The following is a 144,179-nucleotide window of genomic DNA, read 5'->3' as shown; positions in this document are numbered from 1 at the left end:
GTTAGGTCAGCTTAGGTTACGATAGGTTAGATTAGGTTAAGATGGCACGTAAACAAGGACATTCCTTCTCCCTAAAACACACCCCTACCTGGCTGGGGCTTGGCGCAACTAAGAAACATTTTTGGGGCCCTTTGAGGGATTGGTGCAATTAAGGAACTGTTTGGCGCAATTAATGCATGATTTTTTGGGTAGTATATTATTGTTCATTCAACTGGGAACAAAATGATACCAACCCCATTACTTAAAAAATACGGTTCAAAAGTTAATGCAATTTTCGTGTTTTTACCTAATGAAATACATTTTTTTCCACAGATTACCCATGATAAGGTTTGTTGACAGGCTAATGGGAAAAAGTATGTGTCTTTTTGCTGATACCATTTATGTCTTTTGGGGCCATAACAAAATAAATAGGTCTCGAGTATACTTGTTAGCGTGCTACATACGGTAATTGCACATTCCCTTTAGAAAATATTTGGGGAAAATTTGGGAAATTTAGGGGAAATTTGCTAAATATTCATGATATGAGTGAACACCACCATATTTTCCAGATTACCAAGATAAATTTCAAGAACATAATAAGACTCATTTGTATTTTTAGTTTATAGGCTAATTATAAAGCAATCTTAATTAGGAAGCGAAAATCTGTTCAGTGACTTGTTCAAACAAACCAATAGTTCCTTTATCAAATTACTGACGAGTTGGGAAACTGCGGGACTTGGTAGAGGAGGTTGGTATGGCCCCCATGCATTATTAATTGGAGGGTTGATATGGTTGACATCAAAAATGTCAACACCTACTGACGTTATTGACTTTGTAAGGAGCTCAGCTGATGTAGACAGATGAGGGATAAATTCCAACTTTAGCATAGCTTGCTTTGGTGAAAAGAACTATTTATGATTGATCTACATCCAGATTTTACAACTTTATTTTAACTTCAATCTTTTCAATCTAGGCTTGTTTATAAAACATGTATTAATAGGAGCCAAGACATCAGACCTTATTTATAGTGATAAGGACTTTGAAGTTTTCCCAGCTCGTTCTCCAGCGAGGTCGTCACATATTTGCCACAGCTGACGTGTGGCTCTCGGAGGCCATTCCGGCGACCCCTCAGGTTCAAGCCACAAAGTCTGTTGAGAACCATGCTGAAGAAGACATTGGCCTTATTATGTGATCACTGAACAAACAACTCATCATATCAATCGGTTAAATTGGGTTCGCTTTTTTAGTAAATAGTTTCATACCAAAAAGTCGAATTGCCAAGCTCATTGTCATAGAGGTTACTCTCTCTGGACCAGTCTCTTGAAACAATGTCAAGTTTGAGGCGTAAGGTCAAGCTGAGGAGTCATGCCGTAGGAGGATATGTTAATCAGCTGACTTGAACAGCGCTTGATTCGACTAGGTCATCGACCCCCGAATGGCCTTCTTTATTTGTTATTACAGTAGAGAGCTTCCCCCTTTAAGAGATAGTCTTTCCTAAAAAAATGCAGAGTCCGATTTGAGAGAAGAAGTAATTAAGTGGCAAACCTATCGCTATTAGTATGAATCAAGTTTTTGAATGTACAGTATTATCTTAAATATTTTAGTTTAAAAGGTTAGTGTTAGCATTTCGAACTCAGTACCTTTGGCTCCTTAATAGAGGGGTTTTTGAGACAGGAGTTATAACTGTACATAGTAAATTTATTAAAATATACTTTTAAATCCGAACATTTTCAATCATCAATTTTCAATACAATCTCTTCAAATATATATCTAAACACTTTGTAGGTTTTCGTATGGATTTGAACAAACTCTTCACTGTATCTGTTTACGTTTTGCTTATCTAGTCTGTATTTCTATCCTTCTATGATGAAAAGTATTTGGGCCAATTGAAACAAACTTTGCACGAGACTAGTCTATGAACCCAGCCCAATGTGAAACAGTATATTTATTACAAAGGCGATTTGTGCGAACAGAAATCCTTCCTCATTTTTAGACCGATTTTGATGGCTAAAGTGTAAAAAAATGGCTCTAACCCAGTTTTTTCCAAAGTGGCTTTCATCTTACTATGACATTTTTATTAGTTTGGGCAGGATGATATTCCATGAAAGTTGGATTTCAACCCATAAGGTTAACATAGCGGATTAAATTGTTTTGAAATTGTTTTTTTTTTATAAGTTTGATTGACAGCTTTAATAAAGTAGCTTATCAGATCATTTGTTTACATTTTAGCTCAAATCAAAACTGACATGTGCGGCTCGTGTGTTAACATTTCTCTCATGTGCAGAAAAGTGCCACTTCGCACACTAGACACGAAATAGTTATTTGTGTAACTAGTGGGCAAAGTGGCACTTTGCTCCACACGAGAGCAATGTGTTTGAGGAATGATCTCGAGTGCTGCAAAGGCCTTTTGCACTCGTGTTACACATTATACTTTTCCTACAGTCACTATAAAGCATATAAATAATTAGTCTTTCAAACACTATACAACACGTTTTTAGGTTCAGCTGGCAACACAAATAGGTGCCCTAGAGAAAGTAGTACCCGGTCCGTATCACTCCGCTATTTTTCCTCGGCAAGAAATGTGCTCCGCGACTTGAGAATATAGTTCCGTATGTTTTTGTAATTTGAAGTGGTTTCCGCGCCTAAAAAAATGCTTTAAAGGTATTTTTTCGTTTATTAAGATCGTAGGAATGTTTTAAAAACGTTTAAAAGAAAAGTCCAGAAAGTTCAGAAATACCGAAACTATAAACACGAAATGACAGGTTAAATCGTAGTTATAATGGCCAATCAGCTGCTCATAGTATTATTATCTTTAAGTGTTGCCAACCTATTTCCAAGCGTACACGGATTACGTGCATAATAGAACCACGCTGTTTTGTGTTGTTTCGTTGGAATCCTGATGTGCGCCAAAGTATAAACCGTACGACAAAGTATAAATATGCAGCAATTAGCAGCTTTCTGTACTATAAATAGTACAAGGAAGCCAACTTTGTTGGTTGACTGTAGGAAAATAACTATTGTTATGAGAGGGTTTCTAATGAAAACGATCACGTTTTATTTTGTAGTGGATAGAGTTAATGGTTTATTTTGTGTGTTTTTTGTTATTTTATATATTTAAAAATTTGGTTTTTCTTTCCACGCGGCTTATACGTAAACGAAATTTGCTCCCCATGTATTTCTTATGGGCGTTTCTTTTCCCGAGTTCGTTTGGCTCTTCAAACCGACCGATTTTCACGTTTGAGGTCTCTAACTGAAGGTATGTACGGAGAGATTTCAACATCAAGCATCTATATATATAATTCCGTAAGTAAAATTTTTGTAAAGAAATTGTGAGTGACTGGATGGCCGTAGAAGGATGGGAGGGGTCTTATTTTAAAGGTCTTGACGTGAATTTTGAGGGAAAACTATTCATTTTTCTTATTTTTTTACCATAAATTCGCAAGAGAATAAAACTTTTCCCATTAAAACAACATGGGGTTTAATTTGTTTACATCTTTTGAAATTAAAACAGCTGTGCCACAGATTTGAAAACAGTGATCAATACACACATTTGGTTTACTTTTAGCCAGTCAACTATGAAATGTATACTATAATAAAACTGAAATATTGAAGATTAGTCGGAAAAACGTCTGCATTCTTTGTTTATATTTAAATCATATACTCAAGTTTCATTTTTTCATGCTTTTACGTTATTGTCGTGTTAAAGGAATAAACGACATAGAATAAATATTCTGTATAAATAATCAAAGAGTCGAAATTAAATCTAACTTCTGTTTTGTTTTTATTTTTAAATCATATGTACAAGTTTATTTTAAATGATGTTGTTTTCTTTATATTTCTACACATTTTAAGGTTAAGGTTGTGTAAATATATACAACTAAAATAACCTATAAATGTTATTGGTTCTAAAATGGTGTATTTGCATTCCTTCGTAAGTAATTTTTTTTTAGTGCAGTGAATATACAACGTAGAGTAATCATATTCGATCATACTTTTATAAAATCACCAGGGATTCAAGATGTTTTGGTATGTAGGCTGCTGGATATATATTTTTTTCATTATAAGTACTGTAATTAATATGAACGTCAGGGGAATACCACAAAGGCGGGGAACTGTTCATAGGAATGACAGTGCGCGTAGGAGAGCAATAGTAGATAATGACGAACTTAATCAAGATATGTTACAACCCCTTTTTAGGAGACCCATGGTAGACGAGAGAAATGTAAAGATCCATGATGCAGGATTATTGGACCAAGAGTGCATTCAATGTAGTGCTCTTCATTTTAGAGAAGAACTAACGAATAATCATTTTATGACATGTTGCCATAACGGACTTATTAACCTTCCTCAGTCAAAAACTAAAGTAGAACTTAAAAGTTTGTTTGAAGAGAGCCCACAACTGTATAAATTCATTCGACAATGCAACAGTGCGATGGCTTTTGCTTATTTTTCAGCCAGTAAGAAAGATATTCCAGGAAAAGGACCATACTGTTTCAAAATTCAAGGACAGATTTATCGTTCAATTTCAGATTTGCTGCCTCAACATGATGAAGACCCTGTGTATGGCCAATTGTACATTATTGACACATCAACAGCAACAGAAATTCGTCAAAGGCGTCGAGAAAATAGTGATTTAAAACCTGAAATATTGTCAAAACTAGCTGAAATTCTATTAGAAAATCCATTTGCACAAATTTACAAAAGAGCTTCGGAAGAAATGGTTGTACAAGGTGACAGTGAATTAGAACTTAGGTTTGTAGACAGGATAAATATGGATCGTCGTAGGTATAATAAGCCTACTGCAGATGAAATTGCAGGCGTCTTCAATTCATCTGAAGGCGAACCTCCAATGAATTTTTAAAATTCCAAACAGGGAAGCTTTTATTTATCCTCATTAACCACAAGACCAAAGCTACCTTAGTAAACCAGTATTTATTCACAAACAATGATATGTTTGCTGCCTTTTCATGTTAAACCACTGGAGTGATTCAAATTATTTATTGAAAATGACATCAACAAAAGCAAATAAAGACGAACAACAAACTGGTTTTTACACAAAAGATATGGTGTAGGGATGCCTATTCTGACACATAGATAATGTTATTCTGAGTTTGTTTAAATACCGGTATTGCAAAAAGTTGTTTTACATTTCAGCTTTTTAGGGACTTATGTCCCTACAAGCCACTAGTCGGCATATATTAATCTACAGTCCCACTCGGCTTATACGTGAACGACATTTTCTCCCAATGTATTTCTTACAGTAGTTAAATTTGGTTTTTCTTTTCCGAATTCGTTTAGCTCTTCTAACCGACCGATTTTGATGATTGAGGTCTCAAATTGAAGGTATGCACAAACGGGTTTCACATCAGCATTGGCATGTATTTATCTAATGTATTACTGGACCAAAAAACATAAATTTGATTTATTTTCGAATTCTTACTTCAATTTAAGATGCATTTCACCAGTTATCTATATCTATATATATTATAATTTATAACGTGTTTTTTTGTCAGTGCAACATAACTTGTATTAACTTCTCATATTTATTTTGATATTTATTTCTTAAATCCAAGTGTTTTGTTTTTACTTCATCCATGACGACCGACATACTTAGTCTGTGCTCTCTACGATAAATGGGTAACCCCGAAGATTGAATCAAATTTTCACTTTAAAGAAGTCAAAAGAATAACAACTAAAAAATAAGTACTGCAAGGATTCTTTAGCTTTTATATTTGTTTTTTTTACGACAAAGCCTTCATTTTTATATACCTACCAACCATTCTATGTATGTTTAAGAATTCCATCTTCAAACATCACCTCTTACCGGTATCTCTTTCTTTTCTTTACTTCAGGTTTCAATGAATTTATTTTGTATTTAATTTCTCACTGAAAGTAAACGGTTTATATCAGTTTTGATTCGGTTTTTTACCAAGAGACGTAGAACGCTCTGTTGTATCCATTCGATTAGAGCTTTTTAACTCAATAAGCTCTTAAAACGAACTCTATTATCATGTTGATGAGAAACCTAATCATGGTCCAAGATTGGCACCTAGCTCATGATTTGGCATGTAGCTAGCTCACTTGGGCACCTACACTATCTAAGCGAAGTTGGCTGGATACGGTCAAACTGTCATGCTCCGCAATAGTCCGTAATCCTTTCAAACTGACTGAGAGGGAATTTCAATTAATTCTTTAATTAATAATAATTCTTTAATTAACCTGTGCCATAACTTTAAATAAGGCATATGGATAGACGCTAACGAAGGATGGGTTGTACGTGCCAGGCTGTTTTTTTACACATTCAGTTTGTGTGGCTTTGTGAAGGGTGCGCTTTTTCAGTGAAAACTATGTCTGTGTAAAAACAAAGCTATCAAAACAAAAATCATATACCCCCGCCGCAGCAAACCTGCAGACTAAGTGAATTTCCATTTCCCTGAATGGATTTACACTAAAATGTCTCCTTACAAATATCACATTTATTCCCTATTTAAATAGAATCAGTTTTACACATACTTAGGTGTTTGCTGCAACAGGGAGGGTAAAAGTGTTTTTTATGTAAAATGTTAATAGTTAGTAAGAAATAAAAACATTTTCCAAATTTGGGCAAAATATGTTTATAAACAAGCAAACTACAACAGTTTACTTATTCTCCATAAGAATAACATGGGAATTTTAAATTTACAATTTTTGGAAATTTCTCCGTAACCATTAGGCACATTATAACGCTTCAATATACTATTAATTTGTTTTTTAAGCTCTACAAAATAGTTTAGAAAGAAATTTCAAAATTCTATGTTTTTTTGGGTCAAAAATGGGAAAAACCCATTTTTACCCCATAAAAGCCCCCATAAACCCCCGTTCCCATGGTCTGATCATGCTGGTTCGCGGACTCGTTCGAATAAACGTAGGTTTACACGTTTGTACCAAATTTCATCAAAATCGGATCATTTTTGCTCGAGTTATCGCGCTAACGGACACATATATATATATATATATAAATAAATAAATACGAGGTGTTAGCCCGTCCTACGTACGGGGGTAGTCAGTTAAAACGGTGTAGGCCTATAATTCAGAACAGCTAGTACACGTATAAAGACAAATTTTATTGCAGCCTACAGTAGAAAGAGTAATAATCAATTGAGAAGTGTATAGGCCTAGTCAATGATATCACTCCATCACATATCTACCTCTTCCATAATCAATATCACCACAATACAATTACTCATACTATACACAATTTCCAGTAGATCTGAATTGAAACTCCCTAAAATAAAACGAAAACATCCAATAAAATTCACAGTACACATAATTATAACGTTGGTGTCCTGACATCATTAAACGAATCGTCCACACACATCCTTTATGTCAATTTCACTGCATCAATTGCTAAATAAATAAGTGTAAGCAAAGAAAAGTAAACACAACAACATATTAGTTTGTTTTGTAAACAGCTGAGTCAAAAATAATATTCATTTGAACAAAAGAACTGGTCACATGTTGAAGGAATTTAAAAAGTAAAAACGCTATTAAAGCTAGTGACGTAATTAATTGTCTATGTTTATCATCCATTCCATCAGTTCCAATATCCTTGATATTTAAACCACCCTCATTGAATCAATGTACATCGTAATTCCCCATATTCATTTATTTAAACTATAAAATATTCAGCGCCTCCAAACGTAACCACAACTAAACACACTCCAAACAACTTTTTTAGATTTCACTAGCTGTTGTACCCGTGCTTTGCAACGGGAAGAGAACACAAAATAGAATAGTTATTTGTGCAACTAGTGAGAAAAGTGAGCAATTGACTCACTCGAGAGAAATCCTTACTCACGAGCCTTAGGCGAGTGAGGAATCGTTTCTCGAGTGAGGCAATTTTACTTTGAACTCGAGTTGCACATTATACTTTTCCTACAGTTACCATAAAACAAATACATTAGTTAAGAAACATAACCTATTTTTACACAGAAGTGAACTTTTAATATAACATTTAATGTGAAGTGACAAATACAACAGTACAACAGCTGACCAGCTGATTTACAGCCAGTGCTGCCAACGTATTTCGCGCGCATACGACGTTGCCTGCATGTTACGCGCTCACTATTTCGTGAATTCACATTGCAAATCTGGAGTGAGACAAAGTAATTAGAGTGAGACAATGTTAACATTGTCTCACTGATGAGCGAATTGGCCACTTTGCTTTCTCAAATCAGTGAGAGAACATGTACATTGTTAGGTAACTGTAGGAAAACACTTTAATCTTTACATCTGTTGCATATATGTAATAGTTACACATCCGCCAACGCTTTTAGAAACAAAATTCAACTTTTATGGCCAAAATAGAAGCGTTTAAGTTATGACTTTTAAATCTGGTAAGTAGTGGATACCACAATGTTGGTTTTGACTAATTTTAAATCTTGTGTATGCTGATATGAGAAAACTGACCAAATCTTCGAATAAAACTTTATCATACATGATTCAAAAAAATCATCTGCCTTCATCTGCCTTAATTACACATCTTTTTTATCTTTCTTTATTTTTGACATTTTCAATTTCAATTTTGAAGTTGCAAAAATACTAATAATTAAATTTTAATGAACATTTTTTAAATTTCATTCTTCTTCATATTAAATCACAAATCCTTCCATCTACAGTTTCTTCACTCACAATAAATCATTAGCAAAACGGAGTATATTTTATCTATGGCAAAACTAAGTCAGCTGTTATAAACTTTAGAAATATTTTTGTGCCTTATCAATAGTCTTTTGAAATATTAAAGAAACTATATCTATACTATAAAAATGTTTAAACAAATAATTTAGCATTAAAGACAGCAGACAAAACTAATATGATTATCAACGCATCAAGGACTAAAAAATGTAATAGCAAATACAGTATAATGTTTCATTGCATCTCTGATTCTACTCTACAAAAATATTAACAAACATCTTAATATACAAACCAGTTCTTTTAATCAGTTCCATCGTCCATTGGCTTTACATTTTCACACTTACCATAAAGTAAACTAGTAAACATAGTAACAGATATTTCATTGATTTTAGAAACAAAAGAACACTGTGTACTGCTTAGTTTTATGATATTTTCCTTGGTTTAATTTAATCAGTGGTGTGGCAAAACACAATAGTAAATTTATCAAATAAAGTAAATGCGAATTGAAAGCTATGTTAAGATAAAATAAGAGTATTTTGTATTACCATTTGATAATTAAATATAGTTAAACATATACAACAGATTTTAGAACACAAAAATCAACGACGTACAGTTGATTTTTGATGATTATTGATGATATTTTTGAGTTTAATTTAAGCATAGGTTTAGCAAAACACAATAACTAAATTTCCCTAAATATACATATAAAAAAAAAAAAAAAAACAATGTGATGTGCAAGTTATGTTAAGTTAATCTAACTTATGTTAAGCAGTTCAAATTTATTTAAAGTAGCCTCCAAATTCATACAAAATATCTATACATTTTAATTTTCTTACTGTTTCCATGACAATATATCAATAACATTATTTTCATGACAATTTAAAAATCGAAAGCAGAGCCTGTGTTGATACAGCAATGCTTTTAGAATATATTTTTTATTTAAATAATCATTGACATAGTTTTTGAATAAATCATCTTTGATAAATTTATAGATTAAATAAATCAACCACATAATTGTTTGAAATATTATATTTAACTTCATTGGATCAGCTGTCTTAAATTGTAAAATAATGCAATTTGGCAGTTGTTCTTCTTGTTTACCTACATTGAAATGTCAAAGCAAATGTAAATGTAAACATTGTGAGTATTCTCATTGCAGCCATGGAGACCAATCAATATTTACTTTTAAAATCCTCAACTCAGGACCTTTAAAGCCAAAGGGGCGAAGCCCACGGTCGGTATCGAAATTTGAATAGTCCTATAATAGTTCTTGGTATGGTAGCTATATTTTTGTAAAATTTAAACCCAGTTGGTTCAGTAGTTTTTGCACCTATTAGTAATACACATACAGACAGACACCATTAGATTTTTATATAATAGTATAGATAAAAGGATGGTTAGTCTAATTGCAGTATCCTAGGTCAATGATGACGTTGTGTTCAATCTATGTCATTCATCTGTATATCTTTGGATAACACCCGTCTGAGGTTGTGGTGGTAATTTAAAATCGTATTCCTGAGGATTCTTGATCTCCATCTTTATGACATCAATATTTCCGGGCCTAATCCAAACAAAGTTCAAGCATTCAAAAACATTGATTGTAATCAAAAAGCTGCCAAGATGAATTAAAACCTGTAAACATTGTGATTTTCCTACCCTTTCCAAAAAAGTTGAGCAGTAAAATAATTTGCATATCTTTTTATTTAACTCGTGTACAGAGCCTCGACTTTTACACATCGATGGTGTTACTTATCTCGGTGGTCTACTAATCTTACTTATTTCCTATAATCAATGACAAAATCAGAGTAAATAACCTCATAGTTCTATAGGGCATTTTTATAACTAACCAGCTGTTAGTTAAAACAAATTATATTGCTCTAAAACAAATCGAAGATTACAAAGATTCCTTTAAAAAATAATTTGAACATCCAAGTATTTTACTATGTATATTAAATTAATCTGTCATCCTTTTACAGAAGAATTGAACGTATCAATGATTAGCATTACACATAGTATAAATAAGTCAACCCTAAGTATGTCTTTACATTTTTATCCAAATGCTGAATTTGTGACACAAAAGCTGAATGTTTACAGCTGTTATGTTCAGCAGATTATTTTATGCCAAAAGCTAGTTTAGAATCTTAGCGTCGGCTGCTAGAATTTTTAAAAATTAAAACTTAATTTCTAAAAAACTGGGACCCTAAACTAAAATTATGGCTTCGACATTCCCTAGTTCTCAAAATTATCTTTCTTTCAACACAAAAATCATGAAAATCCGTCGAGTGGTTGATTCAGAATCGTGAAATAAAAAAACACTCTTTCGTTTTAATATTATAGAAGATAAATTATATGAATTTGAACGGATGGTGTTTTTGGCCTCTAGGGACCTCAAACCCGGGTCCAGATCTTACCGTGAGTACTACGGTAATAGCTTATTCCCTATATGGGAAATTCGCTAATATGGCCATATTATTACTTAAAAAATGGTGTTCAAATAGGTCCTGTAAACATTTAAAAACGTAAATAGCTTAATAGTAATATGACACATGCTTTCTCCCATAATCTTGTTAACAACCTTTATCATGGGTTGGTCGGAGTAACTATGATAAGTTTATTGGAAAAATCATAAAAGTTGCAATAACTTTTGAACCATAATTGTTACAGTAATATAGGTTGCATTATTTTTTTAGAATTATAAGGACCATAACACATTAGTTTTAATCAAAACCGGGATTTTTCCCAAAATCCGATTTTTTTGTAATTTTATGGGAAATTAACATAAGTTACAATAACTTTTGAACCGTAATTTTTACGGAAAATTGTACCATTTTGTTCAAAATCTAAAGGACTATTACATACTAAATTTTTATCAAAATCGTGGGCGTAGTGAAACTGCCCCGACGTTTTGGGTACTTTTGAAACGATGAAACGGCGGTTGCCCAGTTGCACCGATGGTCTGGGGGTGGCCCTAATCTCGAATACCCAGTTGCACCGATGGTCATTTTAGGGTGATGCCCAGTTGCACCGGCGGTCAAAGATCCTTCACGCCCTCCCCTCCCATTGAAATGTTATAAGGTTAGGTTAGGTTAGGTTAAGTTAGGTTAGGTTAGGTTAGGTTATGTTAGAATTAGGTTAGGTTACGTTAGGTTAGGTTAGGTTAGGTGCTAGTTCAAAATATATGGTCGATATTAAGCTTAGAATATATACTATGGAACGTAAAAGAGGGGATACATATATAAAAGCGTTCAAAAGTGCCCAGTTGCACCGGCGGTCAAGTATCTGTCAGGCTTGGTTTCTCCTTCCCCACCTCGAACGCTCTTATATACCTATTCCCTCTTTTCCGTTCAATCTTACGTATATATTCTGCGCTAAATATTTACCATATACAGTATAGGGAACTAGCAGTTTACCCTTTCTTTGCTACGGGTAAAATTATATGATAGAGTGTGTTGAAATCAGTCTATGTGTTTGTAATGTTTGTTTATTACTGTAAAGAGTAATAAACAAACATTACAAACACATAGACTGATTTCAACACACTCTGTCATATAATTTTGCCATAAACGTTTATCTCTTTGTCTTGTAATATATATACTGAATTTTAATTTTTGTAAACCTAACCTAACCTAAACTAACCTAACCTAACCTAACCCAACCGAACCTAACCTAGCCGTTTACCGTACTAACTACGTTTAACAACATTTCAATGGGAGAGGAGGGCGTCAGGGATCTTTGACCGCCGGTGCAACTGGGCATCACCCTAAAATGACCATCGGTGCAACTGGGCATTCGAGATTAGGGCTACTCATGACCATCGGTGCAACTGGGCAACTGCCAATTTGAGACCTCACTCATGAAAATCGGCCGGGTAGAAGAGCCAAATGAACTTAGTAAAGAAAACACAAATTAAACTCCCAGAAGAAATATATGGGGAGCAAATTTCGTTTACGTATATGCATAGAGTGGGATCATAGATAAATTTAAGCCGATTCTCGATGGCAAATCTGTAGGTGCATACCTTCAATTTGAGACCTCAATCATGAAAATCGTTCGGGTAGAAGAGCCAAACGAACTCGGCAAAGAAAAACCAAAATTAACTCCCATAAGAAATACGTGGAGAACAAATTTCGTTTACATATAAGCAGAGTGGGATTATAGATAGATAAATGCCGATGCTTGATGGCAAATCTGTGGGCGCATACCTTCAATTTGAGTCCTCAATCGGGAAAATCGGCCGGGTAGAAGAGCCAATCGAACTCGGCAAAGAAAAACCAAATTTAACTCCCAAAAGAAATGCATGGGGAGCAAATTTCGTTGAAGTATAAGCAGAGTGCATACCTTCAGTTTGAGACCTCAATCATGAAAATCGGTCGGGTAGAAGATCCAAACGAACTCGGAAAAGAAAAACTAATTATTGATGAATCAAGTATGGTAGAAAAATAACGAAATGGTTATTAGGCAGCAAGCGCCTTAAAAGTCATTCCACGCAATACAACACACACCACAGCGAATTGCCGTTGCTAACCAGTTCTTTTTGAAGGAGCTACTGTCAAAACTGTCCAATGCAGAAAACGTTACTGTAGACACTGGAGTTTGGAGCTCTACAGAAGAGTACGGTAACTCAACAGCTTAGAAAAACACGGAGTGTATAGAAATTCCTTTTTGATGTTTGGAAACTTTTGAATTTATAATCTTAAAGACGTTGTTTTTTGTTCTATATGTTGCTTTGTAATTTGTTTTAGATAAGGTTTTTTTATTGATTTATTTCCTTTAGAGTTATGAGGGAGACATATGTATTCTTTGGGTGTAGGCACATGACCCAGGCTGTAATCCTCTTAATCACGGTCAGTTGACCTGTCAGTTCTAGGTTGGTGTCGAACGCTTCCGCACCATACCGTGCATAGCCGAACTGGTCGCGGCAAATTGTTAGCTCTATCACCGTCGCTGTCAAAACGTATCGTTTGTAGGTTAAATTTAAATTTAATTTAACTGTCATAACCTAACCAAACTAACCAAACTTGCTGATAATGAAAAATCAAATAAAAGTTTACTAATCAAAAAAATTGTTCTGATCATAAAATAAAATTACAAATGCCTAAAATTCAATTTTATAAGTTTGTAATTAAAAAATTAAACTATCATAGCCTAACCAAACCAACCAAACTTGCTGATAATAACAAAATCTAATAAAGGTTAACTAATAAAAATAGTTCTGATAAGATTATAAATTCTAACATAAAAGTTAACGCCTCCGGTGGGATTCAGAATTCTCGATTCCCCACCCCTCCTCCGGTGACCACTACCCTCAGGCTATAAATCAGGGGATTAACCCAAACAAAGATCTGGGCCGTTGTCCGTCTACCATAGTTTCCGTCCGTAGTCCCGAGGCAGGAATTGGACTGAGGCCAATAGGGTAAACAATAATAATAAAAAAAAATAACTTATACAAAAATAAAAAAACCCATTCTAGCCAAAGGGCTCTGTTTATTTTGTGAAACTCAGAAAATCTTCCATATATAGAAACAATTTTTTGTGAGAAAAGATTTGATTTATGTTTTGAATTTTGAGATTTTTCGTTTTTTGGAGTTGTTTTGACAGTGCCTGGAAAAGTTTTAAAACGGAATAGTGTTAAATATAATATAAAAATAAAATGTTTGTTTAAGCCTGCCTTTATTAGAAAAAGAACAGCTGTAATGAAATTACTATAATAACATCACAACAATTTAAAATGGTGTAAACAAAAACTATTAGTAAAATGTGTTTAAGAATCTTGTGTTAGTTTTGTGAATATGTTTTGAATTTTGAGATTTTTCGTTTTTGGAGTTGTTTTGACAGTGCCTGGAAAAGTTTCAAAACGGAATAGTGTTAAATATAATATAAAAATAAAATGTTTGTTTAAGCCTGCCTTTATTAGAAAAAGAACAGCTGTAATGAAATAACTATAATAACATCACAACAATTTAAAATGGTGTAAACAAAAACTATTAGTAAAATGTGTTTAAGAATCTTGTGTTAGTTTTGTGAATAATAATTTTGTTTAGTTGTAAAAAGTGAGTATTTATTTAAACATAAAAAGTAAGAAAACTTTTCAGGTTATGGGGCCCAGGGCTGCTCATGCCATAAAACTAAAAATTAACAATCAGGGCTGCTCATGCCATAAAATAAAACCAAGTGAGAACAGGGCTATTAATGCCATAAAACTAAAACTAGAAGAACAAAGTTTGAAGTTGTCTATTAGCGTGAGTATATCAACATTTACTAATAACTAGCAGAGTACCCGTCCTTCGTACGGGGTTGGCATATAAGTATAAATGCTTATTGTAGTTATGGGAGAGGACACGGTTTAAGAAAATTTGGTCTTTTAATTTATACGGTATCCTATAGTGTCCTACAGTATCTACCATGGCCCTAATTTTCTACCACCTAAACCATGAAAAAAGTTAAGTTCTCATTCGTGTAGTATTTAATATGTTTGAACCAGCTGTGTGGAATTATGAAATCAAAATTCATTTGACAGTTAGTTCTGCTTGTTTACATTTTTAAATTGTGTAGGTTTGTTCTTTGTTACCATGGATACCATCAATCAATATTTACTTTTAAATCTCTCACCTCAAATTTTTTTAAGCCCACGGGGCAGAGCCCTAGGACAATATCGAAGCGGGAATAGTTCTATATGTATCCTCGGAGCTGTAGCTCCATTTGTGTGCAATTTGAGCCCAGTCGGTTCAGTAGTTTTTGAGATTACCTCATACAAACACACACACACACACACACACACACACACAGACACCACCTCTTCTTTATAATAGTATAGATGACCAGTGAAAATGATTATAACACTATTCAAAGACTTAAAAACGTGGAAACATTTGCTATGTGGGAATTTGAGATTAGTGTGTTGTTCAAAGCACGAGAACTGATAGATGTAGTTGACGGAACTGAAACCTTAGATGAACAAGGTGATGATGCATCAAAAATAAAAAAGTGGAAGGTAAAGGATGCCAAGGCTCAACATTATATATTGCTAACAATTGATAACCAAATTAAACCTCATATTTTAACTTGTAAAAACGCCCATGAAATGTTTCAAACACTAAAAAGACTTTTTCAAAAAGATACTGAAACCCAAAAGTGTGCATTACTTCAGGACTTTTACAACTTCAAGTACAATAGAGAAATTGATATGATGAGTAACCTTTGCCTAATACAGAACCTAACTTATAAACTAAACCAACTCGACCAGAAAATAGATGACACAATGGTGATAACGAAGATCCTGACGATACTACCAGAAAGGTTCAGACATTTCAACAGTGCCTGGGACTCGACATCAGCAACGGAAAGGACACTCGAAAATCTGAAAGCTCGACTCGTTCAAGAGGAAAGTAAGATGAAATCTATGGACAGCAGTAGTGGTAATGAAAGTACAGTTTTTAAGGCTAGCTCTACTCAATATGAACAAGGTATGACTAAATTTAATAAGCCTAATAATGTAAAATGTTTCACTTGTCAAAAGATAGGTCACATTCAAAAGAATTGTCCTAGTCAAAAGATTTGCTCTTTTTGTAAAAAGAATAACCATTATGAGTCAAACTGTTATCTTAAAAATAAAGTTAAGGAAAATAGGCCAATGATGTGTACTATTTGTAAGAAAAGTAACCATGATACTAAGAATTGTTTTTTTAGAGATAGGTCTAGTAAAAATAACAATAACAAAGATCCTAAAAACACCCATAAAACTGTTTTTCTGACCAAGGTTAAGGAGGAACAGGTAGGCCTAATCCTTTAACAAGGCTTTTGTTGTTGACAGTGGTTGCACCCCAAACCATATGACCAACTGCAGTAATATTTTAAATAACCTAAAAGAGTTCAAACAGGAAATATCAGTCGCTAAGAAAAACCAGTCAATGTTTTCTCTAGGTATTGGTAGCATTGAAACAGACAAGTGTATTTTAAACTAGGTGTACAATGCAGTTTTCTGCTTGCAATATTGAGCGGAGCCAGCATATTAATTCAATGTCAATGATATATTTGGTTCGCATTTTAAATAGAATGCCTAATTGCAGTAGGTATCCAAAGTCAATCATAAGTCAGGATTAAGTGAATGAATTGTCTACTTGCAGGAACCATATTCTATGTTTCATCTGGTTCTCATAAGTTAAATGTCTACTTTCAGTAACCAATGCCAATGATACATTTGGTTCGCATAAATGTAATGCCAATTTAAGGATTCTAAAGTCAATTGTACGTCCGGTTCACGTAGACGGATTGTTTACTTGTAGTATCCAAACTCAATGGTACATGTAAATGAATAGTCTACTTGCAGTATCCTAAATCAAAGTCCATTTATTTCGTTCACTTAAATAAAATGCCGAATTGCAGTATCCGAAGTCAATGGTAGGCTTAGGCCTACTTCTGCTTCACTTATATGGGATGTCTATGTGCAGTATTTAAAGTCAATTATGCGTCGGGTTCATGTCAACGAATTGTGTAATTGCAGTATCGAAACTATGAGTGTTATATTTGGTTCACCTTAATGGAATTCCTATTTGTACACTGCAAATAGGAATTGCAGTACATATTCAAAGTCTACATTAATGGCACGTCTTGCTCACATAAAATACTGTAAAAGTTATTTACAGTATCCAAACGCAATATGGTGCATTAGCCTAATTCTGGCAACCCTTATGGTTATTCATTTTGTAGTAAATTATGCTCAATGCTATTACAAAAGTAGGAGTGTAGTATAAGAGAAGTTATAAAGTCAATGATAAGAGCTTCGCTACGCTCTGCTCAATAATTTCTATATCCTGCAAATGAATCATGGTAAACCTATGCGATACCTGAATTATTAAAAGGCAATAACGTGCATTATTTGAGATCCCAGGTTCGAATCTCCTCGGCGGCCTTAAAGTTTTGCTTCTGATTTTGTTAAAATATGATTTTCTCTTAACTTCACTAATCAGTTTTTTTATCTGAGACATTTATAATTTAATTTTGTGATAAGAATGCATTTTTTATATAAATACATTAACTTTTTGTTTGTAATAATTTCCTAACAGCGAATAATTGAGATAGGCTAATCGATAATATAATTAGGTCTAGTTTTATTTCAGCAGTTAAAAGTAAGAAATATATTGTCAACCACTTTCAAAATTTCCCTTTGGTGCAATACAATTTATCAATACGACTATAATGTAGACTACAAAGAATAAGTGAAAACTTTAGGAATTGGTTTACCGGTACGTTACATAACATTTATAATGACATCAAAATAAGCAGTTTGCTTAACTTGAAACCTTATTATTCCTAGTAGCTGGAACCTATATATTTTTTCCAACCTAACTTTAGACTACTACATGGCAATGTTTAAAACTATTTTGTAAGTTAGTATCGCAGAGTAAAGCGAGGTGGTAGACAATAGGCCTACCAGTAGGCATATTTGGTTTAAAACGACGTTGTTACATCTTCTCATGAATTTGACAGAGGAGCATATAGTCCTAATTTAATTAATGATTAATTCTTTTCGAAGTGCACACAGCAATATTAGTGTTAATCCTTTGGGATTTTATTGTCTAAGTTACACCATTTAGTTGTAAACCTTATCTGTAAACCAAGTGGTTGTGATTTCATTTCGTAAAATTATTTTGTATTTTTAGCTACAGGTACATTTTTTTACAAATTTACTTGCAAATCAAGGGCAGTGTGATTTTTGTCGGTATAATTATGTTATAGTGTTTTTTAATGCCCTCGTTTTAACTTCTCCTTCTCCACGCTACATAGGCCTAGGCCTAATTAGTTGACTATTCATTGTTGTTAAAAAGAACAGAACGATTATACAATTAAATATAAACGTCATGATTTTAATCACTCAATATATGACTGATTGTTAATCACTTCGTATTACATGCAATTAACTAATATGCTCTTTAGTATTCATCAGATCTTTTCTTTTGTACTGTATTTATAATGTGGTAGATTTGTTGACTAACATATGTCGAGGCTCTTGTTTACTTTTTATTGTTTACTCGCAAATAATGTCATGGCAACCAATTAACCCATAAGGCCCATGTTAAATTTCTAAAAGTTTGCATTCATGTAGGGAATATTCCTATGGTCCGATTTGTACCATTTCAGATTTATACCTTCCCATGGTTGGGTACTATGACTGTGTTAAATTTCGTGAAGATCGCTTCAGCCGTTCAGGAGGAGTATTTGTAATAAAAAAGCAGGAGTGTAGTATAAGAGCTTCGCTCGCTCCGCTCAATAATATCTCTTTCGTACCAGAACTTAAAAATAATTTAATGTCTGTAAATGCCATTACGGAAAAAGGTGGCACAGTTGTTTTCACTAAAAATAAAGTAAAAGTCATTAAAAACAATGAAATGATACTTGAAGGTAATAAAAATAGTCAGGGATTGTATATAGTCAATTTAAGAAGCAGCATTTGTAGTGAGAATAGTCTCTCTAATGGTAATACCAGCAATGTCACAATTCAGTCAGGTGAGGTAGTAAAATAACAACAGTCATGAAGGAGACAACGGTGAAAGCAATGACGAATGTAACGGAAATGATGACCGCCGTGATAAAAATGAACCTAAAAATCAAGAAAATTCTAGTGAATCAATGAAAATATGGCATAAAAAGTTAGGACACCTAAATAATGAAAGCATGAAGAAATTAACTAAACCTAAAACCAATGATCGACAAGACGTTAAAAAAGAAGCTGTACTAGATGAAAGTGAAGAACTAGAAGAAGAAGACACTATACCTGAACACAAAGAAGAACATGAACAGGAACCAGAAGACCTATATCAAGACGAAAATGGACATACTGATGAAGAAGAACCTGGAATAAGAAACCAAAGATATAATCTTCGACAGAGAAACAACATAAAAAGACCCGTCAGATATGAAGACTTCGATCTTAACGCATTTTTGACGTACAATGAATGTATCAATGGAGATGAAAAAGAAAAATGGAAAATTGCAATAAATAATGAAAAAGAATCTCTGAAGAAAAATGAAACTTGGGAAATTGTTGACAGAAAAGAAACTTTAGGAAAGCAAATTTTAACAACTCAATTTTCAAAGTTAAAGATGATGGAACCTATAAGGCGAGACTTGTTGTTAAAGGATGTCAGCAAAAAGGGAAAATAGATTTCAAAGATACATTTAGTCCTGTAGTGGACAGTCTTCTTGCTATAGCAGCACAAGAAAACATGCATATACAAACATTTGACATTAAAACAGCATTTCTATATGGTCTAATGGAAGAAGACGTGTATATGTTGATACCAGAAGGTTTTGAAGAACAAGGTCAAGTCTGTAAACTAAATAAATCATTGTATGGTTTAAAACAGGCCCCATGCTTGTGGAACAAGAAATTTACTTCATTTCTTAAAAGTCAAGGATTGACACAACTGAAGTCAGATCAGTGTATTTTTAAGAATCCCGATAACGATCTCTACTTAGCTATCCATGTAGATGATGGCATTTTGATTGGTAAAAATGAAGGAAAAATTGCAAACCTACTAAAACAACTTGAAGATGAATTTGAGATGACGATAAGTCCAAATCCAACAGTTTATATAGGGATGGAGATCAAACGTAACAGGGACGGAATTTTAATCAGTCAAGAAAAGTATGCAAAACAAATTCTTGAAAGATTCAATATGAAGAACTGCAAAGAAGTAAAGACACCAATTAACCTGAAAGATACAACTGAAACTCCACATGAAAATACTACTAAAGGAGCTTTTCCTTACAGAGAAGCAGTAGGAAGTCTGCTTTATCTCACTAACAAAACCAGACCTGATATGAGTTTTTCAGTCAGTTATGAAAGTAGACACTTGGAAAATCCTGACAAAAATGATATCCAAAATGTAAAGAGAACCCTTAGATAAAAGGAACACAAACCCATGGAATAAGATTCTCTTCAATTAAACGTGACAAAATTGAGCTGAATGCTTATTGTGATTCTGATTTTGCAGGAGACACTCAAGACAGAAAAAGTACAAGTGGTTATGTAATAATGTTCGCAGGTGGACCTGTGACTTGGAGCTCAAGAAAACAGCCCATTGTAGCACTTTCAACAGCTGAAGCAGAATATATTTCCGCTGCTGAATGCTGCAAGGAACTAAAATATTTGAAAACTCTAATTAGTGAACTTAGGCCTACTAACAAGCCAGTGAAAATAACACTCAAAGCGCAATGAAAATGATTCAATCTGGTCAAATGAACCGCAGAAGCAAACACATTGATGTGCGCTATTACTTCATAAGTGAACAATTTCATGAAGGCCTGTTTGCACTCCAATACTGTAGGTCTGATGAACAGTTGGGTGACATTTTCACAAAATCTCTTACTTACCCTAAATTTCAAAAGTTCAAAGAAATCCTCATTAAAAGCTTTGCCTAATTTTGAGTTGAAACTTAGAAATAAGATGATGAGGTAAACAATGTACTGTAAATATGTAAATATTATTCATTAAATTAAATGGACAATAAATAGACAATCTAATAAAAACAGTGTATTTTCAAATGTTAAAATTGTTTTTCAACTTTGTAAAACACAAACAATATTATTAACTAAGCTAGCAGTATGGGTTTTCAAGAATCTAGCGTTGAGAAATTTATAAAACATTTTATTCTTAAGGGGGAGTGTTAAATCTAAATATATAAAAGGCAAAGCCCTCACTGACACACTCACTCACTCACTCACTCATCACTAATTCTCCCACTTCCCATTTACCTAGGAGGCTGAAATTTGGTACACCGATTCTTTAGGCATTAAATAGGAAAACTAAGTTGTTTTTATTCTGATCGGACTCTCGGGCTCCGCCCCAGTGGCTCTGGAGTTTCCCATGTTAACCTTATGATTTTTCATATTTAAAAAGAATTAATGAATCTTATCAGCTGTTTCAATTAAACAAGTTGGTTCTGTTCTATGATGTTCAATAGCTTTAAAGTTACAAGGATTGCCAACAGGGTGCAGCACTATTATTATTATTTTTAATTTATGACAACAGCTAATTTGCAACCAAAAGGTGAGTGAGTGTAGCGAACGAACTTCAACCTGGAGGCGAGTTAGCGTAGCAAACGCACTTCAACCAGGACGTGATTGAGCCATGCGAACAAGCTCATCTTGAAAATTAAGAAGTTAAAACGGGGCAAAGCCCGCGGGTACAGCTAGTATAATATAAAAATAAAATGTTTGTTTAAGCCTGCCTTTATTAGAAAAAGAACAGCTGTAATGAAATTACTATAATAACATCACAACAATTTAAAATGGTGTAAACAAAAACTATTAGTAAAATGTGTTTAAGAATCTTGTGTTAGTTTTGTGAATAATAATTTTGTTTAGTTGTAAAAAGTGAGTATTTATTTAAACATAAAAAGTAAGAAAACTTTTCAAATAGTAGGGGTTTTGTTCAAATAATTTTAGTCTGTGTCGTTGAATATAAATTCCTTTGTTTCTATGGTTGTATTTATGATCTGAAGTGGGTTTGAATGTGTTGTGATTATATGTAAACTACTGCTTCTGGTTCTGCTTCATAAATGAAAAATGCAAGGGACAGTCAAGAGTCCAAACTGGATGAGAATGCATGTCTGCATCTGGCATCCGGTGGTATTCCCACCCAGGATGGTTCTTATATTTCAAATTTTCTTGGTGGATGAGCTCCAAAAAATGATTAAATAATAGATGTACTGCTCGAATAGCCCGTGGTAGACGAGCCTGGACAGAGCATCGATGCCGTATGACCTCATCCTACATAGGATGAACAGTCCCCGAGCAATAAGTTATAAGCCTTACATACCTTACGTCGTCAATCCTAGTATAGTCTCAGTAAATACAGGCGACTAGTTTCGAAACTGACGTTTCATTTTCGAGCCTTTTCGTCTAACATAAAATTATTTAAACATGATGTTGTTGTCAAAATACACAAATAGGCTATAACATTTAACACACATTTAACTTAATTTTATTAAGTTAACGAAAAATGCACTGCCGGCCATAACACGCACGACGGACACGAATGTTTAAATAATTTAATTAATTAATAAGGCTTGAAAATGAAACGTCAGTTTCGAAGCTAGGTACATACTGTAGTCACCTGCCTGAGACTATAGTATACTAGGATCTGACGACGTAAGGTATGTAAACCTATTTTATATTGTCTTTAATAAATCCTGGGAGGCAATTATGAATACAATATATTTATAAAAATCTTTATATTCACATCAGTATTTTTATTATGGCAACACATTGAACTGATTTGAATATTAGGTCAAACGTCAGTAATTTAATGACTGACTATGATAAAGCATACTTCCCTTATCTTCTGAAATACAGGATACACTTTCCCTCTTAATTATTGGTCAATTCTTTATTAACTTAAACCATAGACTAACCAACACAAGGGAGTATAGTATGTTTTATCTATGGTTTTATCTATGCTTTAGATTTCTCATCCTTATGGAACAGCTGAAGACAATTTTATTGTTAGTTCATGTACGGTTTATGTAGAGGTCGTGTTTTGTTTACAATTTGTTTCCCGTTATTACAGCCATTTAAAACCTCGTTTAACCAAATAATACGATCTAATCATAAACAATAACTTGTCCCCTAGTTATAGAACCAAACAGTAAAGCACAAATCAAGAAATTAACCCTAAAATAATGGAAACAAAGTTTCATCGACACTAGCGCCTTTGTGTCACGTACATGAACTAGACACGAAAAACGTGCTTCAAAATTTACAATGGGATGAGAAGTCTACTTGTGTTGGTTTTAAACGTATGTTTAATCAAAATTAATGTTATGACAAAACTCTGCAGCTTCATGACAAATTACTATAGCCACGCCACCTGTAAAGGTAAACAAGGTGAAGAAAAAGTTGTGTTGTGTTTTGTGTTGTGAAGTTGTGATTTCTGATTTGGGATTGTTATAATTAATTTTAGCTCAGTGGATTCGGATTGGGACTATACGAGACCTTGCCGTCAGACCGTCACCGCCCACCTTCGTCTGTCTAGAAACGGGACAGCGGAATTGAAATCCGAACTGAACATCTGATCGCGGGTTTCTGTCATCACCGAGCCTGTTTTAAATTACGCGGGAACAAAGTACAGTAGCCGTTTAATGTTAAATATAAGTCTAAATATGTGAATTGAAAATTATTTCTAGAATAATTATAAAAAATTACAAAAAACTATATAAGTCCAAATAAAGATGAATTACATAAAAATCCTAACTATTATTAATTGTTGTTTACACTGTTTAAATACCTAACAAAAGTATAGGAAGAAAATTTTAATTCCATGTCGTTCTAAATTATAGCTAACAGGTAGGCCTATTTTCAGCTGTGAACATTTTAAAACTTGTAACATACCTCGTGTTAAAATTCCTGGTCTTCAAAATAAATTTTTCTTAAAATGTAACAATTTAACACATATATTGATACACACTCACACACACAAATAATATTTACATTTATTTACAACATATTTTCTTCATCTTGGAAACTGTAACAACAAAATGAACACAAAAATGTGGCTATTTTAAATGAGAAATATCTTATTGTGAATTTTCTATAGGCCTACTTGTTTATTTTGTTTGTTTGTCAGTGTCACAAGTTACTCAGCATGGGTCTACGTTTATGTTTGTTGGTACCAGTATCTCTGTGAAAATATCTGGAATGTCAGTGTGTGTGTTCAAGTTCAAAAACTTTTATTTCAGTAAAAGATTTCACTAGCATAGTGAATGAGTTTTGTGAATGAGTCACTGGGCCGAGTGAATACAAGTACAGCAAGTATTTACTTGTGAGTAAATACTTGCGAGTATTCGTCGTTCAAGTAATCTCTTGTGAATAAAAGCGACTCTTTACTTGCAAGTAAATACTTCCTAAATGAGATGGTATACTCACTGATCTATCGGAGATGAGGGTATACTTGCAAGTATGTACTCCATTTTAAAGTAAACATTATACAGTACAAGTATATATATATATTAAATAAATAAATATAGATAAATATATATATTGTTGAAGGTCTAAGGCCTTCATTTAAACATGTAAAATGTGAAGGTTTTGCATTATTGAGACTTGTGGATGGATTTTCATTAACAAAATAGCTTCAACATAACGAAGGAATACCACAAAGGTTCCATCTTCAATTACCCAAGCATTATTTTGCGGAAATTACTAGAGTCACACATAATTTAAATAAGTGTATTACACTATACTGAATGTGTTACATGCATTTATCAACAAGTAAATTTAAACAAGCATGGGTTATTGATAACTAGTTGAAAAACAAGTATTTACTCTTTAGGCAAGTATTTGCTGGTGGTTATTCACACCAAATTTATAGGTTTATGAGGATATATACTTCCTTGGAAAGGCTTTTTTAGAAGTACAAGTAAATACTCATGCTTATTCATTTCTGTTCAAGTAAATACTCAAATTATGAAAATTCAAGGCAAGTAAAAAAATGTAAAGAACAAGAACTTTAACTTAGAAAATAAGAATGTGTCAGCTGTTGCAATTTCATTTAATTTATAATTGATGGTTGATTATTACCTAATGATTACAAATTATTAAATATATTTTTTTTGCAAAGTTTTATTTACAATCTGTTTTAAATTAAACGATAAGTAAATATGATGACATTTATATAAATTAAATTAAAATTGGGGGAAAAATTATTAAAATGTATTATCTATACTAATATATAAAAATGAGATGGTGTGTGTTTGTGTGTCTGTCTACTACTCAATAACGCAAAAACTACTGAACCGACTGGGCTCAAATTGCACACACATGAAGCTACAGTTCCGAGGATACATATAGAACCATTCCCGCTTCGATATTGTCCTAGGGCTCTGCCCAGTGGGCTTTCAAAAATTTGAGGTGAGAGATTTAAAAGTAAATATTGATTGATGGTATATCCATGGTAACAAAGAACAAACCTACAAAGTTTAAAAATATAAACAAGCAGAACTAACTGTCAAATCCTATACTCTAATATGAGAAATGTTTGCTTGTATGTATGTATGCTTGCTTGCACAAAGATCTCGAAAACGGCTCCGACGATTTTCTTCAAATGTTGTAAATAGTTTATTTCTGGCCTAAAAACGAGTTTACTGCAGTTAGAACTGCCAACAAAAATCTAATTACGTAGAAAAATGAAACTGAAAATCACATTTTTTTAACATTAGTCTTATGGGTTGCTAGGTAACCATGTTGGCTGAATTAAATAACAAGGAAAAAGTAAACAAAAGACTTGAAGTTGTAGCATGTGTTCATAATAAGCCAACTACCCACAGTATATTAGCAAATTACAAATACAGTACAAAAGGAAAAACATCCCTTGTTAATATTTAGCAAAGATTATACTGAAGATTACTCGATACATTGTAGTCAAGGGTAGCAGCGCGAAGTCTGGGATCTGTTGATGACGATTAGATTAAGGTATCTGCAATCCTAAAATGCTATGGGAAGGGAAGGAAACAGGTCCGCGACGTAGGAAGTGGTGAAGGAAGTAGTAAAGGCAATCATAAAATGCTATGGGAATAGAGAGAAACAGGTCCGTGACGTAGAAAGTGATGAAGGAAGTAGTAAAGGCGAGCAGTCCGGAGTGTGGGGATTGTTTATGACGATAAGATTAGGGTATCTGCAATCCTAAAATGCTATGGGAAGGGAGGGAAACAGGTCCGCGACGTAGGAAGTGGTGAAGGAAGTAGTCAAGGCGAGTAGTCCGGAGTGTAGGAACTGTTTATGACGATTATATTAAGGTATCTGCAATCTTTAAATGCAATGGGAAAGGAGGGAAACAGGTTTGCAACACAGGAAGTGGTGAAGGAAGTAGTAAAGGCGAGTAGTATGGAGCGTGGGAACTGTTTATGACGATTAGATTAAGGTGTCTGCAATTCTGAAATGCTATGGGAATGGAGGGAAACAGGTCAATGACGTAGGAAATGGTGTAGGACGTAGTAAAGGCGAGCCGTGTGGAGTTTGGGAATGGATTTATGTATCTCCAATACTAAGACTGCTTTTAGAGTGAACTAATGATTTTCTCCGAGCAAAGCTCGGTCCCCAGGTAGTGAGTTTTGATTTCACAATTCCACTCCACACAGCTGGTTCAAACATATTAAATACTGCACGAATATTAAAACAGAGAGGGTAAGGATTATAAATTTAAAATAATGATGTCACTAGCCCGAATGTAAACATTATTTAACATTACTTAAATGGAGCTGTCAAACAATATGTTAATATAATTTCATCAGTTACACCATTTGTTTATGTTTATGATCTATTATACTGAGTCTGTTCTAATATTTGTGAAATGCTGTAATAATATTTTACAGGCAATAATTCGTTGTAAAAGAAATCATTCATGGATATAGGAAATAATTAAGATTCTATAATCATTGCCAAGCCATTATCCTGAGTTTTATGAGGTTTATTTTTATTTTTCTGTAAACAGCAATATAATCCCCCTTCCGCAGCAAATTTATAGACTTAGTGAATTTCCATTTACCTGATTATAATTTTGATAAAATATGTTAAAAAAATTACCCTATTCTTCATATTTATTTCAATTTTCCTATTTGTTTCTATTTTTCGGTTTGTAACTGTTGTGATAGTTTTTTTTTGTTTACAGTGCAAACCATTTTAACACGTTCTTTTATTGTACCTTAAAATCTATCATTGGTTTTGTATCGTAGGTAGCCTAAATAAGTACTCACAGTATGAGTACTTATTTTTTACTTATACTTATACTTTTCCCCCTCAATGAATTCGTGTATTTCACGAAGGTCAAATACCTACACACGACTAATCAGTACACCCCAAAATTGGGGTACCAAATTATTGGTAGTAATTTTATTGGGTTCAGACAAAACCCACCGATTAACAAAACTCTTATCACAAAACTGAGCACTGGCATACATCATGCATTGTTGACAAGACAAGCCAAAACGATTAAGTACACCACGCGACTACGCGACAGACAGCATTGAATTTGACGTTTAAGTTCGGCACTGCTCGGTAAGATTCGGAAGTGTTCGGCACAGCGCAGTAGTGGGGGAAGCGTTGTTCCGATTTCAAATTCCGCTGTCCCGTTTCTAGACAGACGAAAAAAAGGGCGGTGACGGTCTGACGGCAAGGTCTCCTGGGACAATTGGGGGGAGCGAGTGAGTAAGTTAACTTTCCCGTTTCGCTTCGCAGATTTTAGTTCTGTTAATTAATTGTTTTTGTTAGGTTAAATTTTTGTAATTGAAGATAAATATGTTTAGCTGAAAATTAATTATACAATTTTTAGTATGGAATAAATTGTGTGAGCAAGAAGTTTACATCTTGATTTCAACTTCGGCCCAAATAGGCTACTACAGGCTTGGATCTACGCTACACACAAACTTGTTAGGCCTATTTCTCAGTTTAGTTTCTCCTTCTCGTGGACGAATGCCAATAATATACTGTGGGCCTAGCTTGAGTTTTAATATTGCTATCTAAACACTGTCCTCGATTGGTGATAATGTTAAGATCAATATTGGGTGGTAAGTTATTGTGCAAAGTTCTATCATTTTTAGGTTGTAACTAGGCCTACTACTAAAGGGGTACAGTTTCAGCTCTCTGGGCTACGCTAATATTGATTGAAACTATTGAATTCAAAATATTGATTAATAATCAATTTTTAAATAGCCTATATCTATTATAAAATAAATCTATCATAATCCAACCCAACCAACCAAACTTGCTGATGGTGATAAAATCGCATGAAGGTTTACTAATAAAATCGATAATTTCAATCGATATTAGCGTAGCACTGTTAAGAAACTGTACCCGACTAAGTTATGATATCTCTTAAGGTATTCTCTTACCTTTAATGTTTATCTACAACACTAGCACTTAGGCCTATTTTTTTTATTAGCCTACCTATATTTTTTTATAAATTCTGCATAAGGTTTGATTTGGTTCAGTAAAATCTTAGATAGGCTAGGGCTAACATAATATTTTGTATGTTGAGTTAAGTAAGGATATTCCTCTGAAGTTGTTACATGTTTCTTTTTCACCCTTTTTCTGGATCGGTACAGTTCCAGAATCACTCCATTCCATGGGCATTTCTTCTTCAATCCATATTTGCCTAATCAGTTTACGGTATGAATTTCTTCAATACCGGTAGTGTTTTTACTGCAATATTTCATTAACTCTATTGCTAATTCATCTCCGCCTGGTGCTTTTCCCTTTTTTTAGTTTTTTATTGCTTCCTTTACTTCTTGTAGGGACAGTTCTTGTATACAGGTTTGTACATTTTGGTAGATTGTTAAGATCTTCATTGTTATCATCACCTTCTCCTTTAAAAAGATCCTCGAAGTATTCTTTCCATATTTTTAGAACGTTAGTTTTCTCAGTCGTTTTTATTCAAATTCTGTCTTTAACCCCTGTTTTTCCCCTTTTATATCCTTTCTGGAAATGTCTTACTGTAGGCCTAGCTTAAAAATCTTTCATGTTGTTGCTGAATCTTATCATTTTCAGCCTTATCAAGTTGGTTATGGATATAAATTTGCTTTTCTCTAAGGTCTTTAGTTACTTCTTAGTTTGTTCTTCTATACTCATTTCTATTTTCTTCTGTGGGCTTATTAAGAAAATTTATTTTCGTTCCTTTCCTTATTTCTAAATTTGCTCTTCACATGTTCTGTTAAACCAAGGCTTTCCAGTACGGTACGATTACTTTTCTTAAAACCAATGACTTCTTCTGCTGTTTCCGTTAGCCTATTATATTCTTGATTTTAAGCCATTCTTCATTTACATTTGTTTTCTGAGCGGAGCGAGCGAAGCTCTTATACGTTGACTTTTATGCATTTCGTAATACGCAAACTCCTCCTAGACGGCTGAATCAATCGTTTTCAAATTTTGCATGGTGATAAAGACCATATCGGTGAGTGCCAACATCTACATGGCGTTAAAAAAGTCTCTCAGGAATCCGCCCCACTGGGTCTCAAAGTTTCAATGTAATCCTTATGGAAGCAGTATTTGACACATAAACAAAGACATATGATCAGCTGTTGACTTTTGAATGCAGTAGATAAATAAATAGCTGATAGCATTATTCCACAGATATTAGAACATAAACGGTGGTAGGGCCTATGGATCATAAATAAATATAATCAAATGACTACACTAGCTTGAGGTCCGTGACGTCGGAAGTGGTGAAGGAAGTAGTAAAGGTGAGCAGTCTGGAGTGTGGAAACTGTTTAAGGCAATTAGATTTAGGTAGGTATCTGCATTCCTAAAACTCTATGGGAAGGAAGGAAAACGGGTCCGTGACGTAGGAAGTGGTGAAGGAAGTAGTCAAGGCGAGTTGCCCGGAGTGTGGGAACGGTTTATGACGATTAGATTAAGGTATCTGCATTCCTAAAATTCTATGGGAAGGGAAGAAAACGGGTCCGCGACGTATGAAGTGGTGAAGGAAGTATTCAGGGTGAGCTGTCCGGAGTGTGGGAACTGTTTATGACAATTAGATTAAGGTATCTGCAATCCTAAAATGCTATTGGAAGGGAAGGAAACAGGTCCGCGACGTAGGAAGTGGTGAAGGAAGTAGTAACGGCGAGCTGTTCGGGGTATGGGATCTGTTTATGACCATTAGATTAAGGTATTTTCAATCCTAAAATGCTATGGGAAGTGAGGAAAACAGGTCCGCGCCGTAGGAAGTAATGAAGGAAATAGTCAAGGTGAGCTGTCCGGAGTGTGGAAACTGTTTATGGCTATTAGATTAAGAAGGTATCTACAATCCTTAAATGCTATGGGACGGGAGGAAAACAGGTCCGCGATGTACGAAGTGGTGAAGGAATCAGTATAGGCGAGTTTTTCGGAGTTTGAGAACTGTTTATGATGATTAGATTAAGGTATCTTGTATCTACAATCTTAAAATTCTATGGGAAGAGAGGGAAACAGGTCTGCGACGTAAGAAGAGGAGAAGGAAGTAGTAAGGTGAGCAGTGTTGAGTTTGGGAACTGGAAACCGTGATTAATGTATATACAATGCTGAAATGCTATGAGAAGGGATGGAAGCATGCCCACGGCATAGAAAATGGTGAAAGAAGTAGTAAAGGCTAGCAGTGCGGAGTGTGGGCAATGTTTGTGGCAATTAGATTAACGTATATAAAATACTAAAATGCTATAGAAAGTGATGAAAACAGGTCCACGATGTAGGAAGTTAAGTAAAGTATGAACATATTGTGAGAACCGTCTGTGGTGGCAGTTAGATTAATGTATCTTCAATCCTAAAATGCTATGAGAAGGGAAGGAAACAGGCCCCACGACGTAGGAAGTGGTGAAGGAAGTAGTAAAGGCTGGCAGTGCAGAGTGAGGGAACCGTTTGGGCAGTAAGATAAATGTATCTAATACTTAAATGCTATGAGAAGGGAAGGAAAAAGGTTCCAGTGCTTTTTTAGTTTGTTTTGTGTGTTTGTTACCGGTTGTGTGGTGTTCAAAAAATATGTTTGATGTTATTGTCAGACGTTCCTCATTACTAATTGAACTTGTCATGAGTGTATCTTCTTTAGCTGTTGGCGCAATTCAAGTAACTTGTCGAACGATGCAGTAACACTAAACACATACATAAGGTAATAACCAAAATAACTCCGAACTATGGTTTCGCATGTGCTCGTAAAAAATTTGGAACACAAATGGTTTTTCCGTTAGGAAGGGATGGACCCAATGATTTCTGTTAACATTTGGTTAACGCTTCTAATGCACAAACTAACATAATGTGTCGTCCACAACTAAAAAGAGTGAACTGAACAATGTTTAAATAGAGTACTGATACTGGGAGGGAAAACCCAACAGGAAGTGGTTCATCCGCCCCGTGTGGCCAGGTATATATATATTATACTTCGCGCGGCTTAACTTCGCGCGAAGATAAAGCGCGCGGCTTAAATTCGCCTCGTGTGGCCGGGGCCATATTTCGATACGTATTCAATCGTTAACAATAGAAATTTACAACTGAGTTGACAACAGCTGAGTTTTACTCCATAGAGGCTAAACACGAATTTTTCCCCTAAAGAGTAAAAATGCTACTTTAGACCCGCAACACATGCACTAATGACGACTGTTTTTATGTAGTACTAGCTGTACCCGCGGGCTTTGCCCTGCTTAACTTCATATGTATTCGCATTTCCCTTGTCTGTGGCATGGCTCAATCACGTCCTGGTTGAAGTTCGTTCGCTACGCTCACTCACGTTCAGGTTGGAAATCTTTCGCTGCGCTCACTTGTTTTCAGGTTAGCTCGTTCGCTACGCTTACTCGCCTCCAGGTTGATGTTCGTTTGCTACGCTCACTCACCTTTTGGTTGCAAATTAGATGTTGTCATACATTTAAAAAGTCATCCCTTTTATTGTTTATAATAGGTTACAGTCCTTTGATAAAGGTTTTAATGTGTTAATATTTAACATTGGAGAATTTAAACCTTGTTAAGTGCACAGGTGTGCTGCGATTGGGGTCTAATACATTTGGACTTATTCAAAAGTAAAATAGTTTTCTGTGCCGCAATCTGTAGAAACACTGTGGCACTATTTCAAATCATGACTAATGCTAATAGAGAATTTATTCAAACCTACAAAACAGTTGGTGAAAGTAAACATCTGCTTTTAAATTATATTTATTTGTAAACATTGTAGATCAAAAAGTCTGACATTGGCCCACTTAAAACCCTCTGGGGCAGAGCCCTTTTGACGGATCTGCACCAAACTTCACTCGAACCATCCTTGAAAGATGCTTAATGCCTGAAAGTTTCATTACAATCTCGCATTTCCCGCTTCGTGCATTTCCCTTGTCTGTGGCATGGCTCAATCACGTCCTGGTTGAAGTTCGTTCGCTACGCTCACTCACGTTCAGGTTGGAAATCTTTCGCTGCGCTCACTTGTTTTCAGGTTAGCTCGTTCGCTACGCTTACTCGCCTCCAGGTTGATGTTCGTTTGCTACGCTCACTCACCTTTTGGTTGCAAATTAGATGTTGTCATACATTTAAAAAGTCATCCCTTTTATTGTTTATAATACAGTCCTTTGATAAAGGTTTTAATGTGTTAATATTTAACATTGGAGAATTTAAACCTTGTTAAGTGCACAGGTGTGCTGCGATTGGGGTCTAATACATTTGGACTTATTCAAAAGTAAAATAGTTTTCTGTGCCGCAATCTGTAGAAACACTGTGGCACTATTTCAAATCATGACTAATGCTAATACAGAATTTATTCAAACCTACAAAACAGTTGGTGAAAGTAAACATCTGCTTTTAAATTATATTTATTTGTAAACATTGTAGATCAAAAAGTCTGACATTGGCCCACTTAAAACCCTCTGGGGCAGAGCCCTTTTGACGGATCTGCACCAAACTTCACTCGAACCATCCTTGAAAGATGCTTAATGCCTGAAAGTTTCATTACAATCTGTCGAGCGGTTTTGGAGTCCATAACGTATATACACATATATATACATACATAGTTCCTCTTTTATAGATATAGATGACAAAAACAATATAATATGAACCCTTGATCACTCCGCTCAATTTTGTGGATGCATCTGCGAACGCCACCTAGTTAGTTTCCTGTGTCATTTTCTCTCAGAACTTGCAATCTGTTGCTGAACGATAATTAGAATTATTTTTTGTTTGTTTAGGTATTTATTAAGCTTTTCAATATCAAATCTTCTTCCACCCCTGTTTTTATCCCTTTTTACAGTTGCTAGCCTTTGTTTTATTGTTGTCAAGACCAAATAATGATCAGATCTACATTCCCCTCCATGAAGGCTTCGTACATCTGTAATCCAACATTTATTTCTTTATCTATTAGTACATTGTCTATTTGGTTCACTTCGTTTCCACCTGGAGATGTCCATGTTCCTTGTGTATTTTTGAGGGAAAGCCGTACTCACTGTGTAAAGATTAAGTGTAGGCCTATGGCAAAAACTCAATAGTCTTATTCCGTTTTCATTTGTCGCATCATGTAAACTTTCTCTTCCTGTTACTTACTTTTCTCCATACTGGTTCCTTATCTATATCTTAGCATTGGCATCGCCCATATAGATTTTAAGGTCATAATTTGGTATTTGACCAGAAAGTTGTTCTAATTGACTGTAAAACAAATCTTTATCTTCATCACTTTTCTCTTTGGTAGGGGCGTAAAAGCTCACCATAGATATATTTCTAAATTTACTTCTTAACCTAATCATACACAACCTTTCATTTACAGCCTCAAAGTAGTGATGGGCGATACGGGTCAATGTATCGATACTGCGTATCGATATGTATCGGAACGTGGGGTATCGTTACGTGTATCGTATCGTATCCTCATGTATCGATTTTTATCTGTATCGTTAAAATATCGTATCGTATTGTTTATTTGTAATTTTTTTTTAAATTTAAATATCTCAAATAGCCTATACAAGCTGCATAGACAAATACCATGTTACTTACAAGCTTGTAAAGAGGGCTAGTGCTTGTAAATCTTACCTCAGAAAAGCCGTTTCCTTCCTGTGTCTTTTTATTTGTATCAAACATGCATACATAACCTCCAAATTCCGGTAAACCCTCAAAATTGGAAAACATTTTGTTATTGTTTTCCTAGTTTTTACACAGGGATAATTAATTGAACCAAAAAATACTAATAATGATGGTGGGTATGCCACTTACACATTAAATAGTATAATATGGATAATGAGCACGGCCGCCTTTAACTGCAGGCCGCGGCCTTCGAACTGGCAACGTCGCAAGTGGTGTTGTAACAGCTGTTTTGTTTGGAAGCAGCTAATGGTATTTTTGTATTTAAGAAGGATTCGTTACTGAACTATGACAATATTGACTCCGCTTAAAAATGTACAAATATAGATTTTAATTCAGATTGTTCCGGTTTTCAATTCTGTATGTTTTATTTTGAATATTTTAACAAATTTATGTTCATAAATTTAAATTTAAATCAATGAAGTGCGAATTAATGAGCTGATGTCACCTGTCTGCCATGTTATCTTATGAGACGTCTGTCACTGAACAACACCACTTGCGATGTTGCCAATTCTACAAGGCCGCGGCCATGTAATGAGGGTCCCCACTTCCATTAATGGTGGCCCTAGTTTTGAGGTTATTTGCAAAACATAGCTGAAAATACATGTTTTACCAGTGTTTTTGAAGATGCTAGGTAAAATATCAAATTTTCACTACTGCTTTTGAGGAGAGGAAGATGGGAAGAAAAATTTCTTACCATAAAAATAAGATTTATATATATATTAATAAATAAACAATACGATATTCGATACGATATTGGCTATAGGTGTATCGATACGGGCATATCGATACACTCCTACGTATCGATACAAAATATTGATATTTTGCGGTCCTTGAATCGATATTTGTATCAATACGTATCGATACGCACATCACTACCTCAAAGTTGATGAGTGATTCCAAATGAGTCTTCCTTACTGCCACTCCCACACCTGCTTTATATCCTCCATCATCTCTTCCACTATAATATATTGTGTAACTTTTTGAATTTACTTTGCCACAAAGACTTCCTGTAGGGCCACTATGTCCATCTTGTACTTTTCTAATTCATCGTTCAGGATATCAATCGCACCCGGTACTGCTAGGGCTCTAATATTCCATGTGCCAAATCTCAAATCCTTTTTGGGTAGCATGGGTCTTTTTCCAGGACTTCCAGTCTTCTCCAAGGCTATTTGTTGACGCTTCATATCTGGATCCTTTTACCAAGGTAGGGTGATTGGCCCTACGCTCAACCCCCAATGTGAAGGGAGGACCCATACTTATGGTCAGCGGATCCTTCAGGGGGTCAGCGCACGGAGTTTTTGAACATGTCTTACTTTAATATTTCCTTATTTATATTATTTTTACTTTTTATATATACCTGTCACACCCGTGGTAATTCTATAAAAGGCCTAGGCATAATACAATAATTAGGCTAGTCAATTGTTTAAAATTATATTGTTATTAGGCCTACTTACTTTATTTCATACTTTGCCTATAAACTTCAGGTTATATGCAGAATGCCTATAGTCATTGTATAAAATGCCTGCATTATATACTTTGCCTGCAACATTTATAATATCAATTACGAAGAAATAAATTGATAAGTAAAACGTTTTGCCAACAGAGCGGACATAATAAAGTGTGATATGTCGGCTTTTGCAATGCTACTTCAATGCTGTGGGCCGCTCCGTTTGCCCAACAATGGTGGGGGGGCAACACAGTGGCTTTGATTAACTATTATTGATTACCAGACTAGTGCGATCCAGTTGGACTATAATACATCGATGGAGAGGCCCACCCAAAATGGACAGCCAAGGGGCTAGGGTGAATGAAGTTGATGGGATGGTTGAATTTTTCTTTGTTTGAAATCTGGCATTTTGTCATTTTTATTTTCTCCCCCTACCTATTCTTCTTAGTATATGGAGAAAGTATTGTTTTTGTCAAAATTTTTGAGTTTGAGTTTTGAGTGGATGTATCCATTTTAGGTGACCCCTGAACCCAAAAAAGTGGATTTCGAAGTGATGTCTGTGTGTGTGTCCGTATGTGTGGATGTGTACAAAGCTACAGACTACACCTGTTGTCCGATTTTGATGAAATTTGGTATGTAGGTAGGCCTACTGATCTATGGTAGGCCTATCTCCAGGCGTTTTTTTTAATTTTTTTGAAATTCTTATTTTTAATGGGGATTTTCCCATAAAACCCCATAAAATAACGGAAAAATCAGATTTCCTAGAAAATGGCCCAAACGATATTGATAAAAATGTCCCAAATCCCAATTCCGTAAAAATTACGGCTCAAAAGCTCTCGTAACTTTAAAAAATCCTAAACAATTTTTAAAAATCAGATTTTGGAAAATAGCCTACCAGGTTTGATTAAAATTAATGTGCTATGGTCCTTGTAATTCCAAACAAAATAATGCAACTTCCATTAGGCCTACTATAACAATTATGGTTCAAAAGTAATTGCAACTTTTGTGATTTTTTCCTACAAAATTTTCATAGTTACTCCCACCGCTTAGCCATGATAAAGGTTGTTGACAAGCTTATGGGAGAAAGTATGCGTCAGATTGCTGATACCATTTATTTTGCTTGTCATTAAGTTAAAGTGTCCACTCAAAACTGTTTTTATACTTTTGATTTTATTGTTTGTAAGATGAGAAAAATAATGTAGGCTAATAATAGACTTAAGTTAATCACATTTCTGAATTATCTATCTAGCTTAGTTAAAATTGTTAATGTTCATTCTGTAAAGTCTAATATGTCTTTTTTCTAGCCTCTAAAGCCTATTAAAGTTGAATATTTTGTCAATAAGTTAGTATGAAAATGGTTGGCAATTCAGTTGGATGTGAACAGTTTTATAGCCTACATAACTTTTACACCTTGACAACAAATTAACTACCGGTATGCCTAAGTTTATGTGTAGGATGGACTGGGACTTAACTTAATGGTGTTTTTATACAATTAAATAATATGTTTTTAAGTGAATATTTTTCTAGGATTAAACATCCAGCAAACTAATTGAACTGTGCTCAATTTCAGCTGTGAAACATGCAAGAACAGTGGGGTTGTCGAATTGCTCATCAGCAATAAGCAACTTCACCTCTCCACAAGCATCACTAACAATAATCAACAGATCCCAATTTACTGGAAGAAGCTACACCTTGAATAATTGCAATTTTGGAACTTTTAGCTTACCGACTATACTCAGCAGGTACAGTGTTGTTACAATCATCACCTAATTGTTGAATTAATCATAGTTGTGCAAACCTCCTATCAAATAGTTTTGTCTAATTTGTACCTAAACTTTTTATTTAACGAAACCAATCTTGACATTTTATTGCTATAGAATCATTAAATTATCAATAAAAAAAAATAGACCTATCAAGAAATATGAGAGAAAATATTAATTTGATAGTAGCACACTGAGTGAGACTTGTGCAGAGAAATAAAGTACAGAGGAAACATTCATTGGTCGCTTTAGTGGTGTCTAGCACTAGTGCTGGTGGCAAGGGCAAGATCCAACAACACCCTTCTCGTCCTCATGTTGGTATTATAACGCTTACAGTGGAGGAAGACCATTGCCATTGCCATTGCCCTGTGCAATAGGATATTCTGCCGTTTGGACTTGTCTGCAGGTATACTTCCTGCATATCATACCAGAGCTGAAAGCGCACGGTTATCCCACATGCATGTTTCCTCTATACCTTACTCCTTTGTGGACTCATTCAACATTGTTTTAAAAAATACCCCGGCCGCAGCAAACCTGCCAACTAAGCAAATTTCCAGTTGCCTGAATTGATTTTCAATAAAATGTATTTAAATGGCAACCCATAAGGCCCATGTTAATTTTTTTCAAATATCAAATTCATTTTTTGTGCTTATTTTTGAGTCTTTTTTAGCGAATTTCCCTATAGGGAAGTAGCTATTACCGTAGGTCTCATAGTGAAGATCTAGGCCCGGGAACGATTTACTTTTTCATTTTGATGTCCCCAGAGGCCAAAAACACCATTTGTTAAAATTTTTATATATATATATCTATAAATAGATATATAGTATATGTGTGTCCGTCTGGACGATAACTTAAGTAATTATTGTCCGATTTTGATAAAATTTGGTTTGAAGGTGTAAGGCGGGATAAACTTGAATGAGTTTGCGAACCAGCATGATCAGCCCATGGCAACGGGGTTTAATGGGGGGCTTTATGGGGTGAAAACGGGCTTTTCTAACTTTTTACCCTTAAAACACAAAATACAAAATTTATCAATTTTTCTCCAGACCTTTTTAAAGAGCTTAAAAAAACGAATAATTTTGTTCCAAATTGTTTTTGTACACGGTGATTGGTTAGGGAGAAAATTCAAAAAAATTTTAATTTAAAATTCCCATTCTTGGAGAATATTGTAAAATGTTGTAGTTGGCTTGTTTATGGATATATTTTGATCAAACTTGGCGACTTTATTTATTTCATACTAAGCTATTGATATTTTAATAAAAAACACACTTTATTAGTTTCCCTGTAGCAGCTAACCTAGGTACCTCGTTAAACATAAATGTTAATTTAATAGATTAATTGAAAATCAATCCAGGCAAATGGAAATTCACTTAGTCGGCAGGTTTGCTGGGGGTATTTAATTTTTAAAGGGATTCTGCACATCTACAGGAAAATATCTTTCATTTGGCACCAACCGCGTGTAATTCGGTCCAGTAAGTATGGTCAGGTAGCTGTCATAAGTTTTGCAAAAGTTTTTTTTGTAAAATATTAATAACTTGTATAAACTAAATAAATTTACCAAGTTTGATCAAAATATATCCATAAACAAGAAAACTTCAACATTTTACAATATTTTTCATAAGAATAACATGGGAATTCTAAAATAACCATTTTTTTTAATTTTCTCCGTAGCCAATAATTGTACAAAAACACTTTGATGGTACTAAATTATTTGTTTTTTTAAACTCTTTAACCCTCCGAGTGTCCATAGTTTAGGCCTTAATGTCCACCTATTTTTGGCCCCTTTGCAAGGTTTTATTAAAACGGATCTGAGAAGCTTAAAACAATGTTAATTCTAATGTTCTATATACCATTTTGTTTGGAAAATCATGGGCTTCAATATTATATATAAAACATAAGGAACATTTTTTCAAAAAAAAATTTTTAGGTAAAAAAAAATATAATTTCGAAAATTTTCAAAAAAAAAAAAAGTTCGCGCTCAATGAAATTGTATAAATTATAGGCCTATAAATATTTGAAAATAGCCACTTTGTTCTAAATTTAATGAGGATTACAAATATATAATCATATAGCGAGATAAGTTATCAAATAAATAAGTTATGAGCGAAAAACGGATTTCAGTACATAGCGTTTAGCTAAGAATGCATAGCCTAACCATAGCTAGGAATCTGGCTGATAATTTACATCAATATCACTACCTACTTCTTCAGGATCATCAACCAGCACTTCAAAACCACTTAAATCTTCTTATAATGCACCACGTATATCACTACTTTTGATTTTTAACACTAAAACAATGTAAACGTAATAAAACACATCAGTCATCGGTCCGGGGGAACCTAGCTGTTTACAAATACACGCACGTCAGCTGTCTGCTACAATATTTTCGGAACTAAAATGAATAGCGCTTAGAGACAGACCTCTGGAGAAAGCTTAGAATATTACGGAAAGAACGATACCTAACTCGATCCAGTTCAATCCGATTCAGTCAGTCATAGAGCCTTCGCCGTAAACGATGTTTGTGCGTCTTAAAAGCGACGCGTGACCCTACACAAAGTGTGTTGTGCGTCGTTTTTATGACGCGTGACACTCGGAGGGTTAAAATGGGTTGGAGAGAAGTTGAAAAATTTTGTGTAGAATACTTTTCAATAAGTTAAGTTTAATGTATTATTGAGGTTCTATTGCATTTTCTTCTAGAAAAAGTAATGTGTGTATTAAATTTCAGCAGCTTGAAATTCTTGCAACCAAAACCATTGCAAGTGGACACAGTTAGAAGTGTTATAAAGTTTTCCAAATCTGGGAAGAGGAAAACAGTAAAACTGGTTCTTCAAAAATTTTACCGGCTGCATTGGTAAGAATTTTTACATCTAAATTACCGGTAGTTATATTTTAATTTATGGACAGTATTGAACCACAGCCACCTCTAATACAAGGCTGCGGCAAGCAAAAAGTGGCAACGTCGCATCTGTGTCTTGGCACGTGTGCGCTGTAATTATACTCAAGAGGAAAAGGTTGAGAGAATTTATACAAAGAAGTTTAATTTATTAAGAGAAAAAATGAGTAGCCTAAGTGTTGTTATGAGAAGTGATTCGCGGCTGAATGTATGCAACAATGGATATGGTCATGTGATGGAATTACACGGGCTGTTAAAAACAAAGACATTTAAAAATTAATACATAAAACAAAGAGACCTGACTGAACATACTGCCCCTTTTGAACCAACAGGGTTCAACAAAAACAAGAGAAATTAAAATATAAAATATTAACACAAACAAAAAAACTGAGTGGGATATTTATGTAAAATTGATTGTCTGAGGAACACATTTAAGGGATGGGAAACACTTTTATCACTGGTCTTGTATACTTGACTGTACTGTTCACTGTTTTAACTTTGACCACTCTGACAATGTCGTCCAGTCCAGTTGAAGTTTCCACTATTCGACCTAATGGCGAACATAGGGGAGCAGTTCTGGTGTCTTGAAGTAAAACAAGGTCACCAACCTTGAGGTTTTCTTTTTTGAGGTTCCACACAACGCTGTTGAAGGGTGTTCTTGGCTCCAATGGCGCAAAATATTTTGGGTAAAAGCTTGAACACTTTGCCAACGCTTAAGGCGGTTAGAAGTCAAATCCGTGAGGTCCGGTTCAGGAACAGATATCAGAGAAGAGCCAATGAGAAAATGGCCCGGAGTTAAAGCTGTTAAGTCCAAAGGGTCTGAGGAAAGAGGAGTTAATGGTCTTGAGTTCATTAGTTTTGCAAGTAAATAGCTACAACATAACTCTAAATGAAGAAAGGAGACTGATTTCAAAGGAGCAAGGCGAGTCTTAGACATAATTTTTCGGATGATAACTTGACCATCAGCAGTTGTTGTACAAAGAAATACAACAGCAGCATAACCATGAAAAGATGCATCTGCAAATCCATGAAGTTGAATTGAACTGCCTGATGTAAGCTCTAAATTTTTTGGAATTAGGATTAGGAAACGTCAGACAATTCTTCAAGAAAACTCATCCAGGGCTCAGTCAATTATAGGGGTAAGGGATCATCCCAATTCAAATTCTGTGTCCAAAGGTATTGCATAAAACATTTAGCTTTCATAGTTACTGGTGTTATAAAACCTACTGGGTCATAGATTTTGGCAATGATGCTCAACACTTTTCGTTTAGTATGTGGATTTGTTGTACATGGCTCTGAAATGTTGAAATGGTAAGAAAATGTATCTGTAATAGATGACCAATGTAGACCTAGAATGCTGAAATGGGCTTGTGATGCATCATGGAAGAACATACGAGTTTCTAGATGTTCTTGAGGCATATGTATAATTAAGAAGCTTCTGTGAATTGAAGGTCCATTGATTTTATTAGGAATGACAATTGTGAAACAATAATGTACGCTGATGACACAACTCTTCTATTTATGCATGACTTACCACAAGAATTACACTCCAACATCTTATCCTCAACAGACAAAGCACTGCAGTACTGCCTTCAAAATGACCTGGCCATTAATCCATCAAAAACAACCCAGTTAAACTTCAGCCGAAAACATGAACAAATCCAAGAAATTCCTGAAATAACCGTTGAAAAAAACTCAAAACTGCTGGGCCTGACAATTGATGAAGACCTCTCCTGGAACGACCACATACACAACCTGACCAAAAAACTTGCATCTGGTGTCCATGTAATAAAGAGGATGAAATGGATAGGAGGTCTGGAAACAGCTAAGACAGCATACTATGCTGTAATAGAATCGCATATAAGGTATTGCTTAATATCTTGGGGAGGAACATCAGAAGCAAACCTCAACAAAGTGTTGGTACTCCAGAAAAAAGCTGTCAGGGCACTCTCCGGCCTTGAGCGCTTAGACAGCTGCAGGGAAGCATTTAAATCCCTTAAGCTCCTAACAGTGACAGCACTCTACATCCATGGAGTTGTCCTGTACACAAAAAAACTTAACCTTCCCAGAAATGAGAATTTTCACTCCTACCACACCAGAAAAGCAGCCGACTACAACCTTCCGATCCACCACACTACACAATACAGCAGAAAACCCTCTTATATTGGCCGAAAAATCATCAACTCTCTTCCAAACAACCTCAAGAACGCAACAGGAAACCAATTCAAACAGCAACTCTGGAGCTACAAAATTTGATGAAGCTATAGCTATTTTAAAAGAACTCTATATCCGTCCTAAGAATGAGATTTATTCCAGACATCTTCTAGTAACTCATTTTCAGAAGTCAGGGGAATCAGTTGACCAATATTTACAAGCTTTGAAAGATTTAAGTAAACCTTGTAATTTTTCCCAAGTTTCTGCTGAACAAAATAAAAATGACTATATTGGTGATGCATTTATCAGAGGTTTGATTTCCCCAGTTATCCGACTAAGACTTCTAGAAAATAAAGCATTAACTTTGAACGAAGCTTTTGAGAAAGCTAGAGTTTTGGAATTAGCTCAGTATCAATCAGAATCTTATAACAAGCAACATTCTCAATTATATTGCATGCAACATTCTACTACTTCAGAACCAGAATCTGTCAAAAGTAACATGTCCTCAAATAATGCAGAGGAAACTTGTTTATCAGCCACTTCCTGGAAATGTTATTTCTGTGGTTCCAGTATAAACATACTAGAAGTGAATGTCCTGCTGCAAATCATATTTGTCATTCTTGTGACAAGAAAGGACATTTCATAAAGGTTTGTAAGTCAGGAAGTAATTCATTACCTCCTACAAAACTTGACTCTAAAAAAACTTTCAGCAAAAATCCAGCTACATGTGCAGCTGCACCTAAATCTTTATCTAAATCTACTATTATGATTGAAGTAAATGGGATTAAAACTGATGCCTTAGTTGATAACAGGCCCGCTTTTATAAACGGGCAGACTGGGCATATCCCCAGGGGCGCCGGTGGTTTAGGGGTGCCCGCTGGGTGCCCCCAAACCACCGCCCGCCAGCAGTAGGAAAAAAGGGGGCGCTACTCTTGGGTTTGCCCAGGGCTCGACTGACCCTTAACGCGGCCCTGGTTGATACTGGTAGTTCGGAAACATTTATTAGTAAATCTCTAGTAGAAAAGAGGGGAATAACAATCTTTCCAACCACCATTAGTGTCACTATGGCTTCTACTTCTTATCAACCAGTTACAGCTGGCTACAGTCTTGTTGATTTGTCGATTCAAGGTCATATTTACAACAAAACTAAACTCCTTGTTTTAGACGGTTTATGCGCTGATGTTGTCGTAGGACATGACATTTTCAAGGAACACTCAAGCGTTGAAGTCTCATTTGGGGGTAAGAAACCTGTGCGGACTTACAGCAGCAAAGGTTGCACCCGTCCACTTGATTTCAAACTTAACTCTTGACTGTAGACCTATTGCAGTTAAATCACGACGTTATTCAGAAGAAGATTCGAAATTCATAAAAGAAGAAACTGAACGCTTATTAAAAGAGGGTATCATTGAACCAAGCACTTCACCTTGGTACCAAGCACTTTAACGCACAAGTACTTGTAGTTAAAGGTGAAACAAAAAAGAAGCGAATGTGCATTGATTATTCCAAAACAATAAATCGATTCACTCAACTTGACGCCTACCCACTTCCCAGAGTTGAAGATGTCGTTAAAAAAGTTTCAAAGTTCAGTGTTTTTAGCACTATTGACCTTAAGAGTGCTTACCATCAAATAAAAATTGAAAATGAAGAACGAATATATACAGCATTTGAAGCCTGTGGGCGCCTTTACCAATTTTGCAGAATTCCTTTTGGTGTTACGAATGGTGTCTCCTGTTTCCAAAGAAAAATCCGTCCTGATCCAGACCGCCTTCAGCCGCTCTTGAAACTACCACTTCCTCATGATGTCCAATCATTGCGTCGAACCATGGGCATGTTCGCTCATTATTCTGACTTTATCAAGGAGTTTTCAGAGAAGATTATTATCAATTATCAATTATCAATTAGTTAAGATGGGGACGCCACTATGTGCGTATTTTAACCCAAATATGAGTGAAGGATGAGTGTAGGATGAGTGGCGCGATCTTGTAGTCTTGTTAGTGACTAAGGCCGATATGTTCCTTAGACACAGCTGTTAATTAATAGCCCATACAGCTAATGGCAACTAAGGGACCTACAGTTTATAGTGGAATCCGAACCACATTTTTCCTTGTAATTTACGAATTGGTCTAATTATCAGGATAGTACTGCGGATAGTCGTAGTACTCACTAGTGCGGACGTTAATCCACACCAGGGAGCATCGCATCCACAGTGCATCCCTATAAATATCCACAATTCGTGACCTCCTAGTAGCTGGATTACAGGACGACGCCACCCGTCCCAGTCCCTTTCATTGACTAAAAGTTTTCCATTATCAGAAGAAGCAATTAACTCCTTCAATGAATTGAAAAATGAAATAGTAACTGCAACTAAAGCCCCAATCCAAAATGACATACCATTTACAGTTGAGACCGATGCATCTGAGTTTGCAATCGGCTCAACCTTGTCAGAAGCAGGACGTCCAGTAGCTTTTTATTCTAAAACATTATCAAAATCTGAAAAGAACCATTCTTCTGTTGAAAAAGAAGCTCAAGCAATCGTAGAATCTCTTAAGAAGTGGAGACACTATCTTATAAGATAGTCGGCCATTCCTACTCATTACAGACCAAAGATCAGTTTCTTTCATGTTTTACAATAAAGGATTTGGAAAAATAAAGATTGAAAAGATACAACGTTGGCGTTTAGAACTGTCTTGTTTCAAGTATGATATCATATATCGACCACAAGATTCTACCACTGGATTAGATCGAAAAACTTACCTTTTTCACTGGAAGAAGTTCGTCGAACGACAGCTCAATGTCGAATTTGTGCTGAACTTAAGCCTAGGTTTTGTAAATATGAAGGTACGTTAATCAAAGCTACAGCACCTTTTGAGCGACTGAACTTGGACTTTAAAGGACCAATTCCAAGTGCTACACAAAATAAATACATATTAACTGTTGTAGACAAGTATTCACGATATCCATTTGCTTTCCCCTGTAGGGACATGACTTCCAGTACCGTGATTGAGAAACTGAAAGAAATTTTTACAATTTTTGGTATGCCTTCATGGGTACGCGTCTAATTGCCACCGCGTCAGATTGGCACCGCGACAAATTGGCAATGCTCCTAGAGGTGCCAATCTGTCGTAACAGTACACGACAGATTGGAACCTGGAGAAAGGGGTGGTGCGAAACTGTCGTGGTGCCAAGCTGACGGCTGCCGCAGAGGTGCCAATCAGTCGTAACAGTACACGTCAGATTGGAACCTCGAGAAATGAGTGGTGCCAATCTGTCGTGGTGACAAGCTGACGGCGGCCGCAGAGGTACCAAACAGTCGTAACAGTATAAGACAGATTGGCACCGCTTCCCTCAATAGGCTCACCTTTTCGTTTTACTTACTAGTCTGATGTTTGAAAACAGAAACGTGTCAATACTTGATGCATGTCAATTAATACATACACATTGATAATAACATTAACTTTAACAGCACAAACCGCTTCGTAAATGGTCCATCTAATCAAAGTTACAGTTCCTCAAGGTTTTTAATTTGGAAAACGTCTGATACCTACTAAAGTTTTTGGCACAATTGAATGAAACCTTGCAGTCATTTTTCGGAAGGGGGTGTGTGTTAACCTGGTTAAAAAAGGTTTTTTCATTCAGAAGTTACAGCTTGTCAAAGATATGACAATTTATCATTCAGTTAACTAATATTATTTCAATGAAATGATATTTTTTATGCATTATAGAGTGATAAATTATGATATATTTGAGATGCTGTAATTTACTACTTAATTTACCTTTTTGTAAACAAGATGCGGTTGCACGCAAGTAGGCTTGTCCTATAAAATAATTACCGGTACTTCCTTCTTGGACCAAAACTCTAAAATCAGTTAATGTATAACTCGAGGTATGGTTACACTGAATATGCAAATCTGAAATGGGGTTATTTAGGCGTGAAATTTATGTGGATTAAAACATATAAAGCTATGGAAATTGAAAGTGGTCACTATGATGGACTTTCTTCCTCATATCAGGACTTTGAAAGAAACTACTTTTAAACAATTTCTTAGTATGCATCTAGATATAGGCTACATGCCATGATGTCGTACTCGAGACCGGCTGGATCTTTTTAATGATTTATGATTTGTTGGATTCGTCTTTAACCCGATTAACACATGTAACTTCAGTTCAGTATTTAAATTCAGGGCTAAGCCCCACATATGTATGTTATGCGTATGAAGAAAAATATGATGGATTTTTACCATATGCATACATTAATTTAAATATTTTCGAAACAGCTGATTAAACATTTGACAGGTAATGTAATTGAAAGTCATTTTCAGCTGTTTTATGTTGTCTGTGGTTGTTTTGAAAAGGCTTATAAAGGTGGCCGGTTGATTTGGTTTTTTTTTAACTTTTATGGGGTACAAAGTTCGCCGGGTCATCTAGTTTGTAATGTACAGTTCGCTCAAAGTTTCTGTAAACATAAGAAACAATAAAATACATTTATATTAATTGTTTTTCCTGTTAACATTAACAATTCGCATGTGTTTTCCTAGTAGGCCTACGCTTTATTTAAGGAATCTTGATCAACAGTAACAAGAAAAACTAGTCGAAATCAAAATACTACTGAGCAAGGCTTGGTCCTAACAGTTAGTAGGCCTACTTTACAAATATTAGGATTGAGAAACAGGTGGTGTGGTGTAGTTAACTGAACTGTCATTAATAACAAACAACCCCTAAATGCCTCAAGGGTCACAGCACTGACACTAGTTTTTATTTATGGCCTTGTCCTATTTCAAAAAAGGATCATCTTATAAAAGGTGCTTGAAAAAATATTCAAAACCCTCCCAGCGTAGAGTTTTCCGGCTTCCTCAAATTCTCTGTACATCCGCTCGTTTGTCAATGTCAACGTTGATGTTGAAGACCAAATTGACAGTTGGAAATGCCACATAACTTGCAGACTCAAATATAGAAATCCCCGTAATTTGAATAGCGTTAGGATGCCAGCAGTCCCTGGTGGTCGCCCGTAACAGAGACACTAAGGCATTGTTTGTCAACAAGGGATTAAGATTGCCCGTCTACACTACCTGTTATGGGGGGAGGACCAGTGAGCGAGGAAGGATGCCCCGACTTTAAAGCCAGGTTATTGAACCGCAAGGGAAATAATAGCTACGGTAAACCAGGCCAGATTTAGATTAAATGTGCTGCACACATTATGTCAGTAGTGAATTGATATACGGGACTCGTATTAAGTGTACTGTACTGTCGATAAAGGGGTTTCAATGATTTTAGTTAACTTTAATATGGAAATAATTGTTTTTCCGTAAGTAACACACTGAGTTAATATGAGTAAATATGGTATGGTACATGTTATAATGACTTTTCTAACATAAAATTTGAACATGAGGTTAGGTTTCCCCAATACAGCATATGCAGATTCACGATAATCTGAGCCCCAATTGATCAAGCCTCCGTAGATAACCGAGCTAATCGGAAAAGTATAATAACAATTAAACTGTTAAAACCGCGAAAATTGACGTGAAAAGTAAAGTTTCTTTCTTTTAGTGCAATAGTAAGTAGCAACCAGGTAGCAGCATTTTTCTTACTAACAGTTGTTCGCTCAAGCTGTTGATTACCACAAATAGTACGTGTTCGTCATTAGTTGCAATTATTGTTACATATTTTACTGTGGGCCCTGACTGTGATATTTTGTAAATTCCACGAAGCACGAAATGAAAGAATCCTTATTCACTAATGCCACATCTGATTCAAAGTACAATGCTTAATCAGTTAAAAAATAATTCTATAAACATGCTATCTGGTAGCAAAAGCGTAATGAAAAAATCAATCTAAAAGGGCCATTACACATTCGGCGAGTTTCTTGCAGATGTTTGGCGGTTTTTGCACTCAAGAAGTAGTTGTGATTTCTTCCATACGAAAAAGGATTTGTTTGAATTTTTACGAGCAGGAAATATTTCTATAGTTAATCAGGAATAAAATAGTTTTGCCACCTGTTTCAACTACACAAGTTGGTTCTATGATATTAAATAACATTAAAAAGATAAGTTTTACCAACAGGATGCAGTACTATTAAATGTTTAATTTGATGACAACAGCTAATTTTAACCAAGCAGCAACAAAAAGCTGTGATACAAAATGAGAACTGTTAAAGTAGGATTTTTTTCCTGAGGTATGTTTAGGTTTTTAATTTAAGAAATCAATTTTGATATTGTGGGAATAAGGCGTTTTATTTTTTAAGTGCATCGTTCTTCAACTTATTGACTTCATTTTTTCCTATTTGTTAAAAAAAACTATTGTGTTTGTATGGTTTGTTTCCCCAAAAATAATGATTGGGAAACGGAGTATCCAGTTAATACTTTTCAGACCTCTTAAAGTTTATCTACATACGACAAATCTATGGAACATAATTATTCTTTTTAGCGTTCTCTTCCCGTTGCGAAGAACGGGTATGACTGCTAGTTAACCAAAAAAGAATGTTAAATAGGTTTTTTTATTGGGATTAGTTAAATAAAATCAGTACCATTGTTTGTACAATTTTAACAAATATGATTATAGTACAGACAGTTGCTAATTGCTGCATTTACTTCCTTTTGCCGCACTCCAGTATTCTAGTATTCCAACCAAACAACACAAATTGTTTAAAAAGCAACATAACAGAGTTTAGTTTTATTAGGACGTAATACGCGTACTCTTGAAAATAAGTTGACAGCACTTAAATATACTACGACTACCATCAACTAACTGATATAGTCTTTCTAATTTCGTCCAACGCTTGGCTTTAAGCTAACCTATTGTATAGTGTTTAAATCACTAAGTATTTCTATGCTTTACAGTAACTGTAGGAAAAATATAATGTGTCACACTAGCCACACAATAGTATATTACGTTACTAGTCCTGAAAAAAAGTTTTTACCGGACGAGTGTGGTCGTTACCATACGAGTTCAGTAAACACATTTACGCCACACTACATTATTTTGATCAACTTCCCATGCAAGGATTTAGTCCAGAAAACAGCTGTTTGCCACCAGCTTATTCAAATGGTGTTTCATTGCGTAATACTGTTCTGCAATGAGTTTTACCGGACACCAATTAGCTGATTATACTGTATTTGCGTGGCAATGATTGGTTATAGACAAAAACATAACCTCTATTAGAGGTCGTTATGACTAGTGATTTTTAGTCCTTTAGTTGGTGGAAATATAAAAGGATTTGTACGGATTAAGTAGTATGGCGTAAACTATCGTACGTAACTCGTCCAAAATGTGTTTACCGGACTCGTTTGGTAATCCCGTACTCGACTTAGTCTCGCACAGGAACGACCACACTCTATACTCACTTTATACTGAACATATTTATTATGAGTCAGTGTCTCTTGTTTCCGTGGATGTACGTACGCCCCAACAATAGGAGTCGGACCCGGAAAACAAGACGAGTAGTGATAGTTGACAGACTCTGCCTCACTCTGACCGTTCCAAAACTTAAAATATTTTTAGAATCAACTTAAAATTTGATTTATCTTTCGGGAAGTCGTAACAGTTTGATACGTTTGCCCTTTGCAGTATTATTAATATGGTTTACACAAGAATCTATAGAATGACTGTTGAAGTGATTGACTTTAAATTAAAGAACTACATTTTAAAGTTTTATTTTATTTTTGTATATTATGATTTAGTTAAAATTAAAATTAAACGTTTAATTTATAATGTACGTTAATTAGATGGAAAGTAAATAAAAGAAACGTCTTATAACATTAATACCCCCGCCGCAGCAAACCTGCAGACTAAGCGAATTTCCATTTGACTGATTTGATTTACACTGAAATGTCTACTTAAAAATATAACATTTATTCCCGATTTAAATAGAATTAGTTTAACAAGTACTTAGGTTTGCTGCATCAGGGAGGGTAAAACTGTTTTTTTGTAAAATGTTAATAGTTAGTAAGAAATAAAAACGTTTTCCAAATTTGATCAAAATATGTTCATAAACAAGCAAACTACAAAAGTTTACTTATTCTCCATAAGAATAACATGAGAATTTTAAATTTACAATTTTTTTAATTTTCTCCGTAACCATTAGGCGCATAATAACGCTTCAATATACTAAATTATTTGTTTTTTTAAGCTCTACAAAATGGTTTGAAAAGAAATTGCTAAATTTTATGTTTTTTTGGTCAAAAATGGGAAAAACCTATTTTTACCCCATAAAACCCCCCGTAAACCCCCTTCCCATGGTCCGATCATGCTGGATCGCGAACTCGTTTGAATAAACGTAGGTTTACACGTTAGTACCAAATTTCATCAAAATCGGATCATTTTTGCTTGAGTTATGATCGTGCTTACGGACACATATATATATATATACTAGCTGAGTACCCGTCCTTCGTACGGGGTTGGTATACAATGCTTATTGTTGTTAAAAAAAAACTCGTGCTTTGCATTTGCAATGGGAGAGGACACGTTTTGAGAAATTTGGTTTACTTTAATCTACAGTATACTATAGTATATAGAACATCTACCATAGCCATAATGTTCTACCACTTCACCCAAACAATAGAAAGAAGTAAAGTTCTCACACTCAGGTTTTTGTTTGCTCTTGGTGCTGCATAATACCCTGTTGGTAAACCGTATAACCACAGACAATATAATACTTTAATGCAGACGGTCAGCTGGATCTGCGCTAGGCGCTGTTTCATGATGCGGCTGTATTGCCGCGCCACTGTAGCGGAAGACGCGAAGCGTTTCCTCCTCGAGTGGCGCCGTGGGATTCTATTTAAATTTGAATGAACGCGCTTTTAAAGAGATATTTCTCGAAAACTATTTAAGACATCTTTATGAAACTTGGTATACAATTTTAATACGTCATAATGTATTTAAGGAAAAATAATCATTAAAAAATATGATCCTGTTTCAAAATTGCTGTGTTTTAGCGAATTTCCCATACATAGAATAAGCTATTACCGTAGTACTTATCGTAAGACCTGGACCTGGGACCGATTTATTTTTCGTTTTGAGGTCCCTAGAGTCAAAAATCACCAACCGTTCAAATTCATAAAAAGTGTGTAAATAAAGTCTTGAAATAGATCTGTATTTTTTAAACCGAAATATATTAAAATATTATGTTTGTGGCATTGAATGTTAACAAAGGTTCCGTTTTTTTACATCAAAAATATTGTTAACCCCCCTAACAGGGTAGGCGGGGGTGGGGGTGACTTATTGTTTTCAAATAGCAACCCCTATTGATTGACCCCCCATTTTGAAGGATTTGTCAAAAGAAACATAATGACGCAAACCCTTGGTGGATATCTCACCCCTAGCCAAAATGACAGGTATTTCAAAATGCGATTTAATGTATGTGAAAAAGCACCAATTTCAAAAATAATGGGTGGCGCAAAAAGAACGCATGAATTTGAGTAGCGTAGTACCAGTGGAGGGGGGCTGCTAGTGACCGCTGTGTGACGCCATTTTGTACGTTAGAGCGTCCAGTTTTAGTAACAATGGCGCAGTGGACTGTTCAGCATCGTGTGTTCGCTGTCGAACAGTATTTCAAATTTAATGAATCTGTAATTACCGTTCAACGAAACTTTTGTAGAGTGTTTAATATCGAGCGTAATGGTTCGATACCTGATCGCAACACGATACTTCGTTGGGTGAACTCGTTTCGTACAACAGGATCAGTTACAAAGAATAAGTCGACTGGCCGTCCTCGTACAGCGCGTACTCCGCAAAACATCGACACTGTCAGAGCCTCGGTTCTTCAGAGTCCTCACCGTTCGACAAGGCGACGCGCTCCGACCTTAGGGATGTCACGTCGATCGCTCCAGCGTATTTTGACATGTGAGTTGAAATTTCATCCTTATAAAATTATGATTGTTCAGAAGCTTCATGAACGTGATTTTGATCAAAGAAGAATTCTTTGCGAGAGAATGCTTGATATCGTTGCAAATGACAACGCTGTTTTAATGATGAGTGATGAAGCTCACTTCCATTTGAACGGCTCGGTAAATAAGCAGAACTGCCGCTATTGGGCAGCTAATAATCCTCGAGAAATCCATCAGAAACAACTGCATAGTCCCAAAGTTACAGTGTGGTGTGGGGTCTCAAAAGTTTGTATCGTAGGACCTTACTTTTTTGAAGAGGATGGTGCAACTGTCACAGTTAATTCTCAACGTTATGTTGAAATGCTACGCACATTTTTGCAGCCACAACTTGAAGCTTTGGGGATCGATATGGCAGACATATGGTTTCAACAGGATGGAGCCACAGCCCACACGAGCAATGCATCCATGGAAGTCGTAAGGGAAATGTTTCCTAATCAAGTAATTTCACGTTTTGGTGATCTCCATTGGCCTGCACGCTCGCCAGACCTATCGCCGTGCGACTTCTTCTTATGGGGTCACCTGAAATTCAAAGTGTACTGTCACAAACCACGGTCTATCGAGGAGTTAAAGGCTGCAATACGTGAAGAAATTGTTGCAGTATCACAGGACACTTTGACAAAAGTTATGGAGAATTTTGAAGAGAGACTTTTGATGTGTATGAATGCAGAAGGTCGCCACCTCTCCGATGTTATTTTCAAGACCTAAAAAGGTACTTTGGATTTCACAATGACCAATTCTTAAATTGGATTTATTGCTGGTTGTATTGGTATTATAAAAAGTATTGTGTGTTTATAATAAACAAACTTATAGCATTTCAAAATCCATGCGTTCTTTTTGCGCCACCCTGTATAAAAACAAATCTGTATTTGTAAAACCGAAATGATAGAAATATTCTGTTTGTCGATTTAATTGTTAACATAGGTTCCACAATTTTTTTACATCAACAATATTTTTTAACCCCTTTAACAGGGTAGGGGTGGGGGATCGAAAACTATTTAAGATATAAATTTGAAATAATTCCAATATTACCAGTTCTTCTTGAAGATATTTAAGATATGTTTATGAAACTTGGTATACAGTTTTAATACGTTATAATGTATTTTAAGAAAAATTAACCATTGAAAATATGTTTCTGTTTCAAAATACGGGTATTTTAAACTTTATATCTTTAATTACAAAAAACCTGCTGATTTTATGAAAAAAAGCCATGGACACTTTTATTTAGCATTTAAAATACCCTATCAAACGCCACCAAGTTTTAAACGATCCCATTACAAACAGCTGAGAAATGATGATATTTAGTTGAGCAGGTCAGGTACCTGTTTCATAATAAACACCGCACTACAAGACTACAGGTTAAAAGTTGTGACTTGTAATTTCCATTATATTTGCAATTTTGAGGTGTGAAAAAGTGTCAACAAGTCTGGACTTTTTCTTGGTAACTGTTATTTGTACCCATATAAAATAATGTTATTTTTTATTTTTTTGATTATTTTATGTTGTAATATTCTTTACAATTAAAGGTTGACACCCACGTAGTGTGCCAGAATTTAGACAGTGTTGCCATATCTCAAGCCGTTTTCGAGATATAAGTGTTTTTAAACAGTTTCATGGGCTCAGAAAATTTTGAGGTGTGGAAAAATGTATGTTATTGGAAAAATATTATCTAGGAAAACGAGAGTACCTATCAAGATCCAAGTCATTTTAATGTATTCACTGGATTGAAGAGAGTATCTTTAGCCATTAAAATATGGCCTCACTACTTTGTAAATAAAATTACGGACGATCATATTTTAATCACTAGACACTCTTGCCAATCCAGATAACACATTAAAATGACTTGGATTTTGATAGGTACTCTCGTTTTCCTGGAAAATATTGCGTAAAATGCCATCCTGAGTGTTACAGACAGACAGTAGACAGACAGACAGACAGACAGAAATAGAGATAAGACTTGTTTAAGCTTCTTTAATGTATAAAACGTAAAAATAACCTGAAAATATTTAATTCTGAGCAATTTACAGACAAAACTCTAATTGTATTGAAGATTAATCATCTATGAAATAACGAACAGCTGTTCAGATCAAGATTATTTTTTCTAGCTGTCACTGATATGTTTACAAATATGATGTTTACAAATACCGCAACCATTTTCGATCACGTTTTGAAAGCAAATCCCAACCAAGTGAGATTAAAAACGTTTTACTTACATAACGGATTTAATTAATCGCAAGTGCAATGTAAATGAAATTAAATAACTAGGCATCATTTAGGTCAGGAATCAGAGATTCTTTGTGTATAAAATTGTTCTTGAGTTTTGGTAACCAGAAAGAAGACCTTGAATCAGTGTTGTATACGGCTGGGAATCTTAAATTTATTAATGATCGTCACCAATAGCTTAGAAACAAGGTTTCCAGTCATTGACGGCGCTTCAATGGCGGTTGTGTAAAGTGTTAAGTAAAAAATCACCACTGCAGTGGGTGATTGTAACAGATGTTTACGGATGATGCTAAACTCCCTTTTCCAATGTGCCACTTACTGTTCCTACCATTGACTATATGTACAGAGTTAGTAAAAAGTCTGGAGACCCCCTGTTAATTTTTTAACGGCCCATACTAGAAAAAACAAACTCGGCACACCTTTATGGCATGTTATGAAGTACTTTTTGGGCATAACCACTACTTGGTGTACATCCTAAAAATGGGGGATTTTGGGGGAAACTCAGGAATTTCAAAAGGTAAGACCCATCAATTGACCCCTCCTTTTGAAGGTCGTGATAAAAGAAAACTAACAACGCAAACTAGAGGTCTCTATCTCAATCTAGTAAAAATGGAAGCTGGTTGAAATCTTTAGAAATCAGAATAACTTGGAATTTTATATTCAATTGGCGGCCATATTTTAACTTACTGTGTTAAGATAGAGACCTCTAGTTTGCGTTATTAGTTTTATTTTATCACGACCTTCAAAATGAGGCGTCACTCGATGGGGCTTAACATTTGAAATTTTTTATTTTTCCCCAACATCCCCCATTTTGGGGATGTACATCAAGTAGCAATTAAGAATTTTATGGATAATATTGTAAAATGTTGTACTTTGCTTGTTTATGGATATATTTTGATCAAACTTGGTAAATTTATTTATTTTGTACTAAGTTATTAATATTTTACAAAAAATACACTTTTTTACCCTCCCTGTAGCAGCAAGCCTATGTACTCATAAAACCTAATATTAATTCAATACATTTAATTGAAAATCAATTCAGGCAACTGGAAATTTACTTAGTCGGCAGGTTTGCTGCGGCGGGGGTATTATTTTTTAGGAAACTGTGATGAATAAAATGCTAGATCAAAACTAATGCGGTTGTAACTAAATGTGATATTAGGAGTAGTGAAATACGTGCCCTGGATCTGCCCTTCCTATATGAAGCAATTCAATGATTAAGCTATTTGAGCTTAAAAATATGATGCTGGTGACAAAAGGCACCTCTCTCGCCCCAGATTGGAGTTACAAAAATTCATGAAATGCACCTATTCCATCAGTGGTAGATACCAAATGGCGACGTAAATGTAAACTTACGACTGTCCGTACCATATTGATCAGTGGTCATCACCTGTCAACCTATCATCAGAATGTTTATCCTTTGTACTGTGTTTAGGTCATATTTTAACTTGATTTTAAACACATGCTATGATTCTTTGTTTTGTTTACATATACGTCGTTATTTTATAACCATCATGGCAACCTATAAGGCCAATGTTAAAATTTAAAAACGTTGAGTTTCTTTAAAATTATACAGGCACTAGCTGTGTGCCCGTTCTACGTACGGGGATCTTTTAGTAAGTTGAAACCTACAACCTTTAAATTCAGAACAGGAGTTGGTTTGCATATTTAGTGTGCATTTTCCAGATATGCTGGCAAAACTATTACCACAGACAATACAATACAGTACTGTAATAGGTTTCCGTGGTCTGTGCTATTACTTTATAGGAATACATATAAATCTTCGCAAATACAATATCTGACGGTTTACAATGTTTACAAAACGAATGCTTCGCAATTAAATGTCACCCTCTCGTGTTAGTCTATATTTTATATCCAATGATAAAAAATTGCCTCAAGGTAGGCCTATAATTTAAAATAGATTCCACACTGTTTAAAAGTAGTTAAAATACTACCCCAACCTCACCGTGCACACTTTATTCCGGTTGAAATTTTCATTAACAAAGGTGCTCTTGTCTTTTCCACGAAACACTGAGATATAAGGACATTAATGCGTTACCAACAGACATACACACACAAACACAGAATTGAATTAGGGGATTTGCTACGCTTTAACCAACTAAAGCAAAGTATTTACAAAATAATTATTTGAAATGTTTGATAGTTTCGTCAAATTTTATGATAATCGTATTTAGGCCTACTTATCGTGCAGTGAAAATGCCGTATGGAATGACAATTTATATTTGCTTTGCTTAGTCCGAAAATGACTCGAAATGTTGTTGAAATTACGGCATAAATTATGAAACGAAGTAAAAATAAGATTTAGATGGGTAATAATGTAGAATAATTATTCACTTCAAATATTTAACATTGCCATATTATTTTTGTTTTCACGAAAATATTCATCATGGTTATTGTTATCTTTATTATTTATTATTTCCTAGATTGGTCAATGTGACATTTATTGTATACATATTTTCATTATTATTGTTATTCAACCAACTTGTGTATTTACTTCTCGTTACTCTTAGTTCTTTCTCTGTCCAAGTATTTGCATGTCTGTATTCTTAATTTCTTATTATTGTTACTTTTGATATTCGTTTTATTTATAGGCTATTTAGTCATATTGAGCAATTCACAACTTGTAATCCAACTGTAAAATTCGTGTGAATCCGTTGGCAAATATATAAATAAGTAAATAAATAAAAAAGGCCACAAAAAAGTGATACGTTAACAACGTAAAGCTTTAAAAATTCATGATGGTTTGTAAAAAAAAATCTTTCACTTAATGTTTTATCTTTTTCATAGTAAAAACTAACATTTTGGAGTCCGTACAGAATGACACAATGACAGACAGACAGACAGACAGAAATTGAGAAGACTCGTTTCGGCTTTCTTAGGCTATGAAACGTAAAATTAACCAAACACTGCATGATTCTACGCAATGTACAGACAAAACTGTAATTTTATTTATACAGATTATCAACAATTTAAATTTTTTGGTCTTAAATCTTCCGAATTTCTATTTGTGGAAACAAAGCACCTTGGAAAGTTTGGCTAAAATAAATTAAGCCATTTTGAGTGATTTGTGTTTTTGTTTTGTGTCTATGGAAGTTTGTATTAAAGCCTATCCCAACAAGCTTCGCTTCGCTCCTCTCTATTACAGTACTACAGACTGAATAAAATTTATTGCTAAAACTTTTATTGCTGAAATGGGGTAGAATAAGGCAGAAGATAGTCAGGTTTGCCCCTTTTACAACTAAAAATTATAATATTTCAGCTATTTTTTATTTGATCTTTTTGAACTTGGTATCGTTTGATAGATAATTAAAAATGCCAAATGATAATTAAAATCATAGATAATTACAATTGTACTTGGAATATTTTCAAAAAACCAGCCAGTTTTGAGTAATTTAAGCTTAAATGTTTTAATGACCATCATTTTGAAATTGTAGGTTGAATCTAGATGAACTTTTTTTCTAACACTGGCCTTTTCTACCTTAACATGCATACCAAGTTTCATCAAAATCAGTAAAAAACATTAAAATATAAAAAAGTATATGTCAAAAATACAAAATGGCGCATATTTGGGTAACGAAGCGATTTTGGGAAAAAATATTCTTGATTTTCTCTTTATTTCTCTTTACCAAGGAATCACTAGGTAAAATATGTCCCCCACCTTTTTTGAACACCATGTTTAATTTATTGCTAAACTTCGTCGCAAATGTGATTAAAATAATCACACAATGAAAAATAAATGCTGTCCGCAGGCAGATGGATGCACGGGTAGTCGTAGGGAGTACGGTATCGGTGGACCGCGCGAGTTGTGGAGGAGGAATGATAGACGAGAATTTGGCGTTGAGTTGAACTGCTAGTGCTGCAATTAATTGCAAGCCAGCGACCGCCGACCATGCCGGCGACTGGCGAGGCGAGCGCGAGACTGCGTGTTTCCTCGATTCTCCGCTAGAGGCAGGATGTGACGGGGCCCTACGCATCACGCAGTGATACGTCTGGGTTTCCATTGTCTGTGGTATAACCTTTTAATGCTATTGAATATCATAGAAACAAACTGTGTAGTTGAAACAGCTGGCAAAATTATTTAATTCCTTTTAAATATAAATACTCATAAGGTTAACATGGGAAACTCCAGACCCGCTGGGGCGGAGCCCGAAAGGATTTTTGAGGTAAGAATATGTCTATATGTTAATCGGGAATGTGAGCTGTCATCATACCAAATTTCAACACAATCCGACCAGTAGTTAATGCGTGATTGAACTTCAAACAAACAAACAAACAAACAAATAAACAAACAAACACACAAACTTTCACATTTATAATATTAGTATGATATATATAAATATATATATATATATATATATATATATATATGAATTTGAACGGATGGTGTTTTTGGCCTCTAGGGACCTCAAAACAAAAAAAAAAATCGGTCCCGCGTCCAGGTCTTATTATGAGTACTACGGTAATAGCTTATTCCCTATATGGGAAATTTGCTAAAAACATATATTTACGCTTATACTGTTACAAGACGGTAAATACACAAAAAAGGTGGTAAATGGTTACCACTTAACATCTTTTTTGTACATTTACCGTCTCTACTTGAATACTGCAAGTAGTTAAATCTCATTCACGAGGAACAGATGTAGTATTGACTTTAGAGAAGGATTGGATTAATATTCCAGCTCCACTTAATATTGCAAGCAGAAAACTGCGTTGTTGTATTTTAAACCTCATTCAAGAAAGGGGTGGTGCCAATCTGTCGTGGTGACAAGCTGACGGCGGCCGCAGAGGTGCCAATCAGTCGTAACAGTACACGACAGATTGGAACCTCGAGAAAGGGGTGGTGCCAATCTGTCGTGGTGCCAAGCTGACGGCGGCCGCAAAGGTGCCAATCAGTCGTAACAGTACACGACAGATTGGAACCTCTAGAAAGGGGTGGTGCCAATCTGTCGTGGTGCCAAAATGGCGTGGGGTGATATTTCATGGTCTCATGTCAAGGAGGTTCCAATGTGACGCCGGGTGCTAAAACACCATGGTGCCAATCTGACTGCGACTCCCTTCATTCATTCATTCAGACCGAGAACGAACGTCATTAATGTCAGACGAATTAAAGTCTTCCTTACAAACTCATGGTGTTGCGTCAAGCCACTCTTCTGCTTATAATCCTAGAGGGAATGGCCAAGTAGAGAGATTCAATGGCACTATATGGAAGACTGTTATGCTTGCTCTCAGAACCCAAAACCTTCCCGTAAAGTATTGGGAATCAGTTCTTCCTGAAGCACTTCATTCAATTAGATCATTATTATGTACATCAACCAATACAACACCTCATGAACTGATGTTTAAGCACCCCAGAAGATCGTATTATGGAGGTTCAGTTCCGAGCTGGCTGTCACAACCCGGCCCAGTGCTGTTGAGAAAGCACAACAGATCCAGCAAGTATGACTCGCTTGTAGAAGAGGTAGAACTTATTCAAGCAAATCCAGGTTATGCTCATGTGAAACTCCCAAATGGACAAGAGAAGACAGTATCCATAAGAGATCTGGCCCTAGCACCTGGACAATCATCTTTAGAAACAGACTACCAATTGCCAGAAACAGATGGAAATGAACAAGTTATTCAAGATCCAGAGGTTTCATTTGATCAAGAACAAGAGGAAAATGATTCTAGTGGGACATTAAGTGACACGAATGTACCAGTTGAACATGCAAACAGTTCTTGCGAAGACTCAAGTTCAGTGCCTTTCAAAACGCATCCACAGCGTGTACGGCTAAGACCTTACTATCTAAAAGACTGTGTCTCGTTTTAGGGTGGGAAAAGTCATTGATGAGTCATAGTCATTGATCTTATTTAATTACAATTTGCATCAATTAAAAAATGTGAAAAATCTCATTTTGAAAGTTAGGCCTAGATTGTTCAATGAGTTCAGTAAGTAGCCGAGACATTGTAAATGGATGGAGTGATTTGAGGATAAGGACAACTCAGGAATAAAATCTGGGTTTCTTTATTATTTCAAAGTTGATATTGATTTATTGTTAGAACTTACAATGAGATGCGATGAGTTGTCTTCAATATATTCGAAGTAAAAACATAACCTTACTTTTCAATTTCATGACGTTTGAAGTTGAAGTTGTCGACGTAAAGAAGTCGAAGTGATGAATGCGGTGCGGAACTATCAGAATGATGACGATGTTGAACACTGGGAATGAGAGGAGTGTGTACTGTAGCGTGACGTAGACGAAAAGTTCAAAATGGCAATGCGGTATTGTCCTTGGCGGCTTTTCACGTTGGATGAAATACGTTCAACGGAGACATTGAAAATAAACTTGAGAAAAAGTCGCACTAATGTTCATAGATATAATCCGGCTCGAAGGACCCAAAATGTGTGACATAATTTTACTAGAGAGGAAAAAGTTGAGAGAATTTATACATAGAAGTTTAATTTATTGAGAGAAAAAATGAGTAAGTGTTGTTATGTGAAGTGATTGGCAGTGAATGTATGCAGCAATTGATATGGCCATGTGAAGGAATTACATGGACTGTTAAAAACAAACACATTTAAAAATTAATACATAAAACAAAGACACTTGACTGAACAGCGCGGGATCGTCTTACATTACATTAAATAAAGGGGTCACGTACTGACACTTATTCATCCTTCTGCTACTTCATCATGCCAGATAGATGTGTTGTGCCTGGGTGCAAGATTAATTAAGAAAGCTCAATTAAAACTGAATGATACATACAGTGTTTAAGATTCCAAGTGATCCGCTGCGTATGTGGATTTGTGCTATTCCGTGGTCAGATTGGACAAGCTGCTCTTAAGTGAACAAGATAACTTTATTATTATTTTTTTAATTTTTATTTTTAGCTTATTTTTTTGGGAGAGGAGGGAAAATGCTTTTACGCAAACAGGTAGCCAGCCTGTAGTGTGAGACTCCTGAATTCATCACAGACTACTCACTAAAAAACCCCCTCTTCTCTGTTGGACACAAACCAGGTCAACATGTGACCTACACCGCACCCCGGTCAAGGTCGAGCTTCTTGGCGCGGAGAATACCCTGGATGTAATGTGACACACGGGTCCAATTGTCCTCACCCTTCATTATCATCGGTATGACCGTGTCCACCGATAGCAGTCCTACTAACTGTTGAGCTTCCAGGCAGGGCCTTTCCCAACGCTGGCAGTAGAAAAAAGTATGTTCCACGTCATCAGGAATGCCTGGGCAGTATATGCAATCAGGTGACACGGCTTTGCCCATCCTGAACAGGTACGACCGGAAAAGCTGTGAAAAAAAGCTCTCCTGCCACAGCTGGTAGGTGTGGGTGTGTTCCTCTGTTCGTGCCTGGCACTCCCCAGTCCCAACAGTGCTAATAAATTGCCTTTCTCTCCGCCGCCAAAAGTTTGATGGGGATGACTCCAGCAACCACCAGGACGGCGGGTTCAGACACTGTTCAGTAGGCGGATGCTACTCTTAGTGCTGCCTGACGCTGCACTCTGACACATTCTGCCCACACCTCCGCACCGTACAAGAGTACGAACTGGACAGAAGACATTAACAGCCTTCTACGACTGGACCGAGGCCCTTCGACATTGGCTATCAACCGGCTAAGAGAGGAAACCACCCTAGCGGCCTTGTCCACGAAAAATTTGGTCCCGCCAGCTCAGTTTGCTGTCAACCATAACCCCAAGGTACTTGCGATGCGGACTGCGAAGTTAATACCATGTTACCATCCGAAAGCTAGTCAGTTTAGTACTGCAGCTGACACAAAATTATTGTGCCAGTTCCAGTATCAAGACAAATTTTGCAATGTGGAGCAATATGGAGTCAGGCAACCGGACTGTGTTTTGCCCGCACGAAAATACCGTACAATAATGGTATTACCGTAGCTTACCAGTCTCGGCATAGAGTCAGGCAACCAGCCTGCGTCTCACCGGCATGAAAATATCGTGCAAATAATGCTAACTTGCTACCGTAGCCGTAAGGTTGAGGTCAATTCCATGTACGTAAACTAGTTAAAATACCTCCAATAAAAAGACCGTTCAGACATTTTTTGTAATAAAAAATATATAAAAGAACACTTAAATCTGTGCATTAGTTTTACACGTTCACTGCGCTACGAGATCCCGAGGTCTCGTATCGTACCTAGCCCGTCGTGCGGGACACATAATTTGGCTTATTTCCCTAAGTTACAACATCGATATTTCGGTGTACAGTTATCGTATAGAAGTGAAACTTCTTCTGTTGTTTACCATTTGTTCAAATTTTATATATGTATATATATAGATTATATTGGCGGCATGCGGATGCCGATAAGGTAAACCGCATTTAAGTAGCTGCCGGTACAGCCGCCATATGCACGCTGCTTGTTACATCAACTCAAGACATGTGTACAGATGAATTCCCAAAGTTTGAGGTGGCAGCCAAATGACATATTTTTGATAGGAGTAAAAATTTTGTTCACCACTTTGCCATAAGGTTTGCTGAGGCTTTGAAAATATACACCAAGAGTATGTTTGAATCAGAACAGGGTGTCTACCAGTAAGCTATTTGAAAAATCGAGGACATTTGGGGGCCCTATCTACAAAAATCAGTAACATCGAACTAAGTAAATTCCTGCGAGTTAATTTTATATTTGCTGTTGAAGTAAAAAAATTTATAGTAAGTCACAAACAAGGCCTAATATAAATTCAGGATCTTAATGTTAAATATATAACTCAATTTTCAAACGCCAGAAAACAATCATCTCTAGAAAACAATCAATTCTCTAGAAGTGGCAAACTGATCGTAGATGTACCCTATAAGTAAAAGGAGTGAAGAGAACAATAAATAAATGTTAAACAATAAACTTGATTAAACATTGAATAAACATGATAAACTCGATGTTGATCAATCGTGGAACTTATAATCATTAGCTCCTACCATAGATAAAACACACTCATGTTTTATCTATGCTCCTACTCATGAAGTGCTCATCTAGAGTCACAAAGTACAAAGTGTACTGATTTACCATTGAAATCCCCAATTATTTTTAAAAATTACAATTGGATAAAATCAGCAAAAAAATCCGCTCATAACCTCAATCCGTGCAAAAATCCGCGCAAGCCCTGAAAATCCGCCCAAAAAGCGTAATTACGCGCAAAACGGCAACACTGTTTGAACCTTCAAACAAAACAAACCTTCAACACAGTGTCTCCACTACAAACGCACAAAATACAAAACAACTATTCCACTTACAGGGTCGAGAAAATTCCCCCTTCTATTCTGCTTTACTGTAATTAAAAATCCCGTTTAGTCCCGCATGATTTTTATTTACGTTCTGACCAGGGTGAATACTGATCAGTAATTTGTAACATGTCTAAATATCTCCTAAAACCTTTCAACAATGCTCTGGTAGAATATTTTAAGTAATTGGTGTTAGTTTTTATATGGAAAGCGGTATAAAAAGAAGTAATTATTGTAAGAGCCGATAGTCTCGATTTATCCCGCATCTCGTTTTAATCCCGCACATGGTCTATTCGATAAAACGAAGAATCACGCCTAAATAAAGTTATATCTCACGGTTTTCTGACACAAAAATAGGTGTGATAAGTAATTAAGTTGATCAAGAAATTATAGTTTTACAGTTAAATAAACTTGTTCGCTGCGTTGTATGTTTTCTTGCATTATTCCAATGGTTCCTTACGAGACCCCGAGATTACATTGCGCAGTAATCTTTTGCGCCTCGTAACCTCGCAAAGAAAGGAGAGAGCGTGCTGAGTGTTTGTTTATATAAACCAGAACAATGTTGACAATCTTCAGCCAGCCCAGGAAGTGAATATGACGTACCGCACAGCTGTAATAGTTCATTATTTATTTGTATTTATTGTTCTCCTACAATAACAAATAAAAGTATGTGTTATCTGTTTATTTACGAATATATAACAATCGTAACCATCGTAAAATGTACATTTTGTTATCTTTCTATTATAGCTTTTTATTTTAGGATGCATTTCCTTATGGCTGATTTCAGACTAAATAAAATACAAACAAAATATGTTTACAAAATACTGTGTTTAGTTTATTTTGTTATAATTCTGGGGTTGGGCAATGACCTCGAAATGAGCGCGAGCCCCCGTCTGTCGAGTGGGTGGGGGGAAAGGGTGGCTGTATAACCTTGAAGCTATATTTAGACTTCCTGAATTCCTAAATTTAGCTCAATTCCTTGTTCGGTTTGACAATTATTTATTATTGATTTAGTAAGAACCATAGGAGGTATATTCAAATTAATAACACGATTTTCTTTTTACATAAAATACAACATTGCACAATCGTGATATTTTAGGTCATTGACCAATGATCTTTATTATACGCATCCGTTACTGCTGTTTCAGAAGGGAAACACGTCAATAATTAAAAATAATTTATGTTAGCGTTGTTGAAAACAATTATTATGTATAATGTGTAATAAATAAAGTAAAAGTCCATTACTTCAGTGCGTTACGAGATCTATTTATCTCATTCATTTCATGTTTACTAGTTGATGGATAGTACTACAATCCGCAGTACTATCCTGATAATTAGACCAATTTGTATATACCAAGGCAAAAATGAGGTTCGGATTCCACTATAGACTGCAGGTCCCTTAGTTGCCATTAGCTGTATGGGCTATAAATTAACAGCTGTGTCTAAGGAAGATGTCGTTCTTAGTCACTAACAAGACTACAAGATCGCGCCGCTCATCCTACACTCATCTCCATTCATAATTGGCTTAAAATACCTACCTGTATGTTTACTGTTGTATGTACCTGCATGTAAATACCTGTGTGTTTGCCATTTCATTGATAAGTATTAAAGTATTTAGTGGAACCTCATTAAGAAGATCCTCTATATCAAGTGGCGCTTGACATGGGCGGATCCAAGATTTAATTTGGAGGGGGGGGGGTCGTCTGGGGGGTATTCCCTGAGGATTTTCTGTAATTTTAGTCCATGAAACCACCATTTTGAGCACATTTTAATGTATTTAATAGCCAAAAATTCATATAACGATGGTGGTTTCTCTGATTTTTAACTATTTATATACTTTTTATTTTACATATTTTACTTAATATTTTTTACAATTAAATTATTTTTTTACCTGGACAAGTTAAAAAAGTTTCTGACATAACGACTTATAAAGCTTTTTTAAAAAGGGGTGAATAGGGCCATAATTAATTGTCGTTTTGCATGGCTTCTGGGGGGGGGGGGGACATGTGCATACTTGCCCCCCCTCTGGGTTCGCTCCTGGCGCTTGATATAACAACAAGTCTCCTTTTTAAATACCCTTGATTTTATATTCACCATTTACTGTACTATGTTATTGTAAACCACAATAAGGAGTCAACCTTATTAGCTGAGACCTGTTATCAAGGTTCTACTGTATGCTAATGCTATAAACAAAGTATAGGCTTACTCTAATAATAGAAATCTCATTGCAGGGGTTGTTGGATAAGAACTAAGGCTGGGCGACACAAGAAATTGTTCAAAAAGAGTGCCAATCGTAGACGTCGCCTTCAATATCATGTATTCTGCAATGGACAACAAAGTCATCTTCTAGATAAAATGGTGACCAGATATTGGAGAAAGCCGAGATTCTATGTTGATGATCCTTACGAACCTTACCACTCAAGAGAGGAATACTGCCATTCTAGGAGGAAGCCATACCAACCTTTTGCCTAGGATTTTTCCAAATAAAGCTATGTAGTTAAACAGATATATAACTGTTGTCATTTAACTCGCTTGACTTTCCTGTTTATTTCTAAGAATCTAGGGAAAAAGGTGTCTGCATATCTTATTACATAATGGATTGATATAGGTTTTGTCTAAATGTTGGAGTGCGGTACTTAATTAGACAACTAACACCTGTTTCAACTTTTATGAAACATTTCTTTTTCCTATTTTAAACCTCATGTTATTCAAAAAGGGAATATATTTTACAATATTTTAGGAAATGTTTGGGTGAAAATGCAATTAGACATATGGATATTTACCATCTGCAGGGGATTGCGAGGTGGGCCATTAAGTATTACTATAAAAACCAATTATGTGACACGGAGGTCGTGTATGTATACAATAACTATCAGTGATGGAAAAGGAATTCCTTATAATTTTGTTCTTTAATTTAATTTTCATCTCAAGATTTTATGGGTTAAATGTGTTTGATTGCTTTTCTTGGACTGTCATTGCTTTCCCTCCAGACAATGAACCAATGACAATGGTTTTGGCAAATGCTAACAAATAAAGCAGCAAAAAATACCGTATCCTCTGGGTTTTAGTTACAAGGTATTAATGAATTATACTTAGCTTTTGTTTAAAATGGTACTTTGAGGACTCTTGTTAAAATGCCTTGATGATGTGGAGCCAGCAATCTCTCTATGGAATTTGGGCAGCATCATTTATTATCATACTTTCTCCCCCTACTATATGCAGAAAGATTTGTTTTCGTCAACATTTTTAAGTTTGAGTGTTGAGTGATATATGTGTCCGTGATGGGTCCCCCTGAACCCAAAAAAGTGGTTTTCAAAGTGATATCTGTGTGACTGTGTCTGCACTGCATGTCTGTGTGTGGATGTGTACAGAGCTACAGACCTCACCTGTGGTCCGATTTTGATTTAATTCGGTATGTATGTACAAACTCATGGTAACTCCAAATGTTTTTTTTTCATTTTTAAAAATGTTTATTTAATAATAATAAAAAGTCGGATTTTCAAAAAACAACTTTACCAATTTTGATTAAAATTTGGTAGTTTTAGTCCTTTTAACTCTAAAAACAACAGTGTTTAACACCCATGCTGTAAACATTATGGGTCAAGTCAAAATTTATTGCAGCTTTTGTGATTTTCTCCATAAAATATCTTAGGTACTATCATACTGCGTACCCATCATGAGGGTTGTTGACAATAAAAGTTACTAGCGTCTAGACTGCCAGTGCAAGTCCCAGGAACGGCCGATCGGAGGATCGTGGATCAGATCATACCGGCGCATCAGCATAGCTTATCTAACTGTTCGCGGAAAATTGTTATCTGTATCACTGTCGCTGTCAAAACGTATAATTTGTAGATTAAATTTGAATTAAATATAATTAAACTATCATAACCTAACCAAACTAACCAAACTTGCTGATAATGATAAACTCGAATGAAGGTTTACTAATCGAAAAATAGCTCTGTTCTAAAAATAATATTATAAATGTCTCAAATTCAATTTTACAATCTTTTAATTATAAAATTAAACTGTCATAACCTAACCAAACCAACCAAACTTGCTGATATGAAAAAATTGTTGACAAAAAGTTAGTGCTCCCAGTGGGATTCGAACCCGGCACCATCAGATTATCAGCCCGACACGCTATCCACTACACCACAAAGGCTCATGACCCAGTTCAGTATCGTTGCAGTAATGGTTGACGTCACGCCATCGGCACTGAGCGGTGGTGGGGGGTTTTTCGATCTGATCCACGATCCTACCGATCGGCCGTTCCTAGGAGTTGCACTGGCAGTCTAGATGCTTATATAAAAGTTTGTGAAGAGAATGTTTGTGTGTGAGAAGGCTGACCATAAGAGAATAAGAATAATTTATTATTGCCATTGACCATGTACAAAATGAAATAGGCATTGTCAAGTTGCATATGAATTAAAAAACAAGCATAAATCCATTATATACATACATAAAAACAAGAGTCATTAAGTTCTAGAGGGTTGGTGGTTCTAAGATATAATCTTATATATTAAAAAAAATTTGGGTTTTCTTTTCCGAGTTCGTTTGGCTCTTTACCCGACCGATTTTCATGATTGAGGTCTCAAATTGAAGGTATGCACACACAGATTTGCCATCAAGCACTGGCATATATTTATCTATAATCCCACTCTGCTTATATGTAAACGAAATTTGCTCCCCATGTATTTCTTATGGGAGTTAAATTTGGTTTCTCTTTCGTTTGGCTCTTTTACCCGACCGATTTTCATGATTGAGATCTCAAATTGAAGGTATGCACGCACAGATTTGCCATCAAGCATCGTCATATATTTATCTATAATCCCACTCGGCTTATACGTAAACAAAATTTGCTCCCCATGTATTTCTTTTGGGAGTTAATTTTTTTTCCAAGTTTTTTTGGCTCTTCTACCTGACCGATTTTCATGATTGAGGTATCAAGTTATAGGTATGCACGCACAGATTTGCCATCAAGCATCGGCATGTATTTACCTATTGTATTTCTTGGCCGAAAAACATAATTTGATTCATTTTCAAATTCTGACTTCAATTTAAGATGTATTTCAACAGTTGTATAATTATACTAGCTGTACCCACGGGCTTTGCCCCGTTTAACTTCATAAGTATTCGCATGGTTCAATCACGTCCCGGTTGAAGTTCGTTCGCTACGCTCACTCACCTTTAGGTTGGAGCTCGTTCGCTGCGCTCACTTGTTTTCAGGTTAGCTCGTTCGCTACGCTAACTCGCCTCCAGGTTGATGTTCGTTCGCTACGCTCACTCACCTTTTGGTTGCAAATTAGCTGTTGTCATAAATTTTAAAAGGTCATCCCTTTTATTGTTTATAATACTTTGATAAAGGTTTTTATGTTTTAATATTTAACGTTGGAGAATTTAAACGTTGTTAAGTGCACAGGTATGCTGCGATTGGGGTTTAATACATTTGGACTTATTCAAAAGTAAAATAGTTTTCTGTGCTGCACTCTGTAGAAACACTGTGGCACTATTTAAAATCATCACTAATGCTAATACCAAGGCACGCAACACAAACAACCTAACAGGCCGTAATGCTTGTCAAGCATGACGTCACGATAGAAGACGGCAATGACGTAATTAAGGTTATATTTTTGTTTTCCATGAAAAGATTAAAACAAGCAGCTGATCACAAACGGCAAAAATACGTCATTGCCGTCTTCTATCGTGACGTCATGCTAGACGAGCATTACGGCCTGTTTTTTTAGTGTGGCCTTGCTAATACAGAATGTTGTACTATAATTATTCAAACCTACAAAACAGTTGGTGAAAGTAAACATCTGCTTTTAAATTATATTTATTTGTAAACATTGTAGATCAAAAAGTCTGACATTGGTCCACTTAAAACCCTCTGGGGCAGAGCCCTTTTGACGGATCTGCACCAAACTTCACTCGAACCATCCTTGAAAGATGCTTAATAATGCCTGAAAGTTTCATTACAATCTGTTTGAGCGGTTTCGGAGTCCATAACGTTTATACACGCACACATACATACATACATAGTTCCTCTTTTATAGATATAGATAATCCTATGTATTTTGGTCTAAGAACCTCCAGAGAAATGCCTGCTTTCATTTAAGCTATTAGTTTTTCAAATTGGACGAGTTTCAAGCAAACGCAAGGTAAAAACAAACATTAAAATTATTTTTCATAAGGTATTTCTATGATTAACAACAAATAGCTCCATTATTGTTCAGGGTTTTTACACGTTTTAGACTTAAATTAATCAGTAAATTATAGGCTTTAATTTGAGCTATTGGTCGTTTGAATCAGATAAGCTCAAGATACTGTTTTACTCAATCAAAAATCATGAATTTGATTATATCTCAGATATTATATTTATTTTATCGCTGCGGAGCAGCATGGGTCCTCTATTGAAATTAAAAAGTAAGACTAGTTTGAATAAGTAGTTGGCAAGTCAAAGTCTGGGACCGTGGCGTCGTCCTTAATCCAGCTACTTGGACTTGGAGGTCACAGATAGTGGATATTTTTAGGCATGATCTGTGGATGTGATACTCCGTGGTGTGGATTAACGCCCACACTAGTGAGTACTAAGACTATACGCATTAGGCCTACTATCCTGATAATTAGACCAATTTGAAAATTACAGTACAAGGGAAAGTGTGGTTCGGATTCCACTATAAACTGTAGGTCCCTTAATTTGCCATTGACTGTGTGGGCTATTAATTAACAGTCCTGTCCAAGGAACATGTCATCCTTAAACAGTAACAAGACTACAAGATCGCACCACTCATCTCCATTTATAATTGAATTAAATACCTACCTTTGTATGGTTGCCATTTATTGCTATTACAAAATTATTAAAGTGATAAAAAAAAGTATTATAGTCTTCCATAACCAGATGCCAGAATATGGGCATATGGCAGACCAGGGCCATTGAGGACACAATAAGAATAAAAAATACCCCCGATTCAGCAAACCCGCAGACTGAGCGAATTTCCATTTGCCTGATTGGATTTTCCCTAAAATGTTTCCTTAAGGTACTAAGAGCCACCTGTTCTATATTCAATGGCTTTATTATAATTTTATTTAGGTTTAAATAGCTTTGTGCTTATTCTCTTCAAATTGTCAAATACCACATAATAATAATATAGTATAATATAGCCTACATTTATTTTTTAGAAATAATCCAAAAACCATTTACTAGTCCAGTAAATCTGTCAGAAAATATGGGGTTGCTGTGCAAAAGGTCGGGTAGTTCTGATTTTTGGATATGTTGTTAGTATTGGGCCCATAACATAAAATCCAAGTTATCCACCTCGAGATACTGCCGCTCGCCGCGGGGCGCGCCACTTGTTACCAAAATATCAAAAATATGGCAATTCCTATTGTTTTTCACTCAATTTCGCGAACCGTTGATTTTACCGAAAATTTTATACTATTACATTAAAGAAGAATAAATTTGTGACAGTTTAAGCCCAACAGCAAGTATGTAGCGTAAATAATGGTCAAAATACAGACCATCTAAATAAATAAATTTTCCAAAGACGTATAAAAATAGTGGTTTTTACAATATTTCCACAAAATAGTTGTTTGAAGCAAACACCGTATTGATTTAGAGAGTATGCCAGTTTATTTCCTATTAATAGAAAATAAATGAAAGTATGAATAAAAATACCCCCACCTTAGCAAACCTGCAGACTAAGCGAATTTCCATTTGCTTGATTTGATTTTCACAAACCTATTTAAATAACATTAGGTTTAACTGGTACCTAGGTTTGCTGCTACAGGGAGGGTAATATAGTATATAAAATAATAATAGTATGATAAGAAACAAATAAATTTACCCAATTTTATAAAAATGTGTCTATAAATAAGGAAAAAACAATAATTAAAAATCTTTGCTATTGGAATAACTTGAGGTTTTTTAATTTACATTTTTTAATTCTCTCCGTAACCAATAACTGTAAAAAACATTTTAATGTACTAAATTATTTGTTTTTAAGCTCTACAAAATTCTTTAATGATACAATTGTAAAATTGTATGTTTTGAGGGTTAAAAATTAAAAAGAAAAATTCTTACCGGCAAAATACCTATAAAGCAACCGTTCCTATGGCCTTATCATGCCGATCATGCTTCGCGAACTCGTTTTAATAAATAAATGTATATTTACATGATTCAATGATCTATTTAGGCTATTAAGCAAAAGCAATAGGCTAAGTCACTTACAATACAAAGTGAATGATAAATAGCCCATCTCTTGATTCACAAATAAAAGTAATGTTTGTACCAAATTCCACTAAATCGGATGATTTTTGGGATTCATCGTGCTAACGGACGATAGTAACTTTTTTGGATACAGTTTAGTAAAATCTTTAGTTTTTTTTTGGATACAGGTTCTCCAAAAAACTTACTCAGTTTGAAAATGTATTTATTTATTGTACTAGATACAAACTACTGTTCAACGACTGATACCATAGAGAAGGCTATGCTGATATATTAAATGAAAGGTAATAAAATAAAAGTTATATTAACACTATCACACCTCAATATGCGAATCATTTGTAGCTCTGCAGACATGCAAGCTATTTTTACTCATTTTTATCATTAATATTTTATTATTTGTATTATAATTTATTACCAAAACTATGTTCAAGGTCAAATAGGTGTTCGCAGCTTATTGCCAACGTAGGAAACTAAAACTTTGAAGTATACTCTTTACAGCACGAAATGATTATTACTCATCCATTTGAACAATAGTATCGTGAGGTATGTTTAAAACTATGTAGTCTTTTTCGGACACCCGGTATTTATATATGGTATAACAATTTGAACCAACAGTATTTTTGTCCTCTAGGAATACCAAAATGAAAAAGTAAATCGGTCCCGGGTCTAGGTATTACCATGAGACCTACTGTAATAGCGTATTCCCTATAAGGGAAATTTGCTAATAATCAGCATATCATTTATATTGAATGGTGTGTGTTGAGGAATCCACTATTTAATCTTTCATCAATTTCGTTGTCTCGAGCAATGCGAGAATGGCGCACGTCAACATGTTGCTCACTGTTAATGTTCAATTCATATTCAGCATGTCCTGTATAGATGGGCGCACTTGGCGTGGAAAAATTACCCGCTGCATGGAAGATCTGTAGAGTGCCTGATCTTCCAGCCTCAATAAACTGGTAACTATGTTAAACTGTTTGATTTTGTTTTCATGTGAAAGTATTGTACCCAAAGCTTAGCTTAAATGTTTATGTATAAACATTTGACAGCTTTGGGAAGAGTAGTTTTGCCGTTCAAGGTATATTTTGAAGGTCTGTTTTTTGGCATGTAAAACTACATTTATTAAAACGAGTTCGCGAATCGCGAAGCATGATCAGGCCATGGGAACGGTTGCTATTATGGGTTTTTTTGTTAAGAACGGGTTTTTCGTATTTTTGACCCTCAAAACATACAATTTTACATTGTATCTCTAAAGAATTTTGTAGAGCTTGAAAACAAATAATTTAGTACATTAAAATGTTTTTTACAGTTATTGGTTACGGAGAGAATTAAAAAATGTAAATTAAAAAACCTCAAGTTATTCCAATAGCGAAGATTTTTAATTATTGTTTTTTCCTTATTTATAGACACATTTTTATAAAATTGGGTAAATTTACATATTTGTTTCTTATCATACTATTATTATTTTATATACTATATTACCCTCCCTGCAGCAGCAAACCTAGGTACCAGTCAACCTAATGCTATTTAAATAGGTTTGTGAAAATCAAATCAAGCAAATGGAAATTCGCTTAGTCTACAGGTTTGCTGAGGTGGGGGTATTTTTATTCATACTTTCATGTATTTTCTATTAATAGCAAATAAACTGGCATACTCTCTAAATCAATACGGTGTTTGCTTCAAACAACTATATTGTGGAAATATTGAAAAAAACCACAATTTTTTTACGTCTTTGGAAAATTTATTTATTTTGATGGTCTGTATTTTGACCATCATTTACGCTACATACTTGCTGTTGGGCTTAAACTGCCACAAATTTATTCTTCATTAATGTAATAATATAAAATTGTCGGTAAAATCAAAGGTTCGCAAGATTGAGTGAAAAACAATAGGAATTGCCATATTTTTTATATTTCGATAACAAGTGGCGCGCCCCGCGGCGAGCGGCAGTATCTCGAGGTGGATAACTTGGATTTTATGTTATGGGCCCAATACTAACAACATATCCAAAAATCAGAACTACCCGACCTTTTGCATACCAAAAATGTCTTATTTTACTGGACTATACCGTCTTTACTGAGCAGCTTCCTAAGAACGTAAATCCATTATGGTGTGATAAAATGTAAAATTGTATATAGTATAATTTTAAAACATGTTAAATATTATCACAGATGAAGATTTCCTCATTTTTGTGTTAGGTGTGAAATATTCCAGGAACAGCTGATATATACATATATATATATATATATATTTAAATAATCCAATGTATGTTTGTTTGTATGTGAGTTTGACTGAGCTCGGTGAGTCGGTGGCTCAGTCGGTAGCGTCGCGGACTTCGGACCCAAGGCAGTAGTGTCGTGGGTTCGGATCCTGGTCACTGCCACTAACTTTTATCAGTACAGTTCACCTTTGAGTTACTGTTCGGTTACTGTACCGGCTCACCCCTTGCTTTGCTGGATACGTTCCACGCACGGATCTGTAGTCTATGTAGACGGGCAAATGCAAGGTTAAAAGAAGCCGCCAACCAGCAACCTCTTTAAAAAAAATGTTTGTTTGTCCTTTATGGACTCCGAAACCGCTCGACAGATTGTAATGAAACTATGAGGCATTATTAAGCATTATTCAAGGATGGTTTGGTTTGTTGAAGTTTGGTGCAGATCCGTCATAAGGGCTCCACCCCAGTGGCTCTGGAGTTTCCCATGTTAACCTTATAAGTACTCATATTTAAATGGAATTAAAGAATCTTAACAGCTGGTTCAACTAAACAATTTGATTCTGTAATGTTCAATAGCATTAAACAAGTTAATAGGTTTACCAACAGGGTGCAGCACAATTTCATTTTTTAAATTTATGACAACAGCTAATTTGCAACCAAAAGGTGAGTGAGTGTAGCGAACGAACTTCAACCTGGAGGCAAGTGAGCGCAGCGAATGAGCTCCAACCTAAAGGTGAGTGAGCGTAGCGAACGAACTTCAACCAGGACGTGATTGAGCCATGCGAACGAGCTCATCTTGAAAATGAACGAGCATTTGATATAAAACCACATTAGGACAGGGCGACGTCTGTCGGGCCAGCTAGTGTTGTCTAATTTAGAATAGATCACTTGACTTGTGTGGTAAAACTGAAAACAAAATGAGTCTAATACTACACAAAAATATGCCGTTTTTTCCTTGCACCATGGGTGTTACCTTGAGGAGTATGTTTTATCTATGGTGTTACAGACAGGCAGAAATTAAGATAACACGCGTTATGGATTTCCTATTGTATTAAATGAAAAATAACCGAAAAATTTATGATTCTACACAATGTACCTAGACCAAACTCTATAATTTTATTTATATTAGATGAGTTTTCGGGGTATGAAATATCTTATTAAAATGAAAAGTGTCAGTTTGGCCACGTTGGTCAGAGAGTCCTGGATGGGATAACTGAGCGATTAACGGCATTAACGCTCCTATTATTAGTAAACAAAATGATAAATGATAGGCTGCGAGATCCATGTGCTTCCCTAGTATTGTGTTCTTATATTATTTTCCAAGTCAGACTATGACATGTAGCACGGCCACCTTTAACTACAGGCCGCGGCCTGGTAGAATTGGCAACGTCGGAAGTGGTGTTGTTTAGTGACAGACGTCCCATAAGATAACATGGCAGACAGGTGACATCAGCTCTTAATTTGCACTTATTGATTTAAATTTATTAAAACACGTATTATAATGATATTGAAAATAAAACAAACATAATTGAAAACTGAAACAATATGAATTAAACATCTATATCTGTACATTTTTAAGCGGAGTCAATATTAAAACGAGTTCGCGAATCGCGAAGCATGATCAGGCCATGGGAACGGTTGCTATTATGGGTTTTTTTGTTAAGAACGGGTTTTTCGTATTTTTGACCCTCAAAACATACAATTTTACATTGTATCTCTAAAGAATTTTGTAGAGCTTGAAAACAAATAATTTAGTACATTAAAATGTTTTTTACAGTTATTGGTTACGGAGAGAATTAAAAAATGTAAATTAAAAAACCTCAAGTTATTCCAATAGCGAAGATTTTTAATTATTGTTTTTTCCTTATTTATAGACACATTTTTATAAAATTGGGTAAATTTACATATTTGTTTCTTATCATACTATTATTATTTTATATACTATATTACCCTCCCTGCAGCAGCAAACCTAGGTACCAGTCAACCTAATGCTATTTAAATAGGTTTGTGAAAATCAAATCAAGCAAATGGAAATTCGCTTAGTCTACAGGTTTGCTGAGGTGGGGGTATTTTTATTCATACTTTCATGTATTTTCTATTAATAGCAAATAAACTGGCATACTCTCTAAATCAATACGGTGTTTGCTTCAAACAACTATATTGTGGAAATATTGAAAAAAACCACAATTTTTTTACGTCTTTGGAAAATTTATTTATTTTGATGGTCTGTATTTTGACCATCATTTACGCTACATACTTGCTGTTGGGCTTAAACTGCCACAAATTTATTCTTCATTAATGTAATAATATAAAATTGTCGGTAAAATCAAAGGTTCGCAAGATTGAGTGAAAAACAATAGGAATTGCCATATTTTTTATATTTCGATAACAAGTGGCGCGCCCCGCGGCGAGCGGCAGTATCTCGAGGTGGATAACTTGGATTTTATGTTATGGGCCCAATACTAACAACATATCCAAAAATCAGAACTACCCGACCTTTTGCATACCAAAAATGTCTTATTTTACTGGACTATACCGTCTTTACTGAGCAGCTTCCTAAGAACGTAAATCCATTATGGTGTGATAAAATGTAAAATTGTATATAGTATAATTTTAAAACATGTTAAATATTATCACAGATGAAGATTTCCTCATTTTTGTGTTAGGTGTGAAATATTCCAGGAACAGCTGATATATACATATATATATATATATATATATATATATATATATATATATATATATATATATATATATATATATTTAAATAATCCAATGTATGTTTGTTTGTATGTGAGTTTGACTGAGCTCGGTGAGTCGGTGGCTCAGTCGGTAGCGTCGCGGACTTCGGACCCAAGGCAGTAGTGTCGTGGGTTCGGATCCTGGTCACTGCCGGCATTAACGCTCCTATTATTAGTAAACAAAATGATAAATGATAGGCTGCGAGATCCATGTGCTTCCCTAGTATTGTGTTCTTATATTATTTTCCAAGTCAGACTATGACATGTAGCACGGCCACCTTTAACTACAGGCCGCGGCCTGGTAGAATTGGCAACGTCGGAAGTGGTGTTGTTTAGTGACAGACGTCCCATAAGATAACATGGCAGACAGGTGACATCAGCTCTTAATTTGCACTTATTGATTTAAATTTATTAAAACACGTATTATAATGATATTGAAAATAAAACAAACATAATTGAAAACTGAAACAATATGAATTAAACATCTATATCTGTACATTTTTAAGCGGAGTCAATATTGTCATAGTCCAGTAACCAATCTTTCATAAACAGACAAATACCATTAGCTGATTCCAAACAAAACAGCTGTTAAAACAAAATTTGCGACGTTTCAACTTCGAAGGCCGCGATCTGTTAAAGGCGGCATTGGGGCCTTGCTTGCATGTAGGCAATGAGCTTTCAAGCTGGGTTTTCCTAGGCGCGGAAGCGGAGAGCGGAGAGAGACCGCGGAGAGCGGAATTAAAATTAACATGGCATTCCGCTCCGCTTCTAGGAAAACAGTAACATTAATTGCCTAAGACAAGTGGAGTCCGCTCTCCGCATTCCTCTCCCCGCTCGCCGATTCCGCGCCTAGGAAAACCCGGCTTTAGCGAATTTCCCATATAGGGAATAAGCTATTACCGTAGTATTCATGGTAAGACCTGGACGCGGGAATGATTTTTTTTTAGTTTTGAGGTCCCTAGAGGCCAAAAACACAATCCGTTCAAATTCATATATATATATATATACTAGTGGCCTGTAGGGGCCATAGCCCCTTATTTAGACTACAATAAAAAACCATATATAAAAAGACAAATATTCGAAATATGTTTTTTAAATTATCAATTTTATGTTACTTAAAATTAACAGTGTTTCTTGTTTTATATCTTGGTTTCCCTTCCGTTGGAGTCGTATATTAGTTGCTTCTGATGTGACAATGAAATACAATTGTAAAATAATGATTAAATCAATAACACAACATATTAACAAATGGAAACGTGCACACGGCCTGAGCCCGGAAAACGACGAATCAGAGCTGAAATCATACAGCCAAACATTGCACATCTTTTCTAGTTTAAAATTGAGATTTGTTTTGTAATCTTACGAATTCTGTTATAGTTTCCATTTTGAGAACCAAATGTAAAGGTTACAATTATTATTAATTATTATGAAGGCAACATATCTATGCATTTGTCCGACAGTAACGCCCATTTCCCGGAATCTCTTTTTGTGTAGCGGAAAGCGACGCAAAACCCATTGCACTGTTGTATTACCTTATGTTTTTTATGAAGTTCGAATCATGTAAAAACAGCTCTTTTAGCTCGTCATTGACTTGTGGTTGTGGCATGTCCATTGTGGCAACATGCGTTGAGATGTTCATTTGTGGCCTCCTCTGCGAAGTGAAATGCGCCACAATGCATGCAAGTGCTTTAGGAGGACCTAGATTGTGAGAAACAACATTCAACTCATTTTCCAGCGTTCTTCTACAGCTTCTGGATTTCTTTCACAGTTAGACCCTACATGACGTTCTCTTTTGAATTTCTTAAGTCTGTCGAATTCCTGGTCACTCTTTCACGTCTTGCAGGTGAAAGTGCACGTCCTCCCCTACCCTGTCTAGTTACTTCACTCATTATAAAAACGGAAAACAAAAAAAATAAACACAATTCATTTTGGAACATTATTTACCAACATTGACTTTCGGAATAAATGTAAGCATTGCAAATAAATAAGTAACAGCTGATAGAATGCAGACGTTTTTCAGTCCCCATGCATTTCTTATGGTGGATATTTTACGTTATATCTCGTTTTCTGGTAACTTTATGGGAATTCTGCTATTTTTCCCGAGTCCCTGGGGGTCAAGACCTTTAATTTAAGACCCCTCCCACTTCTCTGCGACTTACCAGACGTCCACAATTTTCTGGTAAAAATTTGGTCTTACAGAATTATATATATAGATAAGTGTGTGTGTGTCCGTTAGCACGATAACTCGAGCAAAAATGATCCGATTTTGATGAAATTTGGTACAAACGTGTAGACCTACGTTTAACGAGTTCGTGATCCAGAATGATCGGACCATGGGAAGGGGGTTTACGGGGGGTTTTATGGGGTAAAAATAGGTTTTTCCCATTTTTGACAAAAAAAACATAAAATTTAGCAATTTCTTTCCAAACCATTTTGTAGAGCTTAAAAAACATATAATTTAGTATATTGAAGCGTTATTATGTGCCTAATGGTTACGGAGAAAATTCCAAAAAATTGTAAATTTAAAATTCCCATGTTATTCTTATGGAGAATAAGTAAACTGTTGTAGTTTGCTTGTTTATGAACATATTTTGATCGAATTTGGAAAATGTTTTTATTTCATGCTAACTATTAACATAAAAAAAAACAGTTTTACCCTCCCTGATGCAGCAAACCTAAGTACTTGTTAAACTAATTCTATTTAAATGGGGAATGAATGTTATATTTTTAAGTAAACATTTCATTGTAAATCAAATCAGTCAAATGGAAATTCGCTTAGTCTGCAGGTTTGCTGTGGCGGGGGTATTTTATATCTATTTTGTTACTGTATAAAATCGACCTGCTACAGCAACAAAATAATTCGGTGCTGTAGGCAACAATTAAAATTCGCCTTCTGCCTTTCTGCAATCTGCGTACTTCTTTTACTTACTTCTAGTTCAAAGAAAAGAGAGATAAAGATAACTACTAACTAGATAACCCTAACTTCACTGCATAATAAACATAACTACTGATAAGTGATAACACTACCCTTACGATATTGATATTACAGTACATCTTTACTCCCCATTTGAATATTTTATTTTTAATCTATTAATCTTATGGCTATAAGCTTTATTAAACTATGATGGGATGTTAAACAGTACAAGAACTTGTTTGATTGTAGTCCTACATTTTATATTAAACAAAACAATAACTTGATTGTTACTTGAAAACGGAATCTTGTTTGCAGGTTATGGGGACTGATTGGTTAAAAAAGCCTATCAAAGGTTTGTTATTAGACATATCTGGAGTTCTTAAAAACGGCGATGAAGTAGTTAATGGATCCCTAATCGCATTGGAGAAGTAAGTACTGGTAATCATTGATTTAAATTATAATTGAAGGTTAGTTATTGTTTTTAAGTTAAACTTAAGCAGTAAAACATTTTGGGATTTCCCATTTAAAACTCAGTAGGCTAGGCATAGTCTCAATTTAAATTTAACTTATGCCAGTATGATAAACAAACCTAATGGGGAGGAATTTTGGCCACTGGTTCCTCTCGACAAACCCTGCATAAGTTAACTTAATTCCAAGGTTTGTGAAGATTGCTGCAAGATTATAGACAGACCCTCGGTCGGAGAAGGCTCTTGTGCCCTATTGTGGGGTGGGATAAAAATTCAAGACCCATACCTCAGCCTAAACGAACTTCCTGAATTGTAAAATTGTGTAAAAAGTGTATAACTTAGGTAGACCCTACCTAAAATGAAGTTTTGGAGGATAATAACTTAAGGCTCTAACCGTCTGTCCCGTGCAAATGCAAAGGGGTTTAGTTCTTACTGATTGTAGCCCCAATTGTGAACCGATTTAAAAGATCTTGGTGTCATATATTTTTCGTTAAATATTATTGTAGCCTAAGTTAAGTTAGTTTAGCCGTTTTTTTAAATTTTGATAGCCTATTTCAAAAAATGTTTGGTTCAAAGGTTGATGCAAATGTTGGTGATTATTTGATAGCCTGATGTCTACAACGCGATATCATGTAATTTTTAGATGTCTACCTACTTTCAGTATTTTTCACCCTGAATCCAAAAATGTAATCAGTTTTTGTCGGAGAGATTCCTAAGTGGCAGTAGGGGAAGGTGTTGTACCATGGACCTATTTTACCTTTTAATTTTTTTATTTTGATATGACACTTTAAAACACAATAAATGTTAGTGAAAAGTAATCCTTGTTCTTTAACACATTACATCATTTAACCCTTTATTTTCTCCCAAAAAAATATATTCAAATATTAAAAAATTATGACATTAGGACCAAGGTACAGTACCCTACCTATGTTATACCTTGGACCACTGATTTTTAGGTAGAGGAAATAAATGTAAGAAACACATTTAAATTATCAAATTAATAATTAGTCCTAGTTTTTATTTTATAAAATATAACACAATTGGCCCTTACAATACATATTTATACCATATGACAGAATTATTAAGGTCTTTTACGCTTTTAGTAGCCTAGGCTACTTTGGCGACTACACTTGATTCATTCGATATTAAAATGACCAAAGTTAACTCCAAAAGACAGTTTCTCAAGCTGGCGAGCGGATCCTCCACTGAGGTTAGGATGAGGCAGCAAATAAATAATATCTGTTTTACTGTTTTGTCCACTGGGTAAATTGTACACTCGCTTCTGATGAATTTAAAACAGTCTTTATCTTTTTTTCAGTATTGCACTTTGTAGGTTTCATCTTTTACTTCCATCACTTCGGCTACAAAATGTTTCACTGTCTTTTTAGTGGATAACTTCACTAATATAAAAGATCCAACCTCAATATTTTCATTATCATGGTCGATTAAGTCACTGAAATCTTCCTCGGAGTCACCTAATAAATCACAAATAAAGTCCTCATCTACTTCTAACTTAGAGTCAGAACTAAAAACTATTTTTTTTTTTGGGTGTTAGTTTTTTGTTTCTTCTGATTTCCTTCTCCTTTGTTTTTCTTTTGTTTTTTAGTTTGTTTTAGTGCTTCTTGTTCTTCAATTTTCTTTTTCACAGGTGTATCTGTTAATACACAAGATTATCCTTTTGGTCTACCTTTTCGGGTGTTTTTTCTGGCTTCTGCCTTAGGGTAAGGTCGGATTATTTCAGGAGACACAATGTTACATTGAGAAGGAGATGTCACCATATGTATACGCTTGCATGCCCGCTTGAAGTTGAAGGCTGATCATTCAATAGGCCTAAATTCAAGCTGATAGGCCTAGTTGATTCATTTGATTCCACCAGGTCCACGAAGTTAGATGGTAGGCCTACATTTGGTTGAGCGCTGTTTTCAATTGTGTTAATGGGGTTTTCCACTGTTGACGAGGATTCAGCTGGTTCAAGAAGTGGTCGATCAGTCACATTGGATGGAAGAAACTCATGATCTTTGAATATGTTCGTGTTTAACGGTTCTATCCCTGTTACTTGAAATCCATTTATAATATTGCTCGGGGTGAAAGCCAAGGGAAATGCTTTTCTGACTAGTTCAGCGATATCATAGATTGTTGCTGGTTTGCCAACATTGCCAGATCTCAACATCCATTCTTTCATAGCTGTGTTGTAGTAGGCTTTGAAAGGTCCGAACATACCACGGTCCAAAGGTTACATTTAATGACTGGTGTGAGGAACAAACGTCAATAAAATAACTCCATTATCCTTAGCCAGCTGAATTGACCTGACACTTATGTGGCTTTCGTGGTTATCGAGCAAGAGAATCTTTGGGGTTTCCTTGCTTTATTTGCTGTGCTTCATAAAATGGAGAATAGTTCTTCGTTTGAACAACCAGAAGGATTAGCATCACCAATTGTTCCTACTGGTGCACCCTTGAGCACCTGGGGAATATTAGCATGGGAGGTATTAACCCACCACCAGCATTTATTGCAGCGATCATTGTGATGTTGGTGGCTCGTTCTGCATTTGTCATCTGCCCTATCTGTTTAACACCTTTAGGTGCAAGAACTTTAGGATGTACATGAACTGTTGTCATCCCAGTTTCATCACAGTTCCATATATTTTGAGCAGGAATGCCTGGGTGTTTTTCCAAGACCGATTTATAGTTGTTAAAAAACAAATCAACATTTGCCTTGTTAAATGCTGTTGATCTGGCCAAGCTTGTTGCCTCAGGCCGCCGTAAAGATAGTTCCTTAGCATATTTTTTTCTAAAAGATCGAAGCCAAAATTTGCCAGCCATTTGGTTGGCATCCTAGGACTTATCATACGATTTGTTGTTCGCTTTGGTAAACTGGTATGCCAAAACTTTGACATCTTTTAAAGTCAGGCCGTAGTGAAGATGAGCAGCTTTTTTTAATGTATCCAACTAGAAGTAGCTCCTCCTCTTCTGAGAATACTTTTTTGACATCATTTTTTTTTTTTTTTTTTTTTTGCTGCCTATACAAATAGTTATCCACACCAGATTCTTGGAAATTTTTTAAGTGACACAATAGGGTGGTTTTCGGAATATTCATTTGTTTGGCAGCTCCATAAATTGTTGATTTTTTTCAAGAGCTAACTGCACCGCTTTCTCTAGATCTTCTTTGAGAATAGGCTTTCTTGTTATACCAATCTTGCTTCTTGGCATTTTGATTCTATAACAAATAAAACAAACTAGGTTACTTGGCTAATCAAGGTATAGATACTCCTTATGACAAATATTTAAAATTGAAACAAAAACATTTAGGTAAAAACTATTTTTTATGTTAAAAATAAGTAGGCTGCCTACTGGTATAAATTTGTAGCCTAAATTGAAATTTTCTTTCTTCCATGTTATTTTGTGTGAGCCTAAATCTTCTTTTTCCTTTTACTGCAATAATATCTAAATATATTACCCATTAAGCTTACTTTATTTGCAAAGTTCAAAACTGAAAAATTAAGTGATGTACCTTGGACCGGTCCATGGTACAATCTATGAACTAGGTCCAAGGTACAACACCTGGCCTTTTTGTAAAAACATGGTTCTAGACTATATTCTAGGTTAGGATTAACATGGTCTGAATCATATGAAACTGTAGCTGAGTTGTTGGTTTATAGCATCAAATTGCAAGATGAGATAAACAATCATTAAATCCTACTTCCTACTAATATTATAAATGAGAAAGTTTAGATGTATGGATGTATGGATGGATGGATGTATGTTTGTGACAAGTGAACGCGAAAAATACTGGTCGGATTGGGCTGAAATTTGGCATGATGATAGCTCACATTCCCGATTAACATATAGGCATATTCTTATTTCAAAAATCCTTTCGGGCTCTGCCCCAGTGGCTCTGGAGTTTCCCATGTTAACCTTATGAGAAATGGAATTATTGAATCTTAACAGCTGTTTCAATTAAACAAGTTGGTTCTGTTCTGTGATGTTCAATAGCATTAAAGTTACAAGGATTACCAACAGGGTGCAGCACTATTTTTCTTTTACATTTATGACAACAGCTAATTTGCAACCAAAAGGTGAGTGAGCGTAGCGAACGAACTTCAACCTGGAGGCGAGTTAGCGTAGCTAACGAGCTAACCTGAAGGCAAGTGAGCGCAGCGAACGAGCTCCAACCTAACGGTGAGTGAGCGTAGCGAACGAGCTCCAACCCAAAGGTGAGTGAGCGTAGCGAACAAACTTCAACCAGGACGTGATTGAGCCATGCGAACGAGATAATCTTGAAAATTAAGAAGTTAAACGGGGCAAAGCCCGCGGGTTACAGCTAGTCTAACATAATAAAAGAATACCCCCCGCCGCAGCAAACCTGCAGACTAAGCGAATTTCCATTTGACTGATTGGATTTACACTGAAATGTCTACTTAAAAATATAACATTTATTCCCTATTTAAATAGAATTAGTTTAACAAGTACTTAGGTTTGCTGCATCAGGGAGGGTAAAACAGTTTTTTTTTTAATGTTAATAGTTGGTAAGAAATAATGCCTTCCTCACATGCCTAAATCAGAACTGATTATTTGGTTTCAAAACGAATTGATTTCATTCCGCATTAAGTTGAGTATAAACAGCTCTCCTCACTCAGTCCTCAGTTCGCATACCGTCGTCCAGACCACGCCATATTACCATCAGTACCGTTCAATGAACCTTAGATTCGTAATTTTTACAGTTTTACTCTGCTACTTAGGAATCTCTTCGACAAAAACTGATTGCATTTATGGATTCAGCGTGAAAAAAACTGTAAAAATACCCCCGCCGCAGCAAACCTGCAGACTTAGCAAATTTCCATTTGTCTGATTGGATTTAAACTAAAATGTCTCCTTAAAAATATCACATTTATTTATTCCCTATCTAAACAAAATAAGTTTAATGAGTATTTAGGGAGGGTAAAAAGTTTTTTTTTTTTCATGAAAAATGTTACAAGGTACTGTGGTTTAGTAAGAAATTAATTTATTTTCCAAATTTTATCAAAATATGTTCATAAACAAGCAAACTACAACAGTTGACTTATTCTCCATAAGAATAACATGGGAATTTTAAAATTACATTTTTTTTTAATTTTCTTTATAACAATTAGGCGCATAATAACGCTTCAATAAACTAAATTATTTGTTTTTTTTAAGCTCTACAAAATGTTTAAAAAAGAAATTGTGAAATTTTGTGTTTTTAGGGTCAAAATTGGGAAAAATCGATTTTTACCCCATAAAACCCCCCATAAACCCCCGTTCCCATAGTCCGATCATGCTGGTTCGCGAACTAATTCAAGTTTATCCCGCCTTACACCTTCAAACCAAATTTGATCAAAATCGGACAAAAATTACTCAAGTTATCGTGCGGATGGACATATATATATATCTCTATATATAGATATATAAAAATTTGAACGAATGGTGTTTTTGGCCTCTGGGGACATCAAAATGAAAAAGTAAATCGGTCCCGGGCTTAGGTCTTACCATGAGACCTACGGTAATAGGGAAATTCGCTAAAATTACAGGATATCGCGTTGTAGATATATAAAATGTAAAAATACACGTTTTTTATCATAGGTTTTAACACGTACAAATAATTTTTAGAGAAAAAATAACAAACGGGGAAAGAGCAATAGATTCTTAAAAACAAGAATCTGCAGTTAGTTTATTAATGCCCCCGCCGCAGCAAACCTGCAGACTAAGCAAATTTAAACTTGTCTGATTAAGCAATATTTTTACTAAAATATTTCCATAAATAAGACATATTTTTATTCCCAATTTAAATAACATTAGATTTAAAGAGTGCTTAGGTTTGCTGCTACGGGGAAGGTAAACAGTGTTTTTGACCAAACGTCAATAGTATAGGATGAAATAAATAAATTTGGTCAACATATATCCATAAACAAGTAAACTGCGGTACAACAGTTTTCATTTTCTCCATAAGAATAACATGGGAATTTTAAATTTGCACTTTATTTCATTTTCTCCGTAGCCATTAGGCATACAACAATGCCTCAGTATACTAAATTATTTATTTTTTTAAGCTCTACAAAATGGTTGGGAAAGAAATTTCAAAATTGTATGTTTTTAGGTTCAAAAATGGGAAAAACCCATTTTACCCAAAAAAAACTCCCCATAAACCCCAGTTCCCACGGTCCGATCATGCTGGTTGCAAACTCGTTCGAATAAATGTAGTTTTCCACCTTTATACCAAATTTAATCAAAATCGTATAATTTTTGTGCGAGTTAACGTGCTGCTAACGGACACACACACACACATATATATATATGTGTGTGTGTGTAAAAGGCAAAGCCCTCACTGACTCACTGACTGACTCACTCACTCACTCATCACTAATTCTCTTACTTCCCATTTACCTAGGAGGCTGAAATTTGGTACACTGATTCTTTAGGCATTAAATAGGAAAACTAAGCTGTTTTTATTTTGATGGGACTCTCGGGCTCCGCCCCAGTGGCTCTGGAGTTTCCCATGTTAACCTTATGAGTACTCATATTTTAAATGGAATTGATGAATCTTAACAGCTGTTTCAATTAAACAAGTTGGTTCTGTTCTATGATGTTCAATAGCATTTAAGTTACAAGGATTACCAACAGGGTGCAGCACTATTATTTCTTTTACATTTATGACAACAGCTAATTTGCAACCAAAAGGCGAGTGAGCGTAGCGAACGAACTTCAACCTGGAGGCGAGTTAGCGTAGTGAACGAGCTAACCTGAAGGCAAGTGAGCACAGCGAACAAGCTCCAACCTAAAAGTGAGTGAGCGTAGCAAACGAACTTCAACCAGGACGTGATTGAGCCATGCAAACGAGCTCTTTTATAAAGTTAAACGGGGCAAAGCCCGCGGGTACAGCTAGTATATATATATAAATATTAATATATAGGCTATATATATTAATTTGAACAGATGGTGTTTTTGGCCACTGGGGACCTCAAAACGAATAAGTAAATCGGTCCCAGGTCCAGGTCTTACCATGAGACCTACGGTAATAGCTTATTCCCTATATGGGAAATTTGCTAAAAACTAAGAATAACAATGTAATCACCCAGATTCAAAAGGCTTGCAAGCGCTCTTCATGGCGCTGTTCAATGCAATGGTATAGGGACATCGGCGTTCAGCAATTTCGTATTAAGAAATCTGGGCTGAGGTAGAGCGCACCCTTAAGTGGGGGAAAGCAATTCAGGTCCCATTGACCGGAATTTAATAAGACCGACTCTAACAGTTCCTCAAAAACCTCAATATAAGTTAGGGCCTACACCATTTTTAAACTATTTCACACTTCAGGAATGTTGGATTCACTAATAAAATCTTTAAACAACAATAATACTACTCATAAGAAAATCTACTCGCCATATAGGCTAATTTACTGATGCCTCAAAAATAACCAAAACCGGCACACACTGAGAGCACCGTGTCTTTCTTTGGTTTGCCTAAAGCGAACCAGCAACTAGCCTACAACTAAATAAAAGTTCCCTTTCGTCCAACGATTAGATATTAATATCCACATCTTTCACCATGAATCACCCTGTTTCCTACATAATGTCTGAACGTGACTTTGTGATGCATATGTAATTGTCTTAACATATGGAATTATATACTCGTTACACTTGTCTTGAAGAGCGTTATCGATTGTAAAAAGTCCGGAAAGAATTTGGCGATAGTCGAAAATCGGTTTTTGGGAGATCAAGGTCTGCCGAAAAAAACTTGATTTCGTAATTGTCTTACACATTAAGTAATACTGTATACTGCATCCACTATATAGATGCTTACTGGCCGGTACTTCCGGTAACCAATAGTATATAAGGGATGCCATTTTGATTCTTGTCATTCGCCTATTGGGTCTGATGATGATTGGAGTGTCCAATCAAAATCGATTACCACTTACCATCTTTCCTCTATCAGAATGAAAATTGTAATATATTGGAATCAGCTGATAATTTGGTTTTATGTTTATTATGAACATGTAAACAAATAATGTTATGTTTTGTTCTATGATTAAATGAGTTTAACTTAGTTCTTGATTTTATTTCACTGGCGACGATGAATAAAAAACGAACCCAAAGATGTGAAGATATTGGTTGGAACAATAAAGAAGAGGTGCGAAAGAGAATGGAAAAGTTTTCAATAGAACCCTATGATGAAAAATTGAACTGGGAGGATTATGAAGCTCACTTCCAATTGATGTGCAAGGTAAAGGGATTGGGTGATGACAGTAATGAAACTGAGGAGGCAAGAAGGGATCTTCTTCTAGCATATGTTGGACCTGTACCCCTCAAAAAGGTATCTAACTTCGTTTTACCTAGGCAAATTTATGACATACCAATGACTGAACTGATTGATACATTTCGGTGTGTTTATAAACCTAGTAAAACAATCTTTGCAGCGAGACTAGACTTTGAAAAATGTGTGAGAGGAAATGATGAGAGTTTTTCAAATTTCGTCTTGCGTTTAAAAGAGTTAGCCTCCTACTGTAAATACGACAGGTATTTTGAGGAAAGAGTAAGGGATAGATTTGCTGGTGGCGTTAACTTTCCACAGTTTGAAGTTGAAATCAGGCAAAGGTGGCCAGAAGGCATAAATAAAGATGGTTCACGTCTAACTTTAAATGAGTTGGTAGATTTAGCTGAAGCGATGGATAGAGCTAAGCGGGAAATGAATATTTTAGAAGAAGCTATGCCTGTAATTAACAAGGTACATAACTATGATAAGAAAAATATATCTTTGGCAAAAGAAACATACAGCCATTCTACAGAAGATTGTAATCAGTGTGGACTAGTACACAGTGAAGAATTTTGTCCAGCTCAAAAGTCTAAGTGTTTTTCATGTGGAAAGCAAGGTCATTTCTCACGACAATGTGGAACCAAAAAGACAAAACAATGTCACTTCTGTGGAAAGATGGGTCATTTTCCGCGACATTGTCGTTCAAAAAAGGCCTATTTGAACCAAATCAACGACACAGACATAAAATCTGAGGAAGAAGAGGTACAGTTAGGAATTTCTGAACTTAAACCTAATAGGAAGATCCCAAGAGCACAAATTAATGTTACCCTAAATGAAGTACCAACAACCATGGAGTTTGATTCAGGAGCTAGAGCATCGATGATTGATGCACCCCTGTGGAAACAAATTGGATCACCAAATTTGAGGGCATGTAAAACAAAATTTGTCGCTTATGGAAACAATACCCTGGATGTTTTAGGAGAGTGTGAAGTTAATGTTAAAGTTGATGGACAGATTAGGAAACTTAAGGCGGCTGTGGTAAATGGAAACGAATCTCCTTTGTTTGGATTACCATGGATGCTTGCCTTCAACATGAAATTACCACCTAGTGTTACGATTCGTAAGTTGGATAACACCAATAAAGATGAAAATGCTTCTACAGTAACCGAAGAGGAAATTAACCAAGTTATTTCAGAGTTTAGTGACGTATTTAAGAAAGAATTGGGAACAATTAAAGGCTATCAGGCGAAGATACATGTTAAGAGTGACTCAGAGCCTAGGTGTTTTCCTGCTCGCAGAGTGCCTTTTCCACTAAGAAGTAGAGTTGAGCAAGAACTAAACAGACTGGTAAGTGATGGTGTTATAGAAAAGGTAGATCCTTCCAAAACTCCTATCGAATGGGCAACACCAACAGTAAATGTTGAGAAGGAAAATGGCACAATTAGAATATGTGGAGATTTTCAGGTAACCTTAAACCCAAACATCGTTACCCATACAACACTTTTGCCAACTTTTGAGGAACTGACGAATAAAGTATCTCGAGGGAAGCAGTATTCAGTTGTCGACTTGAGAGATGCATATCTCCAAATGGAAGTATCGGAGGAAGACAGAAAATATCTGGTAATATCCACGCACGTTGGATACTATAGATACAAGAGACTACCATTTGGTATAACCTCCAGCCCAGGTATCTTTCAGGAATACATGGAGAAGCTCCTTGAAGGCATACCACAAGTGGGGGTACTTCTAGATGATGTAATCATTACGGGCCGAAACAAAGAAGAACACCTCATGAACTTAAAGGAAGTATTAAAACGAATGAGTGACGCAGGGCTAAAAGCGAAGAAAGAAAAATGTAGATTCATGCAGAATTCAGTCACCTATCTTGGACACATTATCGATGAACGGGGTATCCATCCAACAAAAGAGAAGATTGAAGCAATACAAAAGGCACCTAAACCTACAAATGTCAAACAGCTTAGGTCTTTTTTAGGATCCATAAACTATTATGAAAGGTTTATCCCTAGGTTGCATGCGCTGTGCTCAAGGTTACATCGACTTACCAGCAACAGATCGAAATGGATCTGGACAGAGAAAGAAGATGAAGTATTTACAAAGGTCAAAATGATTCTTTCGGAAGAAGACACAGTTGTTCCATATGATGAATCCAAACCTCTAGTGTTGGTGTGTGATGCGTCAGAAGACGGTCTTGGGAGTGTCCTAATGCACAAGTGTGAAGATGGTCTGGAAAAACCAATCGCGTATGCTAGCAGAACTCTTTCAGATGCTGAGAAAAGATACTCGAATATTGATCGAGAAGCACTTGCAATTTTATTTGCTGTAAGAAAGTTTCACCAATATGTATATGGACGAAGCTTCACACTTGTCACCGATCATAAACCCCTTCAAAGAATATTTGGAGAAAACCGGAATCTTCCAAAGGTAATGAACAATAGGTTGGTGAGATGGGCCCTAGAACTTAATCAGTACAATTTTCAAATCAAGTACAGGAAAGGAGATGAAAACGTTTGTGCTGATGCACTATCCCGTCTTCCCATCAGAATCAGAGAAGAAGCTACCGATGTAAGGGACATAAAGTTTTTAAACATGGATAAAGTTGAGACATTGGTGTCCTATAAGGAACTCAAACATAACAGCAGTTTGGACAAGGAGATAAAATTAGTACAAAGTTATGTGTTAAATGCATGGCCAGAGAAGGTACCAGATAACATTAAAACATTTAAACAAAGGAAAGAAGAATTATCAGTTGAAGATGGTGTTTTGATGTGGTTTGGTAGAGTTGTTGTGCCAACAAATATGAGAAAGAAAATCTTGAGAATTTTGCACTGTGGCCATCCTGGAATTTCAGCTATGAGATCAATTACCAGATACTATGTATGGTGGCCTGACATTGACAAAGACGTTGAAATGCATGTTAAGACTTGTGAAGCATGTCAAGAAAACAGAGGAAACATTGAAGAAGTCCCGGTCTATCCATGGAACATTCCTGAAAAAGTGTGGGAAAGAGTTCATTTGGATTTAGCTGGACCAGTTGATGGAGTAATGTGGTTAGTAGGGATTGACGCGCTATCTAAGTGGGCAGAAGTTGAATGTTTAAGAACAACGACTTCAACTGCCATAATTCAAAGATTAAGATCGTGGATGAGCAGGTATGGGATACCATCACAAGTAGTAACTGACAACGGGCCACAGTTTGTCTCTACTGAATTGGAAGCATTTTTCAAGAGACATTCAATTCGACATATAAGAACTACTCCTTATCATCCTAGAAGTAATGGCTTAGTTGAACGTCTAATAGGGACTTTGAAAAGGCGTTACAGAACAACAAAACAAGAAATTAATGATTCTTCATGGGCATTGCAAAATGTGTTGTTCAGTTACAGAAATGCCCCACAAAAAACAACAGGACGAGCCCCTGCAGAGTTGTTTCTTGGTCGAAGAATGCCAACTATGTTGGACAACATGAAACCAAACCTTAGACAACAATTAGATCTGAAAATTTGGAAGGAACAACAAAATCCAACTCAAAAGAAAACCTTAAGATCATTCAGTGAAGGGGAAGAAGTATGGATTAAAAAAGAGAATAACCCTGGTTGGATAGCAGGAACCATAGTCAAACGCAATGGCTTATACTCGTATGAAGTCATGTGTGGTGGAGTGATAAAAAGAAAACATTCGGATCAACTGCGAAGAAGAGAAGGTGCGGTAGACGATGAGGAGGGAAAAGTGTAATATATTGGAATCAGCTGATAATTTGGTTTTATGTTTATTATGAACATGTAAACAAATAATGTTATGTTTTGTTCTATGATTAAATGAGTTTAACTTAGTTCTTGATTTTATTTCAAAAATTAATCACAAATTTGAGCTAAGCTTACGTCCTTCATGCTAAGCTCTACTGCCTTAGCCTTTGCATCTACTTCACTTTGAACTAACATGGAGACAGTTCTAAACAAACAACTACCGGTACTTTAACAATGAAACCACCAGCCAATAAGAGTGAGCTACAAGATTACATAACTTAATCTGTTTTACTACAACCATTAGCAATGCAGCAATAGGTCACTGTACCACAGTTACCCGTCTAGAATCCCTGCAGTTTAACTTGAAATCTCACTGTGATTCCCGCAAATTCCCAGTTTCAATAGGAAAGTATTAGTGCTTTAAATTTGATAAGTGTTGCAAAAACAACACTGACAAAACAAAAAAAACGGAGTCTATTTGATTACTGTCCAAACCCGCAGTCCCCAATCCATTTCCTACTCTCGCCCCACCTAAAATATGTATCCTTATATATAATACGTGAAGGCGATTTCTACGAAACACTACTCCTCCGTTAATAATTGACGGATTTTTACAAACAAGGTGTCAAAATGAAGTATTTTTTGTGTAGACGCCCCCTTTCACAAATTCCTGTAATAAAAGTCTTCGGGCTTTGCCCCACAGGCCATCAAAATCCCAATATATTTCTTATAAAGAAAAGATTTTGTTTACTTAAACAGACGAATAATTTGCATTAATTACAGCTGTTCATAGTAAACACATGATACACACAAGAGTGTTCGTTTTCAGAGTGAGTTCGTTTTCAGTTTCGATAGATGGAGTGGAGTGAGCGTTCGTTTTCAGAGTGAGTTCGTTTCCAGTTTCGATAACTGGAGTGGAGTGATTGATTACATTATCTTTGAGTTGACTCTTTTAAGTCAACGGAAATTGTTACTGTTATTGTAAAAAATCTTCTTTAATATTTTGTAATTGCTCGAATACGAGCAACAGGTGCACTAGTAGCCTATAATTAGACTAAGAAGTGCACCTAAATCCCTAAATATTTTTTTTTATGTAAGTATCAAGATAACCATTTAGCAGCTAGTGATGAAATCTTATCACGCACAGGCAGAAGCCCATGTGATAATTTTTATCTTATCTTATCTAACTAATATTATAATCACGCATTAACTACTGGACAGATTGGGCTGAAATTTGGCATGATAATAGCTCACATGCCCGATTAACATATAGGCATATTCTTATCTCAACAATCCTTTCGGGCTCCGCCCCAGTGGCTCTGTAGTTCCCCATGTTAACCTTATGAGTATTCATATTTAAAGGGAATTAAAGAATCTATGATATGCAAAACCATTAAAAAGTTATAAGATTTAACAACAGGGTGCAGCACTATTGATTTTTATTTTGCATTTACGAAAACAGCTAATTTGAACCAAGCAGCAATAAAAAACTGTGGTACCTACGCAATGAGAACTGTCAAAGTAGGATTGTTTACAGTTATGTTTATTTTCTTAATTTCATGAATAATTTGTGATCTTTTGTGAATGTTTAATAAATTATTTTTCTTTATTGTTTTGGTGAAATGGTATAACATTATGGCTATGGTAGATGTGTAATACTATAGTATACCGTAAATTTAAAGAAGCAAATTTTATCAAACTGTATCCTCCCCCATTGCAAACGCAAAGCTTAAGTATGACTGCAATACACATTTTATACTTATATGCCAACCCTGTACGAAGGACGGGTACTATGCTAGTATATCATATATGTAATGCTGCACTATCATTTGTTAAAAATAAAGATTTATTTGATTTGAATAAATTAAACTTTTATAAACTAACCAAACCTAACCAAACTTGCTATATGATTTCATAAATTGGTTTTATAAAAGAAAAGGGATGTGGGGAAGACCGAGGCCGGACTTTCGACGCTGCATTAAGTCCTTTGAAGGTACCTAGGTTAGATTAGGTTTATGTTAAAGTGTAGATCCTACTAATATTATAAATGAAAAGGTTTGGATGTATGGATGTTTGTGACAAGTAAACGAAAAAAATACCGGTTGGATAGGGCTGAAATTTGGGGTGATGATAGCTCACATTCCCGATTAACATATATGCTTATAGTTATTTGTTATCTTAAAACTCCTTTCCAGCTCCACCCCAGTGTCTCTGGAGTTTCCCATGTTAACCTTATGGGTTATCTTTAAAAGGAATTATTAAATAATTTTGTCAGCTGATTCCACCAAACAAGTTGGTTCTATGATATTCAATAGCATTAAAAAGTTATAAGGTTTACCAACTGGGTGCAGCACTATTATATTTTTTGCCAGTGGCGGTTCCAAGGGGGGGGGGCTACAGGGGCTCAAGCCCCCCCCCCTTGGACCCTGGAAAATAAATGTATACGTACATTTTGTCCTTATAACACGCAATGTCATAAAACAGACATTAATGTAGTTTTTATGAAACTTAATAAGTGATGGCAGGAGTAGTATTAAAGTTCCACATGAATAAACTTTGTGGATAATAGCACGACGAATAAAACAATATTACGCTATGGAAAGTTGTACGCATCATCCAATTTTTACAGCAGTCAGCTGTTGACATGCTAGGGAATGCAATACAGCAAAAACAACACAATGCTAGCACTAACATACAAAATACAACCATTGCAATGCAATGTGCAATGGCTAGCACTGAGCGCACTAGCGAGGACGGAGAAACAGCTGATTTCCTGTATTCCATAGTTAGCTGTCAAATGGTCTGCTAGCCACTAGCTTTACACAGACATCAATCAGTAATCAGCTGTAGCACCATTGGCCTATTACCATGACTATACAGGGTGTTTTTTTTTAAACATGCATCTTTATTTATGTAAAAACCTCAATAGATAGAAATATGCAGTTTGCAGGAATCATCTATTGACGTAGGGGGCCCAATTTTTTTTTAATTCAACGTTACATTCACATTCCCCCCCTTTCCCCCCCTTCTTCCCCCAACTTAATTCTTTTAAATAGCAAGGTACCCCTTGTGACATATCAAATAAAAGAGCATGAAAAAAGAAAATGTTTGATGAAAAAAAATTGAAAATCGGTTCCTAAATTTGCGAGATATATATCCCTCCCCCCTCCCCGGAACTTAATTTCTTTTTAATCGCAAGGTACCCCTTGTGACATATCAAATAAAAGAGCATGAAAAAAGAAAATTTTTGGTGAAATTTATTTTTCATTTGATATGTCACAAGGGGGGGTACCTTGCTATTTAAAAAAAAAGTTATGGGTAGGGGAAAAGGGGGGGGATTATCTCACAAATTCATGAGCCGATTTTCAATTTTTTTCACCAAACATTTTCTTTTTTCATGCTCTTTCATTTGATATGTCACAAGAGGTACCTTGTTATTAAAAAAAAATTAAGTTCCGGGTGGGGAGGGGGGGAATATCTCATAAGTTTATGAACCGATTTTCAATTTTTTTTCATCAAACATTTTCTTTTTTCATGCTCTTTCATTTGATATGTCGCAAGTGGTACCTTGCTATTAAAAAAAAATAAGTTGGCGGCAGGGGGGGGAATGTGAATGTAACATTGAATTTAAAAAAAATTGTGCCCCCTACGTCAATAGATGATTCCCACAAACTGAATATTTCCATCTATTGTGGTTTTTACATAAATAAAGATGCAAGTTTAAAAAAAAACACCCTGTATATAAACACTAGTGTTAAAGTTTATATAGTTCAAATGCTATTACTGAATTTGATAATATACATATTGTGACAGATCTATGAAATGGAGAAAAACGTAAGGTTAAAAAACGTGTCTACTTGCTTGCATGACATATAACAGGCGAAACGGAAGGTTTTAGAACAATTGGGTACTGTTCTAACCGTTAGAAATGGCTTTATAAAGTCACCAAACGGCTTTTAGGAGATATGGCTTCGTAGTCTACAGTAGGCCTATGTTTTGAAATTCATTAATGCAAGTTCGTCATAGTTTGATTTTTAAAATGTCTACTTGCTCATGACAAAGACAAATAACAGGTGAAATGGGAGGGTTATGGACAGTTCAACAGAGATATAGACATTAATAATGGCTTTAGAAAGACAGTAAACAGCTTTTAGGAGGATATGGCCGTAGCCCACAATATGTTTTGGGGGTATTTATGAATGCAATCCTCATAGTTAGTTTTAAAAATGTCTACTTATTCATGACAAATAAATGGAGAAATGGGAGTTTATGGACAATTGGGCACGGTTTAAGGTGTTAAAATGGCTTTAGAAAATCACCAAACGGCTTTGAAAATTCCAAATTTTCCCAGGGAGGGGACCCCCCAAGCCCCCCCCTTGACAAGGTCCTAGAACAGCAGTTTCCCAGTTGCACCGATGGTCAGGGGTGGACCTAATCTCAAATACCCAGTTGCAACGATGGTCATTTTAGGGTCATGCCTACTTGCACCGGCGGTCAAAGATCCCTGACACCCTCCCCTCCCATTGAAATGTTGTTAAAATGTATTTAGTACGGTAAACGGTTAGGTTAGGTTTACAAAAAAATACAACAGGAAATATATTTCAAGACAAAGAGATAAACGTTTTATGGCAAAATTATATGATAGAATGTGTTGATATCAGCTATGTGTTTGTAATGTTTTTTTTGTTACTTTTTACCCCGTAGCAAAGAAAGGGTAATCGGCTAGTTCCCTTTATATGGTAAATATTTAGCACAGACTATATACAATGAAACGTAAAAGAGGGGATATGTATATAAAAGCATTCGAGGAGGGAAAGGATCATACAAGCGTGACGGATTGTTGACCGCCGGTACAACTGGGCATCAGCCCCTAGAACCGCCACTGTTTTTTGCAATTATGATAACAGCTAATTTGAAGTAAGTAGCATCAACAAGCTGTGATACACAATGAGAACTGTCAAAGTGGGATTGTTTACAGTATATGTTTATGTTTTTAATTTAATACATAATTTGTGATATTGTGTAAATGTTTGATAATTTACTTTTTTATATTGTTTAGGTGTAGTGGTATAACAGAATGGCTATGGTAGATGTGTAATACCATACTGTATACAGGGTGGCTGAAAAGTAACTTGCACCCCCCTCTAACTTTTGAACCTTATTTTGAGATATATGAAATCGGTTTGCGGCGTCCTTCTTAGAAATGAGTGGCTACAACAATAATGGTTGATTTTGAAAATTATGCCCTTAGGGGTAGCGGGGGCAGGGGTAGCTCAACATTTTCAAACAGCATGTATAGTCGAGTTTGGTATCATTTTACAGGTCTTGAAAAAACTAAACAATTGAAATAAATAAAACCAAAATCGGCCCACTAATAACAAAATTGCGCCGTAAAACATATCACATCCAAATAACCATGAGGTTGGCTGAAAATTAACTTGCACCCCCCTTATCTTTTTAACTATTTGAGATATTTGAAATCTGTTTGAGGCAACCTGTTTAGATATGAAGAGCTACAATAATGATGGTTAATTTTTAAAATTTCGCCCTTAGGGGTAGTGGGGGTAGCTTAATATTTTCAAACAGGAAGTATGGTCGAGCTCAGTATGATTTTACAGGTCTTGACATAACTAAACAATGAACATAAAGAAAATAGAAATCGGACCATTAATAACAAAATGGCAGCTTAAAATGATTAAGACAATGGTTATTAAAAGTAATTTTAAACTGCCATTTTGTTTTTAGTGGTCCGATTTCTAATTTCTTTATGTTAATTGTTTAGTTTTGTCAAGACCTGTAAAATGCCACGTTTAAAGAAATATTTTGAATAAAAATAAAAATATAAATAAACTTAGACTACCCTATATGATACTTGCGGCAGGGATATTTTCATATAAATCAGCTGTGTTTTTTTAAGCCATATTTTAATAACATTTTCCGTCATGCTGCAGCAAAAACAGCTGTTTTTAGCAAATTTCCCATATAGGGAATAAGCTATTACCGTAGGTCTCATGGTAAGACCTGTACGAGGGACCGATTTACTTTTTAATTTTGATGTCCACAAAGGCCAAAAACACCTACATATATCAGAAGGCAGGGCCGTACTTCCCGTGGCAAAATCCTTGAACAAATAAAACTGTAACGAAAAATTTCAATAACCTTTCGATGTCCAGGACAGGACTGCTGTGGGCATGTCTGAATTGATTGATGATTATGTAGACGACTCCCCCTTTCTTGAAGAAAATGCAACGGGACGTATTTTAACTCTTACCGACCACAAATCTAAACCCTCATGCAAAGCAAACAGATATTGCCAATTTAATGGAAAACAGGTTATACCTGGTGAAAAGATAAAGCTAGAAAAATCGCTATTGCACGTGTTCACTAGAGACTTCCAGCCTTTTAGTGTGGTACAGGATAGTGGTTTAAGGTATTTCCTATCCCAACTTAACCCATCCTATGTTTTGCCTGGCAGAAAACCATCACCAAAAGTTAGTTTTATCCAAGCGACTTATGAAGAATGCAAAAGGAATTTTATAGAGAAGCTTAGAAACATCTACAGTGTGTGTTTAACAAAGTGATTTTCGTTTTAAATTAGTAATAACTAGAATTCGAGCAAATGCGAAGCATTACAGGCGTTATTTTAAAACGAATAACAGTCATGATTTCCGATGACTTTATAAGAGTGGACTCAAAGATTTTGGAAATACTGTACTCACGATGTTTACAGTTAGACATAATCAATTTTTTTGTAAATATCTTATCTTTTTTCAAAAAATGTTGATCTAGTTTTTTTAGTGTTTTCTACAAATGTTTTTAGTACAGTGCAATTAGCTTAAAAAAATAGCAAACCGGGACATCCAAAAAAAAAGTTTCAAACCAGTGCCAAATTGTTGAATACACTTCCCTCAATATGTAAAAAAAAGTTACACTGATTTGAGTGTCGGGTTTGGGGGGGAGGGGGTGAAAATGGGGTGAAAATATGACTTTTTTTTACTTTTTCGCAAATACCTCAAAAACAGTGCGTTTTGTTTAAACATAATCAATTACAAAAATAATCTACATTAAATTTCAAACAAAACGATACCATACAATACCTATCTACTATGAACGGTTCAGGTAATATTGAGGCGTAAATGTGATTTTTTTCTTAAAACTCTAAAAAAGTTGTTTTTTAAATGGAGGAAACCCATGGAAGCCCATAAAAAAAGTTTCTAACAAGTGCCAAATTGTTCAATAAACCTCCCTCAATATGTATAAAAAAGTTACACGGATTTGAGTGTCGGATTTGGGAAGGAGGGTTAAAATAAAAGGGGGGGGGGAATGGGACTTTTTTGCTATTTTACAAATATCTCGAAAACGGTGCGTTTTTCTTAAAATATAATGAATTACAAAAATAATCTATATTAAATTTCAAACAAGATGATGCCATACAATACCTATCTACCATGAACGTGTTAGGATATATTGAGGGGTAAATGTGATTTTTCTTTTTAATTCTAAAAAGTTGTTTTTTAAATGCAGGATAACCATGGATACCCATAAAAAAGTTTTTTGTTCTTTGCATTTTCTCTATTAACTTACTCGTTTATGAGCTACAGGATGCGGAATGTACACAACAAGCCTTTTAGTGAATTTCCCATATAGGGAATAAGCTATTACCGTAGTACTCATGGTAAGACCTGGACCCGGGACCGATTTATTTTTTCGTTTTGAGGTCCCTAGACGCCAAAAACACCATCCGTTCAAATTCATATATATATATATATATATATATATTTATATATATATATTTATATATATATATATGTGTCCGTTAGCACGATAACTCGAGCAAAAATGATCCGATTTTGATGAAATTTGGTACAAACGTGTAAACCTACATTTATTCGAACGAGTTCGCGAACCAGCATGATCGGACTATGGGAACGGGGGTTTATGGGGGGTTTTATGGGGTAAAAATAGGTTTTTCCCATTTTTGACCCTAAAACCACATAATTTTACAATTTCTTTTCAAACCATTTTGTAGAGCGTAAAAAAACAAATAATTTTGTATATTGAAGCGTTATTGTGCGCCTAGTGGTTACGGAGTAAATGCCAAAAAACTGTAAATTTAAAATCCCCATGTTATTCTTATGGAGAATAAGTCAACTGTTGTACTTTGCTTGTTTATGAACATATTTTGATTGAATTTGGAAAATACATTCATTTCTTACTAAACTAACATTAAAAAACACCTTTTTACCCTCTCTGTTGCAGCAAACCTAAGTACTCGTTAAACTAATTCTATTTAAAAAGGGAATAAAATATGATATTTTTAAGGGGACATTTTAGTGTAAATCCTATGAGGCTAATGGAAATTCGCTTAGTCTGCAGGTTTGCTGCAGCGGGGGGTATTTTCCATAAGTGTAACATTCTGTAACTCCTAAACGAGTAGCTTTTAAGAGAAAATGTCAAAATAATTTTTTTTTTTTTAAATTGGATTTATATTCTAAAACAATTATAAACTACAGGGTGTTCCATAAGAAACAACAAAGTTGTCGGCCATATTGGAAAATGGCGAACATATTTTTAAAATTGGGAACCATTCCAAATCATCTAAAAAATAAAGGGGAGTGTCCCATAAGAAGTCAACTGTAGCCTATAACTCATGATAAAAAAGTTAGCTATTGGTTCACTTTAGGTGAGACATCCTGTATACAGGGAGTCCTGTAAGTAAACAGCCAAACCCCAGGAAATGGTTCTATGGGTGAAAATAAAAAGAAAATCAAGAATATTTTTTCCAAAATCGCTTCGTTAACCAAATATTTGCCATTTTGTTTTTTTCACAAAAACATTATTTCATCTCTGAATTTTTTAACAGATCATTAGCAAACTTGGTATGTATGTTGAGATAAAATAGACCCACGTTAGAAAAAAAATTATCTTAATCCAATAAAAATTTTAAAATGGCGGCCATTTAATTTTTTAAAATTAAAATTGCTAGAAATGGCTAATTTTATAAAAAAATGTCTGTAACACTTTTATTTAGCTTTTAAAATAATAAAAAAAATAAATAAATATCACGATTTTTATTTGTAAAATGAGGCAACCCTGAATAGCGTATCCTTGATCACAATAATTTTACAACTAAAAATCGTTGTAACTTCAGTTATTTTTTATTCGATCTTCTTGAGAATTCAAACGGTAGAAAGTTCACCGTGTTCCAGTATCTAGGTAGGTTTGTCTTTTTTAGGTAGGTAAGTCATATTTAGTTATATTGTAGTTATATTTGTTATATTTGTGTTAAAATGGAAAATAAAAAGTGTTACTTAACAAATTTACAAAATTACTTATGAATAAAATTCCCAACCCCGTTTTCACACCCTCCTACCCAAGACCGGCACGGATTTGCGTGTAACTTTTTTACACATATTAAGGGAGGTTTATTGAACAATTTGGCACTTGTTAGAAACTTTTTTTATGGTTGTCCATGGGTTTCCTCCAGATAAAAAACAACTTTTTTTAGAATTTTAAGAAAAAATCACATTTACCCCTCAATATTACCTGAACCGTTCATAGTAGATAGGTATTGTTTGGTATCATTTTGTTCGAAATTTAATGTAGATTATTTTTGTAATTCATTATATTTTGAGAAAACACACAGTTTTTGAGGTATTTGTAAAATAGCAAAAAAAGTCCCATCCCCCTCCCCTTTTATTTTAACCCTCCTTCCCAAATCCGACACTCAAATCCGTGTAACTTTTTTATACATATTGAGGGAGGTTTATTGAACAATTTGGCACTTGTTAGAAACTTTTTTTATGGGCTTCCATGGGTTTCCTCCATTTAAAAAACAACTTTTTTAGAATTTTAAGAAAAAAATCACATTTACGCCTCAATATTACCTGAACCGTTCATAGTAGATAGGTATTGAATGGTATCGTTTTGTTTGAAATTTAATGTAGATTATTTTTGTAATTGATTATGTTTAAAAAAAAACGCACCGTTTTTGAGGTATTTGCGAAAAAGTAAAAAAGTCATATTTTCACCCCATTTTCACCCCCTCCCCCCCAAACCCGACACTCAAATCAGTGTAACTTTTTTTTACATATTGAGGGAAGTGTACTCAACAATTTGGGACTGGTTTGAAACTTTTTTTTTGGATGTCCCGGTTTAGGTCTAATTGCACCGTACTATTTCATTAACGATTATAAATGAAAAAAAAACATTATTTTTATTTCTTCTACTTGGTTGTGTTCTATGACTTTTCTATGTTTCCATTGTTTGCAAATCGGCTCTTTCAATGATTGCTCAAGAAATGTAGCACAGTGTTAATTCAGTTTTATTTTTAGTAAGTATATCAAATTGTCCAGAATTTCTCGCTTTTTTCCATTGTAATAATTGCACCAACCCAAGTATTGTCTAAAGACACAATACGCCAAAGAATATCGTCTACGTACAACACGCCTAAGTACAATCTCCAAGAAGAGGTAAAAAAAGGCAGAAACCAACTCATACAATAGATATAAGTTAACTTCGTAAGAAATAATCTGAAGGGTTACTGTGACATTTTCCACTGATTTAGTAATAGAACATTATACAGTATTGCAAAACATGACACAATGCAAAAGAAAATTGATTTTAAAATCTGAAAAAAAAACATTGCAAATACTTAATTTTGACAGATTCAGTAAATCATATTTTAAATATTAACAGTTGTTTCATTAAAAAGTACCGGTAGTGAAAATTTATGCATATGGTCGTAATGTAAACAATTCTAAATAAGAACTTAAAAGGCCTCTGGGGCAGAGCCCCAAGGGAATTTACCTCGTTTCCTTTTTGATGGCTCATCTACAGACCAAGACCTTTCTTTAGACCGTTCTTTAGACCCCTACCAAGTTTCTACGCCCAGCCGTTCTCTGAAATTAGCTGTGACAAAAACCCGTTTTTCCTCCATAAGAATAACATGGGATGGGAATTTAAAGGCCGCCGGGGCAGAGCCCCAAAGGAATTTACCACGTTTCTCTTTTGATGGTTCATCTACAGACCAAGACCTTTCTTTAGAGACCACTACCGAGTTTCTACGTCCACTCGTTCTCTCAAATTAGTTGTCACAAAGAAAAACAGTTTCAAATTAATATATAAATGTAAACAATTCTAAATAAGAACTTAAAAGGCCTCTGGGGCAGAGCCCCAAGGGAATTTACCTCGTTTCCTTTTTGATGGCTCATCTACAGACCAAGACCTTTCTTTAGACCGTTCTTTAGACCCCTACCAAGTTTCTACGCCCAGCCGTTCTCTGAAATTAGCTGTGACAAAAATCCGTTTTTCCTCCATAAGAATAACATGGGATGGGAATTTAAAGGCCCCTGGGGCAGAGCCCCAAAGGAATTTACCACGTTTCTCTTTTGATGGTTCATCTACAGACCAAGACCTTTCTTTAGAGACCCCTACCGAGTTTCTACGTCCAGTCGTTCTCTCAAATTAGCTGTCACAAAGAAAAACAGTTTCAAATTAATATATAGATAGTACATGCAAGCAAAAAAAGATATTATTCAATGTTATTACTTGTCTGTTATTATAAACTTGTCTGTTTTTCAGGTTGAGATTTAGTAAACTTCCATTCAGACTTGTTACAAATGAAACTCAATCTACAAAGGCCGCCTTGGTAAAGGAACTTAATAAGCTTGGTTTTAACATAAATGAAGAGGAAGTCTTTGCACCAGTTCCAGTAGTAGTTAAAATGTTAGAAAAAAATAAACTAAGACCCTTCTTACTTGTCCACAAGCAGGTTTGTGTTAGACATTTTTCATATGAAACAAGGTCTTTAGGCTATCAAAATATCAAATTAATTATTACTAGCGTCTTGTAGGGACGTAAGTCCCTAAAAAGCACAAATCTAAAATCAATTATTGTAATCTTGAAACCAACTCAGAATCAAATTTTAATATGAAAAGACAAAAAAAGATTTGATAAGCTTAGTTCTTGGTCAAAACCGCTAAATTAGCACTCCGAATCAGTTATTATTTCTATGTTTATGCTCATTTTGTAAAGGTTTGACAGAATTAGTGTAAAGTAAAGGCACCCCATTGACAGAACTAAACCCTAAATTTGTTTCTGATCAACATTAAAAAACTGCTTTAGCCTAGTATAAGTATACTAGCTGGCCCGACAGACGTCGTCCTGTCCTAATGTGGTTTTATGTCAAATGCTCGTTCATTTTCAAGATGAGCTCATTCATTTTCAAGATGAGCTCGTTCGCATTGCTCAATCAAGTCCTCGTTGAAGTTTGTTTGCTACGCTTACTCACCTTTAGGTTGGAGCTCGTTTGCTGCGCTCACTTGCCTTCAGGTTTAGCTCGTTCGCTATGCTAATTCCCTCTAGGTTGAAGTTCGTTCGCTACGCTCACTCACCTTTTGGTTGCAAGTTAGCTTTTGTCATAAATATAAAAAAATAATAGTGCTGCACCCTGTTGGTAAATTTATTAACTTTTTAATGTTATTGAACATCACAGAATCAAATTGTTCACTTGGACCAGCTGTTAAGATTCTTTAATTCCATTTAAATATAAGCACTCATAAGGTTAACATGGGAAACTCCAGAGCCACTGGGGCGGAGCCCTTTTGACGGATCTGCACCAAACTTCACACAAACCATCCTTGAATAATGCTTAATAATGCCTGAAAGTTTCAGTACAATCTGTCGAGCGGTTTCGGAGTCCATAACGTTCAAATATATATATATATACAAACTTCCTCTTTTATAAATATAGATATGGTGGTAATCCTCTTAAAGGTGCGATTGACTTTACATATCCTATCAAAAAAGGGCCTAATCAACGTCTGGTTACTAACCATTTTGTAACTAGGGTTCCATTACCCAGTTATTGAAACCAATCGCGACATGCATATTTTTGGTTAGTTTTAAGAAACGGAAATTAACTCTAGGCTTTACTGTTAAATGTAGGTACTCCCTTTACTACCGTGTATGCTAGGCTATATTATTTGAACATGTACCTGGTTAGTCTCCTCTAAACAATATTGTTTTTTTTCTCTCATTGGAACTTGTCATAGTACTTCCTTAATAAACGAATACCTGTACGAACCCCTATTTCATCATCATTCATCATTGTTTTCTAACAGGGGCCGTTAAGGTTATTCAACTTCAACTTCATACAAAATATTGATTCAACTCTACAATAAATCTCAAATATAAATGTTAGTAAATTTACAAAAGTGTGTGTCAGAAATATGTAACACATGTTTTGAAATAAAACCAATGCAGTTGTTTTGAAATCAAAAGACCGCACAAGTTCTTCATTTAATCTTGAATCGTTTCTTTAATCTTGAAAACAATTGATTTCAACTTTGACGTACCAAGTCTTAATCATTATAGGTAACGTTATCCCTGGTTTTATATAGTATACGGTACATTATTGAGCTTAGTCAGGATTGCACACTACGGGGATCGAACCCGCGCATGTAGAAATACCTCGACGCTACACTCCTCAGTGCAACACCTTTACCAAATGAGCTACAAGCCACCATCAGCCGTCCGTGTAGATTGCAGTTATAAGCAAGCACACGACAACACTAGCGCTTGTAGGTCTGATTTGACAAACTACTTGAGTGCCACTGTGTAACAGTATGACTGCTACTTATAATCATTCACTGTCTGGGTTGTAGAAGGCTGACAAAAACGATCTAAGATGATTATTTCATCGAAAATGTGTGTGAACGTTCAAAATATGTTTTTCTCTTCATGAAATATGTATGCTAACATCAAATTGTCGTGTGTTTCTTGTAGAGGAAAATACAGTGTGGTAGAAAAGTCCCGGAACGGTTAAATATTTTAAAAAATAATGCAGACTAGTGGCCTATAGGGGCCATAGCCCCTAACTTAGACTACAATAAAAAAACCATATATAAAATGACAAATTATTCGGAATAGGCCTTTAATGTTTTTAAATGGTAATGTTAATAAATAATAATAAAAATTAAAAAATAATAAATAAAAAATAAAAAAAATAAAAATAATAATAGTGTTTTTAAAATTATCAATTTTATGTTACTTAAAATTAACAGTGTTTTTGTTTCATATCTTGGGTTTCCTTCCGTTGGAGTCTTATATTAGTTGCTTCTGATGTGTCAATGAAATACAATTGTAAAATAATGATTAAATCAATAACACAACATATTAACAAATGGAAACGTGCACACGGTTTGGCCTGAGCTCAGAGAACAACGAATCAGAGCTGAAATTATACAGCCAAACATTGCACATCTTTTCTAGTTTAAAATTGAAGATTTGTTTTGTAATCTTACGAATTCTGTTGTAGTTTCCATTTTGAGAACCACATGTAAAGGTCCAAATTATTATTAATTATTATGAAAGCAAATTCCCATTTCGCGGTAGTAAGTCAGAAATATATCAATGAATTTGTCCCTGAATTTTAAGGCCCATTTCCCGGAATCTCTTTTTGTGTAGCGGAAAGCGACGCAAAAGCCATTAGCACTGTTGTATTGCCTTATATTTTTTATAATGTTCGAATCATGTAAAAACAGTTCTTTTAGTTTGTAATTTACTTGTGGTTGTGGCATGTCCATTGTGGCAACATGCGTTGAAATGTCCATTTGTGGCCTCCTCATCTGCGAAGTGAAATGCGCCATAATGCAAGCAAGTGCTTTAAGAGGACCTAGATTGTAAGAAACAACACTTAGGCTAACTCATTTTCCAGCGTTCTTCTAAAGACAGGTTGTAAAACAGCTTCTGGATTTCTTTCACAGTTAGGCCCTACATGACGTTCTCTTTTGCATTTCTTGTCTGTTGAATTCCTGGACACTCTTCCACGTCTTGCATTCACGTCTTGCAGGTCTTCCCCTACCCTGTCTAGTTACTTCACTCATTATAAAAACGGAAAAACAACAAAATTAAACACAATTCATTTTGAAGCATTATTTACCAACATTGACTTTCAGAATAAATGTAAACATTGCAAATAAATAAGTAACAGCTGATAGAATGCAGACGTTTTTCAGTCCCCATGCATTTCTTATGGTGGATATTTTACGTTATATCTCGTTTTCTGGTAACTTTATGGGAATTCTGCTATTTTTCCCGAGTCCCTGGGGTCAAGACCTTTAATTTAAGACCCCTCCCACCTTTCTGCAACTTACCAGACGTCCACAATTTTCTGGTAAAAATTTGGTCTTACAGAATTATATATATATAGATAGAGCTAAAATACTTGGTACAAAGTTACAGGGCATAAAACTCTATTTTAATACATATTCAGTGATCCAATAATTCTTCAGGGGGATGACCCACAAGTAGTCAGAAGAAAATCTTAAAGGAAAACATAGGCAGGGTGTCTACCAACCGGGAAATCCGGGAAAACCGGGAATTGTACTTAAATTTTTACTGGCCATGAAATGTACGGGAATTGTCCTTAAATGCTAGACTATGTCCTTAAATTTTTAATGGGCCATAATTTTATTGATCGCTAGTTGGTTGGGAGCACATAAAAGGTTTATCAGATGTTTGTTTACATTTTCATAATTTATTACTAGAGTAATTATGCAATAAAAATCCCATTAACAATCTCAAACCCATAAATATTTTATCACGACAATCAAGTGTCAAGTCAAGTACTTCCAAGAACTGTTGACTCAGCAGCTAGCTCATAAAAGTTGTATCACTTTTATTCCTTTACAACATCTTTTTTTATTACTAGGGTAATTATTATTAGATCCCAAACATATTTTATCGTGAAAATAATAGCTTTATAATGGCTGTTAAATTTCACTTCTTACTCGTACTTTCCGCGGCATGGTTTCATATTAAACGTGTAAATAATCTACAGTCTTATTTTGTAAGTTAACCCCTTTTTTATGGACATTTTATCTTTCAATTGACAAAACCACAAGCATTGTTGTTTGCATTAATGTTTTATCACTATGTAGGCCTGCTTGGTTTCAAATTATGTCATTGCATTTTCTGTATCTTTGTCTTATATTGTTGGCTATTCAGGTTTCAATGTTTTTTGTTTCCCATATATTTATTTATTGAGTTGTATGCTTTAAGCAATCAAAATCTTATGAACTAGAATGATGATAGTGACTTTGCTGCTATTATAACCTCATTGTTTGTTACTCAGTTTATATAGGCCCTCCTAAATAATTAGGTCTAGGCCTGGGTATTTTGATTCTTGAAAGAGCTGTAAAATATATTAAGAAAATTAATTCAGCCTAAGATAAACAACTAATGATTGCTATGTGTCGATATTAACTTTGCAAATGAAAATACAATAATCTTACTCTGTGCTTATTGCTTATTAATAGCCGCTTACCAAACCTTGAAGAATTGAGTAACAATATGCATTAAAGATTTTTTTCAAAAGTAGTCGAGAACCTAACGTGCCAGGGCGAATCATGCCATATTAATCGGCCTGGATCGGATAAGCTATGTTATGAAGTTTACGTGACTGATGGAGATATTTGTCCCTATCGCAGGAGCTTCTCTGTTACACTATAAAAGCTTTACCTAAAGTATAGGTAGGCCTATGTTTGTTTACTTTCAATAAATTTCTATTTTGTTATTTTTAACTCTTATCTATTATTATTTACTTTTCTCTCTGGTATAACTACAGTGAATAACAAGATTAATACAGTTTGACAAATCAGGAAAATTATTCGGTAGGCCTAATGACACCGACAAAGGTTACGGCAAAGTGTCCTTAAATGTACGGGAATTGTCCATGAATTTTTTATCCAGAATGTAGTAGACACCCTGATAGGTCAATATGCACATCCAATTAAAGGTCTTTTTTAGTAGAATACAATGCCGCAAACCGCACTTCAAAAGGTTGATCCTGCGCAAAATGACAGTTGTTCAAAGATTCATTTAATTTACATTGCTATTATACACTTTCTCCTCAGGGGGCACAGCCCTAGGAATCGGAAGAAAATTGTTATCGTAAGAATAGGTTGATATGCACATAAAATTAAAGGTCTTCACTTTTAGATTACGATGCCGTAAATTCAAGCTCAAAAGAATGCCTGAGTAAAAAATGGCAGTCGTTCAAAGATTCAAAATGGCGGATTCAAGAAATCTTTGAACATCTGCCATTTTGCGCAGGATCAACTTTTTGAAGTGCGGTTTGCGGCATTGTATTCTACTAAAAAAAGACCTTTAATTTTATGTGCATATTGACCTATGCTTCCATTTAAGATTTTCTTCCGACTCCTTGTGGGCCGTCCCCCTGAAGAATTATTGGATCACTGAATATGTATTAAAATAGAGTTTTATGCCCTGTAACTTTGTACCAAGTATTTTAGCTCTATCTGCATTATTTTTTAAAATATTTAACCGTTCCGGGACTTTTCTACCACACTGTATAAATTAAAATTAAGTTCAAAAAACAAAATTCCAGATTTTTAAAAACATTTAGTACCGAACCAATTTAAAATTTTAAAATCCTAGGCAACTAAAGCATGTTTTATAATCTTTCTTGTCAAAGGGCCTCATATATTAGATTAACCGATCAGTCTTGTCTATTGATAGTATTTTATCACAACACCTAGAACCTAGAACTAATGTTAATGAGTTAGAATTGCAACATTATAAGAAGTTGTCATTGCCATGAAATAAATCAATCATAAAGTTTCTGTTAGATAGTAATATAAATGATTTTTTTCCAAATGAGCTCGATTTAAAACTGTCATTTTCTTCATTAATGTCAAAGGTAGGCTTTCATAAATAATAAAAAATGTAATGCAAAGGTAGACTAAGTTCTTTATTTAAATCCAATCTACAATCCAATATTTACAAGTTGTTAATGAAGATTCGTCTTTTTTGTTCTAGGTACTGAAGGAATTTAAAGACATTGAGACAAGTGATCCAAACTGTGTTGTAATTGGAGATGCTGGACAAAACTTCACATTTGACAACTTAAACAAAGCTTTCCGCTTGCTCATTGATCTGCCTGAACCAGTATTTTTCTCTTTAGGCTCAGGGTAAAGCCTTTTCTGCTTAGTATAGACTGTTAAGTGACATCTTATTCGTTTGGTTGTTGTTCTAAACTTATGTTATTTTTTAATTTATTCAGTACCGGTTTCACTTTTAAGTGTAGCACATAGAAGTAAGGTACAGAGTTAACATTCAATAGAACACTAAGGTGGTGTCTTAACTGTGGCACTATTTCAAATCATGACTAATGCTAATACAGAATGTTGTGATTATTCAAACCTACAAAACAGTTGGTGAAAGTACATCTGCTTTTAAATTATATTTATTTGTAAACATTGTAGATCAAAAAGTCTGACATTGGCCCACTTAAAACCCTCTGGGACAGAGCCCTTTTGACAGATCTGCACCAAACTTGGCTCGAACCATCCTTGAAAGATGCTTAATAATGCCTGAAAGTTTCATTACAATCTGTCGAGCGGTTTCAGACTCCATAACGTATATACACATATATATACATACATAGTTCCTCTTTTATAGATATATTATTCTATAACCCTCGGGCTTTGCCCCGTTTAACTTCTTAATTTTCAAGATGATCTCGTTCGCATGGCTCAATCACGTCCTGGTTGAAGTTCGTTTGCTACGCTCACTCACAAAATTGATGGTGTATAAACCTATTCCATGAAATTCTACACGTATGTACCAAGTTTCGTGGCAATCGGTTCAGCGGTGTCTGAGTTTATCACTGCCAAATATATATATATACAAACATCCTCTTTTATACTTATAGACTAGCAGTAACCCGGCGCGCGTTGCTGCGCTAACAAAATACATCTGTCTGTTTGAAAAGTATGTTTTTTCTACATTTAAACCGACGATAGTCAGGGATTGCCCTAGTGCCTTATAATGGTGGGAAATTGTAGTTGCTTAAATTCAGAGGGTAATTCGGATGAAATCATCAGTATTCTTGGGATTAAGACTATTTCTCACTTAAACCTACCTCTGATAATTTTTGCTTTAATCAATTTTGACGTCATTTTTTTAATCGTTGGCCTGGTAACATTGCACAGCTTCGGTGGATTTAAGCTTCGCATTAGTATTATTGGAGTTCCTTCTTTTAATGACAGTAATGTGGTGGGTTAATGACAAATTGAGAGGCATTTGAATACCTGAGATAGCACGCACGATTATTATTCACTTTATAATTTATGTTAGATTGTGTGGGTATAGAACGAAAGATAAAAATATTAAGGCATTGTCATCCCTTTTATTGTTTATAATACTTTGATAAAGGTTTTTATGTTTTTAATATTTACTGTAACATTGGAGAATTTAAACGTTGTTGAGTGCACAGGTGTGCTGAAATTGGGGTTTAATACATTTGGACTTATTCAAAAGTAAAATAGTTTTCTGTGCTGCACTCTGTAGAAACACTGTGGTATTATTTAAAATCATGACTAATGCCAATACAGAATGTTGTAGGCCTACTGTAATTATTCAAACCTACAAAACAGTTGGTGAAAGTAAACATCTGCTTTTAAATTATATTTATTTGTAAACATTGTAGATCAAAAAGTCTGACATTGGTCCACTTAAAACCCTCTGGGGCAGAGCCCTTTTGACGGATCTGCACCAAACTTCACTCGAACCATCCTTGAAAGATGCTTAATAATGCCTGAAAGTTTCATTACAATCTGTCGAGCGGTTTCGGAGTCCATAACGTATATACACACACACATACACACATACATACATAGTTCCTTTTTTATAGATATATATATATATATATATATATATATATATATGTGTGTGTGTGTGTGTGTGTGTGTGTGTGTGTGTGTGTGTGTGTGTCCGTGAACACAATAACTTTAGTAATTTTTGTCCGATTTTGGTTTAAAGGTGTAAGGCGAGATAAACTTGAATGAGTAAACAAATAATTTAGTATATAAAAGTATTTTTGTACGGTTATTAGTAACAGGGAAAATTATTGAGCGGAGCGAGCGAAGCTCTTATACGTCGACTCTTATGCATTTCGTAATACGCAAACTCCTCCTAGACGGCTGAATCAATCGTTTTCAAATTTTGCATGGTGGTAAAGACCATACTGGTGAGTGCCAACATCTATATGGAGTTTAAAAAGTCCCTCAGGAATCCACCCCACTGGGTCTCAAAGTTTCAATGTAATCCTTATGGAAGCAGGATTTGACACATAAACAAAGACAGATGATCAGCTGTTGACTTTTGAATGCAGTAGATAAAGAAATAGCTGATAGCATTATTCTACAGATATTAGAACAGAAACGGTATGGATCATAAATATAATCAAATGACGACACTAGCTTGAGGTCCATGACGTAGGAAGGGGTGAAGGAAGTATTAAAGGTGGGCAGTCTGGAGTGTGGGATCTGTTTATGACCATTATATTAAGGTATTTGCAATCCTATGATGCTATGGGAAGGGAGGGAAACAGGTCCGTGGCGTAGGAATTGGTGATGGAAGTAGTAAAGGCAAGCAGTCCGGACTTTGAGAACTGTTTGTGACAATTAGATTAAGCTATCTCCAATCCTATGATGCTATGGGAAGGTAGGAAAACAGGTCCGCGACACTGTAGAAAGTGGTGAAGGAAGTAGTAAAGGCGAACAGTCCAGAGTGTGAGAACTTTTTATGACGATAGATTAAGGTATCTGCAGTCCTAAAATGCTATGGGAAGGGAGGGAAACAGGTCCGTGACGTAGGAAGAGGTGAAGGAAGTTGTGAGGTGTTGTAGCAGTTAGATTAATGTATCTGCAATGTTGAAATGCTATGCGAAGGGATGGAAGCATGCCCACGACATAGGAAATGGTGAAAGAAGTAGTAAAGGCTAGCAGTGCGGAGTGTGGGGAATGTTTGACGTATCTAAAATACTTAAATGCTATGGAAAGTGATGAAAACAGGTCCACGACGTAGGAAGTAGTAAAGTATGAGCATAGTGTGAGACCCGTCTGTGGCAGTTGGAAATGGTGAAGGAAGTAGTAAGGCTAGCAGTGCAGAGTGTGGGAACTGTCTTTATCAAATACATTAACGTATCTGCAATCCTAAAAAGCTATGGGAAGAGAGGGAAACAGGTCCATGACGTAGGGGGTGGTGAAGGAAGTAGTAAAGGTGAGCAGTGTTAAGTGTGGGAATGGATTAATGTATCTGCAATGCTAAAATGCTAATAGACTGAAGACTGTAGGTTAAAATGATTACGAAGCACAAATAAATACATGTTTTCGATACATTCAACTGTTTACAATTGAAATTTCCAACAGAGTTGACAACAGCTGATGTTTACTCCATAGAGGCTAAAAACGATTTTTACTCTCTAAAGAGTAAAAATGCTACTTTAGACCCGCAACGCATGCATTAAAACGACTGTTTTACTGCAGTATGACAAAAACAATATAATATGAACCCTTGACGACCCCGCTCAATTTTGTGGATGGCTCTGCGAATGCCCCCTAGTAAAAATTTTAAATTTAAAATTCCTATGTTATTCTTATGGAGAATATTGTAAACTGTAGTAGTTTGCTTGTTTATGGATATATTTTGATCAAACTTGGCAGTATTATTTATTTTATAATAAGCTATTAATATTTTACTAAAAAGCACACCTTATTAGTTTCCTTGTAGCAGCAAACCTAGGTACTCGTTAAACCTAATGTTATTTCAAAAGATTTAATTGAAAATCAATTCAGACAAATGGAAATTCGCTTAGTCCCCATGTCATCGTCAATACCTTTTTGTAGCTGCAGTTAATAAAAACAGCTGATACAGGTAATTTTTATAGCAATCTTTAAGTTTATAAAAGTGTTAAAATGTTAAATTAAAATATTTCTTTGTATCATCTAAAATTGTTTCACATTGATTACATAATAAATACTTATGTAGCTATATAACTTATCTAATAAATTTAATGTTTAATCAAATCTGAGCAAAGCTAGGTCTCCTGGTACTTATACATGACGTGCATATACCAAGTTTCATAATGATTGGTTAAAACAATCTAAAGATAAAGATGTTATGTAAAAAATATATATATAATGGTAGATACCTGGTTAATGAAGCGATTTTGGAAAAAGTGTTATTCTTGTTTTTCTTTATTTTGATCCAAGGAATCACAATTTAAATTTTATGTCTCCATCATTTTTGAACACCCTGTATATATCCTGCAACAATTATGGTCATTTAACTTGTTCAGTAAACCAATTATTTTGCAAAAAAAAGTATCTTTAATCATTAACCCTCTAGGACTGCCTTTTGATGTGTGCCCAACCGCCGGTTAGGACATTTTTTTCAAACGCTAACTATGCAAGAAGCGTAATAATTTAGATACCGTTGGAAAGAAGAGTTTCTGAACTTTTATTTTTATATTGTAATAAACCTCTAAATATGATGTTATTTTTATCCTATATATAATACGAGTAAAGTTTGAATACTTGTCAACTCGATCTGGTAATCGGCTCTAACAAAAACGTTTATATTTACGGAATAACTAAGTTCTGTGTCAAAAATAAGTTCTAGACCAGTGGTATAGCCAGGAAAAATCTATTTTCGCCATAATATGAGTACAAACTTTTGAAAATTTAACATGGGCCTTATGAGAAAACATTCCGCCATTATTGTCATTTTGTTTACATTTTAAGACATAACGTGACGTTCTGTACCCACGGGCACCTCAGCTTGCGCATGCACATATGGCCTATTTACAAAAGACAGTACAAAAGAAAAGGAGTCCGATGAATACCATTAAGCGTTGATTAACAATACACCGATTCGCATAATTTCTGGTGGCCTTACTGAATTATTCCAAGCAGATTATTTTGTTTAATTGTTGTTATTAGTTTTGTGGTAAATATTAGTTTGGAGTGTGGTAACTGTTTATGACGATTAGATTAAGGTATCTACAATCCTAAAATGCTATGGGAAGGGAGGGAAACAGGTCCGCGACGTAGGAAATGGTGAAGGAAGTAGTAAAGGTAAGTAGTCCGGAGTGTGGGAAATGTTTATGACGATTAGATTAAGGTATCTACAATCCTAAAATGCTATGGGAAGGGAGGAAAACAGGTCCGCGGCGTAGGAAGTGGTGAAGGAAGTAGTAAAGGCGAGTAGTCTGGAGTGTGGGAACTATTAATGACGATTAGATTAAGGTATCTGTTATCCTAAAATGCTATGGGAAGGGAGGGAAACATGGTCCGCGACGAAGGAAGCGGCGCAGGTCCGCGGCATAGAAAGTAGTGAAGGAAGTAGTAAAGGCGAGTAGTCCGGAGTGTGGGAACTATTAATGACGATTAGATTAAGGTATCTGTTATCCTAAAATGCTATGGGAAGGGAGGGAAACATGGTCCGCGACGAAGGAAGCGGTGAAGGAAGTAGTAAAGGTGAGTAGTCCGGAGTGTGGGAACTGTTTATGACGATAAGATTAAGGTATCTGTTATCCTAAAATGCTATGGGAAGGGAGGGAAACAGGTCCGTGACATAGGAAGTCGTGATGGAAGCAGTAAAGGTGAGCGGTCCCGAGTGTGGGAACTGTTTATGACGATTAGATTAAGGTATCCACAATCTTAAAATGCTATGGGAAGGGAGGGACATAGGTCCGCGGCGTAGGAAGTGGCGAAGGAAGTTGTAAAGGCGAGTAGTCCGAAGTGTGGGAACTGTTAACGACGATTAGATTAAGGTTTCTTCAATCTTAAAATGCTATGGGAAGGTAGGAAAACAGGTCCGAAACGAAGGAAGTGGTAAAGGAAGTAGTCAAGGCGAGCAGTCCGGAGTGTGGGAACTGTTTATAAGGATTAGATTAAGGTATCTGCAATCTTAAAATGCAATGGGAAGGGAGGGAAACAGGTCCGCGACGTAGGAAGAGGTGAATGAAGTGGTAAAGGCGAGCACTGTGGAGTCTGGGAACTGGAAACCAATTGTAACAGTTTGATTTCTGTATCAGAAAGTGAAATACTGAAATGCTATGAGATGGGATGGAAAGATGTCCAAGACATAGGAATTAGTAAATGCTAGCAGTGCGGAGTGTGGGAAATGTTGTTGGCAATTAGATTAATGTATTTAAAATACTAAAATTCAATGGAAAGAGATGACAACATGTCCACGACGTAGGAAGTAGTAAAGTTTAGCATCGCAGAGTGTAGGAACCGTTTGTGGCAGTTAGATTAATGCATCTCTAATACTTAAATGCTATGAGAAGGGAGGGAAACAATGACGTAGGAAATGGTGAAGGAAGTAGTAAAGGCTGGCATCGCAGAGTGGGGGAATGATTTTCCCCGAGCAAAGCTCGGTCTTCAGGTACTTCTAATCTTAACTAAGTCTAAACAATAGTAATTACAAGGACAGATGTTTTAAAGTACAAGGTTTAATGGTACTTAAATGGTTAAAATAAGGTTACAAAAATTCTTCAGGGGGCGGGGATTTGTGTAGACTGTGAATCAAAACATTTCTTTGATGCTTAATATAAAGGCAATAAGTTAAGATGTAAATTGAATAATAATTTGTAATCAATAATTTAATTTAATAAGATTTTTGTTATGATTAGTTTTTCTTTCCTTTTGTTGATGTTAATGAAATGGAGATATAGTCCCAAAATAAATGCTCGTGGAGTCTATAGTCTTGATTAATATTTAAATGGATTTTTCTCACCAATCTTCTTTGAATAATTTTTCTTCTGGATGATGAAGGCCTAATTCTTCTTTCTTAGATTCACTTTAGTTTATAATTTTAATTAATTTTCAATTTGATTTAGCACAATTGAGTTAAAATATTTCCCGCTGATCTCTTCTTCGTGGAAGCATTAACTGCACTGTTCATTGTTGTCAATCCTTTCTTAATTTTATGGGGTTCACATAAATAAAAACATGGTTGAATTTTATTTATAATCTTGAACCCAGATGCACTGTATTTTAATTGGAGGAATTGTTTTGAATAGTAATTTTGATAAGCCAATGAATAAATTTTGATTATAAATTATATATATGTTGAGACAATATGGTTTTACTAATATTAACAATGAACATGAATAAATGTTAAAATATAACAAGATTTAGTTTAGAATTTAATTAGGACTATATTTACAAACATTGGTTTTTGAGTCATTACAACATATTAACAAACCTTGTAGCATTAACAGATCAATATGAATGCTATTATAATTTGAACAATATTTTGTGCGCGTAAAACTTTCAAGCCGCAATCTACAAAATCTCGTAAAACACGTTATCTTGAATAAATCTAAAAGTCGTAATTTTGGCTAAAACAGGATGTGGTTGGGACCATTGGAAAGAACTTGAGTTGTTCTTTATTTTATTTGAGATAAATCAATGTTATTTTTTACCACATTTACAAAAAAATCTATATATATAATACGCTAAGCCGATTTTTGTAAACAGAACTCCTCCCTCATTTTTGGACCGATTTTAATGATTAAAGTGTCAAAAGAAGTGCCCTAATCTGTAGTTTTGCAAAGTGTTTTTAGATTTTTGAGATCTTTATTAGCTTGGGCAGGATTTTCCATCAAAGTTGGGTTTTTCCCCATAAGATTAACATGGGGGAATCTAAATACTTAATTGGAAACTTTGTGTCCAGTAATTTGAGAGAACGGCTGGGCGTAGAAACTTGGTTGAGGTATCCAAAGAAAGGTCTCGATCTGTAGATGAGTTATCAAAAGAAAAACAAAGTAAATTTCCTTAGGGCTCTGCCCCAGGGGCCTTTAAAGATCCCTCCACAGATTTGTTTACATTTTGGCCATGTGGATAATACTTTTTAATGAAACAGCTGTTAATTTTTACTTTCTCCCCCTATACCATAGTATATGGAGAAAGTATTGTTTTCGTCAAAATTTTCGAGTTTGAGTTTTGAGTGGATATTTTCGTTTTGGGTCCCCCTGGACCCAAAAAAGTGGTTTTCGAAGTGATGTCTGTGTGTGTGTGTGTGTGTGTGTGTGCGTGTGTCTGTGTGTCTGGATGTGTACAGAGCTAGGGACTACACCTGTGGTCCGATTTCGATGAAATTTGGTATGTAGGTTCTAATCTATGGTATCTCCAGGCGTTTTTTTCATTTTTTTGAAATTTTGATTTTTAATGGGGATTTTCCCATAAAAACCCATAAAAAACCGGAAAAATCGGATTTTCTCAAAAATGGCCCGAACGATTTCTATACAAATTTAGTATGTTGTAGCCGTTTAAATTCTGAACAAAATGGTACAAGTCCCATTTCTGTAAAAATTACGGTTCAAAAGTTATTGTAAATTATGTTATTTTCCCATAAAAACCCCATAAAATAACGAAAAATTGGATTTTAGAAAAAAATTCGGTTTTGATTTAACATAGTATGTTATGGTCCTTAAAACTATGATAGTTTTTTTCATTTTTTAGAAATTTTGATTTTTAATGGGGATTTTCCCATAAAACCCCATAAAATAACGGAAAAATCGGATTTTCTAAAAAATGGCCCGAACGATTTTGATAAAAATTTAGTATGTTATGGTCCTTTATATTCTGAACAAAATGGTACAAATCCCATTTCTGTAAAAATTATGGTACAAAAGTTATTGTAAATTATGTTATTTTCCCATAAAACCCCATAAAATAACGGGAAAATCAGATTTTCCCAAAAATGGCCCGAACGATTTTGATAAAAATTTAGTATGTTATAGTCCATTAAATTCTGAACAAAATTGTACAAATCCCATTTCCGTATATTTACTCTCACCGCTTACACATGGTTGTTGACAAACTTATGGGAGAAAGTATGTGTCAGAATGCTGATACCGTTTATTAAGTTGTATTTTAAACAACACACATTTATTGGAAGTTACTGAATAGTCCAAAAGAAGTATCTGCAATATTATTTTCTGATTTTAAAATTGATTTTCTTCTGTACCATGTCAGGTTTTGCAATATAACGTTCCATTACGAAATCAGTGGAAAATCCTTTTATCACAGTAACTCTTAAAATTATTTCTTATTGAACTATCTTATATCTATTGTACGGGTTGCTGTCTTCCTTTTTCACCACTTTTGTCTATATTTTATCATATTATTCTAGACAGATCATCATAGGTTTGTGAGATTATTGTCATACATGTTTGTCAATCATTGGAAAAATCTCCGATTGTGTTATACAATGCAAAATAATACAAGTGCAGAAAGACACGTTGCCCATATGAGCCGTTTTCATATTTTGTTAAATTAATAGTAGCTTAGAACAACTCGATAAAACAATTTACAATATTTGTGTTGAAATAAGTGCATGATTTAGAAAGTCACTAAAATAGAAAACTGCAATTTACTGCAGACTTTTTAGAGAGGTTACTTTGATGTATTCATTCATCACAGAAACCTAGCCTAAAATGGTATCCATCTTGACAAATTATTTGCACCTGCATATATTACGTACTTTGGCGGGTTGGTAACATCATTGAAAATAACACGATATTTTGGCTGTAAACAATAGCACAAAGAGTATATACTATTTAAGGAGCTACTATCATGACAGAAAGGTCATATTCCTTTTAAACTAGATCACATGATCCTTTATAAGATACGTTGATTAACAATGTATGTAAACGTCGATATTTATGTAACAGCCAATTTACAGAATTTTTTGCTTTTTTGAAATGTCACATTGCTATGTTTTTGCATTATTTGTTGCCAATGAAGCCACACGACCATAAACGAGGAGGTCCCTAACAGTTCATGGATAAAAGCCAACTTCACTTCAAGTATATTCCACTACACCTAACATTCCGTAGAGATTATATTGACAACTTTATGTAATTGAAAAGGCTGAGACAACTAACTGCCATCCCCATGTCAAGGAATTCCAGCTTTAACAGTAACCCCACAACCAATTTCTCAAAACTATGCTAGAGGGTTATTCATTGAACAGAAGTACGATAAGAACTGACGTGAAGTGACGAAGGGAAAATCAAACTTACACTGTAATGGATATAACTTCCTTTGAAGTTAGAAGGTGTCTTCTCAACCATTCCATTTCTCAATCTGCATTACCCTGATGAAATCGCGGAAGGGTTTAACTACAAAAGATCCACCAAAACGATTTTAATCCTATTTAAAGGTTCTTCCAAAAGAAGAGATACCAGTTAACATACTAATAACTCCGATGACGTACGGTATGGGAAATATTTAATTCATTGAACGATCAACCATATTTGGTAACTAAATCAATTAATATTATTATTTCTTTTTATACTTATTACTCTTTAAACAATGTTATTCACTCAATTTATCACAGTTAAATGATTTTGCATAAACCTTTAAAGTTAACCGTCGATTTCGACGGGATTCACCTAGTCATTAAATATATTTGATACATCTGTTGGGTTACAGTAATGTTTTCGATTATGAACTAAATTAATATTTTGATTGTTTTTATGGATTTTGTTTCCCACAGCTTCCGAGTAAAATATGACCCTACAGAATAGTATTCTATATTTAAGCGCTCAATTTTTTCCTCTTTCATATCATGTTCTGTCAAGATAACAATATGTATGTGCTTTTATTTCATTCAAAGTTATTTGCAAAGCCTCAATTTTGGATTACAAATGCTCAAAATTCTGATGGAATGATTTAACTATAGACTTATTTTGATAATTATATTTTCGAGGTGGACTTTGAGAGAGGTGGTTGATTAGGGGGTGTTATGTATTGTAAGTTTATGTATTAAAATAAATACAGTAGTTAAATAAATGTAAGCTGAAAAATGAGCTTTATTTTGTCACTGGTTTATTTACATTAATTGAATCACATTTTTGAAAATAATATATGATTAAATTATTAAATGCATATCATTTGAAACATAGAGATACAACAGTTTCTTCCCCACTAAATTTGATTCATAAGTCCAGTCTTTTCCGTTGCTTTCTCATTCTGGCTGATTTGCGAGGAACATCTGTTGAAGCATTGTCATCTGTTTGAGGATTATTATGTTCACTGGGTTGAAGCCTGATTTCTGCATTTTCAAGTTGATCATTGTTATCTTCTCTGCGTTGAAGCCTGATTTCTATATTTTCCAGATCATTGTCCTTGAATGTCACATTCTGTTGTTGCGAACTGGTACTTTCTTTAGGAGATGAGCTGGATTGTGTATTGTCTGTTGTTTCTGGCACTTCTGTTGTTTCTGGCACTGATGTTCTCTTCAACTGATCGATGTGTCTCTTGCCAATGTAACCGTTGTCCAGTTTGACTTTGTAGTGCAGAGCTCCAAGTTGAAAAATAACTTTTCCGAACTTCCAGCCGTCTAAGGAACGTACTAATATTCTCTCCCCCACTTTAAATGAGCGGCTTACTTGTTGAAAGCCTGGATGTAATGATGTGTTTTTCTTAGGGGGGTTGAGAGCATCTAGTTTTGTTCTGATCTTTCGATTCAAATACAGTTCAGCCGGTGATTGTCCGCATTGTAGAGGTACAGCTCGGTAGCAAAACATTATGTCTTGAATTTGTGATTTGATATTCTTTCGAGGATCTTCAGCACAATTTTTCAAAGATGTCTTTAACGTTTGCACATAGCGTTCCGCTAATCCATTGGTTGCTGGGTGTCCTGGGGCGATAAATTTTTTAAATATGCCTCTTTGTCGGCAAGTCTGTAAATTCTTGGCTAGTAAAAATGGTGGCATTATCAGAAACTAGTAAAGCAGGATATCCATGTGTAGAGAAGATGTCATTTAGAAATTCTATTGTCGTAGCTGTGGATGGTGCGTTTTTGGTTATTCGAACTTCAGGCAATTAGATTTAGCATCAATCTTTACTAGGAAATGGTGTCCATTAAATGATCCTGCGTAGTCCATGTGAACTCTTTCAAAGTTTTCCTTGGGGATTTCCCAAGGGTGAAAAACTTTTGTTGGCTGTTTTGACTGTAAAGCGCAAGCTGCACATGATCGAACTTTATTTTCAATGTCTTTGTCGATTCCGGGCCAATAACAGTGGAGTCTTGCGAGTTGTTTTATTCTTACCATTCCTATGTGTGTTGCATGAAGCTCTTCTAAAACATGAGAGCGTAGTGATCTTGGAATGTAGACTTTTGTTCTCCTCTGAAAACAATTCCTTGATTGGTTGAGTAGATTGGATCATTTGCACCTTCTTTTATTTTTTTCATAAGATCTTTCATTCCTGGATCGTACGCAGTTTCTTTTGAAATTGAATCACTCGTGATGTTGATTGATGAGATTTGAAGGATTGAATTCTGTTCTATTTCATCTTCTTCTTTATTCAGTGCTGTGTCGATACCACGATGCTCCGATGTTTGAAAAGTCCTGGTTAGAAAGTCTACATTTTGGTGTTGTTCTGCTTTCCGATGTTTGATGTTGTATTCAAATCCTCTGAGGAAAACTGCATAGCGTAAAAGTCAACCAGCTGTCATTGGAGGAACATTCTTTGGGTGAAATATTCGTGTGAGTGGTTGGTTATCTGTGATCAATTCAAATTTTCTTCCATAGAGGTAGTTGAAAAACTTTCCAATAGAAAATACAATAGCGAGTGCTTGATTTTGAAAGTGAGCGGGAGACGAATGCAATGGGCCTTTCTTCTCCATTGATAATGTGTGATAGTAGTCTACTCCTGAGATTGCATGTGGGCTTGCATCGCAGGCTACGGATACTGAAAGGTCTGGGTCAAAAGGAACTACCACTCTATCTGAGGCTATTTCTTTCTTGATGTTGATGAACGCTTTCTCACAATCTTTTGTCCAGTTGAATGGTTTATTCTTGATGAGTAACTGGCGTAGAGGGTAAGTTATGGTAGAAGCTGCTGGAATGAATTTTGAATAATAAGTTACAAGTCCTAGAAACTTTCTCACTTCCTCTACTGAATTTGGTCTTTGAATATTGAGGATATTTGACACTTTTGCTGGAGACTTGGATATCTTGTTATTTTCAATAACATATCGTAAGTATGTGATGCTTTCTTGGAAGAATGTGCATTTATTTCTGTTGATGTGAAGATTGTTGGTTTGAAGTCGCTCCAGACAAGCTACAAGGTTGTTAAAACATTCATCCAAAGTTGACCCGTAGACAATTTATGTTGTCAAAGTAAGAGCTGACACCTGGAAGGTCTTGTAGAACTTGTTCCATTACTTTTTTAAATATGCTGGGTGCAGTCTTGATTCCAAAACTGGTGATTCCAATACTTACAAAGAGTGCAGTTGACTTTGTAAGTACCTTTATGGGTTGATATTGTTTGAACACAAGCACTTTCTTCATCGACACCTATGTGTAGGTAAGCTTTAAAGAGGTCGAGAGTACAGAAAAACTTGGCGTTCCTCAGTTTGTGGAGTGTTTCGTCAATTCTAGGAATCGGATAGTGTGAATCATATAGTTGAGGGTTGACTGTGACTTTATAGTCTGCGCATAGCCTAAGTGTACCATCAGGCTTAGGCACTACAACTAAGGGTGAACCCCAGTCGCATGATTCGATTTTAGTGATGATTTTGTCTTGTTTGAGTTTGTCAAGATCATGTCCCACTCTATCCCGGAGTGCATACGGTAAAGGTCTAGGTTTCAAAAATACTGGTTTGGATTGAGGTCTTAACTTTAGAGAGCAGGTGACATTAGGAATATGTCATATTTCTGGTGAAAATATTTCTGGAAATTTTGATTCCACTGCAGTAACTAGTTTGTCTGTGTCACTGGAAACGAAGTTTACATAAGTACCGGTATCTTTTGGTCTCTGGGTGTCAAGATCGTTCAAATGAACTCCGAGTTGTCTTATCCAAGTCCTACCTAGTATAGGGCTGTACATGTCAGGAACTACAAACAACTGCTGTGTAGATGAGCGTCCATTGTATTCAACCTGAACATTAACTAAGCCTAAGGGTTGGAAAACCTCATTTGTGTAAGAACGAAACCTTATATTTGTATTCTGAATTGTGTTTTGAGGAAGATTAAGTCTATCAAATTGAGCCTTTGGTAGAAGGGTATGAGCTGCGCCTGAATCCACCTCAAACTTTTGTGGTTTCCCATTGATTAGAATAGTTGTGAAAAATTTTTCTGTGTCTGATGAATTGTAGTCAGATACATTGAGAATTTGAAGTTGCCCTATTCCATAAAGTGAGTTTAAGTCCTGTGAATCATTTGGAGTAGTACTTATTGTATTAACTGTAGGCCTGGATTTCTTAGAGAGTAGAGTTGATATACAGACCTTGGCTATGTGTCCATCCTTGTTACAGCTTTGGCAGTGAAGGCGTGATAAGTTGGTTTTACATTCCCTGGACGTGTGATTTGCTTTACCACATCTTAAACACAGGTTTCCAATTCCAAGTGTTGCCAAATCAACCTTATTTCGTCTTGTAGAAGGGTGATTTAGTCTGTTGTTAGATCTGTTTTTGAGGTAGGCTGTCCTTCTTGGTGTATAATTCTGGTGTGTTGGTCTTCTCAATAATTTGTTGACTTCTGCCTGTGACGATGTTTGAGGACTAGAAAAGCTGTTCAGAGTTGCGCTGTCTATTTTCGAAGCTTCAATTGCTATTGCCTTTTCTACGGCAATGTCAAAGTCCTTGGTCTGGATTAATTGTTCTCTAATTGAAGAGTCATGAATTCCCCTGATAAACTGTGATCTTAAGAATAAGTCAGATACAGATGCTTCACCTGATGTACAGGTAAGTTTGTAAGTTGCAATTTGTTTCCTAAGAGCTGTTACATAGTCTGTTATTGATCAATTTTGTGCCTGGATTCTGGATAAAAACTTATGTTGTTCTACAATTTCATTGGTTTTTGGATAGTAATTGTCTAATAATTTTGTAATTTATCATAGGTTTGCTCATTAATACTTTTTGGAGCTGAGAGTGAAAGACAAAAGGTCATATATTTTAGAACCTACACTATTGAGAAAAAGCTGGGCACAAATAGTTTTATCATCAAAAGCATTCTTTATCTTTAAGTAATTTTCAAATCTTTCTTTGTATAGCCTAGTTGAAAAGTTTCTTTTTTTGAGTCAAATTGTTCGAAATTGGAAATTAATGTGATGTTGGATTGTTGAGTCTTTGACATACCTTGAATAGCTGAAGACAAGGTCTTGATTAATATTTCAAACTGTTCTTGGTTCATTTTGAAAATATTTAAAGAATAAACTTTAAAAACAAATAAAAAACAAACGTTAGGCTCTCCTCGTCGCCATTTCTGTTATGTATTGTAAGTTTATATATTAAAATAAATAAATGTAAGTTGAAAAATGAGCCTTATTTTGTCACTGGTTTATTTACATTAATTGAATCACATTTTTTAAAATAACATATGATTAAATTATTAAATGCATAGCATTTGAAACATAGAGATACAACAGGGGGTAATGTACGATATGTGATAAGGTGGTAGGGTAATCGTAGATGGAATTGTAACGGTCGTATTCCTGTTGGAATACCTACCGCTACTTTGGGTGACGTAGCTCAGGAATGAAACTCAGCACTCGCTTACAAAACCCAACTTTATTAATTACTCAAAACAACACAAAGAACACAACAATCAAAAAGGTAGAGTAGACTGGAACTGTATAAATTAGTTAGTAGCTTAACCCCCAATTTGGAAAAGACTCTAAACCCCAATTTTGAAAACCATTTACATTGTCTTACCTGGACCCAAGGCCAAGGGCCTTGGGCTCCAGCTCCCCCAGCAGGACCCCGTCCTCTGGTGCACCTCACAAACACTACCCACCAAAACTGACCCCCTGATCAAGTGCACTGGCCTACTTAAAGCAACAGCTTTCAGTAAGTCAGCACAACAAGTTATTGTTTAACAACACTCCCAGCCTACTCACACAACATTGCCAAACACTTCCTCTTTACAATATTTGACCCTCCTATTACAGAATAGTTAAAGGATGTCCGGAGGGGGTGAGTGGTGAGGACTCTGAGACACAAAAAATGCTTATTACTATGACTTATGGTATCGGAGGACACTGACACACTATAGTGATTTGTACTACATACGCTACTGATTTTACTGGTGCTCTGATTTTTTCCACTAACACGATCACACATTTTCACTACTTCACTGGTTGTGGTAGGTGAGACAGGCTGATGTTCGCTCACTGCATCCTCTTCATAAGTTTTGATGGTTTCTTGACTACAGTTGTTGGTTATGTGAGATGACTCATCGAACACCTTCTGCTGATATTGTTGAGAGATGGAGTCTCTCAGTTTGTGTATAAAATCCTTGTATGAGTAACCATTGAACAGCGTTCTTGTAGAGGATTGGTAGTAGGCTGCTACTATGACAGTAGCTTTAGTCTTCCCTTGAAAGTTAACTATGTTGGCAGAAAATTGTTCTAGTGGTACTCCATCCCGCACACAGCCCATTGGTGAGCAAATCAGCTTATTAAAGGATCGCCTGGTAAAGTCAGTTGTTACTTCTTGGAAAGCAGCATTGTACACTTCTGTTTTTGGTTTATCATAGTATTTTGGTTTCGTCACTAAGCCGTAGACAGAGGATCTGTTGGTTTTCTGGTAAACCAAATGTTCATCACAGTAGTCACTCTTGGTAGGCCTGCCAAACCTTTCTCTGAATTTCACAGCAACTCCCGCCGTCATATTCCTTTCACTTGTCAGATCTGCCGATAAACAGTGGGAGAAGGCCAGGCTCTCACATTTACTAAAATAAACAAATAGCATCCTTACATTATTATCTGTGCTAATTTTTATCAGAGGTACCAGAGGTATCAGAGGTCAGAGTGTTTTAGTATAAAAGAAGTGTAATGTCAGGTGGGGTATGAGTTAGTAGTAGTATTTATCCATATTACGCTTGGTAAGTATTATTATTTATGTCAAAATTTGTGTTATTGAAATGGTGATTGTTTAGTGGTTATGCCATTAGGCTAGGCCTAAATCCTAGCCTAGCCTACAATCGTATGTGTGTCTTGCGCCAGAATTATCCTTCTGGAACCTTTCTGTATTTACATATATTTCTGTATATACATATATATATCGGGTGTCCACAAAGTCTTGGTCTGATAAAGAAACCGCATAGTATGAAAACGAGTAATAGTAGGATAAAGATTTATTTACGGATATAACAGGTAACTTCTTAAGATTTTATAGCTATGTACAAACGAATCACAACTCTACTTGTGTGCCTCCAGTGGACTGCAGATCTTCTAGACGTCTTTTCAGTTTGTCCCAGGTTTTAGTCAGCATATCCTGAGTTACAGACGCCACAGAATTCCTGAATCTATCCCGCAAGTGTGTGTAAATTATGAACCAGGGAAGAATAGACAATGTTGTTGACAAATACCCACAAAAAGAAACCCATTGGGGTTTACATGGTGGGAACGAGGTGGCCTTTTGGTCAGGCCATCACGCCCGATCCAGTGAGTGGGGAAATGAAGATTTTAAAAATCCCTCACGAATTTAGCCCAATGAGGTGGAGCGCCTTCTTGCTGGAAAATTATCATAAGTTGCAGTTCTTATAATTGGGGGACTACGTACAACTCCAACATAACCAAGTAAACAAACCCATTTACATTTTCTTTGGTAAAGAAAAATTATCCGATGATTTCATCATGCATTACCCCACACCAAAGATTAGTATTGGACTGGCCCTTTCATTTTCAATCACGGTCCTGGGATTTTAGCTCCCCAAAATTCTACAATTATTGTGTCTGTTAACCTTCCCACTTAAATGGATAGTCGTTGAACCGCTATAGGGGATTGGGTTTTGTGAAACAACAACACAAACTGTGATTTCTCACCATTTTTGTAAACTCACCATTTCTGATTTGTTATTATATTGAATCATGATTGTATTGTTGTCAATCTTATGTGTTACGGTATTACCAATTTTATTAAATAAAACTTGATTAAATTCCCTTCAAAACAAGGCATACAAGTTAAGTGTGGCTCTAATGGTTTTCGTACAGCAAAGCTATTAAATCAGACCAAGACTTTGTGGACACCCGGTATTTTCTTGTTCAGACATATATTTCCTACAAATACATGTTATATTTATCATATTATAGTAAAGTACAAAAATTAGATATAACTGTGAAAATTTTTGTTTTCGGAAAAACTACAATTTTGTTTTTTAAGTCATATAAAGTCATAAAAAAGTTATAACTTTGTACAATATGACATTATTCTGAATAAATGTATTGTTGCCTTTTTAGTAATATAACAACTTTTGTATATAAATTGTGTACTTCTCATTATATTTTATGTTTCAAATGTTCGGCGCAAATTTGTTGATTTTCCCCAATTTCCATATTTCCCCCCATAATTCTGGTAAAAAAATTATTTGAAACAAATCAATCACATTTCCACATAGAGAAATAAATTGCCTATATTTAATTTATCTTAGATTGTCTGTAAAAAAATTGGTGTAAAAATGCTAGGCCTCTGCTTTTAAAAATTATTCCAACATTTGAATCTTTTTTTTATTTTTCACATTTTGCAAAAAACCACCAACAGGGATTCCTGGTCTTTTATTTTATTTTTACATCTCCTTTCTTTTCCGAACAAAACAAGTATGAATATGACTAGGTTATCAACAGTACTTTAGGCACTGCAAACTGTTAAACAAACCTCTGCAAAATGGCCAAAATTGCCAGGGAACCAAGCATTTGAGCATAAATCAGGCCAGGGCATTCCTAGGGATCAACTTAAACCCTCAGATAGAAGCAGAAAAACATCAAAATTTTAAAATCGGTTTTTAAAATCCCAACCAAATTATTGATCATGTGTTGAGTAGGGCTTCACCTTGCAGCCGCCGCTCGGGAAGGGTTGATAGTAACAATACAATAAGACACAATTCCATAGACCATTGCATGTGATGTATGTGTGTGTGTGTGTTTATGACGAGTGAATGAATGAATGAATGAATTAATTAATTGAATTAATGAATTATCTCTTTATTCCAACAAATTATTTACAGAATATGTACACAAATATTTAAAGGAAGAAAAAAAACATAAGTGAATTTAAAAGAATAAAATTAAATTAACCTTTACATTACATCTATGTAAAAAAAAAGCGTACATGTTAATAGGGAATAAGCCGACATGGGCAGCGAGCCTGTGCGTCGACTGTAGTTGCGTCCAAACATTATTTATCAAAATGCAATAAATAAATAAATGACGGGAGATATGATGAGGTGACAATATGATGTAAATGGAGTTACAAGAAAAAAAAATTGTGAGATGAATGGCTATGTGAAAAAATATTAGGTGGCATAACTAAGTTCAAATAAAAATAAATGAACTGTAATAGTGACAGGAATTCTACGGCTTTCAAAGTGTGTCTAGAGGGGTGGGGCAGGCGGCGGAGAACGAGTCAGGTTACAATGGTCAGGTCGCATGTCGTGTCAGGAGCGTCTGTGTCTGTAATCAGCTGCGATGATAAGCTCAGCCTCGTCCCTGCCTAGACCAAGAAACCAATCATTGACACAGCGTTTGAATGTTTAAAGTGGGGGAGTCAAAGAGATTAACACTTTGAAAAAAGTTTTGTAAGTTACGAAATAGAACATGTGCAATATAAAATGAGTTGGTCGATGAAAAGGATTTGTACAGTTGTAGTGATGTAATTCCAATTCGTGAAGAATATCTAGTATTATGTGTATGGGAAATTATAGAGAAAATGTTGCTATAATTTTTAAAAATAAGACTAAGAACATTTTTTATGAAAAGTTGTCTGATCGTTAAAAAACTGACACACAGCCTGCACTTCCCAAAACCAATTTTTAATATTAACTTTTGTGTTATGTTTAATGGCTCTAAAATACTTTTATAACAACCCCCCCATAAAAGTGATTGAACAAAAGCATAGTACATTAATTTCATTTCACTTAGAATCTGATTCAGCTGACCGATAGCATAGATATATTTTCTAATTTTACTGTTAAAATATTGAATATGACTAGACCACTTAAGACGGTAATCATAGACCACTCCTAAATATTTGAATGAATCTACTTTTTCAATAGATTCGCATGTACAGTTGGCGTCGAGGTAATCACCACAAGTGTGAATGACGAGATTTTCTAGATTATAATCAGATTTTAAACTTAAAGAAATTGGGATAAACTTAGTTTTTGATGATTTTAAAGAGAGTATATTCTGGTTTAACCACAACTTGGTTTCCATTAGGTCGTGCAAAGCTTTGTTGCGGGCCTCAAGCCAAGTTTTTCCGCTGTTCAAAATTAAAGTGTCATCCGCAAATAAGAAAAGCTTACCAAAAATATTAAGTTTTGAAATATTATTTATATATATTAAAAATAAAACAGGCCCAAGTGTACTGCCTTGAACTACACCATAGTTAACTTGTTCAATATTACTGTTGGTGTTAAGTATTGATACAAGTTGAGATCTTTGAGACAGATAACTTTTAAACCATTGAAGTGCGTTACCCCTAAAAGTGTTCTAGGAATTTTTTCATAAAATTAGCCATTTTCTTGCAATTTCAATTAAAAAAACTAAAATAGCGACCATTTTGAAATTTTTATTTGTATTGAGATAATTTTTTTTTAACATGGGTCTGTTTTAGCTAAACATACATTCCAAGTTTCATAATGATCGGTTGAAAAAATTCAAAGATAAAAATGTTTATGTGAAAAAAACATAATGGTGTATATCTGGCTAACAAAGCAGGAAAAAAAATTATTCTTGATTTTCTCTTTATTTTGGCCCATAGGACCATTTCCCGGAGTTTGGCTGTTTACTTACGGGACATCCTGTATAACGTAGTATTTTGCAATCCCTGTGAAAACGCCATAACACTCAATGGAAAATGTGCCCCTATATAGTAAACAAAATACATATAAAACCCTCTATATAACAAATATTTAGGCATTTTTTTATTATTTACTTACCCCTATATAACAAATACCCAAAGTACGGAACTCCTACATAACGAACGAACATAACCTTTATATAACTGATTCCCATGCCCCCGACCCCTGTACAGTAGAGTCCCACAAACTCGGCACTTGATAACCTGGCAGTCTGGATAACTCGACCATCACCTGGCTCAAATAATTAGTGATTTTTTGAGTCCGAGTTAAACATGGACTCAAGCCAGCTCAAGTCAAATCATTCACAACTCGTACCAAGGATTTGTTGTACTATATCTGATGACTTAATACTGACTTGTAATATAAATACAAAAATAAAATGCGGTTAAAAATCTTTAAAATTGTATTGCTCTTATTTTTTAACCCTAGTTCCCGATAACCCGGCATTTCACAAACTTGGCACCCTTCCAGTCCATATTACGCAGAGTTTGAGGGACTCTACTGTATTACATATTTTATCCAAATTTAGTCGACCATATGAACACGTCTGAACAGGAAAGTTTTCAGTTCCTCATTCTCACAGTCAATGTCTGCTCCGCAGTCAGTGCTTTACCTCTATCGATCTATCACAGTGTTCATATTGTGATATGTGTTGTGCAGAGTTTTTACTTAGATTTTTGCCTTCTAGTTTACAGGTGTGTATTGGTTAGTGTTTTTTTTTGTGTTCACTTGTTATGAAGGAGAAAAGTAGTAGTCCCTTAGTATGGAAGTCCCATATATATAAGAAGAAAGTGGATGTTGCGAAGGACTTAAACATAACATCAACTACTCTTGCAACAATCATTACAAATAAAAATAAGTATGAAGCTGGGGGTGGACAGTCTGGCCAGTGTAAAAAGGCTGAACGACCAGAATTACAGGACGTAGAAACTGCTGAACAGAATTGACAGAAGGATATCATCTAGATGATATTTATAATGTAGATGGAACAGGCATTCAATAAAAGGTTAAATTACCTGTGTCCGCCGGTCGATCCTGGAGTATCCTATTGCAGGATATGTGAGTCTCGACACACGACCGACGCGCGTCTATTTGTCCGCAGTAAAAATAAAAGTAGGCCTACCATGTATTTATGATTTCGTCATGTGTGTAAGTGTAAAATTTGTGTACATGTTTTCAAAACTTGAAGACGCACCTAATGGGGAAGTTCAAGATCTTGTATTAAGGACTGATGATGGCGATTTAACTTCGCCGAAATGCATATCCTGCAATAGGATACTTCAGGATCGACCGGCGGACACAGGTAATTTAACCTTTTATTGATTGTCAACCGATCCGGAACAACAACAAACAACATAAAATGAAGGAACAGGCATGTTATTTAAATGCCTACCAGACAAAACTTTAAAGGCGAGCCCTGTAGTGGAGGGCAAAACAGCAAGGAGCGGCTTACAGTCATGCTTGGAGCTAAAATATATCAGCCACCAATAAACTAAAGCCCTTAATTATTGGAAAATCAAAAAAGCCACGCTGTTTTAAAAACATAACGTCTCTGCCTACAAAGTAAGTTGCCAATAAAAAAGTGTGGATGGCTGGGGAGATCTTCAGTAACTTAGAAACAAATACCCCCGCTGCAGCAAACCTGTAGACTAAACAAATTTCCTTTTGCCTGATTGGATTTACACTAAAATGCCTCCTTACAAATATGACATTTATTGCCCATTAAAATAGAATTAGTTTAACGAGTACTTAGGTTTGCTGCAACAGGGAGGGTAAAAAAGTATTTTTTGTTGTAAAATGTTAATAGTTTAGTAAGAAATGAATGTATTTTCCATATTTGATTTTTATTGGTTTTTAAGAATACCCCAATATAAAGAATGTATTCCTTAGTCCCTTGACATTCGTTAAACTGAGGTTCCACTGTATCATATTTTAATGGCATGTGTTCTTGGCTGTCCTGTGCGGTGTTGTTGACTAATTTGTGACTGAATTCTTAAACTTTATCTTACTCTTCCTTCAGTGTAAATGTGAAAAATGAATATCATAATCAAATTTCAAAATATTATTACATTTACAGAAAATATTACAAAGAAAAGGATGGACTGACACTTGATGTTGGCGCATTTGCTAAGGCACTAGAATTTTCTTCTGGTGTGAAGCCAAGAGTTATTGGAAAACCTGATCCAACGTTCTTCCTAGCAGCTGTAGAAGACATGAATCTCTCACCCTCTGAGGTTTGTCAGATAAAACCTGAAAATAGACCAATAGTTGAAAACTTAGTGTTCTATAATGAATGGTTAATGGTAACCTATTGATACAACAGGGACATACTTTGGCAACATGCGGGTCAGCCACATTTTATATGCTTCTTTTTCACCTTGTTAATTTCTTTTTAGCAAATTTCCCTAAAGGGAAGTAGCTGTTACTGTAGGTATTACAGCAAGACCTAGACCCGGGACCGATTTACTTTTTCATTTTGATGTCCCCTGAGGCCAAAAACACTACCTAATCGTTTTAATTTTTATTAATGTGTGTCCGCAAACATGATAACTCGAGTAAATTCGGTCCAATTTTGATCAAATCGGCACGAATATGTTGGGCAAAATAAACTTGAATGAGTTTGCAAACCAGCAAGATCGGGTTACAAGAACAGAGTGTCGTAGGGTTTTTTAATTTTTCAAACATTGGGGTTTTAAAATGTTTACCCTTAAAACATGGAAAAATTCTCAGTTTGTATTAGAACCATCGTGTAGAATCAAAGTCAAAACATAGGGAGTTCTTATAAAAAAGTCTTTCAAGAGCTGCTTATAATTAAATTGTGTTTCTTTTTGGATATGAGCTGGTAAAAACTGGAGAAATTTTAGCCGTATGTAAGATGTCTTTTTAGTTTAGAATTCTAGATTATGCCGAAATAGGTTAATTTTTAATCTGGTGTTATATCATTGTTATATACTAATTATTCTGTTGAAGTGGATAATAGTTGGACCCGTTTTGCATAAATTATTGTTTCATAAATGTAATGATTATATAAAATGTTAATATTTGTAATTCACAAAAGATGCTCTTGATTGGCTTTTTTTTAAAGATTTTTCATCACCTAGATAGCTTCTTTTCTGTATAATGTGAACTTCATCTAAATTTGATTTTGTTGTTGCTCCATACAAGAGCAACATATGAAATAATAGCAACATAAAAGAGAATATTCCATATGAAATATGTGAATGTATTAATGAGAAATAAACAACTCTCAAGAGTGTCTAAACTGCATATTCTGGACATCTGTCGCAGACCATGGATACCAGTTTAACCGCATTTACATGGCCCAGTGGCGGCGATAAGAACCCGCGGGCCCCCCCGCAAGTTTGTTCGCCAGGCCCCCCTCTCCCAATGATCTTTAAAAACATTTCCCCGTGTATTACCACCTAAACTTGCAATTTTGCAATAAACTTGACAAGGCATCTCCCGAGGCGTCATTATCGTCTTCCATGATCGCGGCAAAATCGTAAATACTTCCCGTAGTCATAAGTCATGGAAGAAAAATCATCATAGTTTACCGTGATTGCAAATGCAACCAAACCTATGACATCATTAGATAGCAGCATCATCGTCTCCCGCGTTCACGGCCCAATCTAATATCACGGCCTAATATCTCCCCGCGACCCGTCGGTGGTGACGGGTAAATCATTTTTCCGTAATCGCGGCTAAATCCTAGATTATATCTCTCGCTAAAAAAGAAACGTCATTATCGTCTTCCGCAATCGCGGGAAAATATTGAACATCTGCGGCCGCGGAGACATCGTCATCGTCACCCGCGGGGAAATGTTCTCGTCGATATCCGCGATCGCGGCAAAAGCGTAGGCATAATCTTTCAATTTCGTGAGCGTGATCCTCACGGATATAAAAGCTTTTACTTTTAATTGTGCATTATTGTATTGAATACTGAGAAAATCGGCTCCCAAAGCAACCCGATTTTGAACCGATCTGATTTGGCCTGAGGCCCTTAGGTGAGTAACATTTTTTACCTGACTTGATGTAAACATATCTAAAGTGCGAAGTAAACAAATCTAAAGGGCAGCCTCCTAATAGTAAGACATAAAATGAAATGAAAATCCTTCTTAAGCATCTTGAAAGAATGGAATTATTTATTAGCTAGTGCCCTAGCCTCCTAGGTTAATTTGCCGATTTGGTCGTAACAAAATTGTCAAGTTTATTTAGTCGAATCAGCATAGAGGATCCTAATGGTGTCACCCGCTAGGGGCTAGGAGGATTAACATTAATGTTTTATCTTCCTAGGCCAGAGGTCACATTGGTTATAAATACGGCCCTATTATTATGCAACCAATTTTGACTGCGCCTCCACACAATCCACGAGGACAGTTAATGCAACCCCCATGACTGATGACAATTCTTTTACTTAGGTTGGTAAATAATTTATATCGATTGGTCAAGTAATATTGTTAGTTTAGCTGTTGTAAACTACTTGAACTATTGGTTTGAACACATCTTCATCATAAAAAACGTATTTTAATTCTCATATAAATAGTGTTATGATAGGGGACCCGTGTGTTTTGTGGCTGAGCCTGTCACACTATTGCGGGCCCGTAAAATTTACCGAAAATCCCAGTCAAGGCTCACGGGCCCCCCCGGGCCCGCTATCGTCGCCACTGACATGGCCCCAAGATAGATGTTTATCAATAATTAGTCCAAGAAATTTTGAATACCGATATTAATGAACGAGATATCAGCTGACAACTATGATAAGTAAGTATTGTTCAGTATCAACAAACAATTTAAAAACATTATATTGAAATGAAACTGTTCTAAACTAACCTTACCTAACCAACCAAACTTGCTGTAACATTTCCAAATCCCGTTTCATATTATTCACATGCCTTTTCTGTTATCAAACAAAATTTTGAAATGGTACAGCAAGTTTGGTTAGTTATGTTAGGTTTGTTTAGAACAGTTTTATTTCTGGATCCACATAATATATTATTTTGCCTAAACAAGATCAGTTGTCAATTTTAATTTAAATGTGTTTGAAGATATTGAAACAGAAGGAATGGATCGTAAAGGAAAACAAAACTATCGATATATCGAAAGAAATCAGATCGATAATAATGAATGTTCCCTTTAACAGGAAAGTACCAAGATTTTTTTGGTAAAGGAATTCTTTAGTGGATAAAAGACTCCTGAGAAAACGTTCAATCTGTTGTTTTGATTTTCCTGGAATTAGCACATTACAATCATCAGCAAAGCTAGAGCCTACAAAAACAAATTTTTTTTAAACTAGATGAAACCCGTCGAAATCGACGGTTACTTTCAAGGCTTACGTTAATTCATCTAACTGCAATAAGTTGGGTGAAATATACACATTTCGAGCATTTAGCATTGTTTAGAGAGTAATAAGTGTAAAAACAATAATGATATTAATTGCGTTAGTTGCCAAATTCGGTTGATAATTAAATGAATAAAATATTCCTCATACCGTACGTCATCGGAGTTATTATTAGTATGTTATATGGATCCCTTCCTTTGGAAGAACCTTTAAATAGTATTAAAATCGTATTGGTGGATGATATCGGGATGTCAGTTAGTTGTCTCAGCCTTTTCAATAACATAAAGTTGTCAATATAATCTCTCTACGGAATGTTAGGTGTAGTGGAATACTTGGAAGTGAAGTTGGATTTTATTCTTGAACTGTTATGGACCTCCTAGTTCATACGGCTTTGCGGCTTCATTGGCAACAAATAATGCAAATGACATAGCAATGGGACATTTCCAAAAAGCGTAAATACTGTAAATTGGCTGTTACGTATATATTGACGTTTACATATTGTTAATCAACGTCTTATAAAGGATTATGTGATCTAGTTTAAAAGGAATATGACCTTTCTGTCATGACAGTAGCTGCTTAAATAGTATTTTCTCTTTGTACCATATTTTACAGCCAAAATGTCGTGCTATTTTCAATAATGTTACCAACCCAGTGCGCCAAAGTCCGTAATATAGGCAGGTGCAAATAATTTGCCAAGATGGGTACCATTTTAGGCAAGGTTTCCATGTTTGGATTTTATTAGACACGATAAGAGCAGATATTTCTACATGTGTGATGATTAATAAGTGGACTGTATTTTAGATGAGAATAAAGGAAATAATAATAAAAGAATAAAATAAAATTTAGGAAATTTGGAAGAATTTAGGAAATTTGGTTAATTGAAATAAAAGGTTCAAGTAAAAAATCTAGGCTCGCAAGGACCAAAAAATATGTGTGATAATTAATAAGTGGACTGTATTTTAGATGAGAATAAAAGAAATAATATATTAGAAAATAGTTGAACTGTATTTGAAAGAAACATTTTTAACACAGATATAAACCGTATCAATTAATAATTAACATCAGCTGGTACAAATGAATATGAACATAGCAAATCAAAGAGTGTTAAATAAATAATGTGGGATGATTATATTAATAAGTACTGAACATAACCGCCCACCAAAAACAACTTTAGTGGTTTTTCTTATTTGACTTATCCTTGGCAACTCTTGTGTTTATGTGAAATTCTGGTCTAGTTTGGTTTCTGTATGATCTTGAAAAATTGTTGATTTTTTTTAGATCCAGCAGAGTAGGTTGACATCTTCTTGTCTGTGGAGTAGTCTTGTCTTTCATAATAGTTTGATGGTCCTTTAGTAGGAAAGGATTTACTTGGGCGGTGAACTTTTATAGGTCCAATTAGAACCCAACCAAAAATGCTGTGGTAGAGAGTAGGCATACCATGAGGGGTAGATCTCCGCCCACCATCAAAAATGTCGGGGTACAACTCAGCTCCGAGCAAAACATCAATATCTCCAGGAACATCAAAATGTGGATCCGAGAGTTCAAAGCGTTGGAAATGTTTTCTTATTTCAGGGTCAAGAGAAGTAGAAGGTAAAGAAGATGTAATTTGAGAGAGGACAATAGCGTTAGTGTTTAGAATGGGCCCATGTTGGAAACGAGGTTTGATAGAAATATTGACACATCCCTTTGTCTTAACAATAGATGTTTGAGATAGTCCTTGTACTGGAGCATTAAATTTTTGTCTTTGAAGACCTAGCTGTTGAACACATCGTTCACTAATAAATGAAGCTTGAGATCCTGGATCAATAAGAGCTCGAAATGTCCTATATTTACCAAATGAATCACTCACTTGAATAGCTGCTGTACCGAGTAACACTGAAGTAATTGAGTCAGTCTTACCGGATCCAAACCCTGACATCACTGGCTTGTCATCTTTGGCAGTGTTTGTTTGGCTTTTGTAAAAATGTGACACATGACATACCTGATCTGATTTTCTTTGATGCGAACCTGACTCGTCGTGGAGAAGTGTATGGTGTCGTTTACTACAACTTCGGCATGTAGATGTTGAAGTACAATTGTCCAACATATGCCCAATGCTGAGACAATTGAAACAGGCTTGTTTTGATTGCACAGCATCCCTACGTTCCTTGATGGACAAAGCTGAAAACTTTGTACAAGTGTACACTGTGTGTGGTTCGTCACAGTAAATACAATTGGGTGTCCGAATATTAGTGACATAAGTGTTTCTTGCCACATTAGATGGTTTGTAAGCATTTTGAAGTAAATTTGGCTTAGGTTTCTGTGCTATTGGAACTGTTCGAATATTAGTAGAAGTAGCATCTAAAGCTTTGCAATGATCTGTCAAAAAACTTATTAAGTTATGAAATGTGGGAAATTCACTTTTCGAATAAGCTCTTTCAAATAATTGTCTCGTATGTTTGTCAAGTTTTTGAATTAAAGTGTGAAACAGCATAAAATCTCCTAAATCTACAGGGAAGGTTGTTGCGTTCAATGCATTTGCATTTTCACAACAAGTGTCTTAAAGCTTTCGGAGAAGAGACATGTAATGAAGGGAAAGCAATAATTTCCTCCAAATAATGTGTGGCTAGGCAACGTTTATCATCGTACCTAGAGACAATTTTGTTCCCAAACTAATTAATAATTTTGACTAGTTATTGGAAGAGTACGTGCCAAAGAATGTGGTTCTTCACTCAAACAGGACAACAATTATTGGAATTTTTCGACTGGAGAAAGTGTTTCATTATTGTGGATTAGGGAACAAAATAAATCTTTAAAATTAGGCCAATCTTTCAAGTTTCCATTGAATTTAGGTAAAGAGATTTTGGGAAGTTTTACCTTACTATTGGTGTGTGCATGCTCACCTGACCCATTAGAATTGGTACAATTTGATTCAGCAGACGGAGCAAACTTCAAGTTGGTTGATAGAATGGAATAATACAGTTCATCGACTTCATCAACAATAGTTTGGTATATGGACAGGTTTTCTTTGTCATCAAGAGAAACTTTGAGTTTTATAATGTCGATGTGGCAGCGGCGGAATTCTTCATAAGTAGGTTTGAGTTCATCGAAGCGTACTTTAAAATTGTTATATGCTGTTGGATCATTAAGTACGGTAAGTCAACACTGATTGAATGGAGAGTTTTTATCTTCTTGGCAAAAGTGTCTCTTTGAAACTCTAAAACAGTTATCTCTTGAGCAATCTGATCTTCTTTCTTCCTAGACATAGGTAGACAAGTTTAAAACATCAAAGAATTTAGGAAATTTGGTTAATTGAAATAAAAGGTTCAAGTAAAAAATCTAGGCTCGCAAGGACCAAAAAATATGTGTGATAATTAATAAGTGGACTGTATTTTAGATGAGAATAAAAGAAATAATATATTAGAAAATAGTTGAACTGTATTTGAAAGAAACATTTTTAACACAGATATAAACCGTATCAATTAATAATTAACATCAGCTGGTACAAATGAATATGAACATAGCAAATCAAAGAGTGTTAAATAAATAATGTGGGATGATTATATTAATAAGTACTGAACACTACATAATTATTTGATTTGTGTAGAATAATATGATAAAATGTAGGCAAAAGTAGTGAAAAAGGCAGACACCAACCCGTAAAATATATATAAGATAGTTCAATAAGAAATAATTGTAAGAATTATTGTGATAAAAGGATTTTCCAATGATTTCGTAATGGAACTTTATATTGCAACACATGACATGATACAGAAGAAAATCAATTTTAAAATCAGAAAATAACATTGCAAATACTTCTTTTGGACTATTCGGTAACTCCCAATAAATGTGTGTTGTTTAAAATACAATTTTAAAATTAACAGCTGTTATATTAAAAAGTATTATCCACATGACCAAAATGTAAACAAATCTGTGGAGGGATCTTTAAAGGCTTCTGGGGCAGAGCCCTAAGCGAATTTACTTCGTTTTTCTTTTGATAACTCATCTACAGACCAAGACCTTTCTTTGGACACCTCTACCAAGTTTCTACGCCCAGTCGTTCTCTCAGATTAGTGGGGACAAACTTTTCAATTGAATATTTAGATTCCCCCATGTTAATTTTATCGGAGAAACTCCAACTTTGATGGCCTGTGGGGCAAAGCCCGAGGATTTTTATTGTAGGAATTGGAGAAAGGGTGCGTCTACATAATAAATACTTCATTTTGACACATTGTTTGTAAAAATCCGTCCATTATTATCGGAGGAGTAGCGTTTCGTAGAAATCGCCTTCACGTATTATATATAAGGATGTTTACAGCTGTTATGTTAAGCAAATTATATTATACCAAAAGCTAGTTTAGAATGTTGGCGTCGGCTGCTAGACTTTTAAAAATTAAAATTTAATTTTAAAAAAAACTGGGACCCTAAACTAAAATTATGGCTTCGACATTCCCTAGTTCTCAAAATTATCTTTCTTTCAATACAAAAATCATGAAAATCCGTCGAGTGGTTGATTCAGAATTGTGAAATAAAAAACTCTGTCACTTTTTAATATATATGATAATCTTTTCATAGAAACGTACCCCACCGCAGCAAGCCTGAAAACTAAGCGAATTTCAATTTGTCTGATTGGATTTATACTAAATATTTCCAAAAACAAGAGATATTTATTCCCCATTTAAATAACACTAGATTTAAGTACCTAGGTTTACTGCAACAGGAAAGGTAAAAAGTGTTTTTTCCACCAAATATTAATAGAATAGTATTAACCCTAGGACTAACTTCATGTGTGCGCCAGGTGCCCTTTTTTTCGAACGCTTACTACGCGATGAAAACTATCCAGAAGCGTAGTAATTTTGATACCGTTGGAAAGAGGAGATTCTAAGTTAACTGTTATTTTCATACATAAACAAACCTTGTAGCACCAACAGATCATAACTGCTATTATAATTTGAACAATATCATGGAACCATCTTGTTAAGTTGAAACAGCTGACTAAATTCTTTTATTCCTTTAAAATATGAATACTCATAAGGTTAACATGGGGAACTAAAGAGCCACTGGGGCAGAGCCAGAAAAGATTTTTGAGATAAGAATAGGCCTATATGTTAAACGGGAATATGAGCTATCATCATGCTAAATTTTTAGCCCTACCCGTCCGTGATTGAACTTCAAACAAACAAACAACTAAACAAACACACACACAAACTTTAACATTTATAATATTAGTAAGATTTTAATACAAATGTAATCAGGCAAGATGAAATTTGCTTAGTCTGCAGGTTTGCTGCGGCGGGGGTATTAATACATGTGTTGCGGGTCTTAAGTAGCTCTTTTACTCTTTAGGGACTAGGGAGTAAAAATAATTTTTAGTCCCTCTGGGGAGTAAAAGTCAGCTGTTATACAGTTGTGAACGTTGACTGTAAAATGGCATGTATCGAAAGTATGTACAGTATAGAATGTTTTAATCTGTTGTAACTTACTGTTTCATTCTTGTTAACAGTTTGGCATATCGATGGTATACACTAACGCAATCGTTTAGATTCGTTATAGTCCAAATGATTGAATCACTTACTTAACACTGCTTGTTTCCATCAGCTAGATTGAAAACAAGTTAGAAGTTGTTTTGAGAGGTTATCTTTACATGAAAAGTTTTTTCGTTTTCTATCTTAGTTAACTTAAATAATTGTGCAATTTGACAAAAATTATAATTCATCATCACGGGCAAAAAGTCTCGGTTTAACACTCACTCATTTTCCGATCTTGGCTTCTCTCTGATTGTAAAACTTTTTTCGGGTTGAAAAGAGTAACTTTACTTTAGTGATGAAAACTATTTAAAGAAATAATTTAAACATTACATGTTTTTACTTTTGCTGTAGAATTAATCAAACACTTCAAAAAAGTTAATTACTTGTACCTCTTTGGCAATTTTAAACATATATTCATGATCACTTCAACTGTAAATATGTAATAATCTGTCTGAGCTTACTAGGGTTGCAGCATGGGTCTGAGATGGTAGCTTGCGCTCTGTAGTTGGTTAAAAATTCAATGAATGCGTATTGATCACTTTTGCATCATCAACTATGAAACCTAAGCATTCAATGAAACACCTAACCACTGGGCTATTAACATATTTGATATTTTGTTTTGTGTCAGGTGGTGATGATTGGGGATGATATAGAGTCAGATGTAGGAGGAGCCCAGGCATGTGGTCTCCGTGGAGTGTTGGTCAAGACAGGCAAGTTTAGGCCTGGAGATGAGTCACATCCAAGAGTCAAACCAGATGCCATAGTCATCAACCTTTACCAAGCTGTGGAAATGGTCCTTAACAGCCCTGAGACACTATCGTGATACTTGTCCTACTTGTTAATCAAATGGAACAAAACTTAAATAAATCAAAGATATCATTGTTTGACAGATTTTATTTTCGATGGATGTTATTATCTTTGCGGATTTTGTGTCAGTGTCAACTAATATGTAATGTTGTCAAGTACTATCTTACTAAAATGTAAGATATTCTTCAAGTTATAATTTGGGAATGAATACTTGTTCCTGTTTATTGCCATGGTGAAAATTCTAAATGATATTAATATTATCAATCCGTTTAGTCCCAAGATTGAATTCTTCTGTAGAAACTCATAAGAAAGGATCAGTTGCAAATTTTATACCGGTAACTTGTTATGATACCAACTCCATGTTGAAAAAAATTGTTCATTGAGCAGAGCGAGCAAAGCTCTTTGAGATCGGACCTTATGTAAACTATGTAATCAGATAACTTAATAACGGCTAAACATATTAAAGCCAAACTTATCAGGTTTATTCTGACAAACAGTGAAAATGTTATCACACAAAAAAATTTCAATTTGATAATGCCTGTATGAACCCAATTTTTACCTTAGGCTATAAAACCCCCCCTGAACCCCTAGCTGTTGCCATGGTCCGATCATGCTGCTTTACGAACTCGTCCGAATAAATGTAGGGTTACACATTTATTCGGATGTGATGTATTGCATAACTACCAATAGCTAGGCCATTCCTATGGTTAAAACATAAACTACCGTAAAGAACATATTTTATACCTTTAGAATAGAGCCAGCCCGCATATTAAGGTTAACCCAATTTTACTGAAAATACGTTCCTCGAAGGGAAAAGAATACAAGGTCTTTGGGTGTCTTTGGACTAGTTGACTAGTTTTACCTCTGGCTAGACAATCAGTCGAATTCGTAGGTAGTCAAGTGAAAAGGCACTATGTCATGGCTATCAGATTTATGAAGAATATCATAATTATTAACTGGCGACAAAGAGAACAAACCTCACCCCTACATTTAATCGACTAATAATTTTTCATCAATTCTGTCCACAAAATCATATTTTATATTAATTGAGCTGAGCGAGTGAAGATCTTATACGTCGACTCTTATGCATTTCGTAATACGCAAACTCCTCCTAGACGGCTGAATCAATCGTGTTCAAATTTTGCATGGTGATAAAGACCATATTGGTGAGTACCAACATCTATATAGCGTTAAAAAAGTCTCTCAGGAATCCGCCCCACTGGGGTTCAAAGTTTCAATGTAATCCTTATGGAAGCAGTATTTGACACATAAACAAATACATATAGCTGTTGACTTTTGAATGCAGTAGATAAAGAAATAGCTCATAGCATTATTCCACAGATATTAGAACAGAAACGGTATGGATCATAAATATAATCAAATGACGGCACTAGCTTGAGGTCCGTGACGTAGGAACAGTGGCGTACTGTCATAGTT

At 35.2% G+C, this 144,179-nt stretch overlaps 2 protein-coding genes across 3 annotated transcripts; both read left to right on the top strand.

Moving 5' to 3' along the window:
* The first annotated feature begins 27,834 nt into the window (after window positions 1-27,834).
* Window positions 27,835-66,313, top strand: LOC128987882 (39S ribosomal protein L35, mitochondrial). 2 transcript variants are annotated; one of them, XM_054408957.1, is made up of 4 exons: window positions 27,835-28,211; window positions 37,230-37,401; window positions 40,148-40,270; window positions 66,041-66,313. In XM_054408957.1, the coding sequence occupies exons 1-4, from the start codon at window positions 28,190-28,192 to the stop codon at window positions 66,279-66,281; spliced, it is 558 nt and encodes a 185-aa protein (XP_054264932.1). In that variant the 5' UTR covers window positions 27,835-28,189; the 3' UTR covers window positions 66,282-66,313. The 2 variants fall into 2 exon arrangements, with proteins under 2 accessions (XP_054264932.1, XP_054264931.1); XM_054408956.1 differs by having other exon boundaries at window positions 40,145-40,270.
* A 13,659-nt stretch (window positions 66,314-79,972) lies between these two features.
* LOC128986440 (phospholysine phosphohistidine inorganic pyrophosphate phosphatase-like) lies at window positions 79,973-142,819 on the top strand. The gene is made up of 5 exons (XM_054406813.1): window positions 79,973-80,331; window positions 103,979-104,168; window positions 110,240-110,391; window positions 133,168-133,324; window positions 142,564-142,819. The coding sequence occupies exons 1-5, from the start codon at window positions 80,222-80,224 to the stop codon at window positions 142,756-142,758; spliced, it is 804 nt and encodes a 267-aa protein (XP_054262788.1). The 5' UTR covers window positions 79,973-80,221; the 3' UTR covers window positions 142,759-142,819.
* The last annotated feature ends 1,360 nt before the right edge of the window (window positions 142,820-144,179 follow it).

This window comes from Macrosteles quadrilineatus, unplaced genomic scaffold (genome assembly GCF_028750875.1).
Source record: "Macrosteles quadrilineatus isolate MER2022 unplaced genomic scaffold, UCM_ALF_1.0 Scaffold_2__2_contigs__length_208266976, whole genome shotgun sequence".
In the NCBI taxonomy this organism is placed as follows: Eukaryota; Metazoa; Arthropoda; class Insecta; order Hemiptera; family Cicadellidae; genus Macrosteles; species Macrosteles quadrilineatus.
This window is presented reverse-complemented; position numbering and strand designations above follow the sequence as displayed.

Excerpts from the sequence above, each read along its gene's own strand:
- LOC128987882 (XM_054408956.1), top strand. The coding sequence starts at position 28,190 with ATGTTAAGATCAATATTGGGTG. Across the intron at positions 37,402-40,144 it reads TTACCGACTATACTCAGCAG|CAGCTTGAAATTCTTGCAAC; the intron begins GTACAGTGTTGT and ends ATTAAATTTCAG. Across the intron at positions 40,271-66,040 it reads AAATTTTACCGGCTGCATTG|GGGTTGTTGGATAAGAACTA; the intron begins GTAAGAATTTTT and ends ATCTCATTGCAG.
- LOC128986440 (XM_054406813.1), top strand. The coding sequence starts at position 80,222 with ATGGGGACTGATTGGTTAAAAAAGCCTATCAAAGGTTTGTTATTAGAC. Across the intron at positions 104,169-110,239 it reads TCTTACTTGTCCACAAGCAG|GTACTGAAGGAATTTAAAGA; the intron begins GTTTGTGTTAGA and ends TTTTTGTTCTAG. Across the intron at positions 110,392-133,167 it reads TTTTTCTCTTTAGGCTCAGG|AAAATATTACAAAGAAAAGG; the intron begins GTAAAGCCTTTT and ends TTACATTTACAG.